Source organism: Aulonocara sp. 'chitande type north' Nkhata Bay, linkage group LG4, assembly GCF_057382095.1.
Source record: "Aulonocara sp. 'chitande type north' Nkhata Bay isolate Kocher_YH1m ecotype deep benthic linkage group LG4, A_spYH_male_GT1.1, whole genome shotgun sequence".
Classification (NCBI taxonomy): Eukaryota; Metazoa; Chordata; class Actinopteri; order Cichliformes; family Cichlidae; genus Aulonocara; species Aulonocara sp. 'chitande type north' Nkhata Bay.
Genome location: NC_141347.1, coordinates 23,438,958 through 23,547,996, shown reverse-complemented (window position 1 = coordinate 23,547,996; position 109,039 = coordinate 23,438,958). Strand labels below are relative to the sequence as shown.

At 41.0% G+C, this 109,039-nt stretch overlaps 2 protein-coding genes across 3 annotated transcripts in view; one reads left to right on the top strand and one right to left on the bottom strand.

The window, feature by feature from the left end:
• Positions 1 to 20,780, bottom strand: part of dnaaf5 (dynein axonemal assembly factor 5) — a 33,016-nt gene extending 12,236 nt beyond the window's left edge. The window contains exons 1-9 of the mRNA XM_086289251.1: positions 20,082 to 20,780; positions 19,206 to 19,390; positions 18,941 to 19,065; positions 17,509 to 17,627; positions 15,812 to 16,044; positions 15,263 to 15,487; positions 11,617 to 11,760; positions 10,052 to 10,220; positions 4,919 to 5,066 (exon numbers count right to left, since the gene is read on the bottom strand). Coding sequence (XP_086145377.1) covers positions 4,919 to 5,066; positions 10,052 to 10,220; positions 11,617 to 11,760; positions 15,263 to 15,487; positions 15,812 to 16,044; positions 17,509 to 17,627; positions 18,941 to 19,065; positions 19,206 to 19,390; positions 20,082 to 20,646 — 1,913 coding nt within the window. The 5' untranslated portion in view covers positions 20,647 to 20,780. The remainder of the gene's footprint in view (positions 1 to 4,918; positions 5,067 to 10,051; positions 10,221 to 11,616; positions 11,761 to 15,262; positions 15,488 to 15,811; positions 16,045 to 17,508; positions 17,628 to 18,940; positions 19,066 to 19,205; positions 19,391 to 20,081) is intronic.
• A 6,374-nt stretch (positions 20,781 to 27,154) lies between these two features.
• On the top strand, positions 27,155 to 95,402 carry prkar1b (protein kinase, cAMP-dependent, regulatory, type I, beta). Of its 2 annotated transcripts, XM_086289249.1 has the most exons (11): positions 27,155 to 27,321; positions 29,034 to 29,221; positions 44,045 to 44,215; positions 47,143 to 47,234; positions 68,808 to 68,869; positions 73,113 to 73,159; positions 75,791 to 75,949; positions 80,746 to 80,806; positions 82,982 to 83,103; positions 91,561 to 91,642; positions 93,003 to 95,402. In XM_086289249.1, the coding sequence occupies exons 2-11, from the start codon at positions 29,048 to 29,050 to the stop codon at positions 93,173 to 93,175; spliced, it is 1,143 nt and encodes a 380-aa protein (XP_086145375.1). In that variant the 5' UTR covers positions 27,155 to 27,321; positions 29,034 to 29,047; the 3' UTR covers positions 93,176 to 95,402. The 2 variants fall into 2 exon arrangements, with proteins under 2 accessions (XP_086145375.1, XP_086145376.1); XM_086289250.1 differs by lacking the exons at positions 27,155 to 27,321; positions 29,034 to 29,221 and adding an exon at positions 41,244 to 41,629.
• Positions 95,403 to 109,039: the final 13,637 nt, after the last annotated feature.

Genomic DNA, 109,039 nt, shown 5'->3' with positions numbered 1-109,039 from the left:
ATTTATTACACGGCGTGCTGCGGGGAAAAGCCTGTTCTAACGTTTGAGTCTAAGGTTTATTTTTTAGCACCTGGCGGCTCTTTTTTTTTTTAAATTCTCATCCGTAAATAATCTGCTCTTTCGCGTGATTCCATTTATTTTGGAAAGTCTCAACAGGATCTTAGGACTTTATTGTGAAAGGTTTATGCGGAACATAAATAAGCGGACACGCAATGCTGTTACCGCCGTTGTTGCTAACCACAACGCATAAAAACAGGCGCTTGTCCGTCTGTAGTGTGCAGAGGTGTGGACTCGAGTCACATGACTTGGACTCGAGTCAGACTCGAGTCATTAATTTTATGACTTTAGACTTGACTTGAAAAAATGTTCTCAGACTTGTGACTTGACTTGGACTTTTACACCAATGACTTGGGACTTGAATTGGACTTGAACCGGTTTACTTGAAAAGACTTGATATTTTACCCCAAATATAAAATTTAACACGCATATTATATAGAGATTGAAAATGTGACGTCATTCACGGGTAGAACCGCAAAGGATTCTGGGAACTCGTGGCAAGAAGTACTAGCCACGCAGGCTTTCAATTAAAATCAGTTACACAGCGATAAAAAGAAACACAAAAATGACAAGAAGCTGTTGTATTATTAACTACAATAGCCGGTCGCATGACAGCCACGGGAAGCCGACGGGTAAAGAGATCGGTTGTTATCGGATTATGACGTTTAAGAGAAATTGTTCAAGCCATGTTTCCGAAGTGACAAACAGGCAACGGATGGCCTGGATTGCAGCCATTCAAAGACCAAATATAACGTCCCAGAACACTCCAGCTCACAGGTTAGTCTGCTCCAAGCATTTACACGAAGGTCAGTGTTTTTTAGTAGTTAATACGTCATTTTTCATAACATAATTAGTGATATAGGTTACAAGCAAGTCTGGCGCTGAACAGAAATTGTCGCGCTATGCTCCTTTATTTATTGTGCATAAATAGTGAATTGTCCTGACACAATATTGCGTTTCGCTTCTGTTATTATGGTACATTGACAAAAACATATACTTTTATTCACAGGATAAAACAGGTTTTTTGTATCACTAATTGCCCAGTACGATTACAGCATACAATATTGTTGTCACTGCTACATTTCTGTGATGCGTACCAGAAATTATTTCCACTACTAATTAATTACCGTTGAGCTCAAAGGTCCTATTAATAAACGGTTAAGGAATGTGTATTTATGAAGACGATTTGTGAGACTGGTAAACTTATGATACGTACGATGGTCTTTCGTTCTACACGGTGCATTTCAAGGTCCTGCACCCATCCGTCGGTAAACTGTACCTGGGCTTGTTGCAGTGACCTGAAGTTACTAAACTTCATGAGTGTATGCACTCACTCCAAGAACCGTATAATTATAAATATGCATATAAATATGCTAAGATGAGATAGCTGACTTCATCTAACTAGCAAATGTTTTCCAGGCTACGTTGGTGATGCAGTTTTTTTTTTTAATGTGTATGATATTTTTGTCATACGATTTTAAAGCTGGTCCTACAACCGCATCCAAGAATAACATGCAGCTTATCTCAGAACTGTCGGTGAAAATTATTCTTGGAGCTAGGTTTAATTGAGCTGCATTTTAAAAAGGTGCAATTTCACAATTTGTGTATATTTTCTAAGTTCACTATTTTGTCATGTGTTGAGAAAAACACAGATTTAAAAATTACATGGTCTAATATTTACATTTAGCATAACTGCAACATACTTTTTTCTTTTTCTTTTTTTTAAAGACTCGAAAGGACTTGAAATTCAAAATTTCAGACTTGTGACTTGACTCGGACTTTTACACCAGTGACTTGAGACTCGACTCTGACTTGCCTGACATTACTTGAGACTTGACTTGAGACTTGAGGATAAAGACTTGAGACTTACTTGAGACTTGCAAAACAATGACTTGGTCCCACCTCTGGTAGTGTGGTTATATAAAATATAAGAGAAAGAGAGAACTTTAAGAAATTAATATAGCCACTACAGTGACCATCAAAACCATGAAAAAATATTGCCGTAAACAGTTTATTTTGCGACACCACAAAACAAACCATAGCGTAAAATGAAACAATAGACGTTTTTATATCGTCATCGATATATATCATTATATCGAACAGCCCTAGTAGAAGGTGTATTGGAAGGTTTTTGGAATTTAGCCATATTATTATGCAATATTCATTTCAACTACCCTGTCATTTGTTTCATTCTATAATGTGTTATTACAGGGTCAATTCTGATAAAAGCACAGCTCAGTTTATTCTTTTTTCATGTTACTAATTTATCTGCAATCAAAAAAAAAAGATAAGAAACCACATTTGGAACAAGAGAAAGAGCTCATCTCTTTTTCCCTCCCGTTTCATATCTTGAAACCTGACATTAAGACTAAAGACGTATCTATTGCATATCGTTCATGCATGAAAGCACACCGTTGTCTTCCTTGTAACTCAGATTATTTTGTCCAGCCGCATACGGTGGAGAACAGAGGCATTTCTTACACAACACCTTCTACTTAGATTTCATACTCAGCTTTTTAATCACGACACACAAATCCACATGAAACAAAAGTGTTATGAACGTGTGCGGATGAAAGGCACGTGAACGCACACAAACTTTCCCTTTCAGCTTGTTCCATAGCGGCGCTGTCATTATGCCATTTTGGTTTCAGAACAAAGACGAGAGGTTTTCTCTATGACTATCATTGTGCTCTTGATGACATATAGCGCGTGCGTGGCCTGCAATCTGCCAAGCATCAAGACCAGTCCATAAATCATGAGGGGAGAGGACTTTGGCAGAAGGCAAAGCCCCATATAGGATAATTTAAGTTCACACTATATGAATCTGAAACCTTTTGAAGGTATACCATGATTTCCGTCATACTGAGGGTTTGTGATTACAGGAGATATAGCTCAGGGATGAGTGAACCAGTTAGCAGTGCAGGTGGCCACGTTGGAAGTGAAGAGACAGACTTCTTTTGTGCGATATGCCAAATTATGGATTAAAAAAACAAAAAATCTCACGAAAGCTGAATATCCAACTTCCACATTTTTGGCAAAGATGGCAGAATATTCTGGCTCAAGAAGACCTCCTGTTTATGTGATACTTTTCACTGAAATACATTATGTTGCCTTCTGCTGCCGCTGCCAACTCGAGCCAAAGGGGACTTCTAGTGTGTTCCCATACAAAGATTAGCACTAGTTTCTTCCTCCTATTAACAAAACAAACTTTCTGACTGCAGCTTTAAGATTAGTTACACACGACACAGATGTCTCCGTCTGAGGTTTTCTTTCTGATCGACGGGAGCAGCTGCTGCGAGGATCTCGGGTTTAATGCATTCCATCAGACGCAACCCCGAGCCCATACTGAGGGCTGCACAGCTGAGGGCTCAGAGGGGACCCTGTTGGGGTGGTGTTGGCGTGGGGGGTGGATGTCAGACATCCCTGCTAGACCCCCTCATATCTCCTTAAGCAGTCAATAACCATTCAAATTAGCGACGAGAGATTCAGGCAGCATGCGCCGTTTGCTTCAGGCAAGCTGTGAAGTGATTAATTAATCAGCGTTAGTTGATCTAATACTCCCAATGAGACCATCTGAACTCAAATGGGACTCCCCTGCAGTCTGTATGGTGAGTGAGGAATGTGGTTTATAATTTCAGGATGACTGGGCGTCTTACTGATTTTAGCAGACAACATCACATAACCCTAGCTTCTCTCCATTGGCTTCCTGTTTGTTTTACAATTGATTTTTATGACTTTTTTATTTAAAAAAAAAAAATTAAAGTATGTCTGGGCCTGGTGCCCAGCTATGGAGCAGAAATTATGACCTTGTGGCTTTGGAATTACCTGCCTGAAGAGAAATGTTTTACAGATTCAGAGATTCTTTTAAATCCCCGGTTCTGGCAGAATCGTTTAGACTTTTTTTTCATTGTTTTCATCCATTTATTTATTTTTTTGATGGCATTTTGGAGCCTCCTAGGAGAGCCATTTCAGGCATGTCCTGCCAGGAGGAGGCCCCCAGGAAGACCCAGGACTCGCTGGGGAGATTATATCTGTCGGCTGGCTTGGGAACGATTTGGTATCAACCCACTGAGATTGGTGCCCCAAAGACCCTAGCCCAGATAAGCGGTAGAGGGAGCGAGGAAAGATGGATGGATGGCATTTTGCATTTGTCCTTATTATTTTACATGAAGATTTCTGGATGTAAACATAGTGGAAGCTTTCTGATTTATATTTCTTGTCTGTGTGCAGTTTGAGTCGTACTGACTAATCACATTTGACCAGGCCTTGGTTGCATGCAAGTAAAACTGTCCATGTAGAGAGAAAAAGGAGTACAATTTCACGCAATGATGTTTTACCCACGTAAAAATTATTTTCACTAGTAAACAACGACCAAGATGTGAAACTGGAAATCTTGGCCTTTGGAATATTAGATAATTTACATTATCTGATATTCCGAATTTCCTGGCCACACTGAAAGCTCCAAAATATTGGCCGTTGCCTCAGACGTTTTCCTGTTGTGTGTCAAAAACACTCTGCAACCTCTGTTTTTATAGGTGTGAATATAAAGCTAATTATCATTACATATGAATCCTATCACCAACCATCTCAAACAACTTCTACAATTACTCATTTTGTGCATGCAGTCCTAATTATGGTTCCTTGTTAGCATGTTTTGAATGAACACAGTGATGTAAAATCCAGAAAGTGTAAACTAAAACTGATTAGTTGGAAATTTAAAGTCTGAACCTCATCCAGAGAAAAGGATGAAAAAGGAAACAGCAAATGAGCGTGCTGTTAAGTGTGAAATATTCATGAACGTCAGACAGAAACATCTCATTCCCGAGTTCTGTTCTTTAGTGTGAACACGTGTCACTCTCACCCCTGAGAATCCAGTGTTTTGTTTGCATCCAGCAGCAACTTTGCAAGCATTGTGAAGATGCTCATCCTCATCTCTGTGTCTCTGTTTGGTTGGAGGCAGTTATGGAGAAGAGGCATTAACTGGCTCAAAAACTCGCCGATCACTGGACCTTTAAAAACACAGACAAAGTTGCATTACTACAAATAACATTTCTTTTTCTGGTCTAATACACTTTTGCACAAAAAGGAGTTGCATGAAACTGTAGATGCTGACTTTGTGTGGCCTGTATTTTAATCACTAGGCCACCATATGCCATAGGCTCCATTTATTTATGCAAGGACAAGGCTCATTGGTGTACCTCAATATGACCTCAAAACACCTCAAAGCCTTCGCCAAAGGCATACTGAATGTTTTTTTTAATCCAGTGATGGCAAAAACATGACTGTACCCATCTGAACTTCAGTATCTCACTTTAATATATAAACTTTGATACACCACCACCTGACACCATGTGAATATGTAAGGGGAAACTCTGTGGATAGACATGCACAGTGGCACTGCACCCTTAAAATGAAAAGGTTTGTATACGGTATAAAGCTAAAAAACAAATTAAAGTAGTGTAATGCGGCTTCAAAACACAATAAAAGTTCATTTCTATGCCATTTAAAATTCAAGCACTGATTTGGAGGGACAGAATATTCAAACTTGATTTTCACATTTTAAAAAAAACTTAGACTGCCTTTATAAAATGTGTGCAACAGTGGAGAGTGGACAAAAAGGTGGGGACAGAGAGTTAGGGGAAGACACGCATCAAAGGTCACCAGATCGAACTCAAACCCCACCTGCTGCCTTGCAACCTATGCTCACCTGCCCACCCTGTGAGCTAAACTGGCGCCCTAGAAACAGATTTCTGATGAACACGAAAAAGCTGCTTTGCGCTGCCATATTTAATCAAATCTCCTGTGTTCTCATACCTTTCCTCAGACCAGCTGACTGTGCGTTCTGCATTTAGAAAGAAAAAAAAAAATAACGCACAGATGCACAATGGAAATTTCAGTGTCCAGAAAGACTGTTGTTCAGCCTAATTCTTGCATTACCAATATAACCATTATCACTACTTCAGCAGTGCTTAAACCTGGATTCTTCATCCAAAGGACTGAAGTTCATTCAGTCTTTCAGTCTTATTTTTACCCAACTACTAAATGCTAAATCCCTCCATAAAAAGCAACAGTGCTGGTTTTACAGAGAAATAATATATTTGCGTTTGTGAATTTTCTCAACAGGACTTTGTCAGGACAAAAAAGAAAAAAAAAAGCCCCTGTTTTTTGCTTTGTTCTTACCTTTTTAAAAGGCACTGACCATATTGTTGAGTTATTAAAAACCGTGGACTGGTGAGGCATTAACACTGAGTCAGAGGAAATGAGATGTAAGAAGATCTTTGTGCACCACTGTTTTTATACAAATGTCTTTTACAGGAAAATGAGAAACTCACCGGGCAAATATCCCCAGTTACATTCATGCCTATGCACGCTTATCCACTTACAGTCTTGCAGCATGTTTACACAGCTATATATAGTGATCTCTCTATGTGTAATGAGCGATAAGTGTCCAAGCCCTGTTTGGACAGACAAACAGAGTTCATGACCTGTTTATACAGACACGAGTGGAGACGGAGGAAATCCTGACATGGCCCGGGGATGCTAGCCAGCGACATAAAAAGATATGGGAAAACAGGCAGGCCTTTTCCATCCAAAGGGAATTTGTGAATCAATCAAGAATGTGTTATTTAAGCAGAGGGAGCTCAAAATGACTACTGATGTGGCAAGGCAGAAACAGAATATTTTGATTATAAACAATTAAAAAACAGTCAGCATCTATTTTATCCTTTAACAAGAGAGAATGGGAGTGAGAGAGATTGTGAGTAATTGTGCCATACTACATACAAGCAGACATTCTGACACCAGCTGGAGAACAAAAGACTGAGGAGGATATGAGCAGGCAATAATTATTCCTGTCTCTTACAAACACAGATGGAGTGTTTGAAGAGCTGATGAGCAAGCAAAATGACCAATTCTCAGTTGTCATATCAACTACCGTCAATTGTCCAAAAGGGACCCAATTTTCCTGAATCACGTGGACATCAAACACAGTGATAAAACGATAACACAACTGTCTGTTTTGCTGCCCGTAGCAAAGTCCTTGGGATGTGTTAATAGAACATCTGCAAGAATGAAGCGAAGCTTAACCCTGGAAAACATTTTGTGCAGTTCTGCTTTTTATTTCATGCTATTTTGGCTGTGCTGAATTAACATAGCTCATATTTGCAAGACAATATATTTTATTTATTTCTTTTATTTTAGAATTGTTGTCTCAGTTCCTTAAATTAGCTTAAAATGGCTAAGCAACGCAAAAACCTCCACATTTCATCCTCAGCCCCCCCCCCAAAATGCCCCACTGAAAATAAAATTTTTGATCCCGCATTTATCTTGACATCAACTAACAAATTTCTTTATGTTAGGATTTTATTTTGGACCGCTCTTAAATTTTTATATTTGCCCACCAGGTGGCGCTACTTTTTACAATTCAAAGCATGCAGTAAAATTTCAGAGTTTTTTTTCTGTTTCCCTCAAGGATGCCTTGCTACTGAAATCATAAGTGTGTCCAGGTATTGATGTTAAATTATGGTTTGTTTGTGTGTGTGTGTGTGTGTGTGTGTGTGTGTGTGTGTGTGTGTGTGTGTGTGTGTGTGTGTGTGTGTGTGCATACCAAGTTTACACATCTTTGTGGGGACCAAAAATTGGAATTTTACTATACTTGGAGGGACCAACAGCCCTTATGGGGACAATCCCCACGAGTTTGAAGGCATTTTTGAGAATCAAAATGTGGTTTAAGTGTCAGGGTTAGAGTTTGGCTAAGGGTTAGGCATTCATTTTTTATAGTTAGGAGTAGGGTAAGCATTAAGTCAATTAGATATCCCCAGTAAATGATAAGTAACTTTACAGAGCTTCAAAGATGTCTCAGCAGCAAGAACAAAAAAAAAAATAAAAAAAAAATTGACTTTTTTGAAAATTTGGTTCTTGCTCAGGCAGTTTATGCAGCTGCAGCCATGGTTAGAAGTATGAACAGTACCTCATCCTCCTCTGAGCACTCTGAAGCTGACGTGGAGGCCTCAGAGGTAGAAACAGACGCAGTGACAGGATGGACCTCTCCATCTCCATATTTTGGTTATCCCCATATTTTGTCTCCCACAAAGACTGCAATGCCCTGCTACATCCCAGGAGCCAGAGGTTTGACCCCAGGACCGACACACCCTGCCACCAGCTATGCACTGGTGCTGACGGATGAAATCCTGCAGCAAATTGTGGTTATGAGAACCTGAAAGGAAGAACTGCTTATATAGAGATGCTCATGTTGGATGGTGTTTATAGGTCAAAAAAAAAAAATCAGTTCCAATCTGCAGGGTGCTGCTGCAAGCCCCTTTCATCAGCAAATGTAAGGGCAGTGTGACCTTTGCACAGACAGAAAGAGAAGAGCTGGCAGCACCACGTGGAACGCATATAATACTTTTACAGCCATTTGTTTGTGGAAAGGTGGTATTATTTTCGTTAGGATGAGTTAAAAAAAACAAAAACAAAACAAATCTGACTCTGTATTAAAAATAAAAATGGATGAAAATAAATAAATATAATGACAATATAATCCTTGAAATGTAGTTTATTTTATTAGTTTGTTTGTTTTTTTCAATTAAAAAAAAGAGTGGAGCTGTGCAAACATAATGGCCTTTAAAGGGTTAAAAAAAAAAGAATGATTAATCATCTTTTATACATTTCAGGCTGAAGTAGTTTTAGAAGACTGAGTCATTTAAAGTACAAATTATAATATATAATTTATATAATTTATATATAATATTTCTACAGCGGTTTTTGGGAAAGTGGCATTTTGTCGCTTTAGGGTAAAAAGAGTCCGTTTTTTTAAGGCTCATCTAAAGATTAAAGCATTATTCAATATGAAAACAAAACACACCTTTACACAGACACGCACATGGACACACAAACACTGAGCTTCAAAGTGTCCTTGATCCAGGAGAAGGTCAAGAACAGGCAGCTTTGCTGCTGTTTGATGTAGTGACCTGCACAGGGATCACTGGACTTAGAGTGGACTGGTCAGTAAGTGTGTGAGAGTCTGTGAAAGAGTAAAAGAGAGAGAGCACGTGTGTGAGTGTGTGTGTGAGAGAGAGGGGGGGGGAGAGGATTATGAGGGGGGGGACCCAGCTGCCCAGTCAATTAGAAAGGGAGTAGTGAGATGGAGAAAGAGATGGAGATAAAAGCGTGGTGCAGGGAGGTGGTGATGATAGAGGGTTTTATAGGATAAAGGGGCGCAAAGAGAAGTCTCAGAACCAAACCGAGGGTCACAGCTTTTAACCCTCTGTGTCATCCACATACACACACTCTAACTGCTTTACAAACAGAAGGGAAGACAGAGATGTACAAAAGTCAGGAAGCCAAATTCTCTCCTGTGTGGACAGTCACTCACAGGGATTGATCTTAGACAGTGACACAGTATGCGCTGCCTTGGGAACTGTCAGGTATTAACTAGCATAATTTTTTTATCCTTAACATTCGACTATCGACATGGATTGTGCCGACAGCACTGACATCAGCTCTGACTGCTGAGATTAGGACCTCTCCAGCTTCTCTCAGGAGGAGTTGGGACCAGCAAGAACCAATGAGAGGTGGTAGGATGTGTTTTCATGATTCCTCCTGCTTCTGTGCATGCAGGACAAAGACAACAATACAAACCAAACTCCCCAAAAACCCAAAGCTATCCCAACTATTTGTGCAGTAAAGCGTATGTGCTGCCTTCAATATGGACTACATGTGAGGGACAAATAACTTTATTCTTAAAATATGATGTAGTATATCATGTCCGAACAAGCTGAAAAATTACTACCACATGAGGTGGACGTGAACCTGCTCAAACTGATGGATGTAGTGATTTTCTTCATGTGGCAATTCGAAGTACCCATGTCTTAAAAACCTTACTGCATATTTTTTTCCTCCACTTTTACCACTGTAGAGTCTATACATGCAAAGACTTCAGCACCTGCAGTATAAAGTGGCTACATCTTGCACACATACAAGCTTCAGCTCTCACCTGATTGTATGACTACGATATGCAGCTGAAGTCTCTCTGGGGAGTAACTGGACCAGGTGTTGACAGAGGCAGACAGCCAGTCCAGCAGCTGGCCCATATGTTGTCTATAGAGCTCCATCACCGAGTCCAAGCCCTGCACCTTACACAAGAACTGCACACTCTCCAACGCCTGAAGAAGAGAGGGGGTAGGTGGAGCAAAATTAAGTCAACATAAGTTTAGACTGCAAGGTTTACTTGAAATCATGAAGTGTCTATAAAAAAATCAAAAATCAAACAACAAACAAACAAAAAAAGCAGAACTGAGCGGGAGTAAGGCTTAGCAAAGATGAGAGAAAAGTGATAAGAGAATTATTTCAGCTGAACAGCTACTGGTTTCCAATAATTTCAGGAATTCGGATGAGACACAAAAGCATCGTGTGAAGCCATGGGAAGAATAACAGAGCAGACATGACAGGGTCTCACACAGACAACCACTCAGAAACTAAAACATAGATACACAGGATGTCACAAAGGCACAGGAACCGCCAGTACATGCACACACACATCAATAAAGCTGAGCTCAGAGGAAAGGGAAAGAATGAAAGAAAAAAGGGATAGTAAATACTTAGCTGAGTTCTTATGGCAGGGAAACAGACCTATGGGGCACTTAATAATTCCCGTTGTAGTCCCTTAGGGATGGACGGGGACAGATACATTGTTTGAGTCACAAATCGGCTCTTTCAGAAGAGAGCCAGACAACCCTGAGCTGTCCGCTGATGGGAAAGACATGCCCCTTTTCTGGGAAAACAAGTTCTTCTTTTCCTCTGGGTCCGGGAATGCCCAAGGCCATTCTCACCATTCCTCTCTTTCTTAATCCATTCCTTCCCATCTCTTCTCTACTCACTGCTCCCTGTGTGAACATACACACTGATGCAGACAGACATAAACACACTGTCACACTGGTGGCCCATGTGGTGTCTGGTGAGCATCTGTGCCAGTTCCTTCCCGCTCCTCTCCCTATCATTACCCTACGATTGGCGACAAGAAGTTAGATGACATGTTGACCTCAGATGCCACTGGCTTCACTTGTCACTGGTCCTGTTTGTGCTTGGCATGTGGAGCCTGACCACAAGATGAGAGGTAATTTATTACCAGGATATGAGATGGCTTTTTTTCACCTGAGAAGGCTTTATGGAACTAAACGGGGCTTCACTTCTGACACAAACCTGTGTCACAAGTGCAACACAACTCATCCCTCTCCACCCCTATTTCTGTCCGTTTCTTTCATTCTCCACCTTTCCCCCGCCTCCTTTCCACAAAGACTGGATTTAAAGTTCCACTCCAAAGGTGCAATTTCAGCTCCCGTGGCTAAGTGGGTAATTATACAGTTTGAGCCCATGTAAATGCTTACATTCCTCGAATAGCTCTCGTGTCATAAAACCTGCTTACCTTTCTAGTAAAAAAAATTAAAGGGGAAAAACAACAAGTGAAGGGGAAAATTGTGTAATTTCAGAGCAAAATATAGACGAGAGCTGCAGGAAGGATGGATCTGGATCTGTGACTTCATGATGTGGATGTTTTCTCACCTTTTCGCTCAGCTGTGGCTCAGTGGAGAAGCTCTGGACAGCGATGAGCACTTGGAGCAGCTGCAGGCTCCCTGAGCTGCAGTCTGACTCACACTGATGCAGCAGCACATCCACACACGCCAGCAACTGCTCCAAGTACATAACCTGTGAGGCGTGGTAGGAATGCATTATTATTAAGACTGTCTTTTCTTTGTGAATTCTAAGAAGCAATCCCGCTTTTTTAACCTGGTGACATCATTCTGGAACAACTAAATGGCCGCTTGTCTCATGTTTCCTACCAGTAATAACAGATGAACAAGATACACAGTAACACAGAGTGAGAACGTTTTTCCCCTCATCTGAAAACACACAAGTGTGTGTGCGATTGCTGACACTTGTCAGGCAGTGTTGTGGTGAGCTCATGTTTAGACAAAGACCTGCAGGTCAGACTAATTTCCATGCCATCACTGGGACCGTGGCCCTTTTTTCCCCTTGTTTTCACACAGCCTGTCATTAGGGTGTCAAGGGGGTAGAGTTAGAAGGAGAGTGAGGGGTGGAAGGTGTAAGTGTGATTGAGAGTGTGTGATTTTGTATGAGTTGTTAAGAGGAAGAATGCCCTCCAGGTGTTTGCTTTGGTCTGCAGGAAGACCGGTTGGGTTTTGAAATGGTTTTGGTGGTAGTTGGCTGACTAGCACTAGGTGGTGCACTCTCTTTTCCCAAATTTGAATCTTGGGATTAATTTCCAAGCAATCAGGGGTTACAGCAAAGTCATATAGCAATGCAAAAATAGACTAGAACAAACACTTAAACACAACTTGCCTGCTGCACCATACACCGGTCTTTGAATGCATTTCTCATGTCATTGACCAGGGTGGGGGATCCCTTCTTATGACTGAGCTTTTCACTGGGACATACACCCAGCAGGGGCACCAGGGAAGCAGTACTGGAAATAACGCGGCACACACATTCAGATGCTGCATATTAAACATTCGCAGAAAACAACGATTAGGGCTGGCTGAGAGTGAGGGAGCGGAAAAAGTGGTGCGGTGTAATGACTAGGTGGACACCTGGAGCAGGTCGAGATACACCTGGTTTTATTGGTCTGGGCACGTTCCAGGGGCCCTCATCACCTCGCGTACGTGCATCTGTCCACCGCTGGATGCATCACTTACGATACTCCTCTTTAAGAAGCTATACTAGGACCTGGAATTTCTATCCAATGGGGAACCCCACCCCACTCCACCAACAGCTACCGACATTGCTATAGAAACAGAAAAACAAACACTGGGAGTAGATGCAATATCGACCCTTTGCAGTGAGCTGAAAGTTGCTCTTATGCCTTTTTTGCACTCTTTGTCTGCCCTTCAGTTGAGCAGTGAGCGGTACCCAGCTGTCGCTGATGGCAAGGTGCATGCACACAGGAGACTCGCTAATGTATGAAAGTACGCTTGCTTGTTCAGCAGAATAGTTGATGTTGCGACATTGTGAAGCTTCTCCGTGTGCAGACAAGATGAAAAGACCTTTCTTCTAAATCCTGGCTGTGAAACTCACAGAGCTCTTCCAGCTCTAACTATCTTTACCAATCCACACCAGCCCTGCAGACGTGCTGATGTCTCTATCACCATGGCAGCCTAAAACACAGGGACACCACAGCTGTGAAAGGTGTGTATGATATGATCCACTGCAGCCATGTGGGAGTCATAAGAAAACATAAATTTCACATCTGAACACGGTGGCTTCTTTAACCACCCTCTTTCATGTCCGCTCAAGCTCCTGAAATCATCTTCAATTTATAACCAAAAGTTTTTTTGTTTTTCCACGAAGCATCTGTCATTTATTTTTGTGAGTCGTCCCACCCCCTCTTTCTCAAAATAAAGAAAAGAAAACACAGCTGAAAGAGCTTGTGAGGTTATGTCGTGCAGAAGCATCATATATCAGCTCCTTACAGGGCCTTCAAGTCTGCCTACGCTCACTTTGAAGTTTATTTATATTTAATTTCTTAACAGGCTTCATTGTGTTCAAGTCAGACTTCACCTTCTCCTTTTTCTCTGCCTCTTGTTCAGGTGCCACATAACTCTCTGAAGACTGCACTTATATTTTAAAGTCCTTTAAATGTCTATATTTATAAAAAAATTAAGAATAAAATAAGGTTCTGAGTGTGCCTTACTTTCTATGCTGCCATTGTGCCTGCAGCTGAACAAACTTTTATCCAATAATAATCAAAAGCAGGTCAATCTAAAAGGTATTTGGCATTTTAGCGCAGAGAGATCACCGGCATCCTGAACGCAGGTGGTCCTGTCTCCGTTGGTGTTATTTACAGCTACACGGAGATCTGGCCCGTCTCCATGCTATGAACTCTGTTGTCAAAGAATGTTGCAGGTGCTTTGTCTCTGCCACCTCCCCTGAGCAGTGCTCTGTGCTTTGCCCTCAGAAACAGTGGAGGAGACTGACAGAGTAAGATAGATGGAGAGACAGACAGAGAGGAAGCAGAGGTCTCCCTGCATCTGTGCGACAGCATGTGACTGTCCCATCCGGTTAATTCTTTTTCTGGTTGACCCCACCAGACAGCAACGAGGGAGGACAGAAGGAGGTCAGTTTCCGTATTCATTTATCACCAGCCTTGACCAGTCAGGCTTTGAAATTTCAGGGATTCCTTGAATGGCATGGCTGAACTGCAGTCTGGCGCTAGGAGCTCGCCTGGCTATTAAAAAAACAAAAAGAAAAAACCAAAGCCTTTGCGTTGCCTTGCCTGCTCAGAGGGGTCACAGCAGTCATCCTGGGGTCACATGAATTAGTGATTTTTTGTTATTATTATCTCAAGGAGGAAATTCTTGCAGGGCACTATGAGAAGGGATGGGGTCATGTAGGTCCATATAGGTAGGCCCGTCGTGCGGTTATCTGGCAGACAACTGTTATTGTGAAAGGGAAACATATTTGGCACTAGAGGAAAAGAGGCATGGAAATGTCTGCTCCGCACACGATAGGAATTTTCCTCTTATTTACAAAGAAAGCCCAAATGTATTTCAGTCACAGTTCATAGCTGCGATTGAGCAGAGGCGGTGCCATCAAAGTGCAATGCTAGATTTGAAAAACACCATGTGGCCCTGAGTGTCACCTTAACAGACTTGGCATTTTGGAGAATTCCTCCACAGTGAACCTCCTGAACTCACCCCATACAGTAGAGCTATTGAAAAGCCTTGAAGACTTTCACCTTATCATCAAACTTATTTCCATAACGGACAAATTACACCAGAAATATATACAGTAGACGATTGCTGCAAAGTCACTGCCAATAATAAGAGCGCTAAGGTACACAGAGAAAGCAGAAAATGACCCTTTATGACACTGCCAAGATCATCTAACATGACTTTAAGAGAAACAGCTGGTGCACACAGACTAGCTGGGATGGGGAAAATCAAAACATGGCTTCCTGTGAGGGAAGGTAAGCTGTCATCAAAACAAGTGTGATTTTAATGTTTTAACTTTTTCAACGTGTCCCTCCCTTACCAGTAAACTTCATACTGGAAATCAGCTAAAAAACAGTAAGAGAATGTGTTTGTAGTGGGCGAGCAGGAGGTACATGGCATTACTGGAAGAACACTCATACTCAGGTAAATAAGTTCAAAACAGGCCAACCACAACGAAACCCGAGCTTCCCTCTGCTGACCTGTTGATATCCCTGGCACACATCGGGCTGGGCCAGAGCGTTGGCGACCTGCTGGATGTGTGGTTTAAGGAGGGGCCTGGAGCATCCTCCGAGCACGGCAGCCAGGACCATGAGGGGGGCCCAAGGGTGGGAGGAAGAGTGTGGGCTGGCCACGTGATCCAGCAGCAGTTTGAGGAAAACAGGTGGAGGGACAAAGGTCCCTATCAGTTTAGCAGCTGCCAGACACTGAAGGTGGAAACAGAGAGGAAGAGAGTCAAGAGCAGAGACCTGAGGGAGTGTCGAGGATGATGAGTTTTCCACACATCAAAGATCAGCGTAATCCTCATATGCAAACAGGTGCATCCCAAGTCCTTGAGCCCTGATTGGCCCAGTTCAAATATAGAAGCATGTTTAGACTGACATGAAGAATAACTGCTGACTCAGAAGAAACAGTGCTATTTTACAGTATGTGCAGATGTGAAATTTACTGAATTCCACATTTAAAACAATCAAAGAAAAAAATCTTTTAAAAAGTGATGTATAATGTGCTCTACTTCTCTGGTTACTCACATTGTTGACTACGTCCCTCTCACTATCTGTGCAGGCCCGATAGAGGGTCGCCAATAGGGCCGGCAGGTGCTGGATGCAATGGTCCTCGGCGTGGAGCAGCAGCACTGAGAGAAGCTGAGAGGTCTTAACCCGCGTTGGCACCAGCCAATCGGTCACATCGTGTGTGATAGCCGGTACCAGCTTCCCCAGATTTCTCACAACCAGCTCTCTGCAGCCTAACCCTGGACGCTCCACTGCAAGAGAAATTGAAAAATTCACCTAAGCATACTCTGCCACTGTTTGTAATCTGTATTTTCTTTGGAAAAACTCATGTTTTCCGTCTCATTCACTTAGCATTAAGATGGAGAGTTCCAACAGAAAATAGCAGATAATAGAGAGAGATTTGCTTTGCAAATTTACTGAACACTCTCCAGGATGCTAGGTTGTGATCAAAAGTATCTCAAATATCACACTAATATAGATATCAAGACCCATAATCGAAAATATTTTCTGTTCAGAGTACATTGCATATGCTTAATTAATTTATGTGTAGTCTACGTGTGAAATCATTTTGTTACGCACATCGTTATGAACTATATGAATCCTTAAAAAGAGCATTTACAGCACAAGAAATGCCACTGAGTCACATATTTTCAAAAGTGTGCTGAGTGGGCTCCACATTCTCTAGAAAACCCCCCAAAACCACTTTTTATGACTGAGATTCCGCCAAAAGGGGCTTGTCAGAGCAAAAGTTAACACTTTTCCATATAGCCTTCTACATTTCACTTTTGCTTGTCTTTCTTTTCACTAACCTGCCACCTTATTGCCCTTCTCCTATAGGCACACTAATGAGAGAGGAAGGGAGGACTAAAGGAAGCCAGAGATAAATCAGAGAAACACAACAGGACAAGACCAAACAAGGCCCTTTCTGGTTGTCTCTCACTGTTTGACAGTGACCTCTTCACACTGGGAGGCCCGGGAGATTTATGATCACAAGACAAAAATGGAAAGAAGGACAGAGAGAAACGTGCTCTTCCTTTCCTGTCGCCAGGCAGAACCAGTATTCATTCATACTGTCCCATGTGGAGCAGTGTACAGGATCTTCTTTTTAAAAATGCAGACTTGTGCAACCGAGCTGTGCACATATTTGTCCTGGCCCTCTAGGCAAACTGCAGGCCAACTATTGTGGCCATGTTTCAGGTTCATATTGCTACCAGGCCCGAGGCAAACACTAATCTTTCCAAGCCAGTACCTGCCTTGACAACAAAGCTGTCATAGACTGCATCATTTCTTCTTACTGTACATTATAACTATGAACAGCTGTAATAAAGAGACAAGATTTAGTGGAGTAGGGTGCAGCTATTACATTTAGCTTTACGCTGACATGCAGCTGCTTTAAGAACTTTGAGTCTAGACAAGAAAGTAAAACTCCATATACAGAAAACTTTCTAATCCCTTGTCTCACCACCTACGCGGAGTCGAGGTTGATGCATTACACCGATGCCACCCACTCCACAGCTTATTCTTGTCTTATTTACTAAGATCCCTTGATCACAAACAACAACAGCTTTTAGAACTACTGAGATGGAGAAAAATGTCAATGTCAAAGTTCACCATTCACTCTAGCTTGAACTCTTTACATTATTTACCAAAATACCCAACTGGATGACCACACTCCTTAAAAATTGTAGCATAGGGAAGAAACAACACCTTCAGACCTTCTGATGGGTAATGTGGAGGTGGAGTGAGAAGGAAGTCCATTTTGTCCTTGATGTCATCTTCATTCTCCTTCTCCCACTGTGCGCCTACCTGCTTCCACAGATCAACGGCTAGAAGTCTGAAAGACGAAACGGAAAGATGAGAAATGAGAAATAATAGTATGGTCATTGTTGTTTGCACTATATTTCATATACATCTAGGTCCAGTGGATCATATGGCCACAGTCAGACAGTTTATATGTAAATGAAATATGTAAATGAAAGAGTGTAAAAACAGTACTGCATAACCAATTACAGCCATTTTTATACACACTTGAACCTGCATTTGGCAGCTGTACACTAGAACTCTAAATATGAGGAACAAATGATGTTTGTGCAAGTGAAGGGGGTTCTTCATTAGGCTGAAAAACCAAAATAAACATTATCAGCAAGCTGGCAAACACTTCAGAAATGACACTGACATTGTTCAGCTGAAAGGCCATAGAAGTCAACTAAAGCGCACCATGGCAGAATTCTTTCACTGGCTAAGAAAACATCTAACACAAAAACCCTCTTGAGGAGAAAGGTCTATCCTTGTTAAGGTTCCAAGAGCATGAAGCCCACATTAGCCTTTCCAAAAAAAACATCTAAACAGGCCCGCACAGTTCTGAGAAAATAATAATTTGGACACATGAAACCCAGATTAACTTTTACTGGAATGATGGGAAGAGATAAGTATGGAGGAGGAGAGAAACATAATTCAAAGCACACCACATAATCTGTCAAACAAAGTGGAGGTAGCGTTGTGGAATGGGCATGTATGACTACTAGTGTTTAGTAATCATGTGACTGCTGATAGAAGTAGCAGAGTGTATTTTACAGTGTACAGAGCTCTCTGCTCAGAGACTGATCAGACAACGCTTTGCAGTGCAAATGGATGATGAAACAAAGCAAACTGCAAAGCAAACTGCAAAGCAACCTAAGAGTTTCTCACTACAAAGAAATGGGATGTTCTTCAATGACCAAGTCAGGTCACCTGATCTCAACCCAACAGAGCATGCTTTTTCAGTTATTAAATACAGAAACGAATGCAGAGACCCACAAACAAGCAGCAACTGAACATAGCTGTAGTAAAGGTCTGACAATATATCTCAAGGGAAGACACAAAGCATTTGGTGTGTCCATTTGGTGTGTACAGTCAGTGACTCCAAAAGATTTTCACTCAAGTATTACAAACAAATATAAAATTTGTTAATTTATCAAATTGGAAATAGGAGAATGTGTATAAAAATGACTGTAATTCTTAACCCCCTAAAAAGCCTTGAATTAAAGTTGAAAACATGCACTTCAGCATCATGTTTGAATTAAAAGCCGCTGTGTTTGTGTAAAGAAATTGTGTCATGTAGTTTCTAAACAGGAAATTACACTACAGAATAAAACTGTGGACTTTAACCTTATTTCTGGGATCTCATCATTGATGATGCTGAGCAGGAGAGGGATGAGTTTGTGAAAATAAGAATATCTGTCTCTGAAGTGCAACAGCCAATCACCGACGACTGCAGTCACAGCTTTTCTCACCTGGATCCAAAGAGAGAATGATAGGGGGGCAAAATTCAGGATCTTCTAAACATAGACAAAATGGTTTTGAGTTTTAGGACAAAAATGTTAATCCATGGTCATGTTATTCCTGGAAGTTTCCCCCCCCCAAAAAACTGAACCTGAGGTGAGTCGTCAAACAGTCTCTGCGCCAGGTGAGAGAGCACGTCATCCACTTTTTTCCCACTTCCATGCTGAATGACCGCCCCAGTGGCTTCGATGACAGAAACCCGTACCCGAGTGTGCTGATGAGCAATTGTCAACATGAGGGGCTTAATGAGACACTCGGCTTGCATGTGAAAGTGCTCTGAAGAGAGAGAAGGGAAAAGGATTGCAGTCCATTCAATTGTCTAACTGAAAGCTGGATCATGCAGTGATATAATACACAACTTATGATACATTATCAGACCAAGTACAGTGCTGTGAGAAGTATTTGCACTAATCCAGATTTATTTCCTCTTTTTTGGATACTTGTCAAACTTGGATGTTTCAGATCATCAAACAAATTTTAATATCAGACAAAGGTAACCTGAATAAATAGAAAGTGCATTTTAAAATGATAATTTCATTTACTAAGAAAAATAAGTAATTTAGGTAGAAAATTGAGCTTAATCACAGCCAATTAATGATTTAACCAGAAGCAAGCAATTCTTTTTCTCACAGGGCCAGGTAAGTTTAAATTGTTTTCCCCTTAATAAATGAAACCATCATTTACAAACAGCATTGTGCATTTACTCGGGTATTCTTTGTCTAATATTAACATTCATTTGACGATGTGAAACACGTCAGTGTGCCTACGGGATCTGTTCAGGCAAAACAAGCAACTACTGACTGCTCTAGTTGCCCAGCACAAAAACGTCACTCTTGCCATTTAATATAAGTGCGGAGGCACCTGCGCAGTACAGGAAAGAGAGCTGTTGGGCCCCAAACATGTCTGCGTGCTTCGAAACCATGGTAACCAGCTTTCTCCACAGCCACAACAAAACCCATTCACCAACCTGGCACACACTTCGCAAAGTTCACGGTGCACTTGCAGCTTTCACGTTTAACATCGGGGAAAGGGTCTACGATGGTTCTCTGCAGTATGTTGATCACTTCGCTCAGATAGGGTGCTAAATTCTTCCCGCACACTTCCACTATTAGAGTTAGCATTTCCACGGCCGACAGGCGAAGTTCCTCCGCCGGCTCCAGGATCTCCTTCTCCCCAAATCGCTGAGCCAAGCAGGGCATGAGATAAGGCAGCGATTCCTCCGGCTTCGGGACACATCGGATAAACTCTGTCAAAACCGCTATAGTAGTTTCTCTGCATCTTTCCATTGGGTCTGACAGGCATTTAAGGAGAGGCTTGATGAGGGAAGAAAAGACTTCCTGTAAGGCGCTGCTGGACAGTCCTTTATCAACCGTCTCCTTCTTGATCGCCTCCAGAGCTCTTTTTCTTGTCGCCTTGTTGTCTTCGTTCAGACAATTTAAATGTCGGGCGAGTCCTCTCAAAACTTCAGAGGAAGCATGCTCGTCTCCAGTCGCCATCGCCGCCATCTTGGCTGTCGTTATGGCAACCGGCATTCGCACGACAAACAAACGACTGCTTTACGATAGTTTCAGATTCAAAAATATGAAACTTTATTTACATTCGCAAACACAAGACTATCATGGTGGCATCTAGGGCTATTCAGATGTTTTCATATATTATTACAGCAGACAGAAGAGATGTTCCAATACAAACACAAATTAAAGAACAAAAAATAGAAATCAATAAAATAATAATAATAATAATAATAATAATAATAATAATAATAAAAACACACTAAAACACACACACACACACACACACACACAACCCCCCCCCCCCCCCCCCCCAATTAAAAGTTCACCAAATTGCCAAAACAGAATGAAAATGACATACACAATGATTTTATTTGAAGTCTCCCAGCTATACAAACTGTATATTCTGTAAATTAGCCAGGTTTGGCTTACAATTAAACTTACAATTGCAGTCAGACACTCATCATGGCCATAAATCTCATGGCTATTTGGAGATTTTAATGACTTCCTTAAACTGTTTGTTTTTCAGTGTTGGAATCCAATACAGTATACATTTATTTAGGATTTTCTCTAATCCATGCTGGTTCAAAAGTATACATACAAGCTCAAATACATACACTTGATAAGTGGTGCTGAAAGTACTGTGTCTTTAATTTGACATGGCCAAAGTCTATTAACTTCTCATCAGTGATCATGATGGACTGCTTATTTCTCTGACCAACACTCAAAACAACGGGAAAATCCACAGAACTCAGTGAAGATCTAAGAAGAATTGTAGATTTGCACAAGTTGGGAAGGTCTCTTGGAGCCAAATCTAAACAACTATGGGCAGAAATCTGTGCCATCAGAAACTGAATTTGAATAAGTTCAATTTGAATTTGAATTGCTCAGATTGAATCTGAATTGTAACTTGAATAAATGCTTTTGAAAACTGAATTTGAATTAGTCTAATTTGAAATTGAATTTATGGTTTGAAAATGATCATCACTAAATTGAAATTGCATTTTATATTTTGAAAATGAATTGATTTGCTTTGAAACTGCATTTTATCCTTTAAAAATTCAGCTCTCGAATAATTTCAGTTTCACTTCTCACCATTCAGTTTCAGTTCTACAATTCAATTTCAGTTCCAAAATTCAGTTTTTTGGAACTTACATCCGGTTCCGGTTCAAGCGCAGATTAATAGAACTACGTTTTACTAGCGGACCGAAAGTGTTACTGACGGGAATCTACAGCGTCTTGAGCTGAATTAAGACTTCAGAAGTCATTCGTCATGTCGAATGACCAGCAGATAAACTCTCAGGTTGGTAATAAATGTATTACATGTATAAGAACAAGCGTCATGTTAACAAATGATAGCCATAAGGTAACTTTTGTGCTTATTGTAGCTGTTAGCTAAAAACGCTAATTTAGCGTAGTTTGCCCTGAATTCAGCTTCGACAAACAAATATGATCGACTCATCTTGGACCCTCTCAGAGTACCCCCTCTGTATGCTTGCAGAGACTCCTACAGTAGGGAAACATGCAAAACGGTGTCCAAACCTTTGTATTTTAGCTTTATTTATGTCTTACACAGCATCCCAACTCTGTAGCTAACTTAATAACTTTAGCTAACTTAATAACTTTAGCTAAAGTGAATAGTTAGTCTAATTCATTAGTGCAGCATTACTGGGTCACCTCTGTTTGAAGTGATATAATATGATATACAACTATCACTGAAACAGCAAACTTTGTAAATAAGCAAACAACACTTCTCATTCTCTAAACGTTTGGCCACAGCTGTAGATTACACTATCAGTGCTTGTTCACTCTTGACAATAATTACATTTCTAAATTCTCTTTGTGCATTTACAGGTAAACAATATCTAATATTTTATCTAAATGACTGCTTTGTCTTTTAAAAAGGGTGAAGAGCCTGAGGCCAGTGACAGTCCAGTTCTACTCTAAGTACATCCTTACAGTGGCTCACAGGACAAGGCCACATTCGTGTCCTGCCAGAAGAGAAGAGAAACTTCAGAGTCTTCATGCAGTTCAACCACACCTGTCATATTCCATATGACAGGGGTCTCAAACTCCAGTCCTCGAGGGTCGGTGTCATGCAACTTTTCCATGCCCTCGAGGACTGGAGTTTGAGACCCCTGCCGTATGGTGTTCATGCTGTTTTCTACCACACAGTTACAGCATGTCTGACTGCCTGTTCAGCATGTGCAAAAATATATGATGAGTTTAAGCATGTGATGACTAAGGCCTTCCATTATGGTGTTTGTCATCACATGTCACAGACATCTGGATGATCATTTGGAATAAACAAAAAACTTGTTACTTCATCTTTTATCTTTATTATTATTATTGTTCTTATTTTACACTTTTCATTGTTAGGCATTAGGTTTATTTGTAGTAGTCCTTTCCAACGTCTTTCCCTCTTCCATGTTACTGTGTCAGCTTGTCAGGATCTATTTGGGTTTGGAAGTGGAACAGAAAGTAAAGAAATCCAAAGTGCCATTAAAACCAGGAGACATTCTTATATTTCAGAAGAAGGGATTAATTCAAAAGAAATGACCTCAATGCCATATTTTATTTAGGAACCCGAGAGAGCACTTTGCAAAATAACACATTCTTATAATTTCACCCTCAGATGAGCCAAGCTACAACTGTCAGGGAAGGTGATGTAGGTACAGAGCATATGAGAGTGGTTAAGTTAATGTCTCTTGTCTAGATGAAGGCACAATACGGATCAATGGCAAGGCGTAGAGATTCAGTGTCTTCAGTGGACACTCCATTTCTGGCACAAAACACCTGTAAAAGATGGTCGATTTAGGAGGTGACCCGACAACTTCAGCCTGTCAAACATATTAATGGAGCAGTATGCTTTAAAAAAAAAAAAAAAAAAAAATTAAGCATGCATTCAGTACCCTAAGAATTATTATGGTAGTTAAACACAGTGATAGTTGTATATCACTTCAAACAGAGGTGATCCAGTAATGCTGCACTAATGAATTAGACTAACTATTCACTTTAGCTAAAGTTATCAAGTTAGCTACAGAGTTGGGATGCTGTGCAAGACATAAATAAAGCTAAAATACAAAGGTTTGGACACTGTTTTGCATGTTTCCCTACTGTAGGGGTCTCTGCAAGCATACAGAGGGGGTACTCTGAGAGGGTACAAGATGACAACCTTGGAATTCTACTAGAAACAGTCGATCATATTTGTTTGTCAAAGCTGAATTCAGGGCAAACTACGCTAAATTAGCGTTTTTAGCTAACAGCTACAATAAGCACAAAAGTTACCTTATGGCTATCATTTGTTAACATGACGCTTGTTCTTATACATGTAATACATTTATTACCAACCTGAGAGTTTATCCGCTGGTCATTCGACATGACGAATGACTTCTGAAGTCTTAATTCAGCTCAACATGCTGTAGATTCCCGTCAGTAACACTTTCTGTCCGCTAGTAAAACGTAGTTCTATTAATCTGCGCTTGAACCGGAACCGGATGTAAGTTCCAAAAAACTGAATTTTGGAACTGAAATTGAATTGTAGAACTGAAACTGAATGGTGAGAAGTGAAACTGAAATTATTCGAGAGCTGAATTTTTAAAGGATAAAATTCAGTTTCAAAGCAAATCAATTCATTTTCAAAATATAAATTCAATTTCAATTTAGACTAATTCAAATTCAGTTTTCAAAAGCATTTATTCAAGTTACAATTCAGATTCAATCTGAGCAATTCAAATTCAAATTGAACTTATTCAAATTCAGTTTCTGATGGCACAGATTTCTGCCCAGAGAAATGACCACTTCAATTCACTTCAGTCAATTATGATCAACAAGAAGTATAGGATTCTTACTTCACAAGGAAGGACAATTTACACATATTGAACAATTTAAGTAGGTGTACAGTGGGGCAAAAAAGTATTTAGTCAGCCACCGATTGTGCAAGTTCCCCCACTTAAAATGATGACAGAGGTCAGTAATTTGCACCAGAGGTACACTTCAACTGTGAGAGACAGAATGTGAAAAAAAAATCCATGAATTCACATGGTAGGATTTGTAAAGAATTTATTCGTAAATCAGGGTGGAAAATAAGTATTTGGTCAGCTCAAACAAGGAAAATCTCTGGCTCTCACAGACCTGTAACATCTTCTGTAAGAAGCTTTTCTGTCCCCCACTCGTTACCTGTATGAATGGCACCTGTTTGAACTCATCATCTGTATAAAAGACACCTGTCCACAGCCTCAAACAGTCAGACTCCAAACTCCGCCATGGCCAAGACCAAAGAGCTTTCGAAGGACACCAGGAAAAGTATTGTAGACCTGCACCAGACTGGGAAGAGTGAATCTACAATAGGCAAGCAGCTTGGTTTGAAAAAAATCAACTGTGGGAGCAATCATCAGAAAATGGAAGACATACAAGACCACTGATAATCTCCCTCGATCTGGGGCTCCACGCAAGATCTCATTCCGTGGGGTCAAAATGATCATGAGAACGGTGAGCAAAGATCCCAGAACCACACGGGGGGACCTGGTGAATGACCTGCAGAGAGCTGGGACCAAAGTAACAAAGGTCACCATCAGTAACACACTACAACGGCAGGGAATCAAATCCCGCAGTGCCAGACGTGTTCCGCTGCTGAAGCCAGTGCATGTCCAGGCCCGTCTGAAGTTTGCCAGAGAGCACATGGATGATACAGCAGAGGATTGGGAGAATGTCATGTGGTCAGATGAAACCAAAGTAGAACTTTTTGGTATAAACTCAACTCGTCGTGTTTGGAGGAAGAAGAATACTGAGTTGCATCCCAAGAACACCATACCTACTGTGAAGCATGGGGGTGGAAACATCATGCTATGGGGCTGTTTTTCTGCCAAGGGGACAGGACGACTGATCCGTGTTAAGGACAGAATGAATGGGGCCATGTATCGTGAGATTTTGAGCCAAAACCTCCTTCCATCAGTGAGAACTTTGAAGATGAAACGAGGCTGGGTCTTCCAACATGACAATGATCCAAAACACACCGCCCGGGCAACAAAGGAGTGGCTCCGTAAGAAGCATTTGAAAGTCCTGGAGTGGCCTAGCCAGTCTCCAGACCTCAACCCCATAGAAAATCTGAGGCGGGAGATGAAAGTCCGTGTTGCTCGGCGACAGCCCCAAAACATCACTGCTCTCGAGAAGATCTGCATGGAGGAATGGGCCAAAATACCAGCTACTGTGTGTGCAAACCTGGTAAAGACCTATAGTAAACGTTTGACCTCTGTTATTGCCAACAAAGGTTATGTTACAAAGTATTGAGTTGTATTTTTGTTATTGACCAAATACTTATTTTCCACCCTGATTTACGAATAAATTCTTTACAAATCCTACCATGTGGATTCATGGATTTTTTTTTTTTTTTTTCACATTCTGTCTCTCACAGTTGAAGTGTACCTCTGGTGCAAATTACTGACCCCTGTCATCATTTTAGGTGGGGGAACTTGCACAATCGGTGGCTGACTAAATACCTTTTTGCCCCACTGTATGTATATATTTGAGCCTTTATGTATACTTTATGTATACTTTTTGTGGATTTAAAAAAAAAACAAAAAACCCTCAAATTAAACTTGTGCACCCAGTTCTTGTTCTCTTCAGTCATTAGAGATGTATAATGTCCAGTCATTCCACCCTGAAAAAGAACAGATCAAAATCCCAAATTACCATGACATTCATGCCCATAATGAGTTTATGTAAACTTCAGACCAGAACTGCTGATAATTAGAAAGCTATTTGTGTAGTGCTTGTGTACACTGGAGTCAAAAGTCAAGAGACATGACAAAGGAAAGACACAGAGAGAGGTGGAGTGAGGTAATTAATTACCTATGTGTTTAACAAAACCACCCCAACACAATAGATAATATAAACAAGTAAAAGCAAGGTATTATCAGTACTGCGGGTTTGTGAGTGCATAGGATAATCATATCACAAAAATATAATCACAATCATATAATGATATGACAATCATATGGCATGATAATATTTTATTATCAGTAATAATGAAGAATGGTGAACAAGGTGGACAACAAGCAAAAATGCATGATGGAGATGACCTTTTAAAAGTCTGAGAAAATGTGGGCGTTTTATATGAGAATATTCATAATGCAGAACCTTTGACACACTTATAACAGAACCAGGTGGCATTTGTTGGGGGGTTGGGCACAGAGACTAGTGTCTCAGTTTTAGATTAGAATGGTTTCTGAGGCTTTAAATCCAGTGTTATTTAGCCGTAGGACTAATCATGTGGTGGGAAAGCATGCATATACGTCATAAAAATGTGATATTAGGCCTGTAGCTGCAGAGCAGTGAGGGTGTAACCCCAAAGACTATGATGGAGACGTTCATACTTGGAAATGAACGCCTCTAAGTAATACTAATACTACTACTACTACTAATAATAATAATAGCAGCACAGTTCTTTTTTGTGTGGTTATTTCCTCTAAGGGTGTTTAATCTGTAAATGCGCTGCCGCGTGCTCGCTGGCCTCGAGAGAGCGCCGCTGCGGTCGAGGAGATGACAGATTGACGTCATCGAGACTGACGCAGAGCGAGCGAGAGGTAGCGGTGAGGCAGAGGCAGCAACAGCAGCATCCCAGCTAACGAAAGGCACCTCATCAATCTCTTACCAACCAGCGAGGTGTTTTTTCCTCCACATCCTCCACAAATAACGGTAGGGACACGAGCGCGAGCAAGGACTGAACCGTGTCTACGAAATAGCGGTGGGGTGGTTTTAGACCGGGCTCGTGATGCTTTATGCTGTCGCCGTAATTCCCCCTTCGTTGTGGTTTGGTTGTCATTGTAAGGTTAGCAACTCTGGCTGTGTTAGCTGTGTATTGAATGCAGACGAGCAGGTGTTCGGTTTCATCACAAGCGCCACAGTTTACACAGTTAAAATTGTTCCGTGTGGACATCGCTGCTGGTGTATTTGTTGTGAATGAAGCTGCAGCCTGATGTCACCCTCAAAGTCATGCTCGAGTCTGGTTTATTATGCAGAAATAACGATACGGTTAACGTGATTTCCCTTTGAGGAAGTGATTCAGGGTAGTTAACTGTTAGCTAGCTACACCTGCCCAGCTTCCTGTCTTGATTTGAGACGTATTGCACAATTATCTGCAATCAGACATAGGCTACTGGCATTTGTTAGTAGTCATGTGTTGTTATATAATTACCATTGCCTCCACCTGCTGAAGTATTTAGTTTCACAAATAAAGGCACTACTTTCCAGTATTTCAATGTTCAGTCATGTTTATCCGCCACGAAAAATAGGCCGTGTTCCAGTGGACCTCCATTGATAGTAAGTTAAGTTCTGTTAGATGTGTTTACATTAACTTTTTTTTATCGGTTTCAATTACATTGATTTCAATTGAACTTTATTTATATAGCACCAAATCACAACAACAGTTGCCTCAAAGCACTTTATATTGCAAAGTAAAGACCCTGCAATGTTAGAGAGGAAACCCCAACAGTTATATGCCCCCCACCCCATGATCAAACATTGGGCGACAGTGGGAAGGAAAAACTTCCTTTTAACAGGGAGAAACTTCTAGCAGAACTGGAGTCAGAGAGGGACAGCCATCTGCTATAACCAGTTGTGGGCAAGGAGAAGAAGTCAGGAAAAAAAACACCGTGGAAGAGTGTAATAATAATAATAATGGTTACATACAAAGTTGTGTATAAACACATAGTGGTGAGGGAAGAAAAAATGCTTAGTGAATCATTGCCCCTAGCCCCCAGCAACCTAGGCCTATTCCAGCAAACTGCTCTGTAGGGGTGATATAGTACTATGAGGTCTTTAAGATAAAGCACGGTCTGATTAATCAAGATCTTCTAACAAACAGACACAAGAGTTACACTTCTTTTCAACCATCTAGAAGCAGATGATAATATCCTCTATCTTTAGAATCTGTAACTTTATATTCTAAACACAAATGTATATTTTTAGGACAAACACTTGAAAATTGTTAGTGGCAGTAATAACAAGATCAGATTGTCTATTTTGGGCAATCTTCTAAATTAAAACATTCTACCTAGTTCTACAACTTATAGATTTGCTTTGTTATTTATACTTATATTTTGTTTAGTAAAGGGAATAAACTGGCAACAGCCTCTGTTGTCACAAAACGTCATACCTTGCTCGCAGGGTTGCCTTTTTGTGCAAGAAGTATAAAAAAAAACTGGTGAAATTTTAAGTCACCTGCTTCCCACGATCTATTCCCCCTCCAAATCTCTCCCCTGTGTCCGTCATATCTCATTATACACTCCTCATTTTGCCCCTCCTTCTATTTTTCTGCTCCCCCCCGCTACATTGTTCTCCCTGCTATCCTCCTCTGGCTTCCCTGCCCTCCTCTCATGGTCCACCCTGTTTCTCTCCCACTGCCACAGAGATAAAAGATAAGATGGCCACCTCCTCCTCCACTCTGGAAGAAGACGAAAGTTTGAAGGGCTGTGAAATTTTCGTGCAGAAGCACAACATCCAGCAGATCCTCAAAGAGTGCATTGTGAACCTCTGCATCGCTAAGCCTGAGCGTCCTATGAAGTTCCTGCGGGAGCATTTTGAAAAGCTGGAGAAGGTTGGTGATGACAAAGTTTTGAGAGTCTCTGTGTCTAATGTGTGGAAACTGTTTTTTTTTTAATGGGGTGACTTTGGGTTAATTGTGATTGTATTACGTGACATGCACTTTTCCTGCAGTGTAACTCTATTTGTGGATAATAATGATAGTAATGTGGCTGGTTTGAATGAAGTAGTCTTAAGCTGAATCACATAAGGTGGAATTCTTTTTGAAATCAACATCTTCTGTAACTTGCTGGTATTGTATGTGTTTGTGAGGAAAATACACCTTCTTTTTTGGCCTCCTAATTTGTTACATTACATCTGCTCACCCAACGTTTGTACTACTGTATGAATACGTCAGTACCATCCCAGTTAGTTAGAGCATTAAAAACAGATGGTGCCCAAATTATTATCTTGGACTTTTCATTTTCCATCTCATAATAGGAGAATCCATTAGGGAATGCAAGAGGAGCACCCAGTGTCCCGCTTGCAGACTCAGACAGCAGACTTTTTGTATTTGCCCATCTCACTCTCTCAGTCTGTCTGTCTGTCTCTGAGCAGGGAGACAAAAGAGATGGCACATCCATTAAAAGATTAGAGGAGAGTTGGCTGTTTTGAATACAGACAAATGAAAGATCAGAGCTAGAAAACAGGTTAAAACAGGGGGTAATCTTTGTAGCTCAGTCCCTGTAGCTTAAACGCAACGTGACTGCTCAGTGTGTGTGTGTGTGTGTGTGTGTGTGTGTGTGTGTGTGTGTGTGTGTGTGTGTATGCATGCATCTGGCACTAGTACAGCAGTAAGATGTTTTTACAAAAAAGTTGCTTCCTTAAGTCTTCCTTTATTTATAAGACGCTTGTTGAGTTAAATTAACTGAACGGAAGCACATAAAAAAGTTCAAATGTTTCAACCCTCTCTGAAGTGTCATACCTCAAATGCAAATGAAGCACTCTCCAAACTAGGGAATATTTTGGAGCATTTAGCTTAAATGGATGTACTTTCTTGGTGTTTGGCTTCGATCATTCGGAGAATCGTGCGTTTGGGCAGTTCATTCATAAGCAGATCATAGGATTTGTGTGTTTGAACAATGGGCTTTACTCTTACAAGTGGTTCATTAAGATGTGTTATTTGGGACTGAAGGCTATTAATGGTGGTCTCAGGAGGGCTTTGCTTTAGAAATGCATTTCCAACAAGAGAAGTTATCGCGAAGAGAGATCAGATAGAGCTGATAGTGATTCTCACCATGCTCATGTCCGGGTGAAGGTATCCATCTTTCTTCTGTAGGTATGTATGTGTGTTTGTGTGTGTGTGTTTTGCACTGTCTTTGTAAGAATGACTGGATTACACTTAATTCTAAATGCTTGACTAAGAATTTCCCCTCACATTCAAGAAAATGTCTTGTGTTCAGTTGGTTATTACCCTGGCTTGTTTTTGTTTTTTAAAAATCTCTTTTAATACTATAGTTTTAATCTTTAGGACTGAATCAACAACAATGACAAAGTTCAAGGTCAAGCAGGGCTCTTTAGCTTGTATGTCCTGAAATTGTTGGTGTATTTGCGTCTTAAGAACAAAGAGCAGCAAGTTGAGGTCAAGCAGCGTTAGAGTCAAAACGAGAACACTGTTGATATTAGAGCTGCTGCTGGTGTTGATGGGGACTGTAATGCTGCATAGCCAGAGAGGCAGCATGAATACAAATCAATGTGATAGAGCTCAGCAGAAACAAGCTGTTTGTGCGTCACCTTGTGTGTATCCCATTACAATAACAACCTATCATGTTAAGAAAAGACATACTGCACAGTGTGTAAGAAATAGGGATACATTTGACATGAGTGTTTTGTACATGTTTTACATCATTAATAAGTATGTGATCTAAAGTGCTATTCTTCTTAGAGGGAAAGAAATATGAAAGAGAATTATTGTAATACCTAAATAGTGAGCATAGAAAAGAGGATATAATTAATACAAGCTGTAAAAGTGGCTGGATGGAGTAAATGCATGCAACATGCAGGACTGTATAAATGTATACAGTCATTGTGAATGACAGGAGCCTTGAGGCGGCTGTTGTTGTGATTTGGCGCTATATAAATAAAATTGAATTGAATTGAACTATGCAGTACATATCCATCAAAAGTCTTTATAATAAGTAGGGGTGTGGGTAAGAAATATATACAGCATAATATTGAAATATTTTGAATGAAAATACGTTTTCTTAATTAAATTAAAATACTCTGGGGATATTAAGTGTATGAGATGAGCCTTCTTGTTCAATTATCCTGAGATGATGCTAGTTGGGGAACTATCGAATTGGCTCAACAAAAAGCCATCAAACACTGGGCACACTTAACTTGACAAAGCTACCTTGTAATACTGAGCAAGCTCTGTGCTGAGTCCCAAAAGTAAAAATAGGATAGCAACCTCCTTGCGTTAGCAGAAAAATTGGTGGTTGCTTGGTGATTATATTATACATTCTGGGACTGATTGCAACCTGTGGTAAGTAAATGGTTGCTCATTGCTTGAGTGATCACAAAGCGATTGTACAGGTTGCTTGATAGGAGGCAACCTTTCTGCAAACAATCACAGTCTGACTTGGGTTGGCTGCTATCATCTTCAGAGGGACGGTCCAAGATTTGCAAATAATTATTATCTAATTTATAAATGCAGACTGACTATCAACATGTTGCCATTTTTATCAATGAGTACAACATGACTCAGCAGCCTGCCAGCTGGTTGTAATCTGGTTATATTTCTGTAGAACGGGAAGGCAGCAGAGCACAACTGTAATAGTTAAATGTGAATTTCTGTTAAGTGTGAATTTCTTTCTATGCACACAGCAACATATGTGGTTTTCGATGTTTTATCACAGGTAATTGCTTTATCATCAGAAACAGATTGCATGTAATTACAAACTTGATCGACAAAGTTTAACTTTGAGGGCATTCGCAGTTGAAACAGTATTGTCAGAGCTGTGGGTTACATGCAGCACTTGACCAACTTGCAACCATCTTTGGACTTTTATTATAATATAAGGGAGTAGAAATTTCCCACTGTTCAGTCCTCCCCACTGCAGACCAAGTGTTTTCTGCAGCAAACATCCGATATTATAATTAAAAGCACAATAGCCTGACTGTTCAAATGATTGTAAAACAAAAAAACAATATTTAATTTCTCTTTACATGACAGACGGTTTAATTTTTTGAGGAAAAAGGAAAAGTGCCTCAAAATCAAGAAGATACCAGTGATTTTTACATGTCTTTTACATAAATGTTTTCTGTCAATGTGAACTTTAAATTTTAGATTGTGTTTGTGAGGTTCCTGTGTGGCAATTACAAGGACATGGCCCTGTGATCATTGGTTATCATTGTGTAACTGTGTGCAAGGTCAAAAAAGCATCTTTGTACGGTAACAAGCATATATTTTATTGCTCTAGCTGCAGTAGTTGAATTGTTATGTTGTTGAATGTTGGTCTGTGAAATCACTCGGTGTAAACAAGTGGTTCGAATAAACAAAAAAACTGCAGACTTGCAGTCCTCTTTCGCCGACAGTTGCCCAACATGGTTCCAGTCAAGCCATCCAAATCTGTGCTTGTGCTGTGAGGTCAGTCATTTGTGGAACTGAAACAGGCCATGTTTTGGTGACCCAGTTATCTGAGAGGCTTATTGTGTTTCTTTTCTTCTTGCCCACTGTAACTTTGAGGACAGTATTTCATTCAACAAGCCATATCCATTTAATCGGAATTTAGGGCTGCCTTTCTATGTTTGCTAAAAAATATTCATCTTCATGTTTCAAAGTGGACATTTTTCACAGCAGAAGGCCACAAACAGAGGTAGAATATTTTAAAAGCTAAACAAATACAGAAATTGAAATATTTTTCACCACCTGCAGTGTCTGGTCCCTGATCAGGCAGCCTTTTAGAGCCGAATGCTTTTGCTACAGATAATAGAAAAAAAACAACCTTGCCATGCCATCTTTTGGTATATTTCAGCCTCCCTGATTGCGTGTTTCTTTGTCTTCTCTCACCACCAGTTTGTCAGCACTGCTCGCCCACTAGAGGCGGTAACCTAGGCAACAATAGTGGAGAGAAGGACTGTAGTCGATCCTGTGTTCAATAAGCTCTTTTATTCACAAGTTTATCCCCTTTGTCCTCTAATGTGTCCACTTTTTTTTTCTTCTTGTCTCTGTGCCAATTAGATCACTGGGGTATTCATTCTCCTCTTTTTCCAGACCTCGTCAGACCTAACCTCATATCTGCAGAGGATCAGTTTCATACAGCACAGCAATCTTATCTGGAAAATCTTTTCTCTGTTATCTACTCTCCTCTCTTCTTCTTTGGTGTTGTTTTCTTTCTTTCTTTCTTTCTTTCTTTCTTTCTTTCTTTCTTTCTTTCTTTCTTTCTTTCTTTCTTTCTTTGAGAATCACACAAAATCATTAGTCTGACAAGTTTGTTTCTGACTTTTGTTTTGAGGTAATAACACATCTTTTGTTCACAGCTGACATTGTGAATGTGGAAATAACAGCCATCTCTCTCCCTTTCATCCTGTCTATTTATGTATGGTAATGATGCCTTTGATCTCTACAATAGTAGCTTTGGATGGTGTTCTCATCTGCCATCTCTATGAGATCAGCTTAGTGTGTAATTGGAGAGAAATGAGCTTAATTTTGGCACATAGTACAAAAAGACAAAAGATTATTTCCATGCCACGTTAGCTGACATTTCCCCCCCCTGTTATTTAACAGAAATAGGTTAGAGTTGTTTCTTGTTAACACAGAAAGCTATTATAAGATTACCAGTCTTTTGACATTAGGGCTCCCAAACAGTGATTAAAAATAATTACTTTCTAATACAATGGGCTGATTGTCCTTTGTGAGAACCCATAGAGAAGTCTATTTTAGATGGTTAAATGAATGCTGGACTAACCTAGAAATCTCATGAGTCTCCCAGGTTGCAGGTCTGTCTGAAAGCAGCACTTTATAATAGTGCCAGGAGATAATGTGTTAGTGTGAATTTATCACTTAGAATGAAACGGGCAGCTGGAAGCACAGATGTTTTATTGAATTTGTTATGTTGCATCTTCACTTAGCTTAATAGTGTTTTTTTGTTTTTTGGCATTTTTGGTGCAACTGCTGTTGCTGGTTTTGTTTAACAAACATCCAATATGGAACACCTGGATAGCTTCACTCTTTCTCCTTTACTTTCCATGAGAACATATTTGATGACTTAGGTTGTGTCTCACTCATACTTGTGCAGTTCTTGCTGCAGCCATGTAGGAGTCAGTGCTTTGATCTTTACATAACATGCCACCTGTGCTGGCAACTAAATGTTCAGCACAACGCCAGCCGTGACTCCTCGACTCCATCTGTATGTCTGGCAATCACTCATGCCTTAGCACTGTTCTGTTAACTCTTATTTTCACATCTTATAGCAGTTTCCTTGTTGTGGTTCATTTTTATTGTTATTATATATTTGTTCATTGCAGTGCCTGTTAATTGCAGAACATTTGTGGAATCTTTCCATTAATAGCTTGTTTGGGTATGGTTAGATATGCCCAGCTGCTGTTATTGAAGACTTTTGGGTTATTCTGAGCAATTTGAACATTCATCACATTTATTTTGAAATAGGAAAAATAGTTGACAAACTCCACACTACATACCAATGCTATTTTTTTTTTTTTTTTTGAGTGATCTGACTCATAACTTGTCTCAGCTTCTGTCTGATTATGTTTACCTCTTTGTTGTTGTTTTTGTGGTAAATCTTGTTGTCAGAATGACTCATCATGCATTTCTACGAAAAAGTATTTGACCTCCTGGTTCATTATTTTTGGCATATTTTTCAGACTTACGTTTCAGATCAGTAAACAAATTTTAACATTAGACAAAGATAACACAAGTTAATACAAAATACAGTTTTTAAATGATGGGATAAAAAGCTTATTAAGGGATAAAAGCTATGAAAACCTACGAATTCTGCCCTCTACCAGAAAATCCAGAAGAAGAATGTTTGGACATCAGTTCATGCCCTGAAGCTCAAGCACACTCTGCAGGAAAATGATCAGAAACACCCCAGCAAGTCCATCTTTTAACAGCTCAGAAAAAACAAAGTGTTCTAGTCAAGTTTTTGCAGCAGAATAGCGGGCTCAAAATTCCTCCACAGTGATGTGACACATTAATTACCAGTTATTGTTAAATACTTGAGTGCAGTTCTTGCTGCCAAGGGTGGCACAATCAGTTAGAGCTGGGTAGGTTTGGATACCTTTTTTTTCCCCCTTAATGAAATAAACACTGATTTTAAAATAGTGTTTTGTATTCATTCGCCTTATCTCTGTGTAATATTAAAATTTGTTTAATAATCTGAAAAATTTAAATGTGACAAATATGTTTGTCGCACACTGTCGTTTTAAAGGGTTCTCCTGTCCCTGTTGCCCCTCATTATTTGATTTTTTTCCTACTTTTCTTCTGTCTTGTATCATCAGACATCTACTCTTGGTAACCCTGCAGAGGACTCATTGAAATAACAATAAATTTAGGTATATTAACCCACTATATTTATTAATTAAATTAACTTTTGTTTTTTAATCTCATCGCAATGAGAGAACAACATCATCCATGTTTGATCTAAGCGTGGACAACTTGCCCCTATTTTAAAAGTGTAGTTGCAGCTAACCAGCTAACTTCATCCCTTCCTTTCTTGAGTTCCCTCCTGGTTAGATCATGATTGTGGTCGTCCTTCCCAGTGAATCTCTCTTCACACGTCTGACAAGCTCTCTCTTGCAGCTTGGACTGCATATCGTGATGTTAGTGTTTGTTCAACAGTAGGAGATCTGATTCATTCAGTTTTAACTAGCCTCCAGGCGTAATTGTTTCTTTGGATCTTAGGGCTTCTAACTTGTAAATGTAAATTAAACACGGGCCTTTTAGGCATTAAATTTATGTGTTTTTGATTTGAGCTGTTTTTGGCTGTGTTAATATAAGCTTTGAAACATGCATTAAAACAAAAATCTTTTCTTTTAGCAACAGAAGCTGATTCTGGATTGAGAAGTAATGTGATATTTGTATCTCTTTGCAAAGGGGCTAGTGTTGCGATGATTTTTCATTGCGTCGTCGTCATATGTCAAGTAAAACAAACGTGCCACATCTCCTTCCGTTTGCATTATGAGAGAGAGTTCCTCACTCTCTGTCATTGGATCAGTCAATCAGTTGCTGTCTCCCCTTCCTATGTAAAATGAGAAGGCTTTCAGTGCTGTTGGCTATTCAGCTGTCACCAGAACCTATCATAACAACTCCACCAGTCCCTTCGAAGGGCTCTGATTGACAATTCGTCAGAAGGGTTTGACTGTTTGTTGAGTCTGCTGAAAACATTTAGAGGAGTATTATGAGTAGCTTTGGATCATCTACCCTATCATCTGCTTTCCTTTTTGTTTCTTTTACTTTGCCCCTGCCGTCATTATATTCTTTTTAAGATCAGTCTCCATTTGTGTAATTAAGTTTGATTGCACTAGAAGTGGGTATTGATAATACCAATACCAACACTGATATTTGATTGATACCAGATCTATACTAGCGCAAAAGCCCAGTTTCAAAATACCTAAAAATCTAAAAGTTGTGTTTTTTTTGTGTTAACTAGTTTTATGGAAAGTAAAAGTAGAGTATTAATATTGGCGATACTGTTCCTGTATTCACTTGATATTGGATGGATACAAAGTTCAACCAGCCTAGAAAGTTCAATCCATTTCAGCATCACAAACAATACTATGTGCCATGTGTGTCAAGAAGTTCTAAAGTTTTCCATCATAGGCGTAATTAGTACCTCCAGCTTCTGTGTTCATTTGTCACCACTATGTTAAATGGACGGTACTCTGTCAGATCAGTCTAGCTTTCGTGCACTCACCTGGACTTAAACCTCCTCCTATCTACCTCACCCTGGTCCCTGACAGGTAAGTCGGACCCCCAGCCCTCACTTTATGATGGTCCTTCTTTGTCTTCTTTTACTGGCCTTTCACCTTCACTTTTCCTCTACCACTTTTCCTCTTTCTGTGAAAGACGTTATTTTCACAAGGCTTACATGCTTATTTCAGTAGTTAGTCAATGTTACATTTAGAAATATGACTTGTGAAGCAGTCATTTCTTTGCTATCACTAAAAATGGCTATCATTACTCAGGATATTGTTTTTTCCCCCAAAGAAAGTCAATTAAATTCAATCAAAAATATATGTATCTCAATTTTTTGTCAATTGACTGGAGTTTTAGCTGCAAAAGATCCAGTTTTTAATTTGGACTTAAGCTGCATAGTTCAGTCTAAAATACTAAGTGTAGTATAAGCTGACGGTGCTAACATACTGGGGCTTAGATGTGCATGCAGTGCTAAAAAAAAAAAGGTGTAATGACTCTTTCACTGTTGGGTGTCTTTGTCTGAAAAAATCCAGGAAGAATCAGTAGATATCAGTAGAATCAGTAGAAACATTTATAGGAATGTGCACCTACCCTTGTCTGCTGGAAGGCAGACAAGGGTAGGTGCACAGTATTGCTAAACCAGAAAGAATATCATGAGAAAATTTTGTCACTACTCAGTGATGAAAATACTTATGAGCCCCTGAAACGAGATCCAGGAAGTGGCTACAGGAAGAGGGTGATAGACTATCTGAAGCAGTTAGAACAAGACAAGGCTATTGACCGGACCTTATACCACAGGCTATACCCAGGGGAGTCTACACCAAGTTTGTATGGTTTACCGAAAATACATAAACAAGGTGCACCTTTAAGACTGATTGTCTGCATGATCAACTCTGTCACCTATAACATCTCCAAGTTTCTGGGTTCGATCCTCAACCTGCTGGTGGGCAGCTCTGAACACCACATCCAGAACACCCTGGATTTTGTTGAGAAGGTGAGAGATGTCATTATGGAGACAGATGAAACCATGGTCTCGTACGACGTTACATCTCTCTTCACTTGCATTCCAGTCATGGAAGCGTTGGAGGTAGTTCGTAAGAGATTACAGGATGACACCAACCTCAGCAACAGGACCAATCTCAGCATCGACCAAGTGTGTTTGCTTTTGGAACTGTGTCTTCATTCCACCTACTTCACATACAAGGGTCAGTTCTACAGGCAGAAACATGGGTGTGCCATGGGCTCCCCAGTTTCACCCATCGTGGCCAATTTGTATATGGAAGAAGTGGAAAAGAGGGCTTTGCTATCCTACCCTGGAACACCACCAAGCCATTGGTTCAGATATGTGGATGACACCTGGGTGAAAATCAAATCTCAGGACGTACCACAATTCACGGATCACATTAACTCAGTGGACCGACACATCAAATTCACCAGGGAGGATATGAAAAGTTTGACTCTCATCATCCACTGGAGCACAAACTGGGTGTCATCAGGACGCTACAACACAGAGCGAACACCATCCCCGCAGACACAGTGGCCAGGGAGGAAGAAGAACAGCACATCAAGAAGGCCCTGAGTAAATGTGGTTATCCCAGCTCGACTTTTGTCAAAGCTGGAAAGGCACCTAAAGAAAGCTCCAGCCAATCCAGGAGAGAAGGACAACCGCTGCCTAAGCGAAAACCTGTAGTGATCCCATATGTGTCAGGAGTATCGGAGCAGTTGAGACACATTTTTTCTAAACACCGGGTTTCTGTGGCTTGGTCCACTCCAAGGATCAGGTCCCCCGACACAAACAGAGTAACATAGTGTACGCTGTTAAGTGCCAGGAGGATTGCCAGGATTTATACATCGGGGAAACCAAACAACCTCTGGCGAAGCAGATGACACGACACAGAAGAGCTACCTCGTCAGGCCAGGACTCGGCAGTCTATTTACACCTACAGGCCAGTGGACACTCTTTCAAGGATGAGGATGTACACATCTTGGACAGGGAGGAACGCTGGTTTGAGCGCGGAGTCAAGGAGCTCATTTAACTGAAAAGGGAAAGACCATCTCTGAATCGAGGAGGGGGCCTAAGGGTACATCTTTCACTATCTTACAATGCTGTGATTGCAGCCATTCCCCAACTCTCTGTGAATGGTACTCATGGCCATTGATCACCTGGATGAGTGACGAAATATTTCTCCCACAAAATGCTACGTCCAGATGAACAGAAACAACTTTTGGAGATTTACTTTCCTGGATGATTGAGAATGCATCAAGACATTTATAGAAATTATTTCAGTGTATAAGCACAATGCTGCTAATCTAGCAGTTTTGCTTTAGAGTTTAGATTTAGTTTTAGGGCTGAGGTCAAAATACCTGTCAGTTCAGGATGATGGGTAGATTTTTAGGGTTAAGATTAGAGAATGAATATAGACAATGAAGAGTTACCGTTTAGACAGCGAGACAAGTTTGTGTGTGCGCTGCAATGATAAATCGAGTAAACATCTTTTCATTGCATTTGCACACCTAATACAGCAGTGAACTTTCTGCCTATTGTACTGTTGTAATGGTGTGAACACAGTGATGAGTAGACTGTTAGCTCCGCTGGTGGATCAGCTCTGCATGCTTCATTACCTGTGTGTGTCTGTGTGTGCGGCACTTTGCTGTTTTTGGTTCACTCGCATGTTTTCAGTCCCAGCAGTGGCGAGTAAAGCTGTCTGATATCGGACCAAAGGTGGCTAAGGTAATTGCCATGTCTCTTTTTCTCTAACTAATAGTGTTTGTGCAGTTTTTGCAAGAAGCATGATGGGTGGTCTCCCGGATGTGTGATTAATTACTGGTTAGTCAGAGCACTTCAAATCAGGGTTAGTCATATTTTTTTCATGTATACTTGGTGCAGATTGGTTCAGGGAATAAACAAAGCAGTTTGAACTACGTTTAAATGAGTCATCATCTGCAAATTAGTTTGAATTGGAATTGATGATGGCTTTAATAATGATAGGGAGTTTACATGGGACGTGTGTGTGTGTGTGTGTGTGTGTGTGTGTGTGTGTGTGTGTGTGTGTGTGTGTGTGTGTGTGTGTGTGTGTGTGTGTGTGTGTGTGTGTGTGTGTGGGATTGGATTTGTGTCATCTTTTGTCTGTGGCTTCATTCTTTAATCTCTGACCCACACTCACTAATGGAAAGCCCACTTTATAAAGAGCTTTTGTGTCCTGCTTACGCCTGTGTCCTCCGTCTCCTCTCACTGCCCCGTCCTATCTCTCTGGCAAACATCCGCTGATGATGACGCAGGCAGAGCAGAGGAGAAAAGGAGGGAGTGTGAGTCTGATATAGGGCAATAGCACAAAATCTAGAGTAGAAAATGCTATTTATTGGTGAATAAAATTAGCAGATCTGAATGCAGGATATTAATCATGTATTGGTTTGCTTTTTGAATGACAAATGGATTACTATCCTAGATCGAAAAGAAAAATATACTGAAGATGTGTTTTGTTTTGCTGCTGTACATAGCCCTGCGTAGAGTACGTTAGCTGTTTAGCTTGCGTGTTGCTAGAGAAGGGCTCAACATTTGTCTCTTGCAAATGCTTTTAGCTCGCAATGAACTAATGAAACTTGCTGTGTAGGCAGCAAAAGTAGACTTCAAAAGTCATACTAAATGTGTTTCTTGCACCCTTTTAATGGAGCACTGGAATCACAACAATACAAAGACTTGTTGGAGCCAGACACAAAGTCCTCACTTGATTAGTGACCCTCTGACCTAAAAGCATGTGGGCAAAGATTGAAAAACAAAGCAGTACAACTGCAGAACACTTGCACACATAGGGATTGTATGGGATGATTATGCATCCCTGTGGGAATGTTTGAATCCATTCATTGGTGAAAAACTCAAGCACACCATTTGGTCAGAGCAGAAGTCCATCTTGAAGAGTGTCACGTTTTCCCTTGTGTGATCTGATTCACCATAGATGTGCAAGCGAGTGAGCGAAAGCGAGAAGGCGTCAGAACTGGTGTGTACAAAGGTGTGTGAGCCACCGTTCCTTCCTGCTCAGACTCACCAACTATTCAGGATGCTCGCAGTACCCAGTTGTCATAGTGACGGAGTATAGCAAGAGGAGACTGCTCATTGCGCCACCTGATTGTGCGTGCGAGAGAGAGCAAAAGCGAGCGAGAGAGGGAGAGAGAAAGAGGAAAGCAGAGACAGAGAGTTGCGCAGGACCAGTGAAGAGAGAAGCTTTTTGCTGTGATAAGTGTTTTCATCAATAGACTTGTTTTTTGGCTGCTGTGTCGCGGGGATTGCAGACATTTTGTCATTTGCACGCTATCACTTTGTCTCGCACACTACTTGGATTCTCTCCTTACTTGCATGCAGACAGACACACACAGCAGTTGCTGTGCTAGAATGGCAAGATGCTGATGCATTGTGGCATGTGTCTCAGGTGTGCATGAGATGGGGATCAGTGTGTGCTGATACCCATGCACACTTTGACTTGATGCCGAGTGCCTCTGACAGGCTACGGGACTCATAGCCGGCCAGGCCAAGGGGCCCTCCATGCCATGGTAAATATCTCTGATTACAAACTTAACTCTAGTTAGCCTCCTGAAGCTAATCTGTGTACCTAATTGAGACTGAAACAAGTAGTGCAATTCCATAAAAACCTTTTTGCAAGGTAAAGGTGCTTGCCCACTGAATTGTTTGAGTGAAAGTGTGTGCATTTAGGTGGCTGTTAGTCACAGACAGCAGCAGATTAACAGTGTTTGCTAGTTCATGATTCTGTCGAGCACGTTTGTGCGTAAGTGTTTGTTTCGGCTCTGTAGAGGATGCAGTGTGTTACCTGATTGCAGATCTCGCCACCTTGATTAAGCTCAGTTTGGAAGCTCTCCTCCCGGAGACTGCCTGTGCATGTGTCTGCAAGGTTATGTGTGTGTTTATGTGTTTGTGGCTGTATGTGTGCTCTGAATCTGCTCTCTGGTTCTGCTTCTCTTCTCCTCCTCCTGCTGGCTGTGTTCCCGCAGGCAGTGACTCTGCGTAAGCAAGAAGCGCATGTATGCGTGTGCACACCGGAGTGTTTTGCTTGCTTTTCTAACTCACGTGTTGGCATGAGATTTGCATCATCGTACTGTTTTGTGAAAGTGAGCAAAACATTAATACGAGTAAGAGGGTAATGGAGTCAGGCAGAAGGGAGAGTCGAATTGGGGGATGTTAGATGAAAGTACACTACATCAAAGGCTGAGTCAAAGTCTGAGCTAATGAATAACCTTGAAAACAACTGTTTAACTAGCTAGTGTTTTCTAAAATTGTATTGTGGATGTGTTGCCGTTCCAGATTTCATGATATTGTGCTGTTGTAATTATTGAAATAGTTTAGGAAGTATGTACAGAGAAGTGCTGACTTGTGATTTGACAGGTTTGAGTCTCCGTTTTCAGCTAATATGACAGTTTTTCACCATTACCTATGCTCTCCATCCCTTTCTGTGGCATTTTCTGTCTCTCTGCTGCAAGTTGTCTCTTGTCCTCTCTCCCCTTGTCGGTTTTTGACTACAGTGAATTGTCAGGAAATTTCTGCTCCCTGCATTCACTAACCTTCTTACTCCTAGCTTACTTCCAGGTCTTTTTTCTTCTTACCTGTCTTCAGATTTGCAGCAATCATTTCATCTGTTAAACATCAGATAATAGTCAAAAATGCATATTACAGTGCACTAAAGTGAAAAGTGCAAAACTCTATTTTTTCTGAAGTCCTTGAAAAGCAAAAGATTAAATCAAATGTCACTTTAAATTTTCATTTTTGTTGGGTGATTGAATCAGGTCATGTTTTGCTCAACACAGTTACAAATAGGCTTGGAAGAGAGACCACCGACGCTCTGAAAAATCTGTTCTTACAGCAGTTCTCTTTCTGTTTATATCTTGTCTGTCTGGTGTTTCTGTACTGCAGTGTGAGAGTGCCACTTCTTGCCACGTTTGCCTGTCTGGAATCTTGTCTCTCTGAGACATCTTTGTTTATTTCCGACTGCACAGTGGCAATGCACTGAACTAGCAAACAGAAGAAAGCCCCAAGTATGTATGTGTGTGTGTGTGTATATATATATATATATATATATATATATATATATATATATATATATATAAAAATAAATAAATAAAAGAAAACGTGTCATAGATATTGTTACTGCACCAAAACATGGGTGGTGAATAATACTGCTGTCAGCTCAGTTCTTACTGTGCTACTAAGTGCATTAATGCATGAAAATCCACAGATTCACACCAGCCATTGTCAGTGTCTGTGCAGGAACGAACAAAGCAGTGGATTTTTGCTACCTTTGCACAAACTGTTTTCCCATTTCCCTCGTCTCAAAGCAGTCTCACATACTAACAAGCGTTCAGTGGTTTGTGTACTTATGCTAACGTGTTAGTCAAGTTTGCAATCAATAATTCATCACCTGCAGAGTGTTCAGCAGTTAAAAGAACAGCCAGCCAGAGGCATCCTGTGTCCCCCTTTGATGTCTCTATTCCTTGTTGTTCATTATCTGAAAGGAGGACAGTACCTGGTTGAGCCTTCTTCGTGCTGCATGGTCAGTTCTGCCAATATTAATATGTGATCCCTTTCATCATACCATGGCAGCCAGGAGTAGGACACTGATGTTTATTCTCTTACAGTGTCTGACCTAAAATTCCACATGATGTTTTGTTAAAATGGTGGTTTGTCAGCTCTCGCTCATGTGATTGTTTTGAAAAGAATAACAAATGCTTTAAGATGATCTTGTTTGTCTTGCTTGAAGTTACTGTAGTCTTTTGGCACTAGTAATAGTATTTGCTGTGTTCCTATGCACATTTTGTTACACATTAAAGAATTTGTCTTGGGTACTCCTTTTTGAAATACCAGCATTTTCTAAAAAAAATATTTAAATAGCCTTGTCCATTTATCTCCCTCTCTTTTTGCTTGCAGCTCAAAAAATCTTTTCTCTTTGCTTTTTGCAGGAAGAATGCAAGCAGATCATGGCACGCCAGAAATCTAACAGCCAGTCAGACTCGCATGACGATGAAGTTTCTCCCCCACCACCCAACCCTGTTGTCAAGGCCCGTCGCCGCAGGGGCGGTGTCAGTGCCGAGGTTTACACCGAGGAGGACGCTGTCAGCTATGTGCGCAAGGTCAGCCTTATGACGGATACATACATTAACATCTGATTGCAGAGACAAACATCTAACGCATAAAGAAGCTGTGTGCACTTTTATACAAAGTCATTAACAGGTTTGCACACAGTTGGCAGCAGGTATGTAGGTTTGTATGTAGAATACAACCAGTTTACTTAAATCTGTCTAGTTTTTCTGTTTTCTAAGCAAAACATCACATTAAACTATGATGCTATGATAGAGTAAAAACAAATGAACAATGAATACCGTTCAGTCAGAAGGTTAGGTGGGGTTTATTATTATTTTTTAATACACACTAGTGTAATCAATAACATTGAAGTTGTTTATTTTCATTCATTTAACACCCACCAAGAAATAGAACATTTCACCAGTGTGAAAGAGGCTAAACGGTGCAATTTTACAAACATTAGTGAAGAGACTTGGAGTTAATTTATTTGCAGCAAAATACTCAAGCGTGTGAGTCATCTATGTCAGTACAGATGCTGAGTACCCAGACTTAATAGCACCTTAAGTATATTAACATTCATACGGAAATCTGGGTTAATGTAGCAGGTGGATTTCTGGGACAAGATTTTTATTTTTCATTTTTTTGTGAATCCTAATAAATCTAAAAGTCAAAATCTTCTTCACATGATGGCTGATGGTTTTGGGATCACATTTCACCACTACTGAATTTTTCTCTCTCCACATGGACTGTTCATCTGCGTGCAATCAAAACTTGCTCATGCACGACTGGTTAATATAACTGAGAGTGGAAGTGGGAACCAGAAAGCTTCCAATTTCAAAGGTCTTGTTCGCATATGAATATGCACAGATTATGCAGAAAATAGACTTGATTCATACTTAGATTTACTTTGTATCACTGGTTAACACAGTGTGGTTAACAGGTAAAGAGGAAGAGAAAGTTCAGTAGTTGTTTTCTCTTTGTGGACAACAAGAGTTCAAGTTATCAGTCTTCTTACAAACTGCCGTGTATCCATTCCTCCATAATTTATTGAAGCTGGAAGAAGGGATGCTCTTGTGCCAGAAACTGTAACTCACCATTACACACAGACACACACTGTTATACACACACACACACACACACACACACACACACACACACACACACACACACACACACACACACACACACACACACACACTTTAAGTGGTGTAACATTACCATGCTTTTTCAGTTGTAATTAACTTGACACGCCAATAATTGCTGGGTAATGACATAACGGCACGAGCCCCCATCACCACACTGTAATCGCATGCCCAATGGAGCATGCAGTGTGTGTGTATGTGTGTTTCAGGTGTGTGCAAACACCCACACATGGCTCTGAGGTCTATACCAGACTCTACAGACATGTGTGATGGCAAAAAGCCTGCCTGCATCTCCAGCCTCGTTTTCTTTACACATCCACGTCACGTCAAATCCGCATCAGTAGCATGTACAAAAAAACTAAACAAAAAAAAGACTTTGTGCTGTTACAACTTAGCCTAACACAACAAATCAACCAGAGAAAAGTGATTTTTTGTGTATTTCTTCTTCTGTATTTCTGGCCATTTATGTGCAGTAAGGTGCCATACACACAACACCAAACACACACAGACTCAAAGCCTGTAATACACGCTTACAAATTCCTACATAAATATTTCTATCAGTAGTCCAGTGTAAAAAGTAACAGGTGATTTATTTGACAATGTCAGTTAGCGAACTGTGCTCATCTGATTAAAATTGTTTTTGTGTGATATCATTCTTAACAAATTATACTTGGCCTGGAGATTGTGTTATGAGAATTGAATTGCGTGTTTCACCGCTAACATCACAGTGCATGTTGATTTTGTTTAAAAAAAAAAAAACTGCTCTGAAGGTGGAAAGTGTTTTTGTGTTTGCAGCAGATAATTGCTTGCAGGTGTAAATGACTGAACACCAGAGATCCATCTTTTTCTATCTGCCTTTACCTAAATTGTTTGCTTGGACTGAATGATAATTTCTTTCCATTACATTCAAAATGTTAAGCCAGTTAAGCTTTTGGAGTGCAAATGCATCCAGCCGACTGGTAACAGGCTGTATGGAGCGACACTGGATGATCTTCTGGGTGACAGAGCTAGAGATGGATCGGAGGCTGACCTAAAATCGGTGTCCACTTCCAACTGCATTTTCCAGGCCTGACCAGCCTGTTTCTCTTTCTGCCCACTAAGTAGCCAGTTCTAGTTCTAAAATTTGGGTACTTTTTAGTTTGTGTGTGATGTGGTTCTGTGCGTATTTGTGTGCATATTGTGAACAGCACAGTGCGGCTGTCTTCATGTGGAGACATCTGTTGCATTAACTTAATTACAGCTTACCCCCTCCTCTCTCCCACGACAAGAGGGACACACACACACACACACACACACACACACACACACACACACACACACACACACACACACACATATCACTCCCTCATATCACTCCCTCATATTTATATAAGAAAAAACGTCTTTTTGTTTTACTTTTTGCCATTTGTGCTCTACAGTTAAATGAGCATTAGGACATCCTAGAAGAGAGCTATACAGACGGACTTCTCTCTCCAGCTGCTTTGTTGTGGCTCCAGACTTTACCATTCCATTTTTTTGTGAACACACACACCACAGAGTCTGGGACATGAAAATGCATGTTTTATGAATGAGTTCAGGGCTTTGGTGAATTTTTAAGGCCTGTGTGACATTTTGAGTGCAATCCTTGAACAGATGGGCTTCCCCAAAAATATACAGATGCACGTGTGGGATATTCCTTTCAGAGTTTGCCAGCACTCTGGTCTTTAATTACTTAATTTACTGAGCTTTTGAAGTGGGTTCTGCTTTTTGTTTGTGCTGGTTTGTTTCATGTGTCCACCTGCATGGTGTTGTTAAAGCACACATTCATGTGCTGCCTCTTTCTTTTGCCTTCACAGGTGATTCCAAAAGACTACAAGACCATGACTGCCTTGGCCAAGGCCATCTCCAAGAATGTCCTCTTCGCTCACCTGGATGACAATGAGAGAAGGTACAAAATCTTTCCGTTTGCCCAACATGTGATTCCAGCGACCCAGATGTGTGTTTGAGGTCTGAATGCTTGTTTTTAGGCTGATAAAATCATAAAGAGGCCATTGTTTCAGTCGGGTCTTATGCCCTTGTGGCCACTATGTGCCAGTGTTGTCAGCATCTCATTACCTAAACAGCGGAACATGGACAGATGTGGAAGAGAAGGGGGTGCTGTTATGTGTGGGTAAGGGGCGACTGGATGTGTTTCATTGTGTTGTCGGTTGCCATGGTAAGCGATGTGAGTATCCGTATCATGTTGCGTATATGGGTGGAGTTGCACAGACACAGTGCTCAGTAATCAACGATTCTCCATAGTTGTCTTAAAGAAAAAGAAAGATGCCAGTTTTCTTCTGTCTCCCCCCATTTTATTTTTTTACCATCTGCTCCTACTCAGTGTTATTTCACATTCCCCCTCTCTTCAGACGCCCTTTCACCATCCTTCCATCTGTCCCATATCTGCAGTTCATGGGCTGGGTTTGGCTCAGACAGGGGACGGGGTGTTGTGGGAAAGGGTTTCAGGTGGCCGGCGGGCAGACTCGCCAGGAGGAATAGTGTTTCATTGGCGGGGAGAATCCATTATGTCCCATGAAGAGGAAACACCGAAGCTTTCCTGTTGGCTACAGAGAGCACAGGCCAAACCCAAAACACAGTTTTTCCACTCTTTCGTCAGCTGACAATTTACCGTGCTGCCTTGGCACAGGCACACAGACCTCTGATTGCATGTCAGTGACTCTGAAGGAGCCTCTAGGCGGGCGCAACATGTGATGGAAGTGGACAGTTTGAAAAACCATGCCCATGGGTGGCTGATGTGGCAGATTAAAGTTACAACAGAAAAGAAATATCTGGCAGCAGACCATACCCATCAGGTTTTAATATACTTACAGTCTCTTCCCATGCAAAGCAATGTAATGGCATTGTCATCAGCCCATGAAACCATGCATGATGCAGAATTTATTTGACTGGCTGTCATGTTTGCTGTCTCAATATACACAGCAAGCTTAAACCATTAATGGTGTGCACACAGGAATTTGTTGTTGTGGGATTTGTGGGTGAATGTGCAGCAGTGTCTCGGCGAGTGAAAACCTTGTTGGATTTGCTAGATTTTGCAAGGACATGGCAGTTAGCTGGTTTTGTCTGCCCCTAACTTTCTATCCTAGTTGCTTTTACACTGTCCATTCCTCAATTCTGCTCTTCCTCACTCTTCACTTACAGCTAATGATGCTGGACCACTGGCTGGTGGCTTGGTCGCATTGCAGTTGCATTGCGGTTGTTGTGCCTGGAGTGCCGCTGACAGAAATGTGTTGATCTATGCCCAATGTGGTCTTGCAGCATTAATGAAACGCTGCGCAAAGCAAGCAGAAGGCCTGCACACATGACTTGGTCACTTTAGAGTACACTACAAGTTCTCATTGGCAAGGTTTGCCATAAAATCCTCAGTCATCTACCAGACGACTGTACATTCCTTTACAAACAGGCATCAAAGCATAAAATCAAGTTAAACTGAACTTCAGAGTGAAGAATATTTTTTGCTTGTTTGTGCCTTCTGTTGTTGGCATTGATGGAGTGACAGTAAAGTACATCACCCTCGCTTGATGTGCCAGAACTGCCTTGGACTGACGCAGATTAGCAGATGGAGTCCGACTACATCGCCCCCTCTCTGCCTCTCACTCTGTCTTTCTAGCTCTCCTTTCGTTCTGCAAACAGCTGTCCATTTGATTTATCAGACATTGAGCCATTCATGCACATATGGTCTAATGGGGTAGGAAAACTGGGGAAATACACAAATGCTGAAGTTATGTGTCTGTTTTTGACCTGATGGCGTATTTCTCATCATCACGATGTATCAGGTCATCTAATATTACAGGGAGGGCTATGCATGTGAAATGTTTTTTCCTTTCATTTTTTTAATAATTATTTTCTTGATCTTAAGTGTTTTTTTTATTTTATTTTGTGCAATAATTTCCTTGAGACCTCCATGAAATGGAGGTGAGCGTGTGAGCGGCACAGAGCGGAGAGAAAAAAAGAGGTGCTGATAGCTGTGTGTGTGTGTGTGTGTGTGTGTGTGTGTCAAGGAAACAACTTGTGTGATTAGTCACTCAGCAGTTATGTAAGCCGAACACCACACAATTTGTTCCCCCATTAGCACTATATTATGCTATCATCCCCTTCAGTAATGAGTAAAAACAAAAACAATGAAGCCCTCTTTGTTTTTTGCTGCTCTCTCCAGTGCTCTCTTTTTTTCCTCTCATCGCTTTTTTTGTGGCCAATTTTCCCCTTGTTGTCTTGTCCTCCTTCATCCTGTCTCTCATCCATTATCTGTCTCATATAACTTTCTAGAAATTCAGTGAGACTGTGCTGAGCCCTGTGAGCATGTCACTTTTAATAAGCTTAGTAACAGACACTTGTAGACAGGGCTGTTTTATGCCTTATACTTTTTATTCCCATGTTTCCTTTTAAAATGATTCTCTATAGCAGTTAAGCACACATATGGTGCTTTAAAAGTCTTTTCCATTTCATTTTACAGAGTGTAGCCAGAAACGGTGAAAAATATGTTTTGTGTATGCTGTATGCATTAAAACATTAGACATTTGTGTTTAGTTAATGAACATATATCATGCCACTTTCTGACCTTTCTCAGATTATATATTACTGAATAGACTAGAAGCTTATGTCTGGATATGCACACCGATTAAGATAAAGGTTATCTGATTGTATTAGATTTATAAGCATTATAACTCATGCGTTTTCATTTTTTTTTCTCCACCAGTGAAGCTAGTCTATTTGTTTTTTGCTGGGGCTGAGATGGGTCTGTATAATTACAGGAATGAGCCAGACAGGAGGACAATGATGCAGGAGGGCATCTTGGGACAAGAAAAATATTACTTAAACTGAAACGGAGCCAGGTTGTGGTCAGCATTCTGGTTATATCCTGTTTTGTAAATGTCTGCTTCCTCAGCTTTCATTCCAAGCTTTTTAAAGATGTCAGGGTAATGCGTGTTTGCGTGTCTGCTGTATTCACAAAGAATGGCAAGAGAAAAGATACTTGTCTTGTCTCTTTTCAGCTTGTCTGGCAGAAGGACCAATGAGAAATCCATCCATAATTCCGACAAATTGCTTCTCCTCCTACAAAATTTAATCAAACTTGCACACAGTGATTACCTAATGGGTGTTTAGTCAAAGCTGTGCTCAAAGTTAAGATCACATTTGTTGTTTTCCAGGCAATAACCTGTGAATTATGACGGATGTCATGAGCCAGATGAGCTACTACGTCACTGACATTCTGGTTTTAAAATTGCCGAAGTGCAGAGCTCCCCAACCACATGTAAAGGGAGAAAAGGAAATACTGGAGCATTAAAGGGGAAGAGACATGTCATTGGCTCTTTTTGCGCTTACTGCTCTACAATCATGAGATAGCTTTTTATTTTTTTGGGACTTTGCATGATTCACAGTGCACAATAATCCTTATTTTTCCTGTACAGAGTCTTGATCCTCCCGTTATAGCTCCTAAATGCCATACTCCCGTACTTCTGATTGGCTGCCAGTCTCAAACCGAAGATTTGAACAGTATGTGCACAAGACTGCTGTCTTCATGGAGCTGACCATATTAAAGATATTCCCCTCTTTGACAGTGTAAAGAAAATCATTATTATCACCATTTTAAAAAAGTAGTCAGAAACTAAAGGTTTAGAGGGAAGTTTGAGCTTCTGGCTTAAAGGGAATTAGTTATACATTGTTTGACCTCATTATTTGAAACTTTAGCCATGTGTAATATGATCATCTAACTGTATAATACAGTAGATCCACTTTAAACCAAAACAACTGAATTTAGTAATAATATGTTATTTTAGATTAAATATGTGTAATTCTTTAAATAAACTACACAGAAAGTTGGAAAAGGGTACCAGGGTTAGGCAAAGGCACACACACGTGCATAACCCGGCTCACAAACTCCACCATCACTGCAAAAATTGACAGGCTTTACATTATTATGAGAAACATGCACACACACACACAGACACATGGACATTCACACACACGTGTTACAAGTGCATTCTCCAGCATGCATGTGAGAATGTTTTTCCAGTGTGTCTGCTCCAGCTGGGAGCATGGACTCTTTGATTAACACGCCATTCCATATGTCAGCCTTCATGACCTCAAAGTTTTTGAGCTGCACCAGCCATGTGTTTGTGCGGTGCATGCAGTCAATCTTTCCTCAGATGCCTGGAAAAGGAGCCATAACAGGTTTTGCGGCCTCACAGATTTTAACACACGAAAACATTTCTGTGTTATTAAATAGAGGATTTAAAGAGAAATACACACTTTTCTTGCATTTTCATCATTGAAATTTTATGTTTATGCTCATCTTCTAAGGGGTCTAAGTTCTGTTTAAAAGTCAGGGAACAGTTTTGAAGATGCTTCTGCTTCTTTAAATTTCACTGTAATAATAGCATGCACTTGAGCTGCCTGGACTCAGAAAACTGCATAACCTGAAAATGTGTGTTGTCACAGCCTGATTTGAGAGTCTTTCAAAGGGCTTATTGTCATGTCAAGGGTGCTTTGCTTTCGATTTCCTGAAGTGCCCCATGCGTCTGAGGCTATGTGTCTATAGAGGAAAGTCCACGCTGGCAAATCACAGGTCACACGTGCAGTTATCCAACTCCTGAAGATCCCAGAAACACTCTTTGATTTGAATTATTTTGCAGTGTTTCACACTTTCCATCATGTTTGTCTTCTTACATTTACCCTTTTGTTAATTCCAGAAATCTCAAAACTGGATTCATCAATACACACTGCCTTTTTCCCCTCCTAAGAAGAGGTTTCCACACTGCTACTAATTCTTGAAAGGTTTATCACCCAAGTGTCATATAGGCAACCTTAACTTATTTTGTAATTTTAGCTTGAAAATTACAAAACAATTCTCATCTTTCAAGAACTATTTGAATTTTCTCCCTCGCCCAAAATGATTGAGGGGTAAAATAATGTGAAGCACACATGGTAAAATGTAGGCGCAGCTGATTTTTTTGTCTGTGTTCACACAGCAGCGCCTGTGAATGCTTTGTGCTACCGTGAAACACTGAAAATCCCCATGAAGCTTGATTTTTGTCTCTAGTACAAAAAGGAGTTACAGTTATTTAAAGAGCACTTGTAAAATAAGCCCGCTGCTGGGCCGATTGATGAGTAGTAGTACCAGTAGTTAAAATAAGTTCAAACATTTTTTATGATGATTTTATGATCTTATGATTTTATTTTATAAATTCTGTGTTTGGTGTGTGGTAACATCTACAAGTGTCTCAGCACTAGCAGAAACTTTCTTTCTTTATCTTACTTTTTTTTCTTTTGTATTGTTGTGCATATATAAAATTTGAATGTTATATATATTTATTTCTTGTCTAAATAAATGTAACATTAGTCTAATTCTGAGCAACACCCTTTTTGTGTAAAATAACAGCATACGTCTTATAGCAAGGCTCCCCGCTATCAAAATGCAGCTTTTTGCTGGAAACATCTTAATTTAGCTTTGTACTCTGCTTTAACCCACTGAAATATTATGAGCAGTGTTTGGGAGCACCGAGAGACCAATTCTAAATGAGTGCCACCTTTGAGGAGTGGATCCAAGCCACCTGAGGGTAGTGAACTAACGCTGCTATGACAGATTTTTTTTTTTTTAATGCAGTGTCAGAATGTTGACCCTGTACATATAGCATTCATGTGAAACACCTGTCTGAATGAAGTACAAAGTCAGGAATGCTTTGTTACTGATAAAAACTGAGTATCTTCTATGTGCTTATCTCTTTGACCTTGGCTGGTCTCTAAAGTAATGTCTAAACCTCGAACACGTTGCTGCCAGCTAGCTCATGGTCAGACCCCTCTATTTGCTACCCATTAGGTACCATAATGACCTCATTATGATGCGTCCCTATAAACGGACATGTGGTTAGCAAGGAGCAGGTGTATGGTTTCACATTATAGTCAGTCAAACCAGGCCACGTCAGTGCTGGAGCTGTATTGAGTGAAACTATCATCTTATCTTACTATCTATGTCTGATTATTGTGTTTTGGTTTCAGCTAATTTACAGCACTTGTAATCTGAAAAATATTCTAATCTATGTTTAAATAGGAAAATATCAGGTTTGATAAGAGAATCAGGTCATACTTTCTTTTGCACCAATTTGGATATGGTCTCAGCCACTCAAGATTACACCGCTTGTATATGCATGTGCCAGTACAGTGTGCATGTAAATACAGCCTGTTTATCCAGGTGTGCCCTCATTTGCCAGCCTATCTTCCCAACACTTCCTCCAGCTAAATGCCCATTGTGAGGCAGTCTTTTAATATAGTAAATCAAAGCACTGTTGGCTATTTAAACAAGTTTTTCTTATCACACTTCCTCCTGAAGAGCTATGATTTGAAATTAGCTTTTTGATAGCAATGGGCCATTTATCTGTTAATGTTGGCCTGTTTATTTTCAGGGTTTTTTTTTTTTCTGCACACCTGGTTAAACGACCTTGATGACCTCCCACTTTCCTGTGTATAAGAACAACAATTAAGAGAAATCACATTAATTCTTAAAGGGGTATCTCAGGAGCCCGTTTTATATTTCCCTTTACACAAACAAAACACACACAAATAGACTCTTCAGGTTGTCTACTCCTGCCCACCTCCATTAGTGCAATGCCCTCACACCACAAAATGCTCTCACGGGGACAGTGCACATAGTAGAAACCATGCTCTCTTACTATCCACATAAATAGTCTGGCAGGCATGAGGAAACCCTGTTTATCCCATTTCTTTAGCTGACTTGGCACGGTTTGTAGTATTTTAAAATAACATTGCCATCTGCTAGCAGGAGTTGTTAAATCTTCTCAGGTCAGGACCTGAATGTAATTCAAGCAAAAGCTGCTCTTTATCTCTGATAAGTAGAGAACCAGAAACTGGGAAAAAAAACAACCTCAAAATGATACTCCAGAACTAAAACTGGTTTACTTCTAACCACAAGAAGCACAACATGCACAACAACAAAACAATAGCAGTTAAAATTTAAGGTTACAATGGGGGGAGAGCACGGTTGTAAAGAGGTGGTGCTTACTTCATCCTGCCTGCTTTAATCCTCAAATTAACTAGTTGAGTAATGAGTTGATGAAGTGACTCATTAGATGGCCTTTGGCCCTTAAACCCTGACCTCTGCACCTTCCCAACCAGCCCCTGCTGATGGACAGGGAACATCTTTAGTCTACGGGCAGTCTTTTTCTTTGTGTGTGTGTGTGTGTGTGTGTGTGTGTGTGTGTGTGTGTGAGAGAGAAAGAGAGACTCTGTGTGAAGTGAAAAAACTAACAGATAAATTAGCAAGCGACAGAAAACTTAAACATATAAACAAGAGCAGAGGGAAAGGCACTAAAAGGGCCTCAGGGAGCTCTGTCTCCTCTTGTGTTCCAGCGGAAGTTTATTTAAGGCCCGTGTGAATGGACAAAGCAACGGAGAGGATGCAAGAGGAGATGGTGTACTGTCTGACCTAATCAGATGATCATAACTGTCATCGTCATATCTGATAGCTCAGCTGATCTGATGTGGAAATTGGGCTTCGTGCTACAGTGTGTTAATATCTGTTATACACGAAAGATGCTTCTAAAATTACATAGGGTGTTTTGCTAAAATGTGACACACAATTCATCTACACAGTTCCTACATGAGCATCCACTTAGTGAAGCTGAGTATGTTGTTACCACATTGCAGCCCCTAGGGGGTGTTTTTGCCACACAGAGATAAAAGAGGTAATAACAGTCATTGGGCTCATTGCTTTTTTTTCCTCGAACAGATACACCTGTTGTACTGGAAACATACAAGATGTGTGCCTGCCTATAGTCATGCACACTTGTATTAGGTGACCCTAGCGGACTTCCGGGCAGTGTAGGGTAAACAGGATGTAGAATAACGTGCTACGTGGATGACTGTTTGGGAGTCTTCTCACACCCAAATCTCTTTTTCTCAAGATTTTAGAACTATTGAGGAAGTATCCCATTGACTTTGCGTGTCTTTTCCCATGATTGTGAGGACGTGTCTCTTTGTGTGTTCGGGTGAAGAAAAGTGAGGATGTTTGACTGTGTCTATGATTTGTATTTTATGGTGGGCAGTACACAGTGTGAACAAATTAGCAGGTTTGTGTTGTGTGCTGTTTAGTCTGTTTGTTTGAATGTGTTTGTATTTCCTGTCTTGTTGGTCCCCTCATTGACACTCTGTGTGTCTTTATGCTTGTTTTCCCTGAGAGCCTGGTGGTCTTCCGTTCCCCCCCCCCCCCTTTTTCAGAATTCACTACTTTCTCTGTCTTTACGTTTTTCTCTTCCTGTTTTGCTCCCTCTCTCAGTCATGCAGGCTCATTCGCATCTTCTTCTACACTCACATCCACTCCCTCCCCCACATTCATGTGTAGTCTTCTATCTGTCCCCTGCATGGCTTTGTGCTGCTGCCACAATACCAGGGGCCAGGCGATGAGGTCACTCACCACAGGAGACCTGCAGGCCTGACTGAACCCCAACCATCCCCACCACCATCCAACCCTTAGCAAACTAGCAGGCTAGTCTCACCTCCCCCAGCATATCACATCTTTGCTTCAGCTGAGGCAACTTCACCTTTATGCCCATACAAAAACAGTGCACACACTAAAACATATAGTTCGTAGGAAGTCCATATCAGCCAGGCTTTTTGTTTGCATGCTAGCGCAGATAAACATCCAGCTATGCACGTCAGAAAGTGCACACATGCATGCACAAACACAGTTAAACACAGTCATCCGCACAGAAAGCTGGAAACTTCTGTCCTCTCTCATACTCTCTCTGTCTCCCCAACCTTTCCCTTGCTGCCTCTTCCAACCCGGCATCTCTCTCCATCCTTCACTTCATCCAATTCTCATCAAATTCTTCATAAAGTAGTGAGTAATAGAGTAGTAATGGTGTCTAAAGAAAGCTGTGTTCCTTCCAAGATGTACCCCAGAGTCTGTGCAGGACTGTTTTCCAACTCGCATAATTCTTCTCTGCCCTTTCATCTGCTTATAACATCACTGTGAGGATGTTTGTATGATTATGTCTTTTGTGTGTTTGCAGGTGTGTGGAGTTTTTGTGTGCATGTACGTAATGATTACAAAAAACAAAAAACAAAACAAACAAATTTGGGCTGTGCATTTGTGTTTCTTTTCATGCATGAATGCATTACTGCATATCCATGTTTGTGCTGGAGTAAAGTAAAACAGTTATATTTTGGACCTGAGCATCAGTTACATCAAATGTCCACAGTGGAAGAAGCAAGGAGTTGTTTGCAGTGTCTCTGTATGAAATTAGGCTGATAAGTGGTGAAGAGGACCAAAGAAGTTGGCACTTTTAGGCCTCTGTGTGCATACCATAATGATTAACAGTACCTAAGGTCATTTATTATTGTGCACAGTGTCAGGTTTCATTTCATGTGAACACATTCGTAGGGTAAAAGTGGGCTTGTAGATGTCACTGTAGCAAGTGCTTGCCCCTGCTGTGTGGACATGATGTTCCTGCAACCCTTCGGTGCCTTTATAGCTCAGCCATTCCCAAAATACTGCCCACACACTGACCACCACATTGTGACAGAGCAGCCCAGCGCCTTACAGAAGAGGCTCAGTTGGCCCATGGCCTCCTATTGTATACATCCCGTCTGCTTTGTCTATGCTAGTGCGATAGATTCCAGTGCACAGGAACAGACAACAGTCTTGTTATAGTGTGTTAATTCTCCCATGACCTCTTCATTGGTTTGATGGTGTCACTCTCTTTGAGATTTATTTAGACTAGATGCACTTGGCCCATTTGCATGCTTGATAAGCTACAGTATGGGACATCTCATAGAGGTTGTTTAGCATAATTTAAGCCACAGTACAGTGGTTTATCGTTTTAGGAAATATTTTCCTCTAATGATTTAAGATGTGTTAAAATTGCTTTTTTGTACACAATGAGTACTTGAAAAAAATCTGTTGCATGTCATCAATTTACAGCTTGCAAGACTGTATCTTGTATAGCAGTGTAAGGGCAGAAATGAAGACAAATCTGTATGTGCAGTCCTGTAAAAAAGTACGACCCATGATTCAGTAGCTTTTAGAACTACCTTTAGCAGCAGTAACTTGATGCAACTGTTTTCTGTATGACTTTTTCAGTCTCTTACATTATTTTTGCCCACTCTTCTTTACAACATTGCCTCAATTCATTGAGGTTTGTGGGCATTCGTTCATGCAGAGCTCTCTTGCTACCGCATTTCAGTCCAGATGAGGTTTGAACTTTTAACTGTGCTATTTCAACATCATGATTTTTTCTTTTTTTAGCCAAAATTATGTGATATCCTGTTGCATCACCCAATTTCGGCTTTAGCTGTCATATTTGACTCTACAATACTTTGGTATACAGAAGAGTTAGTGGTCAAATCAGTGACTGCAAGGTGCTCGGGTCCTGTGGCTGCAAAACAAGCCCATATCATCACTCCTCCACCACTATGCTTTCTGTGGTTCAAAGTGTTTGTGCTGATATGCTGTGTTTGGTTTTTGCCGAACCTGATGCTGTGTATTATAATCAGGTATCTCAATTTTGGTCTTGTCTGTCCAAAGGACATTGTTCCAGAAGTTTTGCAGCTTTACAAACACAAGCTCTGCTGCAATGTTCTTTTTAGCGAGAGGAGGCTTTCTGTTGGAGATCCTCCAAACAGGCCGTACTTGTTCAGTCTCTCTCTAATTGTACTGAGGCCTGTAGAGTCTGAGATGGGGCTCTTGGGATTTTTGCAGTTTCTCTTAGCTTTGCACGGTCTGACTTTTTACTGGGACGTCCACTCCTGGGAAGGTTATGGTGCACACCTGAATGCTCCAGCACAGCAAACTGCCAAAATGTCTGCTTTTATAGAGGTGCTCACATTTGCTGATGAACAGTTAATGACGTGCATTTGATTAACAGCATCTGGCTGCTACTTACCATGTTTATTCCCATGGAAGCAGTAACAGTGTACTTACAGCTTTGCATCGAGTTTAAAAACTTTCTTTTTCACAGGATTTTATTTGAGAGAGAGGAATAGAAGGAGAAAAACAGAGAGTATATCCGTTCCTAATACAGGAAAAACACTGATAATAAAAATTGAGAATGGTTCATACAATTTCCTGTCAATTTTCAGGACAGAATCCTAAACTGACAAATGTATTATTTTTTAAATTGTTGATGTCAGCATGTACTCTCTCTCACTTTTGGGTTCCTTTTAGTGTTGATAAATTCTAGGTTGAAAGAACATTTTGTATCTACTCCATTGAATTTGGTGTTTTGATAGCCAGAATGCTTCAAGACAGAAAAGTTGGAATATTAATTTAGGGCATCAAGTAGAGTGCAGAAGAAACCCAATTTCAGCTGCTCCCGTATTCACAAGGGGTCGCCACAGCGGGTCGCTCCACATGTTTGATTTGGCAGATTTTTACACCAGATGCTCTTCCTGCCACAAAACCAAAGGGATTTGTGTCTCCTCCCAGGATTGAAATGGGGATCTTTTGCTTGGTAGGCAGATGTGTGAACCACTAAACTACAGTGCCACTACCAAGTGGAGGATATCAAGGATAATGAGTATTTCTGATTACACATGATTTCCTTATTTGGAAAGTTCAGTGAAAACTCGTATCGAGTGAAGTGTTCTGTTTGTTTCTGGTTAATAATTGTCTAACATTTGTGCATTCCATAGTTTTAGCATATTATATACAAGTTGGTAGGTGGCTGCGCTTTTTACAGCTGGAAAGGCCTTACGTCAGTCAGATGTCAGCTACTGAATGTCTCTCCTCTGAAGCACCCAGTGCACCATGACCTCACTGCCCATTGTGAAGGTAGATAATTATAACCACACACACACTATGGTAAACACCACAGTCCTTCAGTCCTTAGTAGTTCCTTCTTTACTTTTTTCCTCCTAGTGATCTGATCTTGCTTGGGGCCCCCAGGTTGTTTTCAGAGTTTTGTCTCTACTTCATTCATGTGTTCGAGCACGTATATGTAATGTGCAGTGTTGTGTAAACACCTCTCAGGTTTAAACCCCAACAAAGGACCGTTTGCATCCTGATCTGCTTCTCAAATGCTTATCTTGTTTTAGCTCTTGTCTTCTGCAAGGTGGGAGGGACAGAGGAAGGGGAGTGCGAAGGAGAGTGGAAAGGAAAAGACATGCCCGCAGGACAGCGGTGAGCCTTTTGATGTTAGGCAACATGTCAAGATTACATGTGCATGCGTGTATGTGTGTGAGTATTAGAGAAATGGCTCTTGGCTTCTCTGCAAAATGTATAGGGTTATTTTAGCTTTACACTGTATTTTTTGTGTGCATTCAGTATAATTACGTGTGTCTGTGCACGCTGAGAGAGGAAAAGAGTACGGCTCACTCTCTCTCTTTCACTCATTCCAGTGACATTTACCCTGTAGACACATCAGAGAGGCAGAGGCTTAGTCCTGTCAGCACCTGATTCAGCCTGACCCTTTTTTCTCTTCAAGTGGAGGAAGAGCTCGCTTTTTCCTGCCCTGTGGCGATGAACAGAGAAAGGGGGCATTAGGCAGGTGTGAAAATCCAGTACTGAAAATGTGAATTGCACTGACAGGATGATGAAACTTAGTTAAAATAAGCAGGGGAGAAAATAAGTTTTAATACAGTGTAGCAGTAGCTCAGTAGCCTAACTGGTATACTGAGAAAATCCAGGAAGGAAAAGAGAGAAAGGGCGAGGCAGCAGGGTTGGACAAGTTTGATGTTTTTAGGCTGACATCATGACTGCATCAGCAGGTGGTATGTGTTGGCTCATCAGGTATGCCTGCAAGACAGCCTGTCACATTTACACACAGTACAATACACACAGTGGGCCATTAAAAGTTTGCCAGGAATTCTCTTCCAGTGCCACCAGAAAACTACCAATATAGTCAGAAATTTAATCGAATGCTAAGTTTTAATCAATTTTCTTAATCCAGCTCAGATTTGGAAAACAAGATGCAGTAAAGAAGGAGAAAAAGCATTTGATATATGACTGCTACTTTCCCCTGGAAATCATTCAGCGTTTTCCTGTAATAAAATAAAAAAAAGTTACAATTATAAACTTTTTGAAGTTTGGGGCATAAATTAACATTGAAGAAACAGCCAAAGTTATAAGGGGCGACTGTGGCTCAGGGGTTTGGGAAGCGTATCTGTAACTGGAAGGTCGCCGGTTCGATCCCAGGCTCTCTGCCCTGGTCGTTGTGTTCTTGGGCAAGACACTTTACCCTGCTGCCTACTGGTGTGGGCCAGAGGGGCCGATGGCGCGATATGGCAGCCTCGTTTCTGTCAGTCTGCCCCAGGGCAGCTGTGGCTACAACCGTAGCTTGCCTCCACCAGTGTGTGAATGAATAGTGGCATTGTAAAGCGCTTTGGGTGCCTTGAAAAGCGCTATATAAATCCAAAGTTATACACCCTATTTTCTTCTCACATCTTCCCATCAACTTCTTACTCTTTCTCCTAAGTCTGGTTCTTTCTTCCTCTGCCATGAAACACTGGCTCTCACCTTCCTGATAACAACCCGAGTGTGTATACCTTTGCTCTGTGCGTGCTGGGAGAGAGAGCGTTTGAAGCAGCAGTAATGGAGGGGAAATGAGATTGCTCTACTTTTACACAATTATCACTCGTAGCTCTTAAGACCTTTGGAAATTCTCGTTAAATAGGGTTTGTAAGCACGTATATGAGTATATGTTTGCATGTTTATTTAAAAACAAGTGTGTTAACAAGGTGTTGATTAAGCTTGGTCTGGTAGAAGTCCCAAGTTGTCTGGTACTCCCTGTTTCTGCTGGATGCTTCTCAAAACTCATAAAGAAACTTGACTCTGTGGTTTCTCTCGCTAAACCTTCACATCGCTGTGCAAGAAGAAATAAGGTGAGAGGAAATAACTGGTGCTATTGTAGGTCCCAGGCATGTGAGAAGGTGATAAGGCCATATTGGTCCATCTGAAATGGACATCCACAGTCTGGCAGGGTTTAAGGCGCCAGTTCCAGTTCAGTTAAACCTGATATTTTATCTGACTGACTCAATTAAGTTCAAAGGTTTAAGGAAAGCTACTGTGTCTGTTAGACTTTTCCTCCAGACTGGCTTTTTGTCCCTGTTACCATAGTAACATGGGCTCTTACTTATTTGTTCCTTTTGTCATTTTTTTGTGTCAGTTGGGAGAATGACTGCTGGGGTCTAAAGTTGTATAAGGTGGATTTTACAGTAGTTTCCTCTGCTGTGTCCTCGTTCTGTAACTGGACTAATGCACAACTTCTGTTATAAAAATGTAGTTTTCAATGGATTGGATCCAAAGCATGAGCAGTGCAGTTGCATGATGGCACTTTGTATATCACATGTTTGTCAAACACTCTGTGTAGTTTGCTCACTAGCCAAGTATGTTTTTGACAGTTCAGAATCAGAAAAGTTTTGCTCTTATAAAGTAACATTGATGTTCAGTTTGTACTTCACCTACACTGTCAATAAATGTCAAATTGTGTAACATGTCTGAAAGTAAAAAGTAAACACAACTAATTTAAATCATGTTGCCTTACCATGGCATTTGAGTACATTTAAATCCACATAAATTGGATTTAGGAGCCTAAATACATGCTTAGACTTTAACAGTCTGTCTTCAACCCCTTCTTTTTTTCTCTGAGGTGGTCCAATCAGTGCAGGGTGCATAAATGGCAGTTTCCTTCATCAGCATTTCAGTAAAAGTCTGCAGGTCAACCAGATCACCAGCATAAATGCACTGGCCCTTAGGTGGTTAGATTCTCTAGTGTGTACATACTGGGACACGTTTACGTTTTTAAGCAACAGGATGCATTCACGTTTACACCCCTTGTAAACCTGTGGAGCCAGGTGTGAGTTTAACACAGTGGACTGCGTTGCCTCTGTTGGTTTCCACTATTTAAATTGCACGCTATCTGAGTCTTCAAACCATGTGAATGTGAGACTGCACCAGATCTTTAAAATAAAAATATTAGTCTGTTAAATTGTATGGAGAAATGGAGAAAAAATGAAGGTTTTCTCTCCCCTGTCATCTGCCTTTGGCATCCTCCTCTCCCACATTGTTGACCATCCCTAAGTGCTCATTGCCACTAGCCATGACCTGTTATGTCCATGCATGAATGGCTGGGACCACCTCTGTGCTGTGCTGCAAGGTTTCCGTGTGTACTCAGGTCCAATCATCCCAGTAGGTGTAAAATGTTGAAAAATAATTGTTAAAATTGCAGTGGAAATGTTCAACATTGCATATAATTTTATGTTTAAGTATTATAGCTTTAAATTTAATATACACTTACATACTATACTACTTATAGTGTAACTTTTATACTATAAATAGAATAAAAGCTTTGAGTATGTTTAGCCTGCTCTTGTACTGCCATTCATTACACTTTTGATTTGGTTGGAGGAGATATCTGTGGTTTGTTTTGATCAAATAAGACACAGTTTCCTTAGGAGTCTCAAGGCCAGTGTGAAGAAATTGGCAGCAGCTGGCATGACCTGGTTCTTCCACTTGCTGGTGGTGCTTCGTGATGAATAAGGGAGCGTGCTTGGAGCTTTTATGTCATAAATATTCTCCTTGAATGCTTCATTGCTTTATGATTAATCCTTCCTCATCTCTTCCTTTTTGTCTCTCATTCACTCTCTCATACTGTTGCTTGTTGTCAGGGAATGTGCTTTCATGTTGATGTAATTACAGATGAACTGTACTTTTTTTAAAGAAGTAATTGTGTCAAAGGTAATGGTAGGAACGCTGGCTGTGTGTGCCTAACATTAAATGTCACAATGCTTAGTCAGCCTCACAGAGCGGTTTTCTAGCTTACCATGGTGTTTATAAAACTTAAATTTTACATGCATATGATCATGTTTGTGAATATCCTGCTTTACACATCATCCTGACTGTTGGCTGAGTTGCCAACTCAGAGCAGTTGTGTGTATTATTCTAAGCAACCTGCCCCTTGGTGGCTTAATTTCTGTTGACTAGTATGTACGCAGCATACATTATTTACTTTACTTTGTTGTCCCTGAAGAAGAAATTTGTTCTGGACGCCAAATTGCAGATAGTACAGCCATATAACCTGAATAACGATGTTGGCATTGTCTCTGGTGCATTTCCATCTCACTGCTTTCACTTGCATCTTAAAGGCTGTAACATGTCTTACCATAGGAAGTCATTTTTTAACTTTCATTGCCAGTGTACATTTGGTATCCCCAGATCATTGCTTATATAATGGAAATGATTAGACTCGCAAAACAAAGACTATTGTTCTGGTTTGCCAGAGTCAGCAGTCTGAATTACTATCAACTGTGGCAGTGGAAATTAATCCTTCAAGCACTTACAGCATGAACGCTGCAACAGCCAAACCAGTGGCACATTGCTGCCAAGCTGAGACGCAACTTGGAGCAGGGAAGTTCCCGTATGTGGTGGAGTTGTTGATTATTTCAGATATTGCAAAACCTCTCCTACCCAGACAAAGAGCATACTGGATGGGCTCCCCATTAAGGACTTGTGTAACTCAACATTCTGCGGCCCATTAAGAAACACAAAGACATGGCGGCATGCCGTGCCCCTAAAGAGGCCTTTGGTGTTAATGGTATAATGGCAGCGCTGTGTGTTGATGTAGTAATGTAAAGATAAGATGTCTGCTGCTGAACAAATAAACATTTGGGCTGTAGAAGAGATTAAAAAGGAGGGAAGAGGAGAGCGAAGAGGGAGTCTGTCATTGTCAACCTGTAAGAACAACAAGCAGTCCAGCTACAACAAGGAGCGCTTAATTTTATTTTATTAATGACTGAATCCCTCCAAGCTAACCACATTTTTATGGGTGTTTGAGAACAATAATAGGCTGTTGCTGAACTTTTGAGGGCATGTCTGAGGGTGAAGGAGCGTAAAAGCTTTTCCTGTCACAACTGCATGTACAGTACACAGTACATGCATGAATTCACATGCTCAATGTGCGTACATGTTGCAACCTTTCACATTCAGCGCAACACAGCTTAATGCAGGCTGTTAGATAAAAGCGCTGATCTGTTGGCCTTAGCGGTCCCTGCTTTGAACTTGAACTGCTGCTTTATTTTTATGCTCACATTATTCCACAGGTGTCATCTCCACCTGCTTCTGGCACTACAAACAGACACATATGGGCAATGTGCCATCCATGTGATGTCAGCTGCACATGACTTGTGTGTGTGTGTGTGTTTGGACATATGGTAAAAATTCAGATGAGATCAAACTAATGTGACAGTGTTACCAGCGTAATTAACATCTGGGTTTTTACATGAATGAAATTTTTGGTCTGTTTTAACACTGTACACATGGACGAGTGAATGATTATCCATGTGTGTATGTTTTAAGGAAGAATCTCCACATAGCTCAACCATGACAGAAGCTTTGTCTCCCTCCATTGGGTGGAGGTGAGCTTCCTAGGCCCGTCACAGTCTACAGGGTCTCTTTCTGCCTCTTTCTCCTTCTATCTGTCTCTGTCAGAACAGCACACTCATTGTTAGTGGGGTTGCTCTGCCTTTTCATAAGGTCAGAGGGGCTACAGGTAGCGGAAAGGACAAGATTAATCACTTCATTTGAGACACGCAGAGAGGGGGTGATAGACCGAGAGATGGGGAAATGGGTGGGGCAGCAAGAGAATTACAAGGAAGAAAGGGGTAACTGAGATGGGAGATGTAGAGAAAAACCGAGCAGGAACCGACATGGACGAAGAAAGGGAAAGAGAGACGGGTAGAGACAAGGGGAAGTAATTACCTCCATATGCATCTTTGTTGCGCTCACTGATGCATGTACTGAGTGGATGGAGAGAGGCGGTCAAGTGTAATTAGGTAAACTCAAGTTTACTGCCTTTGATCCTCTTGCTGTGGCAGTGTGGGCCAGTCTTGCCCATCCTCCTTAGCCGTTCCCCGTGTGATCAACAACGCATCACCACCACAGCTGAATGTAACCATGATGCCACTTATGTGCCTAGTTTTGTCAAAACTTAAAAAGTTCTGAGTTTTGAGTACTTCCAGCACTTTCTCCATGTTTTCTCACTTAATGCCTCTAAATTGGTCTACACTGTTAAACCTGGCATTTTCCAAAGTAATTATTTTCATAAGCCACACAATATAAATTGCACATAACCTCAAACCAACTTCTCAAAAGCTCCCTGAATAAACACAGTCCACGCCAAGCACAGGTGGCCACAGATGCAAAGAGAGTTGAGGGCACTCGTGCAGATGTTGACTGACTAATCATCATCATCAAAGTGTTTGAGCGAGCGTGTCACGTCACAGTGCCAGTATGCAAGTGTTCATCAGAAAATATGTTGTTGCATTGTTGTATCAGTGGGCAAATTGCACAACTGTGGGTCTGTGAGTGGATTGGTTGCATGCGTCATTATGGTGTATGGGGGTGTGGCATCCTTTAGTTGTGCGTGCAGACTTCAAAGAGTAAGTGTGTTATTTGAATGTGTGCTTGTGTGTGCTGCTTGTCCTCAAGTATGAGTGAGTCAGTGGCCAGCTGCAATGCACCGAGCCTACCTGTGGGTGAAGTTGGCCCAAATCCATCTTCTTAAGTCTGCTTTTTATTCAGTGTCACATAACAAATACCAGCCAGGTCCATTCACTTCCAAACCACTCAATAACATCCTCAGATCTCTCCTCAACACCTGTTGACCTACGTTACTTTCTTTTTTCTTCTTAAAATGGCAAAGTTTATGCAAAGCAACATTTTTTTAATGTTTGTAGTGTGCTGTAAGTTTGGCTGTGTAAGCCTTTTCATTTCCAAGTACTACGTAGTAGAGATGGACCGATCCGATATTACTTATCGGTATCGGTCCGATACTGACCTAAATTACTGGATCGGATATCGGAGAAAAATAAAAAATGTAATCCGATCCATTAAATATCACGAAAGCACCTCACAAAACTTGCAACACGCCGTAACTCGCCTCAGAACGTCGGAGCAGTATGCATCACGTGATAGAGCAGCTGTGGCATGCGGGACCTGTCGGTGGTCTGGATAGCATTTGGAGCTTCGCTAGCAACCTGGCATTTCATCTCCGACAAAGTTATCCCCGAGAGAAGTAAAGCAAGTGTGTAAGTCCATCTCTGAATGTTTGTAAAGCATTCCCACGTTAAGCTTAACGAGCAACTGCCTCTCGCTCTCCGGCTGCTACTTCAATCATGAAACTGCTAATGATCAGCTGATCGGCTTTTCTGTCGTGAGTCTCTCTTGTTTGTTTTTGGTCCACTTTGCGCCAGAAAGAGCAAACCAGCGGCTGAACAACAGCAGCACGTTTAAGCTTGATAAGCTGTTGTTAGAATTTATTTAATATTACTTTCTACTCGAGGATCTTTTTCTACGTAGCTGACGGCTGGTAACTGTGCAGGGGCGGATCTAGCAAAGTTTAGCCAGGGGGGCCGATAGGGCATTAACTGGGAAAAGGGGGCACAAAGACATACTTTTCTTTCTTATTCTCATTTAAAATGTCTAGCTTTTAATAAATAATTATCTGACACCCAAAGTTTTAATTTGATGTAAAATGAATAGAAGTCAATTACTGTATATAGTGACTATTAAGTCTAATATATATACCCTAGTAAGCTATAGTACATTTTCCTTTGGGAAGGTACCATCTGTGCAGTCTGCAATTTTGTTGAAGAAAGATGTTGAATCTATTTAATATTTCTTGAAAAATAATTGATTTCTGTGCATTTTTTTTCACACTGCATCAAATTAAGGTTGATTACGTTGATTAAGCATCATGAGGTGGAGCGTGAGGGGTGGTTCCCTATTTTTTATTTATTTATTTTTGTTGTTGCTGGGAGTTGGAACCCTATTAGTTAGGTTGCTTAATATTTACGCTAAGTACTCTTTAAAATACCAGAATAGGGAGGATGGTGTAGGTCTAAGTTTATTAGATTGATCAGTATTGCTGAACTATGAAATATTTTTTTTGTATACAGGTATAACAGAATAGCTTTAGTGTAGTTGTTGTTTTAAACTTGAGTATGAACTTGCAGACTTGCAAAATGCAGCAAGATATTTTAAAAAACAGTTTTGTTGATTAAAAAACACTATATCGGATTCATATCGGTATCGGCAGATATCCAAATTTATGATATCGGTATCGGTATCGGACATAAAAAAGTGGTATCGTGCCATCTCTACTACGTAGTCTTGTGCACTGTTAGGAGTGCACACTTATTCAACACCCACACATCATTTTGCGCAAACCTGTGTGTTTTCATAGGCAGCGTTCCACTTAGATGCAGACAGACTGGCTCAAGTGCACACATTCAGTGACACACACACACACACACACACACACACACACACACACACACACACACACACACACAGGCACACACACACACACACACACACACACACACACACACACACACACACACACACACACACACACACACACACACACAGGCTCACACACACAAACATAACTGAGAATGGGCTCTGACTTGTCCCACATTCACTCAGCAGGCCTTGTATGTCTTTGATATGCCTGACCCTCTTTTATTGTTTTCTTTTTTTCCCTATGTTTCTCTATGAGAGGGGTGGTATGCAACTGATTAGATAGATAAATATACCCCGAAGGTGTGAGGCAGGCAGAGAGGAGGAGAGGAAGGATACTTAGTTTTCTCTTGTCCCAACACATCCCAGCAGTGGAGCTTTTGCGGCTTCATGCATTTAAACAGCCTGATTAGCAACAGTCTAACAGGCGCTTTCCCTGGTGGGCTGAAACAGAAATTAAGTGCTTAGACACAGCCATCACTTTGTTTGTTTTCTCAGTGCCTCTAAAGGAAGATACACTCTGAGATATGGGCTTTGATCATGGGCTGAAACAAAACAGTCATTGTTAAGCCTGCGCACAGTACCGGTCCAATGTAAAGAGGCACATGGGGCTGAAATGTTTTAATTCTTATATGTGATGATAATATTCTGATGTGTTTAGTATTTCTACTTAACAAAAATAAACACCAGTAGTAACAGAGTAGTAACAATGGCAATGAACAATTTCAGAAATGGAGAGTAAAAAAAAGTACAATATTGTAGACTGATGATAAAATAAACTGTGGTCGGTTTGTTGGACTAAACTGTGTGTTATAACTGGCATAAATGTGTTCTTTATGATGGCACTAAGTAGAAATAATGGGTGTGTGGCTGGATATGGATGAGGACAAAGAAATCAGTTGTGTACACATTCAGATTCATGTGTCTTGTGCAAGCTTCTCCCCCTCTCTCTCTCTGTGTGTTTGAGTGTGTATTGGGGTCACCCAGAGTTCCCATGCTTGTCTCTTTGGCCTTTTCTGCCTGTTGATCGAGTTTGCAAAGTGATGATGGCTGCTGTCTTTCCCATAATGCCAGTCCTACACAAAAAGTCTTGTGTTTACTGTATATTTGTGCATGAAACTCAGCAAACAATTCAGAAAACTGGTGGAATAATGTAGCATAATAGCAGGTATGCGTTATTAACTCTCTCTCTTTTCCTTTCTCTTTGTCTTCCAGTGACATATTTGATGCCATGTTCCCAGTCACCCATATTGCAGGGGAAACAGTTATCCAGCAAGGTCTGTATGAATATTTGTTGAGATGAAGATTAAAGTCAGCCTGCTGAGCAAAATCCACCTTGGTTTACGTACTTAATTATAGCAGGAATATGTTACTGTTTATTTTCCTCTGGTGAACAAAAACAATCCTTAAATTCTAATCAAAAAGATTCAATTTGAAACCTAAATGGTTTTTAGCGTCATAACTTGCACTCAGAGGTGCTCCTCTCAACAAGGTTCTGGAAGCATTCCTCAGATATTTGGGGACATACTGACATGATGGCATCACACAGTTGCTGCAGATTGTCAGCCATGTTTAAAATCTCCCATGACAACACATCTGAAAGGTGTGCTACTGTTCTGACCCTAAATTCTGACCCTGCTGCTGTGTGTCACAGCAGAGATCAGTAGTCATCAGACCAGGTAACATTTTTTATAATCTTCTGTTTTTGTTGAGCCTGTGGTAATTGTAGCCTCAGTTTCCTCTGCTGTTGTAGTCCATCATAGAGGCTCTTCTGCATACTTTTGTTGTAATGAGCGGTTATTTGAGTTACCATTGCCTTCCCATCACCTTGAAGCAGTCTAGCAATTCTCCTCTAATCTCTGGCATCAGCAAGGCATTTTCAACTGCTGCTCACACATCATAGATGGTTCTGCAGGAAAATTCCAGTAGATCTGCAGTTTTAGACCACCCTAAGCAGATGGACAGGTATACCTGATAAATGTGTATTATGACCATGTGTATCTATTCACAATCTGTAAAAGGTCTGAAAAGAGAAGCCAGTGCAAAGGTGCCTCAAGCCTACATTCTTTCTAATGGCCAGCAGTGGTATAGAACACTTGTATAGAAGTCCATGGAAAGAACACCCTTATTGCTCACTTGACCTTTGACCTTAGTAAACACTTATCTAATGTATTTCTTAGTCTTACTGAATGATGTTCATTTCATTCATTCTGGTCCCAAGTACAGTAGAAATGATAATGGAACAGGCTGTGCTTCAGGGTGGCGTTACCTTGCACTCTCAAATTCAACTCTTGCTTGTTATATCTGGTTTCAAAGCACTAGAATTATAACAGCCAAAACGCTCAGCTCGAGGCTTCAAGATTAACCATTTGGTGATGTCATAGTGGTTGTAGCCATCTTTGACACGCTGGAATGCTCTGCCATGGTCAGGAGTTACATCGTCTTGATGGACTTAGCCACTTTAATGGAAAGGAAACAATTAAAGTGCTATTCTCACTGATTACCTTCGATGACTTTATCTTAAAGAATACTACAATTGTGCTGCAACCCCTGTTTTTTTTTTCCTCTGCCACTCCTACATTCCCTCCTGTTTCCTCTCATTGCCTCACTCAAAAATTCCCCTCAGTGTGCACCAGATGCCAGGTCTTTCTCCTCTGCCTAACTGCAGTCATCAAAACCTTTAGTCTAGGCATCCCTGGACTTTGACAGAACACAGATCAGCAGGTCCAGACTGTATTTTTCCAGCGCTCCTCCACACAAGCTCCTATCAAACACAGAAGTGGACACATTTAATCACATATTTAAAACACTGAAAACAAACATTCTCTCACACAAATTCCCAGTTCTAGATAATATTATGTTCACACCTGCTCAGAAAAACATAGTTTACATGTGTGGAGCATGCCTTACAAACACACACTCATACAGACACTAGGTGCAGGAAAACTGCTAGTGTTAGACAAACACTCCCTCAGTCTCTCCCACCTTCTCTTAAGACAGCATCCAGGAGTATATCAGTCCTAATTTGGTGATAATAAGTCTAGCTAACTTTTCTGGGGGCCCCAGTCCCAGTCCCAGACAGTCCATTGTTATATACACTATAGAGTGTGGTATACACTATATGCAGTGCTGATGTCATTGCTAACGTCTGGACTACTGTACACCATCAAGAAACCAACCACGCCACTGACCACTCACACACTGTTTAGACACAGCTGGGAGTTATTGACTGTAAGGTTTGAGTGGGATTTAAACAGGAGGTGATTTACTGTATTATAACATGCAAAATGTAGCATAGAGCTATTTTCATTGTAATATATTGCTTATAGAGAAGTTCATCCGCTGTTCCTGACATAAACTGTTTCAATTAATAGTAATAAGACGTTTTCAGCGCTGATTCTTGTTCTGTTTGTCAGCAAGATTATGCAAAGACTATAATGAAACTTTGCATAAAAATAGAAGTCGATCAAAGAAAGATGGCATTAAAATTAGAATCAAATCCACATCACTTTCTTTAAAAATGCAGAATAGCAGTATTGCCCTTGGTGCCCTACTAATTTTATATGAGGGAAAAAATATTCGAAGATGAAATCAACTTGATGATGGACATGTTTACTTTAATGCTGACATTGTGTTTACAAAGCACCTGAGAGACTGAGGATGCAACCAGCGTTGTCCTTTTCTAGTCGCAGCATAACACCTAAAATAGCTTGTATTGAAACAAAGCCTGTGTGTGTGAGTGTGTCTCTGTGTGTGCGCATTATGGTCAAATATTTGCTTGCACTCACAGAGGGATTGGAAATGATGCAAAACAAAGGATTGGGCACCAAAGTGATAAAAGACAGGAAGAGCAGGAGAAAAGAAAGACACAGTGAGAGGGAACTGAAAGACCGATAGATGAGATGAAAGAGAGAGACAGAGACAGACAGAGGGAGATAGCCAAGGGCCAGGTTGCAGCAGGTTGTGAGTAGGTGTATATATGTGTGTGTCTGAGGTTTCCACTGGGACAGACCTTCAGATAGACAAGGAGCGTTTTGTGTGACAAATAGAGCTGTATGATTAACGAGCCCCCTCCACTCAGTATTAATTAGCCGTGTGAACTCCTGTGAACTTTACTCACGGGGTGCTCTAAGCCTTTCAACTCTTTAGGTGAACATGCACACAGAAACACAAGCACACACACATACAAGCTCACTTTGTATCTGCTAAATGCACACAAATGCATACTTGTGTCATCAGGACTCATGCATCATTACCTGTATGTACCTCTGAATGGATTTGCATTTGCAGTTTGGAGTTGTGGGGAGAGATTTGCGCTGCTCATGTTTGTGGCTGTCAGTCCTTTTTAATAATTTCCCCTGAACCCTATGTAATGGATAGCATAATTAAAGGAACACTTGCCATTTTTTAGCCTTATCTCCAGACTAGATGCTTTTAACGGACATTAACCATCCGGATCCCATGACTCGCTTCGAGGGTTATTGTTCGCTTTGAAATCCCACCACACTTATATCAGTGACACAACATCAGACCAGACAGCACATTTAGTTCCAAGCTTTGTAAATATAACAAGCGGTATTCTTTAATATAAGGAACTAAATAAATTAAGCTGCTGGCTGTGGTTGGTTGCTATACTATGGATCTCTGTTCTTTACACTTCAGAAGGATCTAGCTATGCATGCTCAGACACTTTGGTTTCAGAGCTTGCATTATTAAGCCACCCAAGAACCAGTAATGAACACTGCTGCAGTTGCACTCTTCTGCTTGTGAGAGCCTTATATCACAAATATATTGGCAGGCCCAGTGAAATATGCGTTCTGGAGAAGGCAGTAGCACTTTTGACGCTGGGTGTGCCCTGAAGCTTGAAGTAGGTAATTGAAGATCTGAACAAAAATAACATCCAGACAAGAAACCCAACAGTTTCTTTTTTTTGTTGTTTCTTTGGCTTTTCGGAGAGGGCCCAGAACCAAACAGAGACATTCCAGTATTCACAAATCCCCAAAGTTTCTCAAATTATTTGTGTGAATTGGCTTCAAAAATACTTTAATCCTATAATGCTTCAATTTTAGTTTAAAGGTTCTTGATGGAGTTTTTAAACCTCTTTGAACACTACTTTTTTATGAATATGCTCTTTTTCTTTATTTGTGTTCATGCACAAGGATGCTCACAAGCGAAGTGTCACACTTAATTGCAGGGGACGATAATGATGATAGAGATGGAGAGAAGATTGCATGCTAGTAAGCAGTTTTAAGAGGCTTATCTTTTTTTTTTTTAATGAAGCAATGTGTTTGTTTGGCCTCAAGGATACATTCTGTGAAGAACATAACTAGATTTGTTTACAAGAAAACATTATAGGGACACCTTTTACTGGTTAAAAAGTCCACATTTGAGAAATAAACAGGAGGTGAAAGTAAAAGGGGAAAAAAGCAAGTAAAGGAAGCTTTCTAAATGGTTTAAAGCTAGCAGGTATTGATGTCTTATCTGTGCTCACCTGTGTTTCTCCTCCTTTCTCCCCTCTAGGTGATGAAGGAGACAACTTCTATGTGATTGACCAAGGCGAAGTGGACGTAAGTGGGTCAGAGCACATTTAGAGTACACTCTTACTTGTACTTTGAATGAGTCAAAGCAAAATATTTAAATTAAAGGGGATTCCAGTATGGTTTTATTTACTGTCTCATGTGTAGTCTATAAGAAGGATTGTGACTCAGTAGAAAAACCCAGCCTTCTTCACTCACGTAGAGATAAAATTTCCTTCTAACAATGGGCAGGTTGTAGGATTGCCCCTATGTTTTGTTCTCTTCAAAGGTCTCTTCCACTCTGATGACAATCTGTGCACTGCTATAGATTTGAACTGGCTGTGAGAGGCACACAAACTGAGAGATCTTTTGTCTTAGCAAGCCTGACACAGAGCGATAGAGTTAAATGGAGGGAGATAAAACAGAAGCTAGTTAAACAGGAAGTGACCTTATCAGCTTACAACAGTGAGCACAGAGACAGTGGGCAAGAGGAGAGAAGCAGGTTGGCAAGCTTGGCTGAAGTTTGACCCACCTGAGCAGGAAGAAGTAAGTGTAGGAGTAGTGAGATGGTGCCTTGATAGAAAGATGGTGTAGCAATGAACCCTCAGAAAGTGAATTGTCAAATATCATTTGATAAGTTGTGGGGCTATTTTTAGATTCCTGTGTAAGAGTAAGGATCCATGGTTGTTTATGTAGTTCAAGATTATATTCACGTTAGATGCAAAGATAGTTGGTAATATCTGGAAAAACTCAAAAATCTGTCTACAACAATCAAGACAAAGTTTGCCTGTTTAATCTTATAAAGTTCCCTCTTAAGATTTCTTAATTCTGATCTGATCTAAGTCCACATCTGCATCTGCTCAGTCTGTGCATCTTTTTTTGTTCTGCCGGAGGTCGTCTCCTCTGGACTGACACCACACGCTCCCAAAGCCAGGACCCTGTCACCCTGCACTCCTACCCTCAACCTCACCCCTGTCCAAACCTCGTGTTCATTTGTGTCGCCTTCACCTCATCACCATCGTGCCATCCACCCCTCTATCTCTACAGACAGCTGCTGCCTCCCAGCCAAAGCCCAGGCGCTAAACTGCTTCAAGATCAGTGCTGAGGTTATTAAAGTGTGGAGATGTCTCTCATTAAGCTGGGGTGTAAATCTGCCAGCATCCCATAAACTGCCTGAACGCTGACAACCACTGCCACTACTGTAAACACCCCTCCATGTCTGCACTCAAATCTCCTCACTTACGGCCTGTATTTATATGCGTGCACCGCTAAAGAAATTACAGCTTTCATGCCAAAATGTAAGATGATCTTATCAGGGCAAAGAAATGGTAGCTGTAATTAAATATTGATAGTTGTTTAATCACAATTATTTGGGTAATCGTTGAAATTACTTACCTTAACAGTCATTTTAAAGGAAAGCTTATTTTATTTTTATAGTGGATTTGGCAATGAAATTAATTACATCATGCCAAACAGATGCAGATTTTTTGCTGCACCTACCTGTATGGGCAGCAGGCTTGTGCAGAGAAACAAACTCATGACTCATCTAACCCTTCCAGTAAATTTGATTCATTGGTTCTTTAATTATTCACAGGCACATGCGATTTGCTCTTGAAAATTCACTTATTGTGAGAGACAGCATACAGCATGTTAATCAAACTTTTCTGTTCTGTCATCTCAGCCCCGACTGGGAGTAACTTCACTCTTGCTCCCGTTCAAGTATTAAAGCAGCTCTGTCTATCCGGGATTTGCAACAGAGTGTTCATGAAACTTTATGACACCACATGTACAAAAGTGAGGATGAAACAGTGACTCATAGGTCAGGAGATACCTGAGGACTGGACTGTTAAAAAGCCTGTATGCTACCTGAATGCTCTGATGTAACTCTTTCTCAGCGTTCATTTAATTGCTCTTCTAGGCTTGACGTAACCAAAGTCAGCACTCTGCATCTCTTTGAAGCCATGCCACTGTATAGTGAAGGATGAGTCCCCTGTGGTCTACTCAGAGCATGAATAATGGCCTGCAACAATTCTGGCAATTCACAACAACCACCAGAGAGGAATAAACCCTGCTTCCCTCTGCCTCTCTCTGTGTTATTAAGTCAACAAGATAGTGGATAGTGTGTCGACAGCTGAAACCGTAACAGCCCTAGAGACAGCCTGAATGAGTCTCACTGAGGTTGCATTGTCTGTAGAGCTACAGTGGTTGATCTCAGTAGAGCTGTGCATGTGTGTTCCTGCACATGTAAGTGATGAAGCATCATGAGAATGTGTGTTTCAGATGACACACAGCCCGAACAAATCCACACAGCTTTCCGACCTCCCATCACTTCCAAATCACAGGGATGACTCTAACAAGACAAGACAAAGAAAATAAAAGGGATTGATGGAGAGATGGTAGGGATAGAGGGCATTTTAGAGGGTCTCATCTGAGGGCTTAGTGGGGATCAAATACTTAGGGACAAGCCTAGTGAGAAAATCAAACAGCCCGGAAACTGAAGGGGGATGGGGGAATGGTGGGCCAAGTGTTGGATAAAGTGTCTTTGGATGGGTAGCTGAAATAGCAGAAAGTTTTAAATTCCTACCTCAAAACAGCTGTACCCAGAAAATGTTTGTATTCTTCAGAAGCATCTCATCTTATATATGACCCTCTTTATAAATTTTGCTTTTGTTCTGTCTGCAGGTGTATGTGAATGGTGAGTGGGTGACCAGTATCGGAGAAGGAGGTAGTTTTGGAGAGCTGGCCCTCATCTACGGGACTCCTAGAGCTGCCACCGTCAAGGCCAAAACAGACCTGAAACTGTGGGGCATCGACAGAGACAGCTACCGACGCATCCTCATGGTATGAACTTCGTCATGATGACTCTCAGTATTTCTGTAAACTCCATGGTAACAATATGCAAGAGGCTGGTTTGTAGCAACCATACATTGCTAAACTTGATGGGTAAATTGCTTCCACTGTGCACACATCAGTACAGCTGTATATTTTTTTCTGTGGCTGTACTGTGGTGGTGTAGGTTCAGAAAAGCTTCCAACCTGCTGATGATTGTAGATTAGCTGTAGATGTAGATGTGCGAATGTACGGTTGTCTGTCTTTCTTTGCGTTTCCCTGTGATGGAGTCGGATCTGCCTTGGCTGTGCACTGCCTCTTGCTCTACATCAGCTGGGATAGGCTTCAGCTCTCCTTCTTCCCCTAGTTAGATAAGCGGCAAAGAAACAGGTTGGAGTACTGAATATCTTCTTTCTTGTGAGTGAAATTACAGTATGACAGTTTTGGGACACAAAGTGCTTGCTGTGGTTCTTCGTAGTGTAATGCTTTACACATTTGACTAACAAGCTAAAGACACTTGGTTTGATCACACAGCCCTTAAGGGTTGTGGTTAGGCCGGCTAGCCAGTGCAAAAACTCTGCCAAATCAAACATATGGAGCTGATAGGGTGACCCCCTTTTGTATAAGGGAGCAGCCAAAAGTTTCTTCTTCTTTACGTGTTACTCTCTTGATTACTAAAATAGATATACTGGCTACCTATAAATGTATGCATTTGAGCACTATGGAAATTTCTATATTATATAATTAAAGAGGAATGCTATTACTCCGTTTTGGGCATTTTAACAGTAGTAGACAAATAACCAAAGGGGTTCTAGGTCTGTAGAGCTTGTTATTTGTAGGTAGGTAGGTATTTAAATATATTTAACCCATGAATTGGAAAAGATATGCTATCATAATTTTATGGTATATTTGAAAATATTAAACATTAAAACAAATCCACACTATGACACTGTAGACAAATAATATCTACATCCCATTAGTAGGCTCTCTACGGTCATCAATCACAGTTCTTTGCTTGCAGTATTTCCTCCCAGTCAACCACTTAAGGCTCCTTAAGCACTTAAAACATTTGCTTTCTTTTTTATACTCTAAATACGCTTTAACACACAGAGGAGTGTATCCTCCCATTTTAATGCGTCTACATCTCTTCTTAGATGAAGAAAGCCAAATGAGGGGAGGGAGTGAGAAGAGGAGTAAAAAAAGTCAATATTAATGCCTCCTCTTGCACTTCCCACTCTGGGAGCTTATCTAGCAGGAATGTCGAAATGTTTAAACTGGAAACACAAGGAACTGTGCCCTTGCCCTCATCTTTGCTCATAAGTGCACACGCACACACGCGCACAGATTGGTTGTTATTAGAATGACTAAATATTGTCCGTGTGTGTGTGTGTGCCCAGCTAAACACTTCCTCAAATGTTCCTAATACCATATTCCGAATAAATTAGAGAGTTCCCATTTAACTTTTCAAACTACCTCTTGCATTTAAGCCTTGGCCAACTGAAAGTTCAGTTCAGTGTAAAACCAGCAGAGATTGAAGCAGGTTTGTTTTCGGACCTTTCAGCTCAGAGTAAAGTTGGCATTGACCTACACAGCACTCATGTCACCTCTTAAGCGCATAGTTAAACTAAGGGCACAGTCCGCCCTGGTAACCTTTCTTTGAGAGGATTCTCCTTGTCTTACACATTTCATTCCTTCGTTGCTTCCAGCAGCAGCTGCAGGAGGGGAGACGGGGTGAAACAGAATTCAATTATGTGAACCTGTAGTTAATTATTGCTGTCAATGATTTGTAAAGCTGTTTTTACAAAGTGTGGTATTCTGGCAAGGACTTAGGCCAACGAGTGAGCTTTCTCTCTGAGTGTAAATGTGTGTGTGTGTGGTGTGTTTCCCAGCGAAAAATATGCTGAGCGCCTGTGTCTGCAGCTAGTTAGCTGGAAGCTCATAAGGTGCATTGCCACTGCCATCAGGTTCATTGTTCTCACATCTGCTTTCCTGTCCCGAGTCTGCTGTGTCTCCAAATCTTAAAAATGATTATGTGTAATTTAAATTACACATAATTTACATTTACAGTCACTAGTTCATTCCATTTCAAGACACATTATTTTGAACAATTATAGCAACAGTTGCATGTTGCATGCAGTTGCATGTTGCAGGCCATGGAATACCAGATAATCTCAGTGCCAGCCCACTCAGCTGATACCCATCTATGCTTTCAGTTAGGCAGATCTCATGTTTAGCTTCTTCATCCTGCACACATCCTGCAAATCACTTTGCAACCCACCTAAATCTCAGCTCCTGCTTTTTATGCCATTTCTGACTTTTTTGCACTTAAGTGGCTCTAACTGCATTAGGTTTTTGAATAACCGTCTATATTTGATCCTTAAACTGAATATTAATTTCAACGGATCAAAGTGAAATTCAAAACCAATCAAGCCACATTTATGTGATTTTTAAACTGCATCGTGCGCAGTCTCCTCCCCAGTTAGTGATCCACCAGAAATGTACATTTTGTAACCAGTTGATCATCCAAGTCACTTAGACCTTTAAAATGGTAAATGGAAAATGGATCAATCAGGAATAAATTTAATATTTTTGAAGAACTATTTGGTTAAAAAAAAGATACTTTAAATCTCAGAACTTTTATAATTTACTATTTTAGTTCTCTAAAAAGTGCTTCTTCTTACTTCTTATATACTTCATATATTTCATATAAAACCTTTAAGATGAGCAGAAATTATTTATAGGTGCCTTTGATGAATTTACTTGTAGATATTTCTCCTTACACCATGCCCAGTGGAAAATAATGACACGCGCACAAGTCATTATATCACAGTTTGTTTATAGTACGGCCATGATTTTATCATGTAGAGCCAAAGAGCCTCTCACTACACCACCCACCCTACCAGCTTCCTTATCAGGGTGTACATTGAGTAAACAGTGTAATGCCATTCCCTGTGATAACCACACTGTTTCTATTGTGTTACTGCCATTTATACAATACCTTCCTTGTTGTGTCATCTTGGTATTTAAACACACATAGCTACAGACAAAGCCGTTAACAAACCGACAGACAACTGTCAACAAACAGAACATGAGACGAAAGGAAACAAGGAGAAATTATACAGAGAAATGAGAGGGGATGTGTGCATGGCGGGTTGGTGGTGTATGTTTTTCCACATTGGACAGAGATGAAGGTGATGGAGATGGGGTGTAAGGTACAGTTGGTTTAGTCTGGCTTCACGCCACACCTCAAGTCTTTGATGACTCTCCCTCAAAGACTGAACAGACACAGAGGCTGGTTCATCTTTTAGCCACAGGAGGAGTGAACACTGGGGCCAACAGGAGCAGAAGAGTTTTATACATGAAACATGTGCTCAGGCCCTCCCAAGTAGACAAGATAAAACAGAAGACAAAGAGAAAAAAGATGTTCACCAACAAAATAAATGACAACTTGAAATTTTAGAAATAGAAATTTGGAAACGCATCATTTTCATTCCTTCCACCGCAGCGAGCCTCTTTGAAACCCTGCGATGTTACTCCGGCCCACCCATAGGTTCCTACTGCACTCGTATAAATCACATCTACTGTATTGTAATGTAATTTCATGTACACATGTTAAGCCTTTAAGCCTTGCAAGGCTGTCTGATTAGCTCTATGGGGAGACTTTCAAATCTGAAGACCAACTTAACATCTCTGTGTAAGCTGGAGTGTGCGTGTGTGCGGTGTGTGTTAGAGGTAGAGCGTACATGCGTTACTGTTTGTATTTGCTTGCTTAACGAGCAAGTTTCATCTCTGCGGAGACGGCAGCAAAACATAAGTGGCAGAACTAAAAACAGACTGCACGCTCTGCCTGCACACACTGACGACACACATGCACACAGACACACAACTCAAATCATTTATCCAGGAGGGAGGCAGCGGAGGCTAGAATTCCTTTAATCAAGTTGTTTACGATTCTGACTTTGACATTGGCTCACTTGGGAACATTTTCTCCCCTTTTAAGACAAAATGTGAAATTATATGAAATTAGAGGCAGCAGCGGGTCTCAGGCACTTATGCACTAAAGACACCCCAAGCCTCAATATATCATTTCCATATGCAAAGGCAGGGCGGACAAGATCGTCTCTCCTCACTTGCTTTTACTCTCTTCATGCTCCCACTCCCTCTGAGTGGTTCTGTGCAGTGAAGGAGAAATGCAGCGAGGGAAGGGGTCCTCTGGGTCTAGACTTGTCAGGAAGCACCTGATTTTCATGGCAGAGGCAGAATGGGGGAAAGTCCCCTGCCTGGTGGGTGGGGTGGGCCACACACACACACACAGACATACACGTATCAGAAACACATTACATACACCTGCATAACCATGACTCCATGAACTGTCATCTATTCATCACAGATAAAAAAAAAAAAAAGTGTATTCATGTTTTAATATTTTGGCAGTATTAATATGTAATATTTGGAGTTTTTTTTTAAAGGTTGGCTGTGGAATGAGAAACATGCAACCCTTTGGATGCTCTATGTTAAAAGGTGCAGATTTTCAGGCTCTTTCCGATATTTGCACCCCAAAGAAATACATTTTTCACAGTTGAAAAACTTTGTCGAAGCAAAGTTGCTGTGCTTTTAACTTTGGTTATTAATAAAGGAGTGAAAAAAATTAAACAAATTAAAAGTTTTAAAGAGTTTCTGATTAATGAGAGTGATCTCTTGGTTTTGGGATAAAAATCAAACTTATGACCAATTGGTGTGCATTAATACCATAGTATTACAACAACTTCCTTAAATGGTAAATGTGTTTGCTTTTGTGTGTGTTACAGGGCAGCACACTGAGAAAGAGAAAGATGTATGAAGAGTTCCTGAGCAAAGTCTCCATTCTTGGTAAGTCTGTGTGTTAAATATAATATAGACAAGACGTGCAGCATGTTGTTACTGGTGACTATAATGAATTCTTTTACACTTTGTTAATCAATTTGTGACTATGCCGAAGGATATGAGTGTGTTTATACATATTTATGCATTCATTTTACACAGGTCAAAGAGTTGAGAGTGCAGAAAGTTACTTATATACTGTAGATTAATCCACATCAACACAGGCGCACGCTGTCACACCACAAGGCCCATAGCTGAGTGAGGTCTGTGTGTACAGTCCTAATCTTCTCACACTGTTCATGCTAAAGCCAGTCACACTATGCAATGTGTGCAATGTCTCCATGTGGACAATTAAGGAATAGTGAGTTGAGATAAGCCTCTCTTTGCGGCTGGAATTTGGATAACCAGCCTGCACAGGCAATTTGGTTTTCAGGGATGGTGAATGAGATTCATTCAGATTTTGAAAACGAGTTGCAATTGGAGCTGACATCTCATCCCTTTCCACTTGATTGTGTATGTGGTGTATAAAGCAAGGCCATGCCCTCTGTACAGAGTTATTAGCTGGCTGAGTAAACACATACACTCAATCCTGGTCTTAGGAGGATGTCTTTGCGAGGTCCGCTCTCTTTTCATTCAGCTCTTTTCTTTCACAGCTCTCTTTTTGACAGCCTTGTCGAGGCCTGTATTCAGACAGCACCCTCCTGCTTTTCCTCTCCTCATTCGCTTTGCTCGGCCCCTTTGAATTGGAGGAGGAGTAGGAGGCGGGGGTGTTTTTGTTTGTCTTTGATTTTTGAGATAGCCACGAAATTGGGTACAAGCCCTTGATGTCATGGAGTGAAGGGAGTAAAAAAACACAACCTGTTGTTTGTCGTACACACACACACACACAGGCCCTAGCATATCCACGGGCAATTCCCTGCGCGTCTACCATGTATGTGTGTAGCATGGTGCTCCAAGTGGTTGCAAGTTCTGTGAAGCATGAAATGTAGGTTCTTTAGTCGGCACATTTGTGTATCATGTTACTGCGCTAGTTGTTAGGGTTCACCTCTATAGGACCTGCTGCCTTTAACTGACAGCCAGAAAGAAGACATCCATCTGGGTCCAGCAGACACCTCGGCCCCACTGGCGGGGGACACTGGACACCTCCAAACCGGCAGGCTTACCTTAACTAATCCTAAGTGCACACACACAAATAGACACACTGGGATCAGTTACTGAGCACATCAGGGACAAAGAGAGTGCTGTAGTTTTACACCTCTAACTCATGTCTGAGTCAAATCAAAACATTGAATCTTTTAGACAAAGCTAAGGATGAGCAGTGCTTTCACTGCAGCAAAGTCACATTCCACGTGTTGGTGTAGCTGCTTTTAAGGCAACAATAATCTGCTCCATTTTTAAAGGATTAGCCGATTCGGTAACCAATGTCTGAATGGAGATGTTTACTTAGTAGCGGGTCCTGTTTCTTTAAGTATCATTTCATCTGAATTGCCTAAAAATCCTTTGGTTTAAGCATTTTTCCCAGTGAGATGTATGACTGTGTTTTTGGTTTCTAGAAATATCTCAGGCTAACCACGTCACTGTTGCTGTGGTTGGATAATCCTAAAGACTATCTGACTCGCTCAGAACAAACCTAGAAAGATGCTGTAAAATGTTTTTAGCAGAACTCCTTCACATATCTTGACCTTTACTTCTGTCTGATCTTTAAAATGATATAAAAGTGAAAAAAATATTTTAAATATATCATTTTAATAGTTATTAAAGCATTGCTGCTTAAATCGAAATCATATTTATTAGTATATTTGGTTATATTTCAGATAATTTCACTGATGAAGTTAGACTGTAGCTATGAGATCATATTTTGCAACCATAGAACGGAAGTGATGGAAAGGAACTTGATCGCACCACTTGAACTTGATTGGAGTATAATCAACACAATCCAGAGTGAGTACAACAAAGTTTTAGGAGTCAGTTTTAAGGTGTTTGAGGTCCATGAAATTAGGGAGGAGACAGAGGGGCTGATACAACGGTTCCTCTTAAATTACTGGATTGTAATTAGTGTTCCTACCAGCTTACTGAACAAGGGAAGCCTCTATCTACAGGCCATGAAACAGTATGTGCATCTACTACTGATCAATGTAAATAAGACTGTCTTTTCAGTAATCTGTATTTGCTGTCCTTTCACAGAATCTTTGGATAAATGGGAGCGCCTGACTGTGGCCGATGCCCTGGAGCCTGTTCAGTTTGAGGATGGAGAGAAGATAGTGGTGCAGGGAGAACCTGGTGATGACTTCTTCATCATAACAGAGGTAAAGTCTGTGAAGAATATGATGTTTTACAAAGCACTGGAAGCATGTCTCTGTGTGTGAAAGAGACAAGTTTGATGATGGAGTTTAACCTAGTTCCAACACAGAGCATAAAGCTGATTTTTTTGCACATTGAGTGCTTTAGAAAAAGCATTAAAATCACCAGAATTACAGTGTATGTAGTGGTTTCCTATTACTGTCACATTTCCTGTAAGCTGTAGATGTTGACATACCGGGGCCTAAAATCGTGTGCATGTCATCAGAGTCATCAAGGGGGGCACTAGGGTTGATGTAAATGTCATCATACAGAGACGTTGGTGGGCTGTTTGCTGACATTGCAACTGATCCCAGTTTATTGCCACCAGCAGACAGAGTACCCAGTGCTCCCCTGCCCCAGCCTGCAAACACACAGAACCTGTGCAAAGAATGGCTCCCTCACACTGGAGGCTTTGTGGAACCGAGGCCCCTGGTGTGACTTCATGAAGGGCCCCCTGCCTGTCATCCTAACGCACTTTTTATTAACTCCATACTTATTCGGCTTTCACCAGCATCGAGTCAAAAGGGGCATCTAAAGGGGGTTGGGGCACAATCTGCTGTGGTTGCGTCCTTATTTTCAGACCTGCTCGTGGGTTAGTCAGTCTTCTTCAGAGTGTCATTCTTTCTGTCACTTACTAAGTTTACCTAACTTACTCGTTTCATGTCCATCGATAATAGGAGCAGTACACTGGTTACAGGGGATTGAAATGGCTAAGCTAGAGGTACTTCTTTATCCGGGTTGGTTAATGATGTATCAGCCTTTATCCCTATTTTGGCTCACACAGATTCCCTGCGCCCCTGCAGTACAACACTCTTCTTCATCCTTCTTTTTTATCTGCATTTTTATGCTCCTCACTATGCCCCTCTTAACACATATAATATACATTCATTTTCCAGTTATTTGAAATGTTCTTTTGGCTTTTATCCAGCTCAGTAAATTTGCACGTCAGCCGTTAATGCTCCGAAGGAGATGGGTTAGCAAAATGTAGCACTCATGGTCCCGCTTACATCAGTCTCACTTGCTGAATTTCAAACTTTAGTATATACAAAGAAAGCCTGAAGACAGCCGAACTACAGCTCTAGCAGAGCTTAACCAGGGAGGATATGCTGTCAAAAATGTGCATAAAATTAATATACTAGTTATATTAGAGCTGTTTAGATTTCCTCCAAGTATAGCAACAAAATGTAACTTTTGTAACAAGCGATGTTTACAGGACATTGTTCAAAATCCTAAAACTACTTGAACTACTTGTCATATCAGACCAAATAAGGTTGTAGCATCACTAAAGGCTTTTTATATTTCCTATGAACTTTCCTCACAGATGCTCATACTTTTCACTTGTAGGAAAAACACTGTTTTATGTCTTGTTTAAAGAAATGGCAGCCCCCGGGTACTGATATAGCTCATGAAGTGGTGCAGGTGACCCATACGCTGTGAGGCTGTTACACGTTCAAATCTACTGCTCTCTCTCTTGCCTTTTCAGTCTTTGCTCCACTGTCCTATTTCAATAAATGCTAAAAAGCTGCTCCACATTAAAGCTGAAGATCTTTGACGTTGTAAATGACCTCTGGAACTCCAGGAATTTGTAATAACCGACAGCGAATGTCAGTGGTCTCAGTCCTGTATGACAATGCCAGGATTATCAATAATTTGTAATGCAAAAATTACCCGCACAAATTCCGTATTGCTACTGTTAACCTGTATTTTATCAAATAAAGAGGTCATACTATTAGGTCTTTGAAAATTGGCATCTTGGTGATTTTTATAGAGGGTTTCAACAGACTCAACCACTTTTATGTTGCATCCTGTGAATCTAGTTTGGTGTGAGGCTCCTGATGTCAATCAGTTTGAGCTCATCACATCCAATGCATATATGCTGCACAAAACACAGAAATTAAACTGGAATTTTTTAAATTGCATGGAATTTATTGATAATACTTTGAAAATATAGACCTGTACATATAGACTGCACTGTATATATTTGACATACACCTCACATTATCTTGTTGTCTATTATCGCAGTGCTGCTCTAAGTCTTTCAGAAGCCAATTTGCGCAGGAAATGCAAAAGACACAACTATGTATGTGTGACTCATCAATCTGAGACTTTGTACATCCCAAAGAGGAAAAACAAAATAGCAAAATATGTAGAGGAATGTGGGGGGGGGGATAGCAGGATGGAGAGATGGAGGAGGAAGAGGAAAAGGAAGAGAGATACAGGAATCCACTTTTACAGGCAAGCAGCCCATTGGAGGCAGCTCTCTAGGTCTATGTGAATGTGTCACAATGTGAGACTCATCATTTTACATGCAGGCAGCCACACGCAGCACTGAGGAAGGGGGACCAACACTTTCTAGAATGTGTATATATTTTGAACCTAAATACTGCTTTCTCTTTAATCCCATCACCCCAGCAGCAGCTTGTCTCTTTCTTTAACCCCGTTTCCCTTTCTTCTGTCTATTTTCCCCTTTGTGTCTAAGCTCTCACCCCCTCTTTTCCTCCCTCCCTCCCGCTTGCTCCCCATCTCTCGTGCTGCAGAGCCTGACTTTCCCAGAGCAGGGCGGACTGTGGTGGAATGTGTGTTGCTGACTTTCACACAGGGTCAGGAGCCCTCCTGGGAGGGAGACGAGAGAGACAGACAGAGGGATGAGTCAAAGAGGGCAGGGACATATGGGTTGTGAGGAGGTTGATTCAAAAAGGACCACATGTAAAGAGTTAGAGGACTTTGCGAGTGCGTGTTACAGTAAGATTAGCCTCTCGCTGTGCACTTCTTGTGATTCTTTTTATTTCTTTGCTCTGTGCTTTGCTTAGTTAGTTACTCTTTTTTTTTTTTCTTAGTTGCCCACCGTGCCTCTTTTTTCTGTCTCCTTTCACTGTCTTTTGTTGTTTTGTGTGGTTTTGGTAGATGAAGCCAAAGACAAACCCCACAATCACAAATTACATGCTCCTGATGGGGAAGATTAACTAAAAGGAGGTATGGAGACATCACTTTCTCTTCCTTCTGGGTGAAATGGGGCCCTAATGAAAAGTGACATGTTTACATTTTTTTTTCTCACACTGTACAAACAAGCCTTTACAAGCTCCGGGGGCCACAGAGACTCAGCCTCACCTTCCCTTACGTCAACCCTCTCTGCCTTTTCCACCGTTTGCTCTCTTCTTAAGGGCTCTACTCACCTAATGTGCAGACTCTTATTTTCTCCATGCCATTCAGTCAAGCCTTTGAGAAAAAGGGCCAGTTAAAGATTAAGATGCATTATGTGTTGCCACTTAACTATAAACAGATGTGGGAAAAGTTACAGTTTGTCAAGTCAAAATCAGTGTTTTCAGTCTTTAACAAGTCGTTTGCACCTTTTACACTGTGATATTTCAAGATTTCACAGTATGCTACTGCTAAGTATTAACTATAAATAACATGTGCGTGTGTTTTTTTTTTTTTTGTTTTTTTTTTTAATGCCAAATAATTAGTAGCATAACTTGCGCTTTCCCAGGCAGTAATGCAAAACTGTAACAGCAAACAATCTTAGGTAGAGGGAAAAGGCTACCCGAAAAGCTATTCAGTGCACTCCTGAATCAATGCAATCTAATCAATTCATAAGATTTATCTTTACATGAGATAACTGGAATTGTAAGGTTGACATGTTGAATAATATCATTTTTATTATTGGTGTTTAATTTTTATCTAGAAGGTCACTCAGAGTACATCCTCTGGAAAAGCCAGTGTCCATCTTTTAAATTCTTAATGAAAGCGATGCAGATGTTCACCCAAGCACCACTCCACCACCTTTCATGAAATTAGTTTTTGAATAACAAACAGATGAACAGCTCTGATCATATACCAATCACATACCTTTGTAAAAGGAATTATTATGTCACTTTATGCCAAAAAGATGACGTCCAGCTGAGGTTACGAATGTCAGAAGTCTAGCTGAAGTCTTGTTTTTGTCATTGTAAAATTATGTAGCACTTTTCTACTCTGTGCACTCAAAGGGCTTTCTTGCCACAAACCTCATTCTTAAACACAAACACATATGCATTTATAAAAATGCCGTTTTTTTCTATGCCCAAACACTTTTAATCTAACTTCCACAGCCTACTGAAGTCAGATGTCTCTGCTGCTTCCCACCTTTTTAAAACTGGGTGATGACTCTTGAAGAACGTATCATCCTCTCCGCTGATGTGTTCTTCCAGTCATCTTCCAGTCATCAGTGTAAATGGACGTCTCCCATTTGTTCTTTGACCACACACAGAACGAATCATTTCTCAGGAGTTTACAGGTTCCCTGTGGGTCCCACAGATGGTATATCCTCTGTGGATTGTCTGCAGAATATCTCCCGGTACTCGCGTGTAACCTGCTTGTTTTTTGCTGAAATGCAATTTAGCTAATGCAGATTAATATTGCTTTTATAGAATGAAGATCAGTGCGGTTGATCTGAGTGAAAACAAACAGGTAAAGATTAACGGGCCTCATTAGATTTGAACCATTTTGAGTCATTTTATGTTCAAATAAGAGCCCCTCAGGCTGTTAGATGCAAATCTTGTGAGAAACACTGTTGTCCTACCGTATGTTGAGCAAGTGATCTATGCGTGTGTGCTGGCGTTTGAATGAGAAGGTGCAGACTCTGCTGATGCTGGGTGGTCTCGTGAACAGACAGACTCGGGATATCACCTTTCTCCATTTCTGGCTGCGCCTCTCTTTCTGCGAGCATGTTCAAATTGTTGTCATTTCTTTCATGCAAGATGCTACATTTTAACTTGTCACTACAAGCTGGTGCACTTTCTATGTGGCATGTTTGTTTAAAGTGTGTATACACAGAAATGGATGCAACTGTGACCGGTCCTTAAAATACGTCCAAAAATCATCTGATACTTCTTATTTAAGTTGAGGGCTGAAAGTGGCTCACACGAATCCTTTCTTTGTCTCTCTACTACTTGTTTGTATTCATGTTCATTCATTCATATTCTCTGTTAGTGTTTCTCGCTCTGGCTGACCTCGTCTGCTGTCTTTTGTTGTTACCGGTCTCAGTCTCCCTGAGGCGGGGAGGGGAGGCTCTCTGATGTTTATAAAACAAAATATCTGTGGAGCAGAGCGCTACCCTTGGGGTGGTACAGTGTGAGATGGTTATCGGGACCACACTGGATGAGGCCTGTTCACCAGTGAACTACTGTACTGGCAGCGCTGCACTGTCTCACACACTTTGTTTGGACATGAATAGAAAGAAGAGGTTGTAAACACTCGCGTCTGTGCCTCGTCCACCTCATTCTCTCTCCATTCACATCTTGCGGTTTTGGGCTCTCAAACCACAACACTCGAAATTTGCGAGCGAATTTGCAGAGACGGAAGTTTCAACAAAACGTGACAAAAAGTGCAGTGGAAACAAGACTAACAATGGAGATACAAGCGACCTATTAGTCACTCTACTTACGCTCCATTGGAGAGAAGAAAAATATCAAAAAGATGAAAACATCAGATATCTGTGGGCTGAAACACTAGCAGTTTATCTTAATACTCTTATCTCTGTAATGGCAGTAGTGGTCGCTGTTTTTTGTAAAATGGTTAATGGTTAGATGAAAACCGATGGGGGGTTAAGACGGGAAAAGTGTTCATTATATTTTTGGAAACATTTTTATAAATTGCATGAAATTAGGCAGAGTATAACAACAGACATAAAAGAAATGTGATTATTTATGTAGCGCTTTTCTTGCAGTGTTACAAAGAGTTTAACAACTGAAAAGTTTTTTTTTACAATATAAAAAGAACTGTGATCAGCATAAATGCAAATATGCAAAAATACATTTGCTAAAAGAGCCTTTTAAGATGTAAAAAGCCTGATAGAGCTAATTCTGCTAATGCAATTCTTTGTGTAGATGGTGTGGCTGTATACGCTGCAGTCTACAAACCCTCGTCATCTTTATACATGTGCACAATGTGGCTTAAATGTCACAGAGGTTAATGTGCCATGAAAGCCAGCTTGGTCACATAGCAGCATTTTAGTCAACCACAAAGGCAAACTGTGAAGTACCAGCTTTTCCTATGCTGCATGCCCATGAGGAGATGAGCCGCAGCCTGCCACAGCATTAGGATTCAGAGCGGCAGACAGAAATACTTACCTCCACGCAGTGGCTACTCTTTTATTTATCAATATGTCTAATCAGATAAATTTGATTTAGCAGTCAAGCGATTATAATTAAGTAAGTAAGCATAAGCACTTTCCAGTAGCTTACCATTTGAACTTGATCGAATCAAATTCTTTACTTCAAAGTTCAGTTAAAGTGCACGACTACAACAGGAAAGAAAATATATCATTAAGAGCTTTAACTGTTAAGACATTTGCCCATAGCGACGTACAAGTTCAGACCAGGATCTGCTTTTGCTGTTTATTTTGGACGGGACTTCCACAGTAAGCAGTAAATAACTTTGCACAGTAAGGAGTAAGGCCAAGTTTGATAGGGTCATCATCAAAGGCTGCTCCTATAATACTTCTCATTTTTTTGAAGCAAGCCTGATGAAAACAAATATCTTTTAATTTTGGCAGGAATAAGCTTGTTTCCAAAAAACTGAGTGCACTAAAAGCAAAAATGTTATAAAACCTCAGTGTTTGAATGAAAAAAACAAGGGTCTCAGATCAGTTGTAGGTTTTCTTTTTGAGAATATCTGACACCCAAAATGTATTTTTTTTTAGTTTAGCAGCCAGCGATATAAAGTAGGCAGCACATGTCAAATAATTAATAATTTTAGTAGAGGAGCGTAAAGTACCACCAGTCTTGCTTTTGATCCAACAAGTTCTCATCCTACACTGTTGTTAATCAGATGTGGGTGTCTCATAGACAAAGCGGCTTTGACACAACTACACTTTCTTAATCCCTGGAAATGAGAATGGACCGCTATACCACGTGGATCATAATCCTAATTTTTGGTGGCTACACAACTACTTAAAACATCACCTTCAGCCTCCGTGACCTACAATATCCCCGCTTTATTTTAATATGGTTAGAAGACCTGTCTCCAGAGATAAAACGACATCACGCCACGGTTTGGCCAGGTATTACTTGGAAGTGGCGCTCTCACGGTGTTCTCCACTTACTTGGACAGTACCCCTCCACTCCTCCACAGCTCATTTCTAGCACAAACCCACTAAATCGACACACACATCCCTTTCTCTGAAATACAGTATTACCTTTGTGTGGCCGCAATGAGTAGCTGGCAGTTTTGAGGTTCTCATTAAGGCTCATTATATTCATATTTAGCATTATTAGCCTAGTCGGCACAAGGAGGAGAGAGCAGAGAAGGATTAGAAACGGAGAGGGAGAGCGTTGGAACCGTCAGGTCTGTTATATGAAGCGATCCAAGACAAGCTGGGAAGTTTCTCTACTGATTTTCTTTTACCTACTACCAATTACAGCAGCTTGTGAGAGTACATGTGAAGGTCCAGAAAATAAATATCTCCCAATACATCTGCATGGCAAAAGGTGGCAGCTGCACTTTAATGTGAATATACGTCATCAGGCGCAGCTTTGAACACGCGTGTTCTGGTTTATGCGTTAAGATAAATATTCAAACATATGCTCACTCACACACACAATTTTGTCAACAGCTGCAAGATGTGACAGCATAAACTGTTATCATCTGTTGGGCAAAGTGAATGGAAATCAAATTTCCTCCCTTATACTTTTTAGATGACTCACAAACACTCAGCCAGCCGTTGGTGGTCAGTCTCTCCAGCAGCTATCAGCTGTATATATGAAAATTGACATTTTCCGAATGTGAGAGTGAGCATTTGAGTCTTCTTCTATCTTCTTATTTAACATTGCGTGGTTGTGTGCACTTGCAGATCTAAAGCAGACCATTAGCAACATGCTATTTGAGCTTTTTTGTGTGTGTACACAAAAGCGCTTCGGTTTTCCGAGGTCATTTAAGGACTGTGTTTTGGAGAACTCTCACTCTTGGACAACGCAGTTGTTTCCATTTAATAGCTGAATGCTGATAAAGGGGATTATGTGATGGAGGAGGAATCAGTTCAGCCTCTAAAAGGCTTAGATGTTTGTATTTATTACACTCTGGAGGAAATGCAGAACCAATCAGTTTTTGTATCGCATGCAATTTTGGGATACATGAGAGTGTGTTTCTTCTTCTTCTTCTTTTTTTTTGTTTTGTTTTGTTTCTGCTGTCCAACACAACAGATGTCCATCCCACAGCAAAGTGGACTAAATCCTGTGCACCTGTGTTCTTATGAAGCAAAGGAATTTCTCTTCGGCTTAATCCTCCTGATGATTTTCAGTTCCTCGTTAAATAGCCCCCTCCAGACCCCTCCTCCTCCTCCCCCCCTTCTTCCATCATCTTTCCCTTCTTCACACACTATCCTTCCTCTCCCTCTCTACCTTTTTTCCTACAGCTTTAAACTTTTTTCCTTTTCTTTTCTGTGTTAGGGAATCGCCTCTGTTCTCCAGCGCAGGTCTGACATTGAGGAGTACGTGGAGGTGGGACGCCTTGGACCTTCTGATTATTTTGGTAAGTGTGTCCCTGCTGCTTCTCTGCACCACATAAGTTTGTGAGACTAAACTTGGTTTATTTTACACCTTTTAATAAATATCTTAAATACAAATTTTGCTAGTAGAAGTCAATAAAGATCAATGAAGACAGTACACAGTGATCTAGAAGATCAAACACAAGTCACATTGCTTACTGCTTTTTTATAGTGTTCCAATTAATTTTAAGCAGTTATGTCACAAACTGGTTTTTAAAGATATGGTAAATAAACACGTTATGAGAAGATGAATCATTCTGAACCAGACTTATTATAGTTTTAATTAGTCTTTATTTTTTTGCTTTTAATTCAGTTTCAGTTAGTTTCCAGAGTGAAAATCCTCGTGTCGGTTTTGTTTTTACCCCTCAGCTGTAAAAGGCTGATGGGCTGTTGTCGTCACCCTGCATGGCATGCAGCGTGGAAACCCACGTTTCTGAATGCGATAACTCGAGAACGAGGCAACATAGGAGCTTCAAATTGATACTGAGTGACCTAAAGGTCAGAAGTCAAGGTCACTGAAAATCTTGTGGATAAGATAAGATAAGGAAGTTGTCTAGGATTATTAAATTAATACCATAGGTGTGTCTACTAGAAAGCTGAGGGGTAGGTATTTTTATCGTTTTAAAATATTTAATTTTAGTTTAGTTTTTATTAGTTCAGTCTTAGTTTTAGTCTCTATTAATTATTATTGAATTGAGGGCATATGTCAGAGGCAAAATTTAGGAAAACTACAGTACAGTTATTACATTAAAAACAGAACCTTTGAAAGCAGTTGACTCACAGTCTTGTAGTCAAGTTTTGATCAGATTTTACTAAACTAACAAACAGGATCTTTCCTCTATATTTCTGTTTTGTTTTAGTTTGTTTTCCAAGTTTATAAATTCATTTCAGGTTTTTTTTAGTTTAGTTAACTTTAATAATCTTGTTCTGAAATATAAATTGTAAAAAGTCTTATTAGCAGTTGCTTTTTACTAAAACACAATACTCGCAAAAATGGCAAATATAAGTATTTTAAAGGGTCAGCTTGACTAAACAGGGTAAAATAGTGTACGAGCACAATCCCCAAATAGTGCTGTTAGGTGTGGTTTGTTTTACTGGTGATTTACAAAATATGCTGGTTTTTAAAATCATGTTTCAATATCAGGTGCAAAAATTAAGACATGCCTTTTTTGGGTTTAAAGATCATCGCAGTTAGTTGTAAATCTCTATGTTTAACTAACTTTCTTTTAATTTGTCACTTAACTGCACTGATTTAGGGCCTTTTGCCCCATTTCTCATACTGTTTGTATTTAATGTTTGAGGTCAAAATTTGGGGCGACGTGCTGATTATTCTCTCTCATCCAGGTGAAATTGCCCTGCTGCTGAACCGTCCCAGGGCCGCCACCGTAGTCGCTCGGGGTCCCCTCAAGTGTGTGAAGCTGGATCGGCCACGCTTTGAGCGCGTGCTGGGTCCTTGCTCCGAAATCCTCAAGAGGAACATCCAGAGATACAACAGCTTTATCTCTCTCACTGTGTGACATGTGCCCCCTCCACCATCTGGGCCCCACCAGCAGGGGTGTGCAACATCAGCATCAGAGTTTTGGTCAGTGGGTGGGAAAGGGGTGAGGATGCAGGGTGAAGGATATGGGTTTTACATGCCCAGATTTGGGGCGCTCATTTCCTGCCTTTTTCCATTTTGCGCGTTTCTCTCTTTTGACCTTGTGCACTTTGACTTGATTCTGTGCTGTCACGTAGCTTTATGTCAAAAACAACATGCAGGGGTGTTTTAAAAAAAGAAAAACAGAGGGCAGAGATTATTTATCTTGTTTCATATTGTAAATGAATCATGCATACAGTGTGTCGGCTGTATACGATGCATGCTTCAAGACTGACAGAGAATGGCGTTTGCACTTTCATTCGTTAACAGGAGGGTACGGATAATTTCAGGAAATAAGAAGGAAGTAAAGTCATGTTTACGTACGGCGGGGGAGGAAGACGGACAAGATTTGGTTGCACGCTGGCTGAGGTTTGCCTTTTTTATTTCTGGAGGTCGTGTTTCCATTTCTACACTGAATCAGAAATGCACTGCACAGATCTCTGTTCCCTAAAATGTAGCTGTTAAAGGTATGAAGAAGATTAAATTACTTGCTGTTGTATTCATTTTCAACGCTTCTTGAGCTTTTACCTTTTATTGAGTTTGGAGGCTGTTCGAGGCCTAATTGAGTTAAATTCTAACTTTGTTGGTATTCTGTATATTTCTTTTATCGAAACACCAAAACAAACACTTACTTTATTGTGCTGAAAGTATTGTGTGTGTATCAAACGCATGTAAAGCCTTAGTCATCCAAAGCACACAAAACACAGGAAAATAACATTTCAAGGCACACCTGTATTCATATCTGTGCAAAACTGCCTCTGTGTCACCTGATGAGTTGTCGGATCTTTTGATTATTGGCGGTTGAAGGAACTTTTGGAAGCACATTTGCTCTGGAGCTCTCATTCTGCATAAGAGTAATAAGAGACCAGTCCACTAGCTTATCACTGTCCTCCACTGGTTTATTCGACACCTCTACGCAGTCCAAACGGTCTTCCTGCATCTGGAAAACTCAACATCTGAAAAAGTGCATGAACAAAGTGCTTACAAAGTTCATTTAACAATTCATTCAAACAAGGTATGATTGTCACAAAATCACAAAGCACACCCAGACTTACCTCATGGCACAGCATCCATGGATGAGTGAACAAATATATTTAGACCATAGTTTGTTTAGGAACAGCTCCGTGCACTATTGATGGCACTTACTTTCACTGTGTTTCTGGAAAAATTTGCTCACAACATTTTTTCACTTAGCCTTTTCATCATATCGAAATTTTGCGTTATTAAATGTTGGTTTTAGAAGTTGCATTTCCAGTGCCAGCGTGGTTCCTGGGAACAGATGATTTATTGCTTTATCCCTTCAAATCCTCGTTTTCCTTAGTTTGTTCATCTTGCTCAAAGGCTGAAGTGTCTTATTATCCACGTGTCGTCATGTCATTACTTTGTCACATACAAGCATCAAACCTACTACAGTGGTTTTTATGAGGAAAGTTTCGTCAGTTCAGCAGTGCAGCTCAGTGATGTCCTTTAGTTTTTCAGTGATAATGGAGCTCGGTGGCACAGAGGAATTAACCGAAGCTTTTGATACACAAACAATACTTGTTAGTGAATCAATTGTCGCCAATAAAATAAGAAAAATGTAGGAAATCACCAAAGTTTATCCCCTAAGATTTTACAATGTATGTTGTGTCAAAATAACTGACAAGTTGCTTTTTTCCCACCTTGATATTCTCAAAGCAGACAAACACAGTTATAAACACACTAACATGGAACACACACCCACACTGTATATACGTGCACTGTCTCAGGACTAAATACATTTTCGACACACACACACGTTTTACCTGATGCTTTTTTTTTAAAGCTGATTTTGTTCGTTGTTTGCTAGATGAAAACTTTTGCACCACTTTTAGAGTTTGTACCATACAGCAGCTTGATTTAGGTGTTTTTAAGACATCAGTTCTGTGTTCTGACTGAAAAAAGTTACGATATATGAATATATACAAACTTGTGTTGCTTTCCTTTGATCTGCTGTAATCTGTCAAAGTTGCACAACTGACCCAACAACTGATGTTGTAAAAAAAACAAAAAACTTTCTGTATTCTCTCTCTCTGTATCTTTTTCTTTGAAACCATCTTGAACAAATAAAGAAAAGCTTCTGAAATCTCTCTGATTTGACTCATTCTTTTCTTCCTTTCTGTTTTTTTCCGCCTCTATATTTTCGTCCTTTTATCCCAGATCTTAGTTCTCTTTCTTTTTATCTATACCTCCTCTAAATGTTCCATCTTTGTTAATCTTCCTTTTTCTTTCCCAAAGCTACTAACTGTCACCCTCAATCACACTTTTCATATTTATTCCTGCAGGTACCTAATCTCCTTTTTGGCCTCCCTCTGCTCCATCTGGCTCCCTCCGCTTGTCTCTGCTCTCCATCCTTCTCACATTAAGCCAAGTGTCAGTCATCCGTCAGGCCGGCCTGTCAAACCTCAGAGCTCCTCCCAGCCAGTTTACATCTTAGTGGACTTAAAGCCTCCGCAGCTTTGACACATTCCTCTTCATCTTAATGCCCACTAAATCAACTAAGGAATGTGCCCCCGACTCTCTGACATCGAGTTTAATAGCCGCCCCCTCCCCACTCATATACACACACTGACCCATACACCTTCTTCACTTTGACAATACACAGTAACGCACATGAACTTGAGGGAGGTCGGGGTTTGTACCTCCGCGAAGCACCCCTTTGCCTTCAGTCTTGATTGTAAGTGCAGCTCCTTGCGTGTAGTGCTCGACTTTTCGTTTTCTGACACTCATCCTCAGCGGCAGGTCTTCAGGTTGCTTTTAGACCAAACTCACTGTTGTGCAATTTGGATCCATTATTTTAACACTGCTGACTCTGTTTTTGGATGACAGGTTTAATACAAATGTTGTTTGGGCTTCCTAATAAGGATGGAGTTCAAACTAAACCTGCACTATAGCTCACAGTATAGATCTACAGTATAGATCAGTATAGATGCCTAAATTAAAGTCTGTGTAATCGTACAGGTTAGACAAAATGTTATTTCCAAAAATTAAAAGCAAAAATTTCTAAACTTCATTTCTTTTAGCCATCATGCACTCTTTCAACTGAAAGCAGTTGGGGGAAAAAACAGGCGCTGAGCCTGCACGTCACCATTCATCTACATGACAAATGAGCAAAAACATGTCAAACGCTTTAAAACTCTAAAATAAGCAAGTGAGTGGACCTTGAACGGGGTTTGTTCAGTCAAACATGCTCCAAGTTCATGTCTACCAAAGAAGCAGCGACATTAAAACTAGTTACACCAAAATGAGCAAAATAAAAGCTGTCAGCGTGGAGACTGTGTGTGTGTGTGTGTGTGTGTGGCCAGAGTTTTTGATTAAGCACGGCCATTAGCGGGCATTCTGGGTGGGCCAGTTAAGGGCAGAACTTGGCACCGTCACATGAGCAGCAAGATGAAACTTTGATAACGCTTCGTTCTGCCAGGGGCAAAATAAGAAGGTGCTAACACGTACACACGCTCCTTTACTGACTTTTAATTTAGGTCGCTGTGTTTGGTTTTCCTTTATGCTTTTATTATGTCATAATCTATCATAAAACTCCAACTTTGTAACACTAACGATGACATTTCCACGAGCTAATCTGTTTTCACACTGGATCCGATAAGGGAAAAAACCCCATCTGTCCATTACCAGTCAGTCCACAACCTGCAATTAAAATTTCACTTTTTTTTTCTCTTTTGCACAGCGATCCTACAAAAATAGCTAAACGGTGAATCAGATTCATTCCCAGTATATGTCTGTTAAATCTTTTAATGTTTAAACACAGCAGATCACGTGATTATTTGGTTCAGTGAGTCTTTTGGTAACAGCTACTCTGTTTCCTTCACAGAAAGCTCGTCTCTAGTGATTCTGCTACTGCCAAGTTTTAAACCTGCCTCTCTTTTTCTAAGCACAACAAGAGGGAAATGGTCCATCAGACAAGGAAAGTATGACTGGATACATGACCCCAGTTGCACCATTACTTCTACTGCCTCCATCCATTTTTATCTGCACGGTGTAGCTCCAACTTACTTAAGTGATCTTCTTCTTTCCTATCACCCCAGCAGGTCCCTGAGGTCTTGTGACCAGGGGTTGCTGGTTGTCCCGCATACAAGGTTAAAAACAAAAGGTGACAGAGCGTTTGTATCAGTGGCTCCCAGACTCTGGAACTCACTCCCTTTGAGTTTGAGATCTGTGGACTCAGTCATGTCTTTTAAAAAGCAGTTAAAAACCTGTTTAAACTCGCTTTTGGTTGATTTTGTTTTGTTTTAGATTTTAATGTCTGTTTTCTGCCTCTGTTAAGCACTTTGTGATTTTATCTTGAAAGGTGCTATATAAATAAAATTTTATTTATTTATTTATTATTAATTTGCTACACGATATAACTAGCTGCTCCTACCGTGCAGGTATGTTTGCAGAATCCTTAGCTGACCAGCAGTTGATGCTTAGTGAGTTGGGGAGGTTGGGTTACAGGAATCAGACAAGATGTGGAGAATAACCGTGGAGGTGGAGCAGATGGTGAACATGCAGGAGGTGGAAGTGGAAAGTAAAGAAATCCTGGGCCAGCTTCACTGACAGTTTGTAACAGGCTTTCTACGCGCTCCTGATTAAAGTCCATTGAGATTTACTGACATAAATGTGAAAGAATTTATCCCACCATGGAAACATGCCGTCTCCTCATTACAGGATGACTTCTTAAGTGGATCCCTCCCCCAAATTCCAAGTTTTATTTAATGATTGCCAAAAATTTACAAGATAAGATGGCCTCTAGGCATTTGGTATGTGTGTGTGCATGTTTGGATGTTTATTTGCTGCATCCCATGCTCCCAGGAGAGCATGTTTTATTTGGTGGTGCATATTTAGATCTGGCACAGTGACTCTGGCCCCTGGGTATTTGACCGCAACAGCCCCTCTGCTCACAACGCCTCCCTGATTCTCTCTCTTTTGTTTCCTGGCTTGTTGCGCCGAGTTCCCATAGATGCCATCTCCTCTCCGCTCTATCCCCCTCATTGGGGAGATTCAGGCTAATTAAAATGCCTACCAACCTCCACTGATTTGTCTCTCCTCTACGATCTCCACATCCTGGTGGAAAAAAATAAATCAACCCCCAACCGCTGGCGCTAATGACCAGCGCCCTTTCATACACAGCTGTCTAGAAATATTGGGTGTGGCGACCTGTCTGCTCCGGGGCAGGGTTCAGCCTGGTTGAGCTGAAATTCTCAGTTCAGAGGCATCCCATCTCTGCCTAGTTCCCTCCCTTCTCCACCACTGCTTCTGCTGCTCTAATTCTCAGCGCTAATCATGGCTTTCTTAGGTCAAAGGTCACTGCCCAGGCCTGGTCACAGGTGACTGAGCAATAGTGAAGCTGATGGGATTGAAAGGATGAGAGGGGGGTAGAAGGAGAAAAGAGTTAAAAATTGGGTCAGGAGCTCATCACAAGGTCTGCTTAAGTTAAACAGCAGCAGTTGTTGTACACTGAGTGTGTTACCACAGCAAAACAAAATGTCCCTCAAACTATTTTGGACTCAATCTGTGTCGCATTGTGAGACGCAACAGCTGGGCCTATATTACACACAGTGAAGCTGTACTGATTACTCGTCTTTGTTCCGGTGTCAAAGGGTGGGCAGCTTTAGCTCAGAAGGTAGAGCGGCTACTCTGCCAATCACAAGGCTGGCGCTTCAAACCTTGAAAGGATGTGGTGACCAGGGGGCATATAAAGTAAATGACAAAGCAACTATAGGCAACGTACATGATCAGACCTTTTAGTGCTCCCTCTGCAGCAACAAGACTTTATGCAACTTCTCACAAAGTAATAATACTCCCCTACACCTTTAATCTTCCCATTTCTTAAGCCATACAGCCTCGGTCTCTCCTCAGTTTCCTTGCAACCTGTTCCTCTTCCTCCTTAACCCCTTCCACCTGAGATGAGAGTGGAAAGTGTGGGAGGAATCATGAGGAGTGAAGTGTCTGGGCAACGGCCATATTATTTTGTTATGGTCTACTGGGGTATTTAATGATCCCTGTCAGATAAACACAAAAGGGTTCATACCTACTTGTATGTAAACTAGAGTCTAGTCTAGTTTACTCTAGAAGACTAGAGTCGCGTAATTCCTCCAGGAAACCACCTCTCTTCTCAAGATACATTTTAGCAACTGAGATATTATTTATCATGGTTCCACATATACTTATTACAGTGGGCCAAATTTCTTCCACAATGATGTAACACACTGATAAAGTCATTCACAAAGCAGTTACTTCAGCTTTTTGCTGCCTAAGGTACTTAAGGAAAGGCCTGAATCTTGGGCTGTACTTAAATTTTCAGAGGACTGCGCACAGTGCTGTGAAAACCTGTCACAGACAGGAAGGCACTGAACAGGTGAAATAACAATTCACAGAAAGAGAGACATAAGAAAAGCCTCCTTTAAAAAAACACACTAATTTTAACACATTTTTATACGTGTGTTAAAATGAGCAAATCAACCATCTCTGCTGTAAAAACTAACAGGTCTGAGTCAGGCATGATTGCCTGGAATTATTTACTTTCGAATTATGTTCGTCTTTTAATTTGACCCTCGGAGGAGACAAAAGAAAAGAAAAGAAGAAAAAGGAGAAAAACAAAATGAAGGAGGTGACGTGATACCATCTGTTTGTTTTTCTGTATTTCTTTCCCAAGCTTGTTATCGTTCCTCATTTCCTGCTGGACGACAAGTAAATAATTCACATGTATACATGTACCAACACTGAGACCAAGCCTCCCCAACTAGCCTCCGTTTTGGCCTCAATTTCAAAGCTATTCCCAGCCTATGAACCCTTCTGTGACTCGCCTCTGAAACGGCGTGTAGAGAAAACAAACAAAAGACTAAAATGTTCTCCCGACATTTTGCAAGGGAAGGACAAAAAAAGTAGGAGTCGGTAGCATTTTTCTGAGTGAGATATTCCCTCTTGCACATGACTCTGCAATCTCCTGCCCACATTGATCCCAACACAGCACAATCCCTCTCTTGACTTCATTGCTCAAGTCATTCCCTGAGGAGGCAGCTAAGCAATTGTCTCAAGTGTTCGCTTTTCTTTTTTTTGTGTGACTCCTACTCTCAGAGCAATCATTAGGGTTTTAAGTGCAGGTCATAAAAGTAGTCAGAGTTGCTTCTAATCACATTAGGAACATAGAGAAATGCATTGAGCAAAAAAAAGTCCCTGTTGAGCTGTTAGGGAAAGTGTATTAAAAGCCCACTCTTGTGTGTGCTACTACTGTAGACCTTTGAGACATTTGGATGATTAATGGTTTGCTCCACACTTAAAAGCATCTTGCAGACATTGGACCGTAGACTGTGTATCTACAATATCTCAATTAAATGTGACATGCTCCCCATGAACAAACATGTGCCAGGGTTTAGTAAATGGGACTTTGCACAGCAGAAGGTCTTTGCAGGTGCGCAAAATCACAACGAATAGGCTGTCAAATCTCTTGATTGTCAGGCTGCCCTTAAACATCAACACCTCTCCAACTCCTCCTCGGGCGCTCTGTATCCCTTCATTTGTCCCAGCTGAAAAATGCCCCAGGCCCGAGGTAGCGCCTTGAGAGTGGAGGGCGACCCCCTAAAACCCTGCAGGACCCAGCTCAGGGGGTGACCCAGCTCTCTCTAAACCCTCGAGGAATTTGTGGATTTGAAGCTAGAGCTGTAACAAGAGACCACCACTCTCTCCTATCTGTAAGCCCATAATGGAGCCACTTCCTGTTGATAATCAGTTTGTTGTGATCTGACTGCCTCTGGATTTTGACACTTCATCTTGATTCCTGTAGTAAAGGAGGAAGAGGAGAGGCGTTATTATGGTTCTGGTCTGTCTACCATAATGACAGTGTGGGCTGTCATCAAAGGCTCGGGCACCAAAAAATGTTATCTTTCTAATTCGAGTTCTCCATCATACAACAACCTGCAAAATATGCATATATGCACACACTCAAACTTGGGCCACTGTATCAGTCTTTAGTATAGGCAGTAAGAATGCCAAGAAAGAAACGAAACATGGGTCCTGCTAGCTTATTTTTTCCATCACAATTCCTTTTTTGTTCCCAAGGTTGGTGTTGGATCGGGGCCGGTACTAGTTTTATGGCCTTGATTAATAACAACAACAATAAAAGAGCCAAAACCTGCTGTAATTATTTTTTAAAAGCAGCTACAATGCTGTTTGCAGAGCATCTAGCAGGGAGCTCTTTGGGGTAGGGGGCTTCCATTTAACTACTGTTAATCGTTACCACGATGCATGTGAAACAGCTTCACGGTATGGCTCATAAACTGGGTAGGGCTTCTCTCCTGGAGGTAAAGCGCTTTCATTGCTCAGTTAGGTGTGGTTGCCAGAAGAATTGCATGGTGTTGAGGAAAATCTCGGGCACACTCCAGACAACGGAGCTGCGGCCGATGAGCATCGTAAAGCAACCGGGAGCCATAACTGGCTTTAATCATCCTCTAATCCAGAGGATTCTTTTGGTGGATTTGTTTTTTCGGGTAACACTTTATGACACGGCCTGTGACTAAGGACGTAATTCCCCTTGTAATGAAATGGAATTTCAGTGCATTTTATTTAAAATTACTGTAATTATATTTATTTACAAATGCTTAAAGGTGGGTACGCTGGAATAAGGGCGTATGAAGTCAGGTTTTAACAGGAAACAAAGAAATAAGAGTTAAGTACAGAGTAAATACATTTAAGCACAGTAAATTTAAAGAACAGTGAGAACAGTTCTGTCTTTGTAACTTACAAGAAAAAATAAATACCATCAAAGTCTGCAGGCCTATGTGACATTAAAATGAGGGAGCCAAGTCTAACTTATTTTTTTAACAGTTCACAATCGCTGTTCAAACAAAACTAAAAAGTGGAGGGAAAAGGAAAAGCGATCCGTTGTGCACATCAACATATTGAATATTACACAAAGATGTGTAAAGGTAAGATTAATCCACTCAATAATATAAGTGCCCTCAAAAGTACAGTATATTAACAATGTGAGGTGAGGAAATGTATTTTTTCTATAAAATTACCATGAAATTAAACACTGGTTAAATTTCCTTGTGCTGTACTTAAATGTACTGACAGTATTAAAGTAAAATTATGAGGTCACGTAGGCCTGCAAATTTTGATTGTGTTCGATATTTTGTGTAAGTTGCAGAGGAAGAACAGTCCTTACTGTTCAGTAAATCTGCAGTAATTAAATTTACTTTAAAATAATTTACAGTGTAATTTTTTCTTTGTTTCCTGTAAATTCCAGTGTATTTATCTTTAAGTCTTTGTAGATAATTAATAAAATTGAGAAAATTCCATTTAATCACTGGCGAATTGCACCCTTAGTCGTGGGGCGTATTACAAACTTTTACCATTTTCTTTCCTTCAAACCCATCCACTCCTTCTCTGTCCCCTTACACCCGCTCTCCTATTTCCATCCAAGTCTTCAGCTCTGTCACAGATGTCTAGTGTCACTTGAGTCAAGCAGACAAATCTCACCTTAATCCCATATATCACCACCATCATCACAACCACCACTAGAGCCCCCTCATCTCACGGTCCCTACAGCGTGACTGCCCATGGCTACGGAAAGACACTGAGAAGGAAGGGTAAAGTGAAAGCCCCCACTGACATGCCAATTGGAGTAATTATGAGCTTATAGTCTCCTAATGCATCTCTGAGGACAGCTTTGTGCAGCCCCTCTGAGAGCTGAGCTAGTCTGTCATGTAGTGATGTAAAGATGACTTGTCCTTTTGCTTGTGATCGAGCCATTTAACCTTTAACATGGTTTTTATTAGTTTTTTAGATAAGGCTCATCTATGAAGATATCAGTTTCTTTATATTTGTTTTGATGACTTCTCTCTGCAACTTAAAGCCGTGTTTTTCTGCTCACTACTGGTGCATAATCCCATCTATTCTAGTGTTTATTATGAGTATGTCATTGTATATGTTTCATTCTTTAATGCTGTTATTCCAGAGCCAGAGTCATGAAAGGCAATATTGGTCCACTCTTTTCCCATTGGCACCGACAGAAAGCTAACACTTCTGCTACTATAATGTCGCACAGACCTCCAGTTTTCCTACATCCCCCCCTGGGACCCCAGGGAGACAGGGCAGGTCTGTCTTTTGCTGTCCTTTCCACATCGCCTCGTCCTGCCTTTAATGCCCCCCACTCCGTGGCAGGACCTTGATGGTGTGTGTGTTAGTCATGTCCTCCTCTCTAGACTCCAAATTTGCACATGTGGCCACAGTGGGAGATCCCAGATTTTTGGGGGGAGCTGAAGTCAAAAGAGGGGAGGGGGATTGGGTCAGACCACCACAGCGTCGGGGAGACCCCTATCTTCCTCCTCGCCAGTTCCCACCGCTCCCACCACGGCACACACATGTTGAAAAGGTCAGGTCTTGATAGACAACAGAGCACCGGCAATTACAGTGCTATTTCTTAGTAGCTGGAAGTCCCCTGCTTTCAGTGTGTGTGTGTGTGTGTGTGTGTGTGTGTGTGTGTGTGTGTGTGTGTGTGTGTGTGTGCAGAAAGAGTGTTTTTTTTCTCTCATTCGTAGAGCATAAAGAGGTAGTGTTTAAGGGGAAAATGAGCTAGGACAGGGGGAACGGAGGAACTGCATGTAGGAACTTGTGCACGGATTGCTTCATGTCTCCTCTGTCTGTCCATTTGAGGAAATCAGTGAATGCACTGCAGGTGCTCCCAAGTACACCATCGACTGTATGAGAGAATTCTCATACCTGAGTGCTTTTGCTTCTAAATGGGATTTCCTTTCTTCACATCTGGAGCTGTGGTTTTCTGTCTGAGACTTCCCTCTGCACTGCTGTGGTCAGGAGTCCATCTCTGACCACAGTAGTGCAGGGGTAAACCCTTCGTGTGGATGCTGAGTCTGCAAGCAATCTGCAAACACACACACACACACACACACACACACACACACACACACACACACACACACACACACACCTTCTTCCAATGTGTTCCCAGTCTTTTCTCTCTTCTGTGCCATTTCTCTTTCACACCGACCACCTATTTCTAGCTCTCTGATGATTACTTTCATCAAGAAGTACAGAATACAAAAAAACAGAGAGACTTATGAGAAGAGCAGACCTCAGTTTGACAGATCTGGAGATCACACAGAAAGGATGCCGCGGCCTCTTAAGAACTGAAGTGTGCTGCTGTAATGTATAATGTGTTCCAGCTGGAAGTTTGCCTCGCATACCTTGTACCACCGGATTTCTGCGTTTATGTGTGCATATGCCATTTTTTTTTTAACCCAGAGAGTGTCAGTTTGCTTAACGTTGTGGCTTATGAAACAGCCCTGCCATCTGAAAAGGCTACACACCTACAGAGGTTTAAAGGAAATGGGCTCCTGAGGGGTGCTGGGGGTGCTCTATGTTAGAGAGATGAAGTCCTGTAAATCGTTGCCAGTAATCATCCATATAAAAGAACAGCTGCGTCTGGGACCAGTTTTAAGTATGGCTGCCATACCGTGCCTCCCTCCGCTGTTTAATATTCAGTTGAACAAGCAGCAAGTGTACATGTGTGCGTGCACGCTCTGTGCCACTGCTTGCTTATGTGCGCAGAGGTTGCCCTGGATATGCACTCTGCTCTGGATAATTTCCAAGCCCAATCTATATTGCTACCAGGCTCTGGAATGCACCTTTGCTCCTGGGAAATTTCACCTGAATTGCTTGGCCCGTGTGAGCGTACGTCTACATGAGTAACCTAACCATAAATGTTACTGCTTCTTCTAATAGGTGTATTACAAGAGTGTGTGTCAAATAACACACAGCTCCGCACTAAAAACATCAAGACTCAACCCGCTAATGGCATCAACTTTGTCATCATGGACTCTGATGAGCTGGTTTGGGCTTTAGTTTGCAGAGCCTAATTTTACCTTGTGGAAGAGGGAGGAGATCTGTCTGTAGTTTGCAAAGGGCCTGCTCCTTGTGTCCGTGACTCATGCGTGCTCATGATATGGCTGGGCGGTGCTGGGGTGGGGGGTGGGGGGAGACATTGGGATCTATGTTTGTTTCTCTGTTGCAAGGCAATCCACTTTGGTCTTTGACGTTATGAGGTGTTATAGAACGGGGATGCCGGTGGACTGTCACGAATGTGCCGCTATCAGTGTGCAAAGTTTCTATTGTCTTGCTCTCTCTTTTTATGGTTCTGCACCAAAGTGTGAGATTCTTTGTTTTGTTGATAATGAGCATGCAACACTTTTGCTGCTGTAACACGTGACACTTGTACTTTAAGCAAATCTGATTTATACCATTCTAATGAAAGGATATTATTATAAAGACCTGCAGTTCTGACCTCATGGGGTCTCCTGTATTATCCTGAATTATAACCATTTGTCTAAGTGTTAGTGGAGTGTGAAAGATGGAAATGTGACAGTGATTGAAATGCATCTAGACTCCAGTGCAGTATTTTTGTTAAGAAAACCAAATCAAATAGGAACGCTCTATATTAAAATTAGAAAACAGCCGTTTTCTCAAGGTGCTTTATATTGAAAGGTAGAAACCCTGCAACATACACAGAAATCCCCAACAACCAGGAGATCCCACTTTGAGCAAGCACTTGACAGCGGAAAGGAAAAACACTTTTTTAACAGGAAGAAAACTCTGTCAGAACCAGGCTCAGGGAGGGGCAGACATCTGCCACAATCGGTTGGGGGCTGGATTCAGGAGACAGGATAAAAGACGCTAGAGAAACGAGCCAGAGGTTAATAATGATGCAGAGTGGTGAATAAAGACAGTGAGTGAAAAAGGTGAGTGAAGGAGAAACACTCCATGTGAAGCCCCCAGCAGCCTTTGCCTAATTCAGCATAACTAAGGGAGGATTCAGGGTCACCTGATCCAGCCCCAACTATAAGCTTTGTCAAAAAGGAACGTTTTAAGCCTAATCTTAAAAGCAGTCTGTCTCCAAAATCCAATCTGGGAGCTGGTTCCACAGAAGAGAGGCCTAAAAGCTGAAGATCGGCGTCCCATCCTATTTTTAAATATCCCAGGAACCACAATTAAACCAGCAGTCTGAGAGCAAAGAGCCCTGTTGAGGTGATATGGTACTATGAAGATTTTAAGATAACATGGGGGCTGATTATTCAAGACCACCTGCCTAATATTTTGCATGTGGGCCTGTGTTGCTAAAATAGCTGACTCAGGTGTCTGTTGAAAGGGAAGATCCCACCGTTTCTCAGTTTTGGGGGCCATCTGAAGAGTTTGGAAGCCTGCTCTATGCCTGGATGACTTTTTTGTGTTCCTTGAGCTGTTCATAATTTTTAAGATATGATGGTGTGCATAATGTTGCTGGGGGGGGGGGGGGGGTTGTGCCATTGGCAATGTCTACACCCACATCCACACGAATGTCCAGCAGAATGAGCAGTAATATTGTTTTTTATAATACGGTTAAAATGCTAAATTTAAATAAATATCATACAGGATTTGCAGATTTTTGACTTTTTTAAGTGATTTTAATAGATTTTTTTCTAATTACACTCAGCTCATGTTTAGAAAAATCCTGTCACAGCTTGAAAGATAATGATAAAATAATAAGCTCAGGCATTCACAAATGATCACCTCTAGCCTTTACGTAAATGAGTTAAACAGACAGTTCATCCAGACGGAGCCACACTTCAATTCCCCAAAGGCCTCACAGCTCATATCTACCGCATTCCCAGTAAAAGTCTCTCCTTTTTCCTATGTGTCTCTCACTGGGAACTATGTGTGGCCCAGAGGCAAAACGGGAGTCATCACTTCACTCAGAGAATCCTCTCCGCAGAGTCTTTATGGCTCAATTTACTGTGCAACAGCATCCATAAAATGATTTAATGGGGTTAATGTTGTTAGGTACACATGCCTCAGTTGCCAGTAAACATGATGTCTAAATAGCTCATGCAGGAGGGGCAGGAATGAGAGAATATTTTCAGATCTTGTTGTTTTGATATTGTTTTTTCCCCTAAAGCATGAAGACTTTGCTCCCTCTGTCTGCTTAGTTCTGCTTGAGTTTTACCCTGATCCATCTTTCACCACTTGTACCATCCTCTCCATCTGCTTCCTACATCTGTGGGACAAAACTCCAGATTTTGGTTCTCCGTATTAATCTTGCTCAACTCACCATAAACCGTCTCCAAAACACAAAATAAACACAGCAGTGCTTCATTCTCACTTTCTACTCACCTGTTCTGATAGACGGACAACTATTCCCTTGTACTTTGTGTCCTGTTATCTCACACCTGACTCTTGCTTTCCCATAAGGAAGCCAAATGTAGACTTAAAAAAACCAAACATGTATGAGTCACATGAGTCATTAAAGTCAAAAATATGAGTGAGAGTATCTATCGCTGCTGGGAGGCTGGCGTGTGATGTAATCATGACCACACAGGAGTCAGGATGAACCCGGCTGTCACCGGCTGGTCTTAGTCACGTTGCCATTGAATCATAAAGTTTAATTCTCTTGTGGCACCACCAGATGAGAAATGAATGATTAATGCAGTTTGAGCGAGATGTCACGTAAACTGCTTTAGCAGAGGGACTTTTCTTTTAAAAATATTTGATTCGTTTAATAGCACCCGTGCCATCTTAACACGAGCTTCATAGGCCTATTAAAATTGTTTCATTAATTACTCCACCATCTGCTGCGGCGCTTTCTCTGTGCAACGTTTCCAGCCAACGTGCCCTCTGGCTCGCCTCGCGCTGTATTGATCCAGTTAAATGGACAAGGTGGTCGGCAGACATGGTCGGCTGACCTATGCCTCCCCGCTGATTGTCACCTCTGGGTGATAATGTGTGTGCAAGCAGTCTGTCTGCGTCTCTGCTCCTGCAGGTATGTCTCCTTTATCAGGCCCTTGGGGCTTTTCTCCCAGACCTCCCAGCAAAGCAAAATGAAGCCCAGCACTGGTGCACTGGTTCCAGCTTCTTCTCAACAAGTTAGGACCAGCCTATTGTGAGCCTTTGCTTTAAGTAGAAGCTTCCTGTGTCCTCAAATCTTACAAATACAGAAAAAAAAACTACATGGAAATTGGTTGCGCTGGCTCACAGAACAGCGGATGTGGTGTGCACATCTAAACACAAAATCCAGAAGGCTCTTCCAAAAGGTTTATGGTGTCAGCGATGATGTGCTATATTTAGCAGCTGGAGTGGATGGATGATTTTTTACCCATATATTCAAATGCAAACAAATAAATACAATTAAAGTCCAAACCAAAATAAATTAAGTAAGCATCAACTCACATTACTAATGCAACCACCATCTTAGTATTTTGTTTTCTTTAAATTTAACATTACAGTGATCCAAGTGAGGAAATATCCCTTTATGCTGCATGGTAATCAGTTACAAGGTTAAGCTGTCTTCTTAACGTCTTTGTTCCTAGTCTGGAGGTAAGGAGGAAAAGGGCCAACCAGGCCAAAAGGGTGGAGTTACATACGGCAGACTCCTGGGCGTGTCCAACAGATTGACAGGTGAAAGGATATGATGCATGTTGTGTAGTGGAGCTGGAAAGGTTGTGATTATAACACACACACGCCCAGCGTTATATAATCAGATTATCATCTGCTATCACCATTAGGAATTTGCTGTCTTTTGATAAAATTGCTGAACATTGAATATTTGTTTTTCCTGCCTTAAACTCAACTTCAGAGTGAGGCGGGCTGAGTCACCACCATCACTGCCGTAATGATCATAATCATTTTTGCCCCCCCCCCCCCCCCCCCGCCCCCCAGTTTTGTCTAAATTAAATTACGCCCAGAAAAT

Coding starts and splice junctions, on each gene's coding strand:
- prkar1b (XM_086289249.1), top strand. CDS start 29,048: ATGGCCACCTCCTCCTCCACTCTGGAAGAAGACGAAAGTTTGAAGGGC. Junction 73,160..75,790: donor TTGACCAAGGCGAAGTGGAC/GTAAGTGGGTCA, acceptor TTCTGTCTGCAG/GTGTATGTGAATGGTGAGTG. Junction 91,643..93,002: donor TGGACCTTCTGATTATTTTG/GTAAGTGTGTCC, acceptor TCTCTCATCCAG/GTGAAATTGCCCTGCTGCTG.